This window comes from Raphanus sativus, chromosome 2 (assembly GCF_000801105.2).
Source record: "Raphanus sativus cultivar WK10039 chromosome 2, ASM80110v3, whole genome shotgun sequence".
NCBI classification, from domain to species: domain Eukaryota; kingdom Viridiplantae; phylum Streptophyta; class Magnoliopsida; order Brassicales; family Brassicaceae; genus Raphanus; species Raphanus sativus.
Genome location: NC_079512.1, coordinates 30,983,389 through 31,104,188, shown reverse-complemented (window position 1 = coordinate 31,104,188; position 120,800 = coordinate 30,983,389). Strand labels below are relative to the sequence as shown.

The following is a 120,800-nucleotide window of genomic DNA, read 5'->3' as shown; positions in this document are numbered from 1 at the left end:
TTATTATATACACACCCATTTTCGTTCTTCACGTTCTCTAACTAATCTCTCTTCCTCTTCTTTGCACATTCTCTATATAATCGGATAAGGTTCTCACAGAGAGAGAGAGAGAAAGAGAGATGGCAATAAGTTTGTACTATTAGCTTGCAATGACTAGGAAGTAGGAAGGTCTGATCGGTTTTGGAGACTCTGACTGTTTAGAAGGTCTGGCTATATCTTGTAATTACGGTCTTACCCTTACATATAAATTGACGTGTTGAATATATGATCATAATTTTGGTCAAATTAATGTCCATATTTTGTATTGCTTTTTAAGCTGAAAGGATTTAGGCTTAGCGTAAAGGCAACACAAAATTGAATGGCATGATTTTTTTTTTTTTGATAGATGGACCTTCTCCATGATGTTGGATTAAAAATTAGTTTTGTTTGTGGTTTAGCAACAAAAACCTGCCAAGAGTGCATTTGGGCTAGTAGTGTAGCTATTAGAGTATGTTCTACTGTGTCTCTAGATTGATTCTCGCTGGAAGAACGGGTTAGCCTCCATGTTAATCAAAAAGAACAAAAACCTTGCATATGTAGAAGTGATATAGAGGAGTCATAATCAATATGGAGAGTATATATATAGCCCTCAAACCCGAGCAAAGCTTCTAAGTCTGGACAGAGAAAAGGCCCCTTCTATTCAAGCTCCCCTGCGTTTTCAAGAATCATACATCCATACATGGTTCGACAGGTTCCAAGTCTGAAAATCAAGCCAAATGATCTGCTTCACATGAGTTTCACTATCATTTTGCTTATCTCAGTTTAATCTTGTAACAAAAAACTCCCTTTTTGGGATTGCTATAAATAAAAATGAAGTATTTGCAAAAAAAAAAAAAAAAAAAAAAAAAAATCAATGAGTTAATACCAAATGGGAAAGAGATAGGAACTGAGCATGGAGCTTTCCACAGGTTCTAGAGAAGTGTTTCTGGCTTGAGACTAGAAAGGAACGGCTGACGTGACTAAAGGAGATGACAATTACACAATCTTTAACTCAATTATTCAAAATAGAAACATTAACATGCAATCCTGAGCTGATAGTTAATAATCATTTTCATATTGATAACTTATTTTTTATAAGATAACCACAAGAAGCATAAATATGTCATGGATTGGTAAGTACAACAATTAATCTGGTAATAACTCACTCACACACATACAGTTGTTTAAGAAAAAAATTATAGCACATTTAATCACATGTCTTTTAAGATATTAATTTCACATAAACATACGCAATTTAAATAAAATGTAGAAATTATCGATACAACATTCGTGAAATAAACATATAAATATTTATATAACAATGCATCAGCTTTATATTGCTCGTTCCTTAACCCAATCCTGGTTTTTATTCAGTCCTTGCTAGTTGCTCCTTCATGCTTCAGCCAATATTACCTGCAAAGCACATGAAACAAAAAGATCAAATTTGTGCCTAGATTTTTTTTTTTTTTTTTTGGACAGTGCCTAGAAATATTTATATAACAAGTTTTGTTTTCTTACACTAACTGAAGAGCGGTTTGGTCTTCGCGACCAGCGGATGAGTAATGGTGATTGTTAGGTTGCAGAGCCGCCACTTGGAAATAGTTCCGTGAGTCAAACGGTTGAGGCTGCGTTTGAGGCGGTGGCATAATCTGCTCGTAGTTAGATCCTCCTGGCATCAGACTCATACTTGGATTGTTCCTCTCATTTTCAGCTATCTGTATATACAAATTTACGCACATGTATTTGTTTAGTATTTAATCATTCTACTAATCTTTTTGATGTTATAATAAAAATACACAGAAACAGACAAATGTACAAAATACCTTAGCACGAAGAAGCTGGTTATCGTTATGCAAATCAACTTCCTGTACAGACTTTACAAATGAGCCAAATTATCATAAATACAAATTAATAATGGAAATAAAATTAGATATAATTTGGTTTCTTACTCTCTTCTGCATGTAGTCAATTTCGGCGAATAAGAGTTCATTCTATGAAAAGTACAAAAATAAAAATCAACAAATTTGGTAAAAGTAAATATATATACTTCCTAGTAAATAAACTAACTTTGAAGCATTTATCAGATACAATTACCTTCTTGGATCGGATTCGATTAACACTTCTGTCTAATCTGCCTTCCAAGTTCCTAAGCTCTTTGGGAGACATTGATCCAATAGTCTCACCCATCAATTGCCTAATTAATTTTACAAAAAGTACTGATATCTCAGAAAATTGATACCAACGTAACTAATGAATTCATCAAAAAGCATTTCAAGTCATTTGAAAAAGGGAAAAAATATATTAACCTGTTCGAGTTTTGTATGCTGATAATTTGTTGACGCAATTTGGCAGATTCTTGTTGATAATACTTGAAAAGAGTAAAGTATGGAAGTGTTATATTAACACACAAGTTTTTGGGAAAAAAAAAACTTTTAATCGTACTAGTAAATATTAAGTTACCTGTGCATTAATTTCTGCCACGGATCCGGTGTTAGTATTATCCGATATTGCTTTCTTGTACCTCTCAATTGTCCCTTTTACACTGCAACAATTTTTGAAATGGAATTATAAGTTGATTAGTTATACCATATTACCATTTAAACTTAAATCAGCATTTCGAAAAATAAGAAAAATAACTAAGGGTCAAATCATCCACTTGCTCAGTTAAGTGCTTCTAATACGAAACCTTAAAAGCAAACATCGGTTCTTTTGAGTCAGAACAAAATGAAACATAACGTGACACATGATGTGAAGAAAAAAAAGTAGATACAAGAAATAAATTACCGTTGATTAAATATTCCTCAAAGTTGTAACAACAAATAATAAAGAATCATCTACTGAAACCTTAAATTTTTCGAGCTAGTGATTGGTTACAACTTCCATGCTGGCGAAATTAGAGTGACATGATTGGTCTGAACATGTCTAGGGTTTCAGACACGTGTCGAAGACCCATTACACAGTGGTATATCCACTAGACATTTGATAGTCTTTAGTTCTTAACCATCGGATTAATCTAATTGTGATGTAAGTAAATGACTTGTCCGAGTAACATCACAACGTTCCATACTTTCCTTATTTGGAATATCATTCAATTACTATTCGACCCATTTATCGTTTTCTGAGTCTTCTGTAAGCTATACCGATACATTTTTTTAGTATACAGATACATTAATACACATATATATTAAGTACGAATACGATGACATATTATAAACTATGATGCCTGAATCTTCGGTGGAGGATCCATAGCCGTCCATTATAGATCACAGAAGACATCACAAAAATACTTTCTTTTATTTATTTTCTCAAAAGACTTTTCTTTTCGGTTCATAAGGAGAGAGAAAATCAGAAAAGCCCTAACTTTTTCTCCTTGTACAAAAAAATTAAAAACAGAGAAAATGAAATTGCACAAATGTATCTACACCAAAATGTTGAAGCAACTCTAACGCTCTACTTCTATACCAAATCAACTGATTCAGCGATCGTTAATAAACGCTATTAACTGTATCCTTTATTATTTGTCTCTTTGTGTTGTGCTCGTAATATAAATTAAATTTTGATTTCGCTCTCTTAATGGGGAGGAATAATTATATAAGGTATTGACCAAATGTGAAATCTAGTATTAAATGGTCAAAAGTAGTAATATGAGATTTTCGAATTTATCAAGTAATTCATGCTGACATCAACCTTCTTGTCAGAAGTCAAGAACTGAAACTATCAAAACTTTATACTACTAATAAATATAAGTGATAAATAAAAGTAAATAATATCTGTGTGATGACGTGATCAAAGATTCTATAACAAAGACAACAAATCTTACAAAGACCAAACCTAATATTGCTCTCAATACCAACCTCTAAATAAAGGTAAAAGATCTTGAAAACAAGAATATATGACACGTACGTTTAGCTTAGAAGTCTTTGTTAGCTTTTCTTTCTACGGACATGAGAATTATATGATTTAGGACATGAGATGACAACTGTGAGCTATTAGGAAAACAAGACTTTGTTAACAGCATTCACTTTTGACATGTTTTATGTTAAGAGAGGAGAGAAAATCACGTGGATTCTAACAAATATTGGGAATTACGTGTGGAATTAGAGTTTGAGTAATGTAATTCGACATGTGTTTTGATTATATTTAATTTATAAAAAGAGTATATTGAAAGAAAAAAAGAGAGACGCCATGAGCTTATTTTTTTAAATACAGTATCTCTTTGTTTTTTTTGGTAGGATTAAATATCTCTTTGTTTGATTGTCTATTTGTAATTTTAAACTCCAACTGAAAATCGAAATTTGGAGTTGAAAAGCTTCTTTCTTTTTAGCTATAACCACTTCAAACTAATCTAAGCTTAAACACAGTTGTCATTTTTCCATAACGACAAAATAAATAAAATTAAAATTCATCAAGACAAAAACCATATTGTCCTACTTGTACTTTCCATTATATCTGTCACTAATCAGTTTAAATTTTTAGACATTCAAAAATCTATATTTTTCACCTTATTCACTCTCACAAACCATCACATGCTATTGCGTCAAATATGATAATTCATGAGAGAGAAAAGAGGCAAAGATGAGAAAGGAAAGTAAGAGAAAGAAGAGATGGGAAAGAGAGACACAGACATTAGCAACAATGGAGGATGGGTATATATGATCACAAAACAGAAGATATGACCTCATAGTCCTTGCGCTCTCAAATTGTTTCCCAAAACTTACTTTTATAGTCATAAAAATCAAGATTTTACCTATTACAACACCAGATCTAAAAATATATCTAAATCTTGGAGTACTTGTTAGTAGGGAAAATAGAAAGTTATAATATATTATATATAACAGAAATGAGTGATGAAAGAAACCCCAACAAAGTGAATCTTAGTTCGACAAAACTGAATCTAAAACTCCACATTAGAAAACTCTGATTGTTTCTTATTTTCTTTTCATTTATTATATAACACTCACTCAGATCTCTATAACTTTTGTACCATTTTCATCACTTCATATATATCAAGTTTTACTTATTGAAAAGTCTTTAGTCAAGGGGAAACATGAAGAAGAAGCCAGATCTAGAAAATAATTAATACAAAATCTATGAATAAAATCCGAAAGTAATTACTAATTACTAATTAACATAAACATATATAGGTACCAACAAAGATTCTCATAAGTGTTAAGTGTGTTAGTGTGTGTGTGTTTAAAAATGGAATATCAAGGTAAAACGTGAAAAATAATTAACTCAACACGCAAGAGGGATTCTGCCCATCAAAAAAGAATCGAATCAAATCAAGCATAGAAGATCGAGAACCCTAGTAAAGATTCGACCACTAACATAACCCTAACACGATGACTTTAAAGTAATTATCTATTTTTTTTTTAAAAGATACTAATTAAGAACAGATCAGAAAGAAGAAACCTGTTGTTTGAGTACTCATAGAGACGGCCACGGCTAGAGAAGACGATGAGTGCGACTTCAGCATCGCAAAGAACAGAGAGTTCGTAAGCTTTCTTGAGCAAACCATTTCTGCGTTTGCAGAAAGTAACTTGACGATTGGTTGTGTTCTCGATCCGTTTGATTTCGATCTTTCCTCTCCCAGCTTTCCTCTGTGGAGAGGAATCTCCTCCTAGCTCCATTTGGTAGGCCATGTCTGCTCCTAAGCCAAAAAAGTTTAGGGCAAGATTGATCAGTCCATAAACAAGAATACAAGAAACTCATAAACACAGTTTCTTGAAAAGGGGTTCAGATTTGTCATGTTTGAATTATGGTTGAGATCAAAAGTTAGATCAGAAAGATTCAGTTTAATTAATCTCTTGGGACACACAGCTAAAGAAAGGAAGTAGTAATATACTTTTACTGATCTTACATTCATAGATTGTGTAAGAGAAACAACTAAATCTAGATTGTGTGAAAAGACAATTTTGAAGAGCAAATAAGATGAGGGATATTGGATCTTGTTTCTCTCTAGAAAGCATAAAGAATCAGATTAAAACAGGAAAAAGGAAACTAAAGAAGGACATAGATTTGGTATAAGGACCAAAAGAAGTGAAGCAAAGTAATATCATGAAGAAGATAATGTTTGAAAGGATTGGGGAACACCAAATTATTAGACTGACCTGTTGGGGGGGAGAGATGAACAAAGAGGAAAGTTTTATTTCTCTTGGGAAAATGATTTTCTGGAAAGTATGAGATTTGGAGAAGTTGCAGAAAATGGAAGGTGAGGTTGGGCTGGTGAAGAGATTGGTATATACATTTATAAAGGAATTATTATTTTCTCTTTTAATTTTTTCTCTAATTTTATCACTATTTTATTTTCCACTTTTTACATCCTTATAGTGTCTTGTCAATTTATGCTGATTACTGTTTTCTTGTACTTACTAAAGCATAGTATTATGATCCAAAACTAAGAGATATGTATGCGTGATGGGGATTGTATTTTCTTAAACATATTTCTATATGGTGAAAGACTATGAGAATTCAAAATTGACTGGAGGTAGGAACATTTTTTTTAATCAAAATTGACTAGAGGTAGGTACTTGGTTGATATCTTTGTGAGTAAGTTTAATTTAAAACATTACTCACGTTAAGAAATTTTAGATATGTTTAGTTTTTTTAAAAAAGAATTGACAAAGAGAAATCTAAAGGTCCACTTCATACTACAAAGCATGAGTATAGCAGTTTTTGAAATCACATGAAAAAATAATTAATAAATTGATGATTAATTTCCTTAAATAACACCCAACATACGTCAGACTTTTCATAAACATAATACTTAATAAGGGTATACCAATTTGAGAATCTGTTGAAAAAAGTAAAAATGGAGAAAAATTAATAGAAAGTTTTATTGGTAGATAGTTCTTGTGTGGTCTTTCATAAAGGTCTAAATGAAAAGAGGGTTCAAGTTGGGCAATCACTCATGAGAAGCAGACTCTACTTGCCATTACTTGTCTTTTCTTTTCATGTGGAAGTTTTTGAGGCCTAAATCTTTGGGTAAATATCAGTACATTTTTTGCTACTACAAATATTGATCTTCTTCTTTAGTTTTACTAAATTTTGACCCTTTCAAAGAGGAAAAAATTATCAGTTATGTTACTTATTCTTTCTGAATTTTATGTATAAGTTTTCATTGACATTTTTCAGAAAGATGTTCCACTGAACAAGGTCAATGCATACATCTACTACTTATAAGAAGTTGCATACCTCAAAAATGTTCTATATATATATATATATATATATATTATATATATAATATATATATATATATATGTATGTATGTATATATTCGTAGCAAACCTCCTAATGTGATATACTAAATATCATTTTGCAAGGGTATGTCTCAAATGTATTTAGAATATGAACCAAAGGTTAAAAATTTTAAAAGGAGAAAAACGACGTATGCTAATAAAAGAAACTTATAGTTAAATGTTCTTTTAAAACAAATTGTAAGTGAATGTTTTAAAGTTTTGTTTTCATATATATGAACTGATTGTGTATAAATAGTAACAAATATGAAATATTCTGTAACCATTCATATATTTGGCTAAACTGAACATTAGTGAGTACCAGTATATTTATCGCCAATTCTGGAAAAATAGATAATCAAATGATATGAGAAACAAAAGAGAAAACTACTCGGTTGTTGAAGAAAATTAACGTACTTTTTACATGTGACTGAGATTTGGAGTTGATGATGTTTACTTGTTGTGATATTGACATTATATATAAAATAAGGGGATAAATTAATTAGGTAAATTTATAATAGGTTTTTGGGTTTATAGGGGAAATAGGGAGATGAGCCGTACTTTAATGGGGCTGGTCCGGCTGGACAAGACGTAGGGCTTAATTTGGAAAGTTATTTAAGTGTAATGCTTCTGACCCCATTAGAAGGTAACCAGACGTTTTCTAACATCTCCAACTACTATCTCTTTACATTTGTTTCTGTTGACTATTTGTTCTTCAAGATATATCTCACCAGTGCTAACGAAAATGTTTCTGTTGATATCTCATTTTCCTATTGATTTAAACGGAAATGTTTTTGGGAATAAGGAAATAGGAAGTATTGAACATAAACGATGCATCAAATTCAAGCAAAAAAAAGAAGGAAGTATCAATTTTTGTGTTCTCGAATTGACAATATATATAGTCAAAGACTCAAACTCTAGAGTTAGAATCTAGTTCGTTCATACTAATTGATTCCCTGTTAGATGGTTAACAATTGACATATAATAGTATAATAAAAACTAAAATATTTGTCAAAAGTGTAAGAGTCTCCTAAGTCTTAGTAGACAATAATTTCCGTAAATGGATTAACATTTTTCTTGTTTTTTTAAAAAAATATGTTTCTACCAATGGTATGATAATCTATGAAGGGTTTCATCTCTTAAGTCAATGGCCCAAAATCTAAGTTCTCCAGCGCAATTTTTAATGATAGTCGACTACTATGTATGTTTTGTACGACAAGAATATAACCGTGTATAGTCTCCAAAACTATTGTGGGCTTTAAGTCGGAATCTCCCGGTATAAAAAATAAAGAAGATAATTGTTGTGTATGTGGAGGAAAAGAAATGTGTATAGTTGTCTAATTTCTATGGAACGAAAAAAAAAAGTTTTCTAATTTTTTGTGTTTATTGAGTTCAAATAAAATAAATTGAATAACCGAGGAGCACAATGTATAAATGAAGTAAGGTTATGCCAAAAGAAGAGGGAGAATAGCATGTGATGTGTAGTCTTTGATCTCCATCTTTATAAATCCATTTAGGGTAATATGATAGAGATATAAGAAACCTCTATACATTGCATATTCATATTTATGTTGGAATACCTTTTTTTTGTTCAAATATGTTGGAATACCTATATACACCCACTTGGAAGGTGCTTTAGTTTCTTTTTACCTTTTTAAATTTGGTAACTAGAACAGTTTTTCTAACATAAATATGATACATTCTCTAATGTTTTATTTTAGTAAGAGTTAAGACAGATTTCAAGTAAGAAAATATTTAATTAAACACTACATCTCTATTTCTCTAGCATATGAAATAATTTATTAATGTAGGTATATATATTAAAATTACAATTTGGCAAATGACTAGATATGTTTTAGATCATGTATATATATAGATAAATCTATTAGGTCATTTAAAAAAGTTAACAACTCAGTTGCTTTGGGTGAAACTTCATGGCCGGAGTGGGTTTTAAAAGTCATAATATCTTCTCGTATCTTCAATGATGGACCACAATCGAAGGTTGCTGTCTACTAGTACAATTTAATCTCTGTCAAGTGCTTTCTTTTTTAAATTATGTAACTCGTTCAATTATTGACAAAGTAAATAAGTAACAAGTGGTGTTTTACGGGGTTTATTGTTTTTTTTTTAACTTTTTTTAATAGGGATGTTCCGTATTGTTTTTTTAACACATATAAACACTGTATTTATGAATATTGTGATGATTGGTTAAATTATAATTGTAAAAAAAATCTGTCGAAATTAGTTCCTAGAGTTTTGAGTTGTAATTCTCATTAAAATTAAATGAGAAATAGTGGGAATGAATTGTTAAACTATTCCGTAGTTTTTTAAATCTAAAAATTTATGTGTAGCAATATTAGTTGTATCTCTAAAGTATTATATTTACCCATATTAAAATGGATTAAATTTTAATTAAAAACAATACAAAATGAGTTAAATATATGAATTATTATATTTAATTCTCATATATATATATTCATAATATATATCTAATTATAAATATGTTTAAATTGAATTTATCAAAATACAAATAAATTTTATATTAACATAGATTCTTTGTAAAAATATAAATTATAACTATAAAATAAAAATATACGTGTGTCCAGGTCAAGATCTAAGTTAATCTTATGATATAGATATTAATGTAATCTTATTGAAACCACTAGAATAAGAAAAATTTCACTAATTTCAAACATCATTAAACTATTTATATAATTGGTCCATCTGTGAAAAATAAATATGATTATGAAATACATATGGCTAGTTAAATATAGAATGCACCAACAGTAGACACAATTAATAAATTAGTAATAGCTGCCAAAAAGTAATATGTAAATTGAAAATATCAAAATCCTATATTATTATACTATATATATATATATTATAATGAAAATCATGTGTATAATACTTATGTTCCTTTTTATCTTATTTCAATCTATATGAAATTATGATCTCAATAAAGGTATATTTTTATTTTATGGAGCTTAATGTTAGGTTTAAATATCGTAATTGTAATATATGTGAATAAATTTTAAATTCTAGTTAGTATTCACAGCCATCTATAATAACTTATATTTATAATATAAATAAAAAATTGATAATTTTTTTATATATCACTAATATACGTTACATTAAACAAACTTAATTTTTGTAAATCTAACATTAATATCCATAAAATAAATACTATACCTCAATTGAAAGCATCCTTTAATCTAAATTAAAATAAGATAAAAAGAAACATAAGTATAGTTGTTCAAAAAATACTTATGTTTCTTTTTATCTTATTTTAATTTAGATGCAATTATGATTTCAATAGAGGTGTAGTTTTATTTTATGGAGGTTAATATTAGATTTACAAAATTTTAGTTTGCTTTATTTATATAATAAAACATTGTTTTTATTTGAATCAATTATAATTGTAAGTTATTATAGATGGTTAGTGAATATTAATTAGGAATTTAATATTTATTCAGATAATTTGTATTTATGATATTTAATTCTGTAGATAATATCTATCTTAAATTTAAATAATATTATTTAAAAATATTCAATTACTTATTCGTAACCACAAACATTTCGTAAACTAATCAGTTTAATATTTCGAAAGGTGTGAAATTATACGAAATGCTCGAAAATGTATTTTTTTAATGCTCGAAAATGTTAGGAAGCCACTAATCCTAAACCAAATTCCTTCATTATGAAATTATGTAAGAACCTATGCATTGAATGGGTATGGCCAAGGTAAAGTGGCCTCTCAAACTACAATTGAAAGTATATTAATACAGTTTCCAAATAAAGAAGTTGTTGTAGGGACCCTCTTAGAAATGTGCATAAATTATATGTGCATGCATTTTCATAATTTTTGATGCATATTTAATATTTTCTATGTGATAGACATGGAATTTCATGTAATTGTATAAGGTTCAAATTCTAGAGTAAGGTCTTGATATAAAAGTCACACTCACATAAGATCCTATGTTAAAAACCAGTGGTATTATCCCAATTGCCTTATGTCTTAGCAAACAACAGAAAAAAATACCTACTAAAGAAAACTGCAGCAGAAACAAAATTTTGCACAAAAAAAATAGAGAGCACCAGACTAATTTTGAAATTACTAAAAAGTTTCAAGTTATCCATCAATAATAGCACATGAAAATCTAACAATTTTCATATTTCTTTCATTTCGAAATAAGGACCCATATAATGAGGTAGAATCATACATTTTGCAGAAATTTCAGATCACAACAGCAAATATTCTTAACGTTAAAATCATAGATCTTACAACAATCTTTATACAACGATAAAATGCCAGGTTTTGTCCACACGAACTTCCATCAGTGAAGAACAAAATGACAAACTAAAATTCGGTTCTTTAGGGGGAAAACCAAACTAAACCGGAGGGAATACAAAAGAATAGTTTCTGAACCGGTTAAAGAATCACAAATGTGAACCGGATGATGAGCCGTCATGGCTGCTCATATCCCAATTATGTTTCTTCTTGTGCTCGAAATTCTGAAAGCAAGTCAACGGCCTCATCTGATATTAAACATGTGGAAGAAGAAACAGGTTAAGAGAGAAAAATTAAACATAATCTAGAAACCTACATAAACAAAAGGACAAAAACTCAGTAGTACCCTCCATTGTCGTTTGTGACCCATATGATGAAGAATAGACTCAAGCCGTTTAATGATCTCTCTGAAAGTAGGTCGCTTGGCCGGTTTATCTTGCCAGCATTCTTCTATCAACCTATGGGATAAAAAAAAAAAACAGACCGAACCTAACCGGTTAATGACATGAACTTAAACCAATCAACGATGCAAAACTGTCCTCTTTTTTCTTGTTTAAAGGTGTGAACAGAAAGAGTAAGACTAACGTTTTAAGTCCATGAGGGTAAAGCTTTGATGGAGCTTTGAACAATGGCCGCTCTTTGCTGGCATAAGCTTCTGATGCTTCACTGTCTTCCTTTTCAGCAAAGGGCATTCTTCCTTCTATCATCTAATAATCCAAAAAGGAACCAATCAACGAAATAAACAAAGAAAGAGCAGACCAAAAAGAATATAAGAAAAAAAAGGTTTTTTTAACTTACCTCTTGAACGATCAAAGCAAAGGAGAAAACATCAGCTTTTGTGTCATATTCCTCGCTAGTGAAAACTTCAGGAGCAATATATCTACCTATAATGTGGATATAACCACAATAAAACTTAAATTAATTAATCAAGAATCTTGACCAAGCAGATGGGTGAGAGATAAAGAACTTACAAGAAGTGTCAAGACATGTAAAAGGTTTGTCTTCTTTAACAGTAACAAGCTTGCTAACTCCAAAGTCTGCAACTTTCAGATGCCCTGAATCATCCCTCAATATGTTTCTGCAAAAATATTTATATTTACCAATGTCAGAAAATACAAGAAGAGCTTTCTCGACTGGTAACACGAAAAGATATGGATTAGTGTAAACTCACGAAGGTTCAAGATCGCGGTGGATGATAGGGTCTCCTTTGATCTCATGAAGATAGCTCATTCCCCTGTAAGAATCCAAAAAAAGGTTAAGAGACTCGTAATAATCTAATAGAAATATTATAAAAAGATGAAGAAGATGCATGCATACCTTGCAATGTCAAGGGCGTATCTAACAGCAGTAGCTGGTTTTAGTTGTCCTTTCCTTTTCAGCAACTCACGCAAATCTCCCTGAAGAATGTTATCATCATCAAATAAGATCTTGGTGGAACTAAAAGAATGTAAGCAGAGAAAAAGTCATTACCCTAGGCAAGTATTCAGTTACAATCATCATAGGATTGCTTTGAGTTACAGCACCAAGAAACTGCACTATGTTCGGATGCCTAAGCCTTTGGAGCAACGCTAGCTCGTCATGGAACTTCCTCCTGCAGGCAACATAAACACCAAAACGATTATGGTAATGAAGTGGACCATATTAGTACCATGATACCATCTACAAGAGATACTATTCTACTTACACTTGTTCATCGTCGCTTAAAACTTCATCATCGAGCTTTTTCACCGCGACTTGAATCCCACGCCACATTGCCATACAGTAAGTTCCCTGAAATACAAGAAAAATGTTCAGTAAACGGGAAGCTGACCACATTCAGTAAGAGACAAAGGAGACAAATGTTTTTTTAACAACCTTTGTTATCTCTTTACTTTGAGTGAAATCAAGCTCACTAGGATTGATTTCGTATTCAGGAACCTCACGAGGAGTCTTCACGTGCATTGGAGCCATCTGCAACGTACAAAAAGTGTCAACAACAATGGCTAACTACAGCAAGTCACATTAACTTTCAGATAGATTCTTCTTACAGGGTGTTTAGCTCCATGAGTCTCAAGAATCTTGATTACATCGACGTTCTTGTAAAATATCGCATCTGCAAATGGCTGTGTTCAACTAACAATGTATTAAGATTATTACACTACCAAAAAAAAACCACAGAGATCTTAAGTATTCAAAAAGGTTTTGTTGTTTACTGACCGTGCTTCCCCATCGATCTTTAGGATCAACTTCAGCTCCCCGATCGAGAAGAATCTCGACCACATCCTTCAACCCCTGACAAGCCGCCACGTGGAGAGCAGTCCGATCATCAATGTCTCTGTAATTAGCATCGATCCCCGAATCTAGAAGCTCCTTGATCCCTTCCACGTCGCCTTCGTTACACAGATACATAAGCCTCACGCCTCCGTCGATCTCCTCTCCGTCCTCCAGCACCTCCTCTTCCGAGTGAATCGACGGCTCCGGTATCTTCCCCGGCGCCAACGAGGACTGTCGACCGATCGTGAAACGCGGCGTTTGGTAATCTTCTTCCATTGATTCGAATCTCAAAACCTTTTTAAAGCTCCGAACTTTGAGGAAATCTCAAAAAAAGAAAAGACAAAACCTTTAAAAACTCGGTTTAGACAATCCGATTGAGAGATCAAAGTGTTGGTTTATATAAGGTGTGTTGTGGTGCCGTGATGTAGAAGAGAAGGAAGCTGGTCGGTTTAAAAAGTCGTCGGGGAAGAAGAAGGAGGTGAGAACCAGCTTCTGTCTGAGCGTGTATGTGTCACGTGAACTTTTAAGCGCGTGAGAGGACAGTTTCTTTGTAAAAGCAGACGTCATCTCTGTCGCCACCACGGTAAGAACGCGTTGACGAAGTGGAAACAGATCTGAGCCGTTGAATTTGACAGTCAGATTGGTAATAACGGTGTTGATGATTCCGCACGTGTGATATTCTATTCGTTTGAAACGATGGCGTTTTTCCCTGGCCGACGCATATTTTGTTTCTGTAGCCAACCTGGTTTGTTCGTGTTAAAAGTAAGTACCTGTGGACAAGGACTTCAAGAGGATAAAGTCATATGAGAAAAATTTCAATTCTATTTCCTTTTGATTTCCATACGCTTACATTATTTTCCACTTGTTTTAAAATTATAAAAATATCGATTTGCAGGCTACTTTAGTTGTCTTTTATATTTTGTTTTGTGATAGCCACTTTAGTTGTCCAAGGAAAATAACTAATTGGATAAGGTTTCATGCTAAGTATGTGATCTGATTTATTGATGTCTACATTGATGACTAGGTTAAAAGATTGACATCTTCATCCTCATCTCTTCTTTTCCCAGTTTCATTTTAGAAAAAGTCGTCAAGTTACAATTCAACTTCACAACATGTGAATTTATATGAGTTTAGCATCTTTTATGTTATTCTTCATGTCAACTTATATGCTCGTCTATTTTAAAATATAAAATAGTTCTTGAACTTTGAAACATGTGTTACATGTAAGGTCAAGATTCTGACGTTCGTCTGTTAAGACTTGTGCATATAGATAATCAACTTGTTTGTCTCTCAACTAATGTCAAGTTGTTTGTATAACACTCTGGTTGATATTTTTATATTAGTTCTTATCTCTTAATTCAATTGCAACTTTTTGGAAATTTTCTAAGTAATATAGTGCAAATGTCAACTACGTTCCAAATGAGTTCCTCTTTGGGTAGTGAGATTTTTAAAGCTCATTTCATTAGTTGTAATGAAAGAGAATATTCTCACTAGATACCTATGTGCTTCTTTTAAATTAACATATACTCCCTCCGTTTTATATTAGTTGTCGTTCTACGTTTATACACATAAATTAAAAAAACATTTAATTTTATATATTTTTAAAATGAAAACACTATTACTAATATATCTAACCATATTTCAACCAATGGATAAAAGAGAATAGAGAATATTGTCAATAATTTTTGCATTGAAAATTGAAAACTGAAAACGACACTTATTTTAAAACAAAAATTTTGCTCTAACGATAATTAATTCAAAACGGAGAAGTACTATTTATTAGTTTTCATAGCATCTTAATAGTTAAATTAGATACATGCATTGACAACAAAAATGGTTACGTCGTAGTTTCAAAGCTTGTTAGATAGTGTCAATATCATATTTGATTGAATATAAGACTGTAAAAACAAAAAGAAAAGAAAGTGAAAACTTATTGGACAAGGAAGTAATGTCTATTTATTGATTGATAGTTTGAAGATATTTTTTTTAATGACCAAATGTTAATTTACAATTTGTGTGTTAAATAAATACATGCACATAGCTATCACATTTTTAGTTTCAACTAATGAAACTACTTGTCTACTTTTAATCTCTTCCTCCCGAAAACTGATTATCATCCTTTAATTTCAATTCAACTTTTTGGAACTTTACAAGTAATTTAGTAGCAGATGTCAACTACATTCCAGATTGACTGCTTATTTTATTATTTCCAAATCACCTTATTGTCATGTTCTGATAAGAATCCAATATTCAAATCCTTCAGTAGTTCCGCGTCTAGCCGTCTTCTAAGAGATAAACCAAACCAGTTAACTAACCTAAAAGAATAGTCCCATAACATAAGATAGATATATTTTTACTTATATTAACATGAAGCAAATTCATTTCATATTATCATAAAATCTTATAACAATACCAGAAACAAAGAAGTACCAAGCATGAACCTGTCCATCAACAATGGAACATCACACTACACTAAACCAAGACTATATCCCAACATGCCCTCTTGTGTTTGTGGCAGCTGAAGTGGTGTTGCGTTTCCTTCCCTCACTGTACTTTCTTTTCCCCTCCCCCACGAGCCTATCCTAAATGGTGCTATAACTATGTACAAGGGATAAAGGATAGATAGTCCACTTCCCTTGTACATATTGTCCATCCTAACCACGATCACAATTTATGAGATGTATTGTGCATGATGAACATATATATGTAAAATCGTCCTTAGTTGACCAAAAAAAACATACAGTTATATCCCTAACAGCTTCACCTAAATACCTTTTGGATTAATCGTATGAATCCCTGACATTTTGACCAAAATGTTAATACAATTAATCTTGAGTCGTTTCCTTTGGCTAAGATATGCAAACTTCAAATGACGCTTTTAGAGAAATTGATGAAGTTTGCCGCGAATTAGTATCGTAATTTTATTCGATGAGCAAGAAGAGATGGTACACACATAAAGTATATTGAGACCTTTTATTACAGAACCGAACTTTAAGTCTTTTCTTCTTAAGGATTGAGATTGCATACAGCCACTTTCTCCCATGACTCGAGAGTCTTATCTTCCGTATCGGTTTTGCAGAGAGCGAGTCGGGTTAACCGGAAACTCAGGCCATCGAGGCTGTTATCTAGCACGTAAGCTTTCTCCTGCGCTTTCTTCTTCCCTTCTTCATCTAACTCGGCGTAAAGCAGACTCAGATGCGGCATGTAAGCTGCGTTAGTGTCCATTCATAGTCAAGAAAATTAAATTTATTAACATGAGATTAAAAAAAAAAAAACAAGAATCGTATTTAACATATAACTACTCTTTAAGACAACAGAGTATAGCTCAGGCTACATACATGACCTAAAGCTTCCTTTGAGCTACAAAAACCAACCAGTTTTTAAAAGTCAAAAGAGCTTACGTGTTGTAGTGGAACACTTGAAATGGTTCTTACAGTGTTCACCAGCTTTCATTACCTGTAAATAAACAGAACAAACAGCACAGATCTTATTACATAAACACATATTTTTATCAAAAAAAAAACAAATCCCTTTGTAATGATTCATAAGAAAGATCGAATTTATATTAACCTCTGGAGTGGATTTGAGAAGCAAGAAAACGCATTAGTAGAAGAAAGTTCCGGTGGAGACGCGATCTACGGTGGCGGTGTAAGCTTTCAGACTTTCGCAAGCTGCTTCGAACATCTTCTTCGCTTCGTCTGCCGTCAGGCTCGTGGCTCCGACGACGGTGACGTGAGGATCGAATCTTGGGCCGGAGAACTCGGATCTCAGAGCTTCCATTAGCTTTACAAATCGCGGTTCCGTTTCCTCGTCGGGCAATGCCCACACAGAGTATACGTCCTTCTTCTTCTTCACCTCTTCCATTGATGAATGAGTTCGACTTTACAATCCAGACGCAAACGCTTATTTTGATATCAGGAGAAATGATGAAATAGCGTTAGTTCTAACTTCTAAGGAAGAAGAAGAAGGCTTTTTGGAATCCTATATACACCCGATGGGCCTATATGAAACCCAATATTATCACCTAAAATTATTTTCTGTATCATTAAACTTCAATTGGACCACTACGTAGTGTATCTTTTTTTTTTTATTGATCTGGGGTACTGTATTTTTTTTTTTGATTATCTAGAAGCATTTTAGGTCTATGAAAGGAGCCTAATTAATCCTAAAAAAATGCAGTCCAGTGATAGATCATTACTCCGAATATGCAAGTGAATCATAAGTATGAATTCATATTTATGTTAGTGTCTAGAATGTGATTTAGTTTCACATATCACTGATAATAGATCACTAGGATAAGACACGCGCCTTGCGCGGAATGAAGTTGTTATTTTTATTATGTTTTAGAGAATGAAACAATAGTTCGGTTTCATTTAGATTAGGAGTGTTCAATCCGGATATCGGGTTTGTTTTGGTTATGTTCGGTTTTTACTGTATTTCGGTTAGTAAAATATAACTAATATTCTAAATCCATATTTACTTCGGTTCGATTTGGCTTATATACCGTAGGTTTTCAGTTTATTCAGTTTTATACCAAAAAATAATTATTTAGTTTGAGATAATATTATATATTATACGAATTTTTGAGTCATGTTGTCAAAAAGTCATTTAGTAAAAAATATTATATATTTAAATAAAATAATAAAAAACAAAAAAAATGCTTCTATCATCTAATAAAATAATCAAATCTAGAATTAATCAAAGCTCTAAATTTTGAAAATAAAAATAAAAGACAAAACTGAAGCATGAAATAAAAGCTTTTATATTCTTCCATATTTAGTGTTCATCAAATTAATATGTTTTCGATTGAACACAGTTTTGTTTGTTTAAAGATAAAAAAAGTTGTAAAGAATTTCAACTAATTGTTGATCAAATTTATAATCTTTACTTCAATTTAGTTATTGTTAAAATAAAGCAAAAATATCGAAAAAGAAAGACTAAGAAAATAAGAAGCCTCAGTTGCAGTAAATTGTTACTTAATTATAATTCAAGTGATTCAAGTGATTTACAAATTATAATTATGGTTCAACTCATATAACAAATAGATATTCATGTGTCGTTATAAATATATACATATTTACATGTTTCAGTTTAATCGGTTATAAATCAAACCATATCCAAATCCTACGGTTTTTATAAAATTACATCCATTTGGTTACGACGGTATATACCAAAACAAAACCATATTATCTATTTCTGTTCGGTTCGATACTCTTCGGTTTAGCATATTGAACAGCCCTAATTTGAATATTAGTTGGTTTTGGATTGTTTTTTATCATATATTAATATCCTATCGTAGAATTGGATTTTAAATTCATATTTTTTGGAACCTTACATGTGAATTTTATATTAAAAATAAAACATAAAATACATAGTTTAAACACATTTATGTAGAGTGTGAAAAATTTTATTAGAGTGTGAATTTTCATTCTTAAATAATTGTGAGACTGCCACATTCCATTATAGTGTGAATTAATTTCTTAAAATGTTTCTCCTTTAATATATATAGACAATGAAACCTCTATAAATTAATAATTTTGGGATTACACCAAAATTATAAATTTTTATTAATTTATAGAGATTATTAATTTATCGATATAATAATTGAACCAAAAACTCAATTTGGGATTATAAAATTATATTAATTTATATAGATTTTAGTGTATATTAATTTATTGATTATTAATTTAAAGATGTTATACTGTATATAGGAGATATGTTGGGCTGAACATTTGTAAATGTAATTGTGTACTGAAATCTATTTTGAATTTATGATGAGTCTGATCAATTTGGGCTTAAATTATTTATCACCATGTTTATATCTATAAAAACTGTAATATGGTCAATAAGTCATTTTTATTACAACAACATGTTTTACAATTTTTTAATATTTAACTTTCACATCATTGAGAACTATTTTAATGATTTTCGAACCATCATCTTATTATTTTCAAAATTGAATTACTTTGACTTTAGTCTTCCACATAGTTTTGAAAGCTTTCAACTGAACAAATAAAATTGATGCATCCAATATATATATATATATATATAATTTGAATATTTATAAAATAAAAATTCATGTTAATACAATTTTATAATTATTTGTATCTTATTATAGCAAAACAAATTAAGCTATTGATCACAAAATTTTCAAAGTGATATATTCAAATTTCTAATAATTTATAAACGTTTTGAAAAATTCAAAAAATAACATATAAGAAAAAATCTAAATGTTTTTATTATATAGTTAATGTGATTTTTAATATCTTTTAATAATATAAAATAAAAAAAACTAAGATACAAAAATTTCTATCAAATATTCACTATTCATAATAATTAATTTTCATATATACGTTAATTATATTAGGTAATTCATAGCTTTTATTTAAGGAAAGTGCGAGATTGTTTTTGTACATTATTTATCAATTCGATAGTTAGTTTAATAAAAAGTGTAATATAAGTTAAGATGTACCAATTTACTTTCCTAATAATAATATATTTTATATATTATATTTTATATAGTTATTTATTAAATGAAACTTCACAATCATACGGTTATATGATCATTTATATCGTTTTATAACAAAATATTTAAATCATTGATAACAAAATTTTCAATGTGAAAAATTTAATAAGTTTATAATTTATAAATGTTCTTGAAAACTCATTGAAAGTTTTGAAATTAAAATATTTATATAATCTTATATGGTATATAGTTTAATCTATATATTTATTTGTTTTATTATTAAATGATACTTTTTACTCATATGGTTTTAAAATCATGTGTATCTTTTTATAATAAAAGTGTTAAACCATTGATCATTAACTTTTAACATAATAGTTTAATAGTTTTAGTCATTTATTGTAATTTTTTAAAATTCGAAATATAACATATACGAAAAAATCTAAATTTTAATTTTATAGCTAATTCGATTGTTTAATTTATTTTAACAATATAAAATTAAACAAAAAAATGATGGAGCAGATATAAATTGTTATCAAATATATATTATTAGATACACTAATTGTCATATATATATATATTAGTCATTTATGGTAATTTCGTATGTTTTATTTAAGGAAAGAAAAGAAAATAGTAATTTTATCTAGCGGAACAATCATAAATTCTTCTATCGTAAATATCATATCATATCATATCATATAGTTTGACCAAAGAATGTATCTAGCGACATATAAAAATCGAATGTATCTAGCGACATATAAAAATCGAATGTGGGTTTAAAATCATGTGTATCTTTTTTATAATAAAAGTGTTAAACCATTGATCATTAATTTTTAACATAATAATTTTAATAGTTTTAGTCATTTATTGTCATTTTTTTAAATTCAAAATATAACATATACGAAAAAATCTAAATTTTAATTTTATAGCTAATTCGATTATTTAATTTATTTTAATAATATAAAATGAAACAAAAAATGATGGAGGAGATATAAATTGTTATCAAATCTTTATTATTAGAAACATTAATTGTCATATATATATATTAGTCATTATGGTAATTCCGTAGGTTTTATTTAAGGAAATAAAATAAAATAATAATTATATCTAGCGGAACAATCATAAATGCTTCTATTATAAATATCATATCATATCATCATATCATATAGTTTGACCAACGAATGTATCTAGCAATATACAAAAATCGAATGTGGACCTACTTATTTTTCAATTGAATGTAATTGACTATCTAATTGAGTGACACCTAAGCATTAGGATCTTTTTTAATTATTACAAAATTGAGGTTACAATTTTTCAAATGTTTCTCAATTAATATATAGGGGATTACTCCGAATATGCAAGTGAGTCATAAGTATGAATTCATATTTATGTTAATTTCTAGAATGTGATTTAGTTTCACATATCAGTGATAGAACCTATTTCTCCAAATATGCAAATGAGTTATAAACATGAATTCATATTTCTTTTTTTCTTCTATATTTTTTAGAAAATATTAATCAATCCGTTAGTTAGACGAGAATTTAGAAGGTTATTACAAAGCTGAATCGAACAAAACATCCCATGAATTCATATTTATGTTAGTGTTTAGGAAGAATGTGATTTAGTTTCCCATATCAAGTGATAACTTGGAACCTGAAATAGGTTAGCATCCTAGATTTCTCTTTTTACCGCTTGACCATAAACTCAAAGGATGTATTGTATTTTTTAATAAGATGGTTATGATCATTAAGATATTTTTGATATTTATAGTTTGAGACTAAAGATTTGACTGAAGAAATATGAGAATATTATTGGCCGAGTATCATATCATAGTTATTCACTTATAATACTTCATGTTTATTTGATTACCAGAAGTCATCTATATATTTTGTAAGTTACTTTGTATACCAAGATTGAAATACATTAGCTCGATATTTGATTACCAGAAGTCATCTATATATTTTGATTTTTTGTGTCATTTTGTTGTTTAATCGGTCAAACTTTTTGAGAAATAGTTAATCAAAATTGTTTGTCTCACTAATCATATTTCAATTACGATTCAGTAAACATCAACTTTACACGTCAAAAAATTATATCATTTTAAAGACATAATGCTTTAAGACATTATTTTATACACATGCCACACACAAAATAAACTTGGACCAGTTTCTTACTAAAAAGCCGTACATATTATACTATAAGACGAAGTTATAATGCCTCAGTAAAGAAAAGGAAGTAGTCACGGGAAGGGAGCTGTTCTCTTCATATCTGTCTCAACAACATCAAGCGCAAAGCCTTTCCTAAACCGAACCCAATAATCAGCAATCAGATTCTTTTTCTCCGGTCCGCAAATCCCTTCTCGTGACGGCTTCAACGATTCCGTCGAGATTCCATGTTCTTCATCTCTCTTTTTCACCAACTCCGGTTTGATCCTCCCGAGATCCACGTCTTGTGGCGAAACCATTAATGATGGTACACCTAATGGTAATCTATCTCCTAAAACAAGACAAATCCAGCAACCCCAACTAAACATATGGTTGGTTTACTTTATCAAACATACATAGAATTAGTTTTCCTAATATTTACAAGATGAAGAATTAGTTACCGCGATCGATCTGCCATGTGCACCAAAATTTGCCGTAAGATTTGGCAAGATTCTTAAGCTCCGGCTTCGCAACAAGCTCTGGGACCCTTGGAGTTACTAGAAGAGCCATTTGGATCTACAAACAACACTTACAATTTCGATTCTCTGGTAAAGAGTAAGCATATCGAAAATGTTTCAAAATCATGAAACCTCGTAGTCATGCGAGTGCCAAAGCTTTTGTTCATCCGGTGAGAGACTCTCGAATAACTTCTCGGACACTATATATTCGATCCCTATAAATAAATTTAAGGCAATAACAAACACATCCATAAAATCCATATTCATAAACGTTAAAACATACTTATATGTATAAAATCAATGTCTATACCGTCCATGTAAACAACTTCAAAGTTATGTTTATTTCGAAAGTGCATGCATCACAAACGTAAACAAACAATAGAGGTGTATATATATGTGTACCGATGAGATGAGCCTTAGAGGAACTGGAATCGTAGACGGCACATTGGAGAAAGTCTTGGTTTACACGGTGACCGTACATATGAACTTCGATCTGACGGCCAGGATCGTGGCTATAGCAAGCAAATGAACACATATTGAGACTCATTTGTCTGATCGGTTTCATAGACTGCAACATCGCCGTTCCTTTGTCTAACATCGCGGTAGTTGTCTTCGTCGGATCTCCCATTGGCTCCTTACCTTCTCCGCTGCTTGCAGGACACGCCACCGGAACTTTATCACTTGATGCCATCGTTACACACGACAAAAGCCTTGTTCTGTGTTATGGTCTTATAAGAGAGCCAGAGACATAAGTGACCTTGCATGAGGTAGATATGACGTTTATGATCTTAATGTGACACGCATCAGAGAAAACTCGTGTGTCGGATAAGAGCGAAGTTAAGTTTGGCGTTTCCCTGACAACGTTACACGTGGTCGTTTTTTAAGCTGTAAGACAAAGTTATTGCACACTTGGCACTGGCTGCAGCTCCGTATTTTGTGCTTTCTTTTGACAAGTTCCAAATAATTTCTGAAATTTTTGTTTTAATTTTTATTTTATTTCCAGGCTTCCAAATTTGAATTAATTATTTTAAATATACAATGAGACAGTTTTCATAAATACGAAGATAGAACCTTTGCATTAAAATGAAAGAAGATAATATATATAGCAGTCAATATAACCATACGTAAGGTTTGGTCAAAGGTGCTATAGTTTATGTATTCGTTACATACCATGCATGTTTACTCTTTCAACGGGTGGATCCAGAAACTTATTTAGTATATAGCACATATGATAACAACTAATTACTTAAAAGAAGAACAAAAATTATATTGGATCATATGCCACACCCCTCACTCAAGCTGAGTGCGTCCCTGCGCTAGTGCCTTGGGAAAAAGAAAAAAAAACTCAAATACCAAATTACCCCCTTTACTTTAGATTGATACAACTAATTAAACATCTGATGACTAACTTAACGTAGCCATCGATTTGTTTTCCTTAACGAGAGCTACCGTTTTGCAAAGCTTTTACAAACGAGGCGCTTTTGGTTATTTCACGCAACGGTTTATCGGTATATCTAACCGTATTGTAAACCCATGCACCCGCAACCGCACCAAGAATTGGAGACGCTATGTAGATCCATATTCCTTTGTAGCAATTGTATACCATTGCAGGTCCCAAACTCCTTCCTGGGTTCATCGAAGCTCCCGACACCGGTCTTATAACAAAAGTATACACAGATGTGTAATGTTTTAGTGGTGAAAAGATAAATATGCACAATAGTAGCAATTAGCAAATAGAGATGTTATGAGTAAATATATTACCCGGCAATTATCACGTTAAGTAGTACCGTTGACCCTACTGCTAGTCCGGCAAGTTCTCCAATCTGATTGTTACATTTAGTTCGAAATTAATTAGTTTCTGAAAAAATACAAGAGTCGAAGACTACATGTGCAATTGCTGAGGTCATTGTAACAACAAAAGTAGGTAAATGAACGAAAGGAAATTAACTAGGGAAGAGAAAATTCAAGTAAAATTATCTTCCTAGTAGTGAAATTTCGAAATCAATAAAAGAGAAAAATAAAATCTAATGTTGGGGTCCATTTTTAATTAAAGCTAGCCTTAAAAAGTACAATATTTCTATGAAAATGAGACTACTTTAACTAAAATAGAAAGTGTTCCCAACAATTAGCCATCAGCATATATAAGAAGATTTTGAAATACTAACCGCTCTATTATCGGTGGCGACGCCAGAAATAACGAACATCAGGTAGAAAGTGATGATAAACTCGATCACAAACGACTGCAAATCTGATCCTGACGGCAATGTTCCAACGAACACGTCATGTTTCCCGCTGCAAACTTCATGATCAAGTCCAAACAACAGCCGCAAAGTCGCCGCCGCTAGAGTCGATCCGATCACTTGTGATATCACATAAGCAGGAACCTAAAATATTAAAGAATAATATAAATAATTTAAGGAAGTTTCATTTAATCTTAAACTATTAAAACTGAAGTACAAAAAGAAAATAGCCCTTAGTTTTCCTAAATAATTACATATCTATGCCACTGGATTAAATATATCGTTTTAACATATTACTTACCTTTGATTCACTTTTAATGAACTTGCAATTGTCCGTTGCTGGTGGTGAGATTGGGTTTCACCAATCGTTATTTCTTTGCGTTTCTCCTGTTCCATGGCGATTATGATCGATTTTTAATGGTTTCTATGGTGAATTCAACACTGCATCTCTTCTATGGCATGGGGTTTGTCCTGCGTCAAATCTGATGTGGGTTTTGTCTCCCTTCGGGAGTGTTCTCCGGCACTTAATGAATGGTTTGTCTGGTTTGTTGTCGGCGTTGGTCCCTTGCCCTTTTGGGTTGGCGATTTTCTGTCTCATCTGAATATTTCAGGCGAGATTCATGGTTGCTAATTGTTCAATTGGTAATTTCAACCGCCATGGCCGGATGATATCAGTTGTGTGTCGTGCTTCTCTGATCTACCACTTATGCTCTCCTTTCATCTCCTGACATCTGAGAGTTTTTTGGTTACTCATCATTGGATTAATGTGCGTCCTTTTATAGAAGGGTGTATGATTCCTCAAAAGTTTTGTGTTTCTGGTAAGGCAGAGAACTGGTAAGGCAGAGAACGTATGTTTCTCAGGGGGATGGACTTAGTTTTCTCTAAAAGCCAGTCATAGTCACTTCAAGAGCACTAACAGCAACAAAAGAAAAGAAAATAACACCAGTGGTGAAACTCTTTCTTCGCCTTAGGGAAGGTCCAAACCGTTTTTATTATCATAGCAGTTCTTCTTATTTGCAGAAAGAACTGTTGTTAGCAAACCTTTATGCAGAAATCTGCAGTAGCAATCGATTGAATTATCTTGGTTTCAAATCTAAGAACAATTTTCTCCATGTATAGAAAAAAAAACTCACCATGAAAAGCATCAGCACCCACAAAAAGATAAGGTTAAACTTTCGTGGTGGATGTGAATTGTCCGTAGAAGAACACTGAGTTTTTTTATACTTTTGGTCAAAAGAACACTGAGTTTCTGTTTTTTTTTCTCGGAAAAAACAGGCTTTCATTCATGTTTTAAGTCTATAATGATCTTAATGTTAATTTGTTAAGCACCAAATACCAATTTTTTATGTTAACGAAAGGGGCCAATTGTTTAATTTAAATTAGTCCTTATAAAATTAGCAAAAATTCTTAACTTATTTTGTATTTTCTTATTTCATATTCCCTCCGTTTCAATATGATTTATGTTTTAGAAAACAAATTGTTTCTAAAAAATCTCTATTTTACATTTTCAATGTATGTAATAATAGCAAATTTTAAATTTCAAAAACATTAATTTTATTTATTAAATATTGATTGGTTAAAAATCATAGGAAATATCTAAACACATAAAATAATACATTTATTGTCAAAAAGTTTCGTATTTTCTTAAGAAGTGTGAAAATTTTAGAATATACATCTTTTTGAAACGGAAGGAATATTATGCGAGCACTGTTTTAAATGTTTTTGTCTAAATATTATAATTTCATAAGATCAACAAGTGTACAGTGAAACCTCTATAAATTAATAATATTGGGACTATACTAAAACTATATTTTTATTAATTTATAGAGATTATTAATTTATCGAGATAGTAATTGAACCAAAAACTCAATTTGTGACTATGAAATTATATTAATTTATAGAGATATTAATTTATAGATTATTAATTTAAAGAAGTTATACTGTATTTAAAACTTTCATATTTTCCATTTAAGTTTTAGTTTTTCAAATAGAATCAATAGAAACATTATATATGAAAAAACACAATCTCATAGTTTATAAATGATCGCTAAAGACATCGAGCAGAACACAACTTTATAAAAAATTATGAATATATAATTAAAACATCTAAACAATTATGTTTACGAAAGTGTTAAATGTTAAATACATGGACATAAACCCGTGCGGACGCACGGGTCAAAACACTAGTTTCGCATTAAAAAGACTGGATCATAGTTACTTTTGTAGTTGTAAAAAAAAGACTGGATCAGTTGAAAAACTCCCTTAAACTGAAGATTATGGATATACTATTTTGTAAGATTTGGATTTCGAAAGAAAAACGGTAGTTTTGCATGAAAAATACTTCTTCTGTTTTTAAAAGTTACATGTTTTAATTTTTTTCACACACATTAATAAAACATATTAAATTTAGTATTAAATGCATAATTTTTTTGTGATTATCTATTTTCAATAAATCTAAAACAATAAGAATTCAGTAAATGCAATTAATTTTTTGAAGTTTACGATTAATCATTATTAGTTGATAAAAATTGCATTGAAAAGATAAAAATGTATAATTTTGAAAGGAAAGTTTTTCCTAGAATATAGATTTTTTAAAAACGAAGCGACTATAAAACAATCGTTGTACAATCAAAACAATGTTATTGTTCTAGCTAGATCAAACTTAGATCTATTATTGGTTAAAAATGTTAGTAATTTCGTGCAACACAATCAAGACGCCAGCTAAGCTAGACCTATCAAACACAAAACGCCAAGGTTCTAGTTTGTTCATAAAACTCACAATGACAGATAAAAACAAAGCTCAATCGATAATAATAGGTATGTGTGAATGTGTTGACCTGTTTCAGAGGGAAACGGCCGCAAGAAGCGAATGCTATTGTGACGGCCGGATTGAAATGAGCGCCGGAGATGTGACCAAGAGAGTAAACAAGAACCATGACAGTGAGTCCCCAAACGATGGCGATCCCTGGAAGAGTCACGGCTTTGTCGTGTTGAGCGTTCACAGCCACTGATGCACAACCAGCAAATATCAAGAAGTACGTTCCCAAAATCTCAGCCATCAACTGAAAACAGAGCAATTATAATAAAATAAAAACAAAGTAATTCATTTCTAAACAGAGAGTGAACACCAATGAAACAAAAAAAAAGGTTTCTTGAAGATTGAGAGTTACAGAAGTGAACACCTTTTGTAAGAAAGGGACAGAGACTGAGAGTAGAGAGTCTTGTTTCTTCATGGGTTTTGGGACACGAATAGCTTCTTTTTGTTGTTGATGTTCGTTTCCTTCATTGATGTTCACCACCACTGCTCCTTCTCTGGCATCGCTGTGGCCATTTCCCGATATCTCCGCCATAACAAAGAAGAAGATGAGAATAAAAGAAGGTGAAATCTTAGAAACCGATCAGTAACGACTTGTGTGAAAGAGTCTGGTGGCAATTATCTTCTATTTATTGGCAAATCGAGAGTGGGAGAGAGATTAGACTTTTCACGGTTTAATATTTGACCATTTTATTTTTATTAATTACAGAAGAAATGTTTATGAAACTTATATAGCATTGTGTCTTTTTGACTATTAAGGCTTGTGCCTTATTAAGAACTTAACATATCTCTCTGTTTTTTAACAAAGGTGACAAATATCTCTGGCTTGTTTATTTATAACAATATGTCCGCCAAATTTTTATCTTGATAGGATGTAGATTTTGAAGAAAACTTACTAATTCTCTTGATTCAAATTTTGTAATATGGTATTTAAAATACTGTTTTCTCTTAATTGGTTATTATATACACTCGTGAATTCTGTGAAAGCTTTAATGCTGGTTGATATACGTATAAATAGTTGCTATTATGTAATTCACTAAATTTTAGTATTTCCTATACTATAAAATGTGGATATAAACGGATATTTTCCGTAAAATCATACTGTTTCTTTTAAGTTGAATAAATCATTTATTTTTTCCGTCGTCATGCGGTTAATGTGATTGCCATATCATTAATGTTGTATTTATCCATACTCAGTGGATAGGAACCTCCCGTAAAACACATCAATCTTGCCGAAAAGTCAAAATCTATCTATATTTTTCCTGGTCGTTTTTACAAGACAATTTATGATAAAAATGTAAGAGGTTACAAGTTTTATTTTGCAAGTTATGAGTTAAGACGTAGCTAATTAGTTTGCTTATATATTAACTTTCTAGAAAATACCGAAAATTGTCATAAAATAGTTGACTTCCAAAAGCGTCGATCTTTTAGTTCTTATTTTGAAAATATTCCTTTTATGACCACATAAATAATGGAGATTTGAAACAAAATATTAAAATACATTTTTATGTTACATTTGTTATCTCCAGTGTTGTATTCTGGATGAATATGTATATTGGACCTTGAAAGATTTAAGTATGCATCCAAATCCGTCATATAAAAGTTTTCAAGATAATTTTTTATAAATATTAGGAACATAATTAACAACATTCTCACAAATATCATTTTATTTAATTATTAAATAAATATATTAATATTATATGCACATTTATATGAAAGTCCTTTCAGATTCTAAGAGAATCCACAATGGGAATATCTCAATAAGTTTTTATCCAATATATAAACAAAATTTAAAAAAGAAAAAAAAAGAATTTAGATTTGTTAGAAAAGTCTGTCAAATGAGTAGTGCTGGGTTTGCAGGTCGACCCGCCCCGACCCGCCCCGCCCCGCTGCGGGTCGAATCATTTTTTTGATTCAAAAATCCGACCCGTTTGACCCGCAACTGAAAAAAATAAGACCCGCTCCGCCCCGCATAAATTAGCGGGTGACCCGCGGGACCCGCGGGTAAAATAAAAAAATAAAAAATAATTATTTTATTTATATTTTTTGTAAAAAAATAATATAAATAATATATTTTAATAATTTTATTTTAAATATTCGTAATTTTATTATTATTTTTTAATAAAAACATATTTTTATAAACAAAAAATAAAAAAAAAGTTTTTTTTTTTTATTTTGCGGGTTGGCGGGTACCCGCAGTCTAAATTCGATCGACCCGCACCCGTCCCGCAGAAAATATGCTCAACCCGCACCCGCACCCGCCCCGCATATTTTTAAATTTGTTGACCCGCACCCGCCCCGCAGCGGGTCAAATGAGACGGGGCCCGCGGGTAAAGATTCAGATTCCCAGCTCTACAAATGAGATATCAGAAAAAATGAGAGATCCATCTACACATGTTGCAATATAATTAACTTAAATTATAAAATATTAATGACGGATGTTATAAACTAAAATACCCATTACAGAATCCTAAGAATTTTGAAGTCCGATCAGAATGACGGATGTTGAGACACCCAGAATTTTAAGTCCGATCACACGAAAAAATTAGGTCATGCAAACTTATTATAAATGGGAAACTGAAAAAAATGTCTGTCACATGATGAAATTGATGACGGCCTCTTCAAGTCTTCAACTACCAGCCTAAAATACAGACATGCTTTATATAGATTTATATATTTGTATCTATTAGAAAGAAAAAAGAGAATCGTCGTAAACACGTTTAAGTTATTTGATTAAACCACACAAACATGATTAAGTAGTACGACAAACTTGAAAAAGGCTAAACGCTTCATTATTCGAAATTTACTATTTCTAAAATACCTACTTGTGTTGATAAGCGACATAAATATCTAATTTTCATTATAAACAACTGGATTTACGAATGCCAACAAACAAACTCCCCAAAAAATAATCGGCTTAGTTTCGGTTCGCCAGTTTTGGATTAATTAAAAAAAATATTTGGGTCGGGACCAGATCATTTTTGATATTGTAAACATGTAAACTATTATTCTGCTCGTCTTATCTATCCAAACATGTAACTAATAATGAGAATGAAATATAGAGCAGAGCCAAAGAAAGTTATTCACACCCTTTTTTGAGAAATAGTTTTTTACACTTCACAGTTCATAAACATTATAAACTGAAAATGTCTATACACTGATACAAATTTTATGCCATAAGACATAAATGATACTAGGGTGAGATCCGTGCCCTGCGCGGAGTGAGATAAGCCCTTTAAAATTTTATTTTCCAACTTTATTTATTTTATAAAACCAAAAGAATACATTGTAGAAATATTAAAGTCTAATAAATATAATATAAACGGGCAGTATATAAGATATTAGATTTTTTTTTTGAAATACTAAATGTTATTTTCCTGTTCTGAATATATTATAGAGAATTATCTAGAATGTAGAAATACATATTTTTAGAAAATGAAATATAATCTACATACAAGATATATTGGGCCTTATTGCCATTATTAGCATTCTTGTATTTATTGCTTTATATTTAGAAGAATATACACTATATAATAATTATGTTTTGTTGTGAATTAATTCACAATTGTCTAAAATTATGAATAAATATTTTTTTGCAGTGTAAAAAAAATCATGTTACACTTAATTGGATAATGACCTCTAATAAAGCACCGTATACTTGCACTGTTTTTATGTTTAACATTATACTTGTTCGGTCAATTACAAATGTTATATATATATATATATATATATATATATATAATTTCAGGTTTATTTGATTTAAGAAGTAATTACGTGGAAAAGATATTATAAATAAAAGCTTAAAATTAAAAGATAACCGAATGAAAAAACACCAAAATAAAAAAGTGTGAACTCATAATGGAAAACAACAAAACAGATTTAATGAAAAAGAAAAAATTCAAGATCGTAAGCAGAGCATCCTTGCCAAATTCCTTAGTAGTTATAGAAGGGAATCCTATTAAAACAATATAATTTAAGTTAGTATATTATGTAATGTATATCTTGGTATCAAATGGTGTTTCCTCTTTCTGAAAGACTGGATCTCTGGCACATCGTCAGGCTCGAATAAAATCCTCGAAAATCCATCAATTGTTCTCACTTGGTTGAGCCCACCTGATCATGATAAAAAAAGGGAACATCATAATAAACGTTTAATATATTAAACAAATTCAGGTTTGAAAGGATTAGAATATAAGTTACCAACACCCCATACAATTTGCCAGAAATGTAACACACATAGGACAACAAGAGCATTGGTTGAGTTCCAGTAAAAATGTAAAAACTGAGCAATCTCTCCGTGTGCTACACAGTGCATGTGTTCATACCTGTTAGTTGAAAGAACGTAATACCATTCATATATTTGGATCATATCGGTGTTTAATATAATTATGAAAATAAATAATAATTAAAAAATACTCTATATTGACTAATGAGAAGTGGATGCTCTGGTTATCTATCTCAGCTCTGTCAATATCTCCTACTGCTACCATTGCTCCATATAAATCTGTAGAAAGCAATATGCATTGATTATAAATGTAAAACGGACAGATTGCTTATTACTCGAAAATACTTAAATCTCAGAGGATTCGCGTATAAAGAAATTATAAATTTATAAACATACCAATAGAGAACTTCATATTTAATACCCGCCCTCTCATATTTAATATGAGTCATAATTTGATTTCTATATGAGGAATAATTCGATTTTCATTGCCAAAAAAATAAGCACTTTCCACTCTCTATTTAATATGAGTAATAATTGGGTTTCCATATGGGAATTCGGCCAAAAAAATCATGAACTTTGCACGAATTGCCATAATAAACACGAACATATTGGCTGGCCAAAAAAACACCGAACTATATTTGACTTTAAACTTTAATCGGTAAATTATTGCTGACTCGCCAAAATAAACACAAAGTTATCGCTGACTCGCCAAATTAAACACACCGTTACAGAATGATTAAACGACGTTTGCAAAGATCGTTAAGTAAAATGACGTCGTTTTGAGATGAAATGAAACGACGTCGTTTTACCTATTTTTATTATCAAAAATATGTTGTTCGCGTGGATCGAACCTGACAACTCATGGCCAAATGACGAGGTTTCTTGCCACTAGACTACTGACACTTTTAAGAATATCCATAACATATTTTCTTTTATTGAGTATCAAACAAATCTCAAAAATCTAAATTCTTTTTAAAAAATTCCAAAAAATTTTAAAAATTCAAGAAAATTCTGAAAAGTAGAATTAAAATTGAAATTACAAATAAGTTTTTTAAAAAAATCAATACATTAAAAATTTCAAAAAAATCTAAAATAATTCAAAAAATGCAACGAATTAAATTTAATGATTAAAAAACTTGAAACATATTTTTAAATAAATTAACTTATGTAATATAAAATAAAAATGATATTTATCACACTATAGATTTTAGTATAAATAATGTATTTAAGATAAAATAGACAAATGATAATTAAGATACAATAAACAAATGATATTATCACAAATGTTTTTCCTAAAATATGATAATAATTAAATGAAAAACATATGTAGGGTGATAAATATCATTTTTTCTATTTTATCACAAATATATTAATTTATAAAAAAATTGTATGATTAATGTATTTAAGATAAAATGCTCAAATGATCTTAGATACATTAATTTTTATTAAAAAAATTTAATGTTTTGATTTTTTTTTTTAAATTTATAATTTCAATTTTAATTTTACTTTTCAGAATTTTCTTGAATTTTTAAGATTTTTTAGAATTTTTTTAAAAAGAATTTAGATTTTTCTAGATTTGTTTAATACTCAATAAAAGAAAACATGTTATGGATATTCTTAAAAGTGACAGTAGTCTAGTGGCAAGAAACCTCGTCATTTGGCCATGAGTTCTCAGGTTCGACCCACACGAACAACATATTTTTGATAATAAAAGTAGGTAAAACGACGTCGTTTCATTCCATCTCAGAACGACGTCGTTTTTATTAAACGATTGATTAACCACCGTCTTAACTGTTAGTTAACGGTGTCTTAATCTGGTCGGTCAAACAAAGTTTCTTAATAAACTGATAAAAGTCAACAAAAGTTCAGGCTTTTTTTGGCCAGTCTCGAGTCCATGTTTCTTTTGGCCATTCTCGCCATGTTCAATGTTTTTTTGGCCGAATTCCCGTTTCCATATACAAAAGAACATTATAAATCTCATTAAAAATCAGGACAAATATAGAATGTGAGAATGAATGCAAAAATCGATTAATCAAAATTCAATTTCGAAAAAAATATCTTAATTAACTCTCATATTTAATATGAGTCATAATTCGATTTCCATATGAGTAATAATTCGATTTTCATTGCCAAAAAAATAAGCACTTTCCACTCTCTATTTAATATGAGTAATAATTGGGTTTCTATATACGAAAGAACATTATAAATCTCATTAAGAATCAGGACAAATACAGAAGGTGAGAATGAATGCAAAAATCGATTAATCAAAATTTGATTCCGAAAAAAATATTTTAATTAACTCTCATATTTAATATGAGTCATAATTCGATTTCCATATGAGTAATAATTCAATTTTCATTGAAAAAAAAGCACTTTCCACTCTCTATTTAATATGAATAATAATTGGGTTTCCATATACAAAAGAACATTATAAATCTCATTAAAAATCAGGACAAATATAGAAGGTGAGAATGAATGCAAAAATCACGTAGACAAAAATTCTCGAATCACGAAACTGACTTATTTCCTTATATACATATGCGGTCATGACACTATGTATCATTTTCATACGAATATGCATGTTTGTCTAATGACAATAACCGTAATATCCTAAGGTGAGTAAGCCTTCTTTTAAAAAGGGTCTGAGAATGAACCTCGTGCCGACACGTCGTCAAAATGGCAATTTCGAAAATATATTACTCTTTCAAAGTTATTCTTTTTTTTTTGCTTTCATTTTAATACTAAGGGGATTCATTTGATCAGTGTTAAGCAGTTTAATATATCAAGTATCTAGCTACTACAAATACATTCGGGTATTACAATAAGAATTAATACACAGGCACAACCATTTTTGGCTACTAACCCCGGAAATTTATTTTAATTAGTGCATGATCAAACTATATAAGTATAACTTTTCATAAACATAACCACGTTCGAGTTAGAAAATAATATAGATTGGTTTAGCGTACATGTCTCTAGAAAGAAATTCATAAAGCTGGAGCGAGAATATGTCGTCAGATCAACGGAATTATGAGCGAAAAAGTTAGGAAAAAGAATGATATATTCACTGCAAATGTCTTCATAATAATTATGTCACAGAAATCTCAATACTAATAGTATTACCCATATCACGATCTAGTGTTATTGGTCAAGTAGATCACTAATAATATTGTCATTGACACGATGGACAAGTTTCGTTTAAACCGAGACTTTACTAATACGTCCATGTTTGAAAGTTTCAATAAATATTATAGTATGAAAACCCTTCTTTTTCGAATGATATAGTATGACAAACTTAGCAATAATAAAGTCTTTTGTGTTATAATCATGAATTTAGTTATGAACCGTCCATAACGAAAATGTGTACTTTAAAGAAGTAACTTGGATGGTTACACTATTTTACAATGCGCATGCAGAATCTCTAACCTCCCACTATTTACTTTTACCTTCAACAGAGATCCCATTCCCACATGACTTAGTGTTTGTAGAAAGAAAAATATAGACTCACCTTGAAAATCAGGGTTTGTTAAATTATGACTATAAAATCAACTGTTACTTGATTAGTAATTCATCAAAGAAGTACGCAAATCAAGTTTTATTTGCATACATGATACATGCGACCAATTTTAACATATTTTGTATACATTTTTAGCTAAAATATCATTACAATAAGAAAAAAATTATTGGTCTCAGTAATAACAATACAAAAACATAGAATGTATTTTGAAACATACGAAATTGAAAACATGAAGAGATAAGTGATAAGATCCCAATCAAATAGGTATAGCAGTATATAGAGATTGTGCGTAGATCAAATAAATTTCTTTTTATTGTCTCTTTGAAAAAATTGAATTTTGAAGTATCAATTCATAACGTTTTTTTCATATGGTTTTATGCATTTTAAATGCTACGGGAGTATAAAAAGTGACTAACAATACCAAATCGGGATTTCTTTACGATCTCAGGCTTTTGACTCTTTTAGTCATAAAGATAACAAGAGTTGGTTGAGATTTCATAAGTTTTGTGGCAGACAACGACTTTGTTTACTAGACGTTACTGTGTTCTTTTGTATGTTGAAATTAACCACCTACTACTGTCGTAGAAGTCGTTAGTATTAGCCTAATCACCGGTTTCCTATTTTATTTGTCGGTTTCTGCTTCAACTATCGAATTGAAGTGTGCTCTATATGTGTTCAGGGCTTGGATGAATATAGCATGACTAGTTTTGTTACAAATCTAAAGTCTCAAAAGAGACGTCACGTATACGCACTCCATGAACAAAATGAGTTATGAACTCATCAAGTAGTGATTAATAGAGTAGATGTACAAGGTCGCAATATCATCTTTCCACTACCTGTCTTGAAAAATATACATATTAGGAGGGGTTAATTGGAATAGAATCTAGAGACTATATATAATTTTTTTGAAAATTTGTTTCATGAATTAGAATTCAAGTTTCAATAACACTAAACTGAAAAAAAATTATAATACCACTAGAAATCAAATTTTCTGAATGACAGTGGATGGATTTTGTAAGTAATTAAACAATGTTAAACCAATGATATTAGATTTTAGAAAGTTAGAATTCATCAACTAGTAACGATAATTTTTTTTTTTTAACGATAAACGATAAAATTTTAAATGTTAACATTCATTACAATGCACATCAGATCCCACTAACACCTCCTTAATCTTTCTATCATTTTTGTGTACACTAACTGCATAGAAATCCTTTTTGTTCTACTTCAGTTATTTGTCTGAGAATTTACAAATACTTCTATATTATGAGGCTAAGTTTGGGATACCGGAGAAATAATTTATTAATTATGCAAATTAATACAAATTTATGAAAAATCTATGATGCAACTAAAATTAGCAAGAAAAAAAAATTCATTTGAAGTTTCATGATGTAAAATTATATATAAATAGTGTAGTTGTCGATAATTTTCAGGATAACATTTCAAAACTTCTTTATAATATCATAACAACGTCTTCGAAATCGGACCAGACACTGATTCGTGACATAATGATTTGAGTCAACGATCGAACCGGTTCATATGTGGTCTTTTTTTCTTTTTTTTGTAACAACCAATGTGGTCTTTATTTTTTTATATACTATCAGTATTATATGTGTAAAAATAATATAAAATATTGTAAAACAATACGTAACTGTATCAAGTTAATGAGAATTTTTTATACCAAATTGTTGAAAAAAAAATTTTAACTTCAATTTCTCTAAAACCGAATTTGTTCATTTCAACGGTTTTGGCAGGTATAATTCTAATCCAGCTTTTATAATAAACCGAAACCGGCTAAATGGGCGAGTAACATTCAACCGACAAGTCTGGTTTTCAAAACACTGATGATGATCATAATAAACTAGAGCTAAAAATAAAACCTATATAAGTGTGAACATGTGATAATAATAACTTAATAAGAGCTTCTTGATAAGTTTTAAGAAGACTGGCAATCTTAAGAGTTCGACAAACATAAAGCTCACACACACCCTTACACCATTCCATAATCATAGGAGATAAGAAACAACCTAAAGTCAAAACAGAAAAGAAACTGCAAAACTTTGGCATGAGTGTGATCGGATCCAACGACCACCATCACAACAGCTTTACAAGAAACAAGTGAGCCTTGTGGACTTTTCAAGATTTGTTGCTCCCATATTTGCGAGCGACATTAGCGTCCAATAGTGTATCCCAGACCTGAAAACATAGGCACACACAAGATAAGTTAAAACTTACTAATAAAAAGTGATTTGAGTTACTTGTCTTGTATTAATCTTCTCTACTCACATGTAGCTCTCCCTTTGAGCCACCAATAGCAAGCAAGAAAGGATTGTCCGCTGAGAAGGAAATGGAGAATACAGCTCCCTGGTGACAGAATCAGAATGGTTAGGAATAAATAAGCATGAACTACTGGGGAGCAAAACAGAGTTATTATGTTGATTGGTTCTTACAGCTTTTGGTTTGTGTGAAGTAATGCATGAAGGCTCATTGTTCGACAGATCCCAAAGTTTAACCGTTTTATCCATAGACCCCGTAGCCAAAAGCTGTCAATTGCAGCTCATAAATGGTGAGAACTGATTACAGAAAAAATGCTATATAAGGACTTTCAGAGAGAGAGAATGGTGTACATTGGGTGCAGAAGTGTTGTATGAGATGGAGGAGACTCCTTTGTCTTGATCATGTGCTTGGATAGTGAAGCTTGGCTTTAAATCAGAATCTGAACCTGACTGTGCGGCGCGTATATCAAAACCTTTCACAGTTCCATCCTCAAGACTTACCTAAGAGGGAAGGTTAATTAAAAAAAATGTTTAAAAACTGCTATAACATCATTTTGTCTATTATAATAAGAGAAAAGAAAAGTGTAAACTCACCACAAAGGAGTGTTCACTGTGGGGATTCCAGGCTAAGCTTTCGACATCAGACATGACAGACCATTTGAAACCCGAGTGCGAAGGTTGTCTTCCGTCTTTCTGGCAACATAATATACAAACTCATATTAATGATAAACTTTCAGTAAAAGAATGGAACAAACAAGAGTAAAAACAAAATGGAACAAAGTAGTTACCAAAACAACAGTTTGATCAAAGGACCCACTGAGAAGCACTTCTGGAGCATAATGATTCCAAGCAACCGCTTGAACCTGTGAACCATACAAAACTATAAACCATGAGAATACATGTAACAGAGTTAAGAGATTCATCATTCCGTGAGTCATGTTCTTACCTCCTTTGTGTGATGCTCCATAGTAATCTTACATTGTCCAGTAGCTACATCCCACACCTTAACCTTTCTGTCCGCACTAGCACTAGCAAGTATGTTCCTTTTTCCCCAAATAAAATTATTCAGACATATCTAGAGAGAAAACTTCAAAGCATGGGTACTAGTAAAGCTTTTAAACATACCGAATCTCCTTGTTCCAAGCAAGACCAAGTACTGAATCAGTATGGCTGCCTTCTTTGTATTTCTGAAAAAGGAATAAGACAAAAAAAAATAATTGAAAATTAAATGAATGGATACATCAGAACTTGCCATGAAATTAAGAAGAAGAAACAGACGAGTTTGATGTGGGTATACCGGCTTCTTGATCTTCTTACTCTTCTTTTTCTTAATGATCTTCATCTCCTCTATTCCTCCCAGTTGCACACAAGGTAGCACCTCGTCCCTCTAAAGCATTATAATAATAACACTATCAGTACTCTCATGGATGACCAGAGCAGACAATTAATACAAAGACGGTCAGGTTTTACATACAACGTCAAGATCCCATATCTCTATTGTCGGAGTATCCTTTGATCCAATAGCTACAAAATTCCCTGCCAATACCAAGGCAAAACAACAAAGCAAAAAAATGATAATTCCTCCAAGGCTAAAATGAAGGATTTTGCCTCAGATATAAACGATGAAAGTGTACACTAACCTTTGTCTCCTCCTTTAAGTGGACAATCAATCCATGCAGTGCACAATGGAAACTCCGGTATAACTATGTGATGATGAACATACATGTTTGGTGATCCGGTGGATGACTCCTCGTACACATAAACCTGGTCATACATATATAGCTTTCATATAAGCCCCAATATTCAACATTTTAACCAACAGAAGCGAGGAGGATTGACCATAAACCTCAAGATGGCTGACTTCATCTTCATTCCTAGCGCAGATAATCACTGAATCAGTTGGCTTGATTGTCGTATCATCAATATCCTCTTCATCATCATCATCATCCTAAAAAGATCAAACTGTTATATTCCATACAAAAAAAAACTTTGAAGTTTGAAGTTTGAACCACAAAAAGTTCCCAACTTAAACATAAACATTGATATAACACTTACATCAACATCCTTCAGATATGGATCCAACTCATTACTTGCATAAAAAAGATCCCCATTCCCGGAGCTGAAGAGTTCAATTCCTAAGTCCAACACAACAATAACAAAAGGTAACTTTAGGACAAAAACTCTGTTCTGTACCAAAATGACAGATTGTATAATTGCAGAACAAACACCAAAAGAGACAAAACAGAATGATGTACAAACGTACCATCATCCTCTTCATCATAGTTATCCATGTCGAGTTCTTTCATTGCAGCAGCTACCTCATCAACCTCCATGGAAGAAGATTTGGTATTGGAAGATTTACCAAAAGCTTCAGCTACAGCCTTGGCACGGTCAACTTCACTAATCTGATCTCCACCTACTTCTTCTTCTTCTTCCATCTCTTCTTCATCCTCGTTACTACCATCCACACTGTTACAGGTAAAACCAATCTCATATTAACATCTCCTCAGTTAGAGACACGAAGAAGAAGAATAAAACAATTCACCTTCCCACGAAAGCTCCACTCTCGATAAGCTCTTTGATTTCTTCCTTTGAAGGAGGCTCAGCAGCATCAGGAACAGCCTTTAGAGACCCTTTAGGTATCCATGAAAGTGCAGTTATCATTCTGCAAGAAAAAAAATGGCAAAAAAACCCAATCCAAAATCATTCAAAGAAGAAACCAAACACATTGAAATCTTCATCAAAACTTGTTATTGGGTATAGGGCACCTCAAAAGCAGTGATTTTTACGTCAGTTGATCAAAACCCATTACAAAGTTGGGCCATTTACGACATGGGAATCAAGTGTTCGATTAGCTTTCATTAAAAGCTAACAACTTTGGTAAAGAGAACTTACGTTTACCTCTAAATTGATTGGGAGCGAGTGAAGGACGCGGCCAAGAAGGAAGGTGAACAAGGGTTTTGTAATAGGTTTTAGGGTTTAGCAGCAATGGAAGACTTGCTTCTGAGGATTTTTTTAAGAAGAAGCGGCGCTCAGAGGTGAGGAAGAACAAACAAAATTAAGGAGAAAATGCATAATAGCCCCTAAACTATTTGAATATTCAATTATACACCTTAAACTTTGAGAGTTTTATAGGAAAACCTTTAAGACTTCTAAAATTATACAATTAAGTCAAAACCTTGGAAATTGAAAGTAACACTAGATAAGATTTTAATGATATAAAGCCAAGTGTATAAATAAGAGTCTCAAAAATTATTGATGAATTTTTTAATGAAACTCATCATTCTTTTTCCTGTATTTTGGATTACTTTTTGTGTTGAAAAACTCATTGATGATGTTCTCCCACAGCTATGTTTGTTGCCTATATGATGTTAATGTAGTGAGGGCAGAGAAATAATAGCAGAAAGTAAAACACACAAGTTTATCTTTTCGAATTCACTAGAACAAGAGAGTCTTACACCAATCTTTTCTATTACAAGAATCCTTTAGGATTAGCCTCAATCCTAAGCTAAAACTCACCCTAGAGTCTAGACTTCTGTTTATCAGGATCCTCCAAACCCCGAGCTAAACTCCCCCTGAGTCTAGGCTTCAATCTTCCACTTCACGGAAGTACTTCACCAACTACGTCAGCACCTAACGCAGAACAATGACACCAAAGGCTTGATCACACAAGCACACACCAAACGATCTCTCAACTCTTCTTTCTTTTTAGCAGAGACACATTTCTCCATGGAGGCACGTCCTCCTTAGATAACCAGAACTTGCTCCTCAAGTTCTTCCAAAAGTAACTTAAGTAACTTTCCTTTTTCTCTTAGGAAATAACTCTCTTGCCTTTTCCTCTCCAAGTAATATCATTTATCTTTAATGTAAACTTTCTGATAAATATATTACTTCTTCTCCAAGCTTAACAAGCCAACCGACATCACAAAACACGAACTCCAACTTAGCCCATCTTCATGACACACACATGTACTACCTCTTGTAGTACTTCACCGAACTAACCCATCATATACATCTTCAATCTCCCCCTTTTTGACTATGCATGTGAACTCATTACCTCAAGACAGACAACCACGTCTTCAATCTCCCCCTATGAGTCACATCATGGTCAAAAACTAATATGAAGATCTATAGCCTCCAAAGTAAGGAGGAAATCCCATTCCACCATCTCCATACTGATCATATCTCCTAGACCATGTATTCATGAGCCCAAATCCTCCATGATTAGCTCCTTGAATAGACTTGAAACACTCACGTCGAATATGCCCTTGAACTCCACAAGAATAACATATAGGACCATGACTTCTCATACCATAAGCACCATAAGCTTGTACCATCTGATTCTTCTCCCTCAGCAACTTAAAACACCTTGGCCTAATGTGCCCAATAACACCACAGTGATGACAAACAGGCCGCCACTTTCGTTGAGATGTACTCTTCAATCCAGAAACTCTCTCTGGAGTAGTCGCCGTAGCAGTTGCCGTAGCAGTACGCGTAGCAGTCGCGTTCTTCACATCAGTTGCAGTCTTCTCTGCAGTCTTTCCATTAGATATCTTCTCTGCAGACACCTTAACCTCTGGTCTTGTAGTAGACGTAGCTACAACCTCAGCTTTTCCTGCCGATACAAAAACACCTTCAGCTGTAGAACATTCTCCTTGATATCCAAGGCCACATCGATCACTCTTTCCAATATTGAGCAGATGATCTAGCTGCTTCGTCCCACCATTCAGCATCTTCAAACCCTTTTGAGTCTCCGCAAGTTGAGCACCAGCCTGTCGTGCTTCTTCTTCTTTCTCTGAGGCATACTTAAGTGCTTCAGCAACTTCAGCTTCTAGCTTAGCTTTCTCCTTAGCAAACTGTGAATTAGCATCAACCTGCTTGAGCCAATTCTCATACAGCCTCTCATATTTCCCAGCAAGATCAAAGTCTCCATCATCATCATCACTTACAGCATCATCATCACCTCCACATGAAGACCCTGACGCAGACGCTGACGCAGATCCCGTCGCAGATTCCGTCTTAGAACTAGGCACAAAAGTTGTGAACGCCACCAAGTTCTTCAACTCCTCACCATCATCTGAATCAGTACCAGATTCATCCTTCTTCTTTAACTTCAGTAAATTCCCACATTCTTTGCGGACATGGCCAAATCCATTGCATTCATAGCATTGTACCCTTGATGATGATCTGCCTGAATCACTTCTTCTTGCATTCTTCATCCTCTCTTCTCTGCGCTTCAGAAAGCCAGCAAAATCTCTTGACAGCAACACCATAGGATCTTCAGAAGATGAACTCTTCAAAGCAATTCCATGCGGATCTTCTTTGCTTTTCACCTTTCCTCCATGTAATCTACTCAGCTCAAAAGCTTGAAGAATCCCAACAAACTCATCAAAAGGCATCTCATCCAGATTGTGAGCTTCTTCTACAGCAGAGATCTTTGACTCAAATTTGGATGGCAACGATCTCTTCAGCTTCTTCACCAGCTTCTTGTCCTTGTACTGCTTTCCAAGTGCAAAACATTCATTGGAAATATCACACAACTTAGCACTAAACTGAGCCACGGTTTCCTCTTCATCCATCCTCAGATTCTCAAAACTTGATGCTAACATATCCAGCTTGGTACGCTTCACACTTGTAGTACCTTCAAACATATTCTCCAAAGTCTTTCATGCCTTCTGAGCTGAAGCACATTGAGAAATCAACTTGAAGTAGCTCGCATCAATAGCATTGTAAATTGCAGTCTTCGCCTTAGAGTTGCAACTTGAAGCCTTCTTCTCTGCAGCAGTCCACTTGTCTCTTGGCTTAAGAACTTCAACCTTCTCATCATCAAGCATCACCGGAGGACTCCAACCAGCTTCAATAGAACTCCAACAATCCTCATCAAGCCCACTGATAAAAGCTTGCATACAAACCTTCCAATATCCATAATTGGATGAATCAAGACGTGGGGGTTTTGTCATAGACGTTCCCTCTTGATATGCCGCCATCACAAACTCTGTTCTTCTTCCTGACGCAGTCTCTGTCACTCACCTTGATCTACTCGAAACTAAGTCGTTAACTCTATCGAGCCCCGCTCTGATACCACTTGTTAATGTAGTGAGGGCAGAGAAATAATAGCAGAAAGTAAAACACACAAGTTTATCTTTTCGAATTCACTAGAACAAGAGAGTCTTACACCAATCTTTTCTATTACAAGAATCCTTTAGGATTAGCCTCAATCCTAAGCTAAAACTCACCCTAGAGTCTAGACTTCTGTTTATCAGGATCCTCCAAACCCCGAGCTAAACTCCCCCTGAGTCTAGGCTTCAATCTTCCACTTCACGGAAGTACTTCACCAACTACGTCAGCACCTAACGCAGAACAATGACACCAAAGGCTTGATCACACAAGCACACACCAAACGATCTCTCAACTCTTCTTTCTTTTTAGCAGAGACACCTTTCTCCATGGAGGCACGTCCTCCTTAGATAACCAGAACTTGCTCCTCAAGTTCTTCCAAAAGTAACTTAAGTAACTTTCCTTTTTCTCTTAGGAAATAACTCTCTTGCCTTTTCCTCTCCAAGTAATATCATTTATCTTTAATGTAAACTTTCTGATAAATATATTACTTCTTCTCCAAGCTTAACAAGCCAACCGACATCACAAAACACGAACTCCAACTTAGCCCATCTTCATGACACACACATGTACTACCTCTTGTAGTACTTCACCGAACTAACCCATCATATACATCTTCATATGACCTCTTATGTTTTCCGGGAAATGTTAGCTTGCAAGATCAACTTATGTTTTTTTCTGTAAAGAACACACTTACTACTAAAAATAAACTAATTACTATACTGTCTGATCTGAGTTTGAGTTTGAATCGCCTGTTAGCAAATTGTCAAGTAAATTGTATAGGATGAACAAACTTCTCACATAATTGTCATCTTTTTTAAGAAAAATTTAGACCTCTAAAAAAGTTCCCATATCTCATTTACTACTTGACCACAAAATCATAGTATGTAACTAAGAACTATAGAAAATTGAAATGTTAAATATATACCAATCTTTTTATTTGATATACAAACTGAAAAAAAAAACAAGAAAACTTACTTATTCTAAGATATACTAGATTTTGACCCGCGTTTCCGAAGCGCGGGTTTGTCGTCGAAATTAAATTAAATTTCTATATAAGTTTGTGTATAAAATTTGAACATATTTATCCGATAACCGTACATCTGGTTTCTTTTGCAAGTAGCATTTAATACCCTACACACAACAATATATCATTTTTAATTAGTATGTGATTATAAGTAAAAACAATAATCAGAAATATAAGAGTTTTCAGGAAAAACATGCCACTTACAGTCTCATCTGCGAGAACACACTCAAGGGTTTCACCTCCAAAACTTGTGTTTTAAGAATACGAATGAAGTAGCTTAACATGTACTCTCCGAGTGTCCTTCAAAGGTTTGACTGCGTTTAGAAATACATAACTCTGATTGTTTGCCTCTTTTTTTCGTTTGTAACTGTGAATGTGTTGTTTTGTGTGGAAAGATGGCGGTATATATAGTCAAGCCACGAGACGGGTTATAGAAATAGGATATGCGTGATATTAAAATCATAATTTGTGCTAGATTTTAGGTCTGGTATTAGTTGGAATATACCTTTTAGTACTTATCGATTGACATATTCAGCTTGATATTTATTTTTTGAATAATATACTTAACTGTAACCACGGTGAGCATCTATGTTTTAAGAAAGAAAATATTATAAATAGAGGCGTATATAGAGAGATATTGTGGTAAAGCCAATTATATGGAAAGATAATAGAGTATTGGCCAGGTTTTGAATTGAAATGGGAATATCTTGCAACCATCAATATATATTTCCATTTAATTATAAAACGTGATCAATACTCTATTATCTTACCATATAATTGTCTTCTAACAACTAAAATCTTCTTAACTATAATAGCCGCAATACAAGCAATTTAATATCTTAGATACCACAATATATCACAATACAAACAATTTAACGTGAGCAATTTTGTATTAACAATAATAAAAACACAAAAAATACACGACTATACGTATTAGTACACATTTATGCGTGTTACAGATACATTCAATATAATAATTATCAAGCTTTAATCTATAACATAGACCACAATTTCTAAGAATACGAATGAAGTAGCTTAACATGTACTCTCCGAGTGTCCTTCAAAGGTTTGACTGCGTTTAGAAATACATAACTCTGATTGTTTGCCTCTTTTTTTCGTTTGTAACTGTGAATGTGTTGTTTTGTGTGGAAAGATGGCGGTATATATAGTCAAGCCACGAGACGGGTTATAGAAATAGGATATGCGTGATATTAAAATCATAATTTGTGCTAGATTTTAGGTCTGGTATTAGTTGTAATATACCTTTTAGTACTTATCGATTGACATATTCAGCTTGATATTTATTTTTTAAATAATATACTTAACTGTAACCACGGTGAGCATCTATGTTTTAAGAAAGAAAATATTATAAATAGAGGCGTATATAGAGAGATATTGTGGTAAAGCCAATTATATGGAAAGATAATAGAGTATTGGCCATGTTTTGAATTGAAATGGGAATATTGTATTGATGGTTGCGAGATATGCCTAAATAGTTTCAGCATTGACTCTATCTTATTATATATAGAAGATATTATTATTGTCAATCACGCAAACTTAATCCATACGCCACGTAAATTGTTCACTGCAAGATTTTCGGATTGATATTTCACTAATCCGACCAGACACGTTTTACTAAAGGGCTTTGATGATATTAAACTGTATTTTAAATATTTAATATTTTGAACTGCTATTCCTATATCCAAACAATATATCTTTAAAATGTTATGCATGTTTCCAAACACTTTCTATGGGTACTTCAACTTTAATAAGATAGATGATCAGCTGTGACGGCCCTTGTCTTAGACAAGCTGAGGAAGCTCAGGGTTCTTGCCCATTGCATTAAATATAAATTCCAGCCAATAGTGGTACAGTTTTATTAATTGAAATTGTTCATAAGCCTTCAGGGTTCGAGGACACCTAGTAACATTTCATAACTTCATTTTATCACTGATTTTTCCTAAAAAGCGGTTAATTTTGTTTGTTCTTGCTTCTAGTACTTTGATATCTCAGAACCGGGTTATAAAGAGTTCGGTTTTGGTCTGAAAAAGGCCTATGAGTTGCATCCAGATATGGGCCTAATTGTTAGCCCATTAAGCAATTCTAGTACTACTACTCTTTTTCTTTTCGGACGGCCATCCAGTGTACATATACTCAACAGTCAGTATTACGCGTACAGTTACGTTGAAGTCAATGTACTTTGCGGTCCTAAATCATATTGTCACCTACGTTAGTTTAAAATATCAGCCACATGTGGTCGTCATTATTCATTGACTTTTCTATTGGGTTACGTACCGGCTTCATGGACAATATAACTTTGATTTTTTCAACTTAATCTAGTTTTCTGTTATCTTCTAAATGTAAAAAAATAACATAATTTTCAAACGACAAATTGCTGATTATTTCTCACGTTCAAAACGGTTTATCAAAGTCCAATTTGGCTATAATATTTTATATGATTATAACAAAAAATAACAAAATTCTACAACTACAACTTTAGTCAAAAGCCAACAAGAAAATAAAAACTGAGTTCGAAAATGTTTTTCTTTTCTTTTCCCTTTTTTCTCTCAATCACCTTTAATCATCACACTGGTAAAAAAAACAGACAAACAAAGATGAAATGAAAAAGCAAGAGATAAACTAATTTGATAAGAGAGAGATGATTGATAGCAAACGATGTTTTGATTCTTCTCTAAAAATCATCATCTGGTTCTTGAATTTCCAAGTGTGAGTTCTAAATCATCTGAAACGCATTCTCCATGTATCCTTTCTCCTTCCAAGGCTTCACCATCCCAAACGCAAACTCTGCCGCCATTCCATCAGCCATTGGCACGTCAGAGGTTTGATCAACACCAGCAGGAATAGCTGGAGAGCAGTTTCCACTTTGTCCTGGAGTCCACATTGGCGAATTACAATCTCCCATTTTAAAAGCCTCTTTGTCGAAAAACGGGTTTCTCGAGACTAAGCTGAAAGTAGGAGAAGACGGTCCGCTCTGTGGGGTTTGCATTCCAGAAAGCCATCCAGATTCAGGGATGGTCACTTGGTCACGAGTAGGGCTTCGAGCCAGTGGTGGAGTCACGGGAGCGCTTATGGAGTTCCCGTGGAAGAAGGGAAGCTTGGAAGGGGAGTTTGAAGAGAGGTTCTTGAGCCATGGGATTAGTGAGTTAGCATCACCGAATATGTTTGTAGGACTAGGGAATGAGGAAGATGAAGGGCTTGGATTGTAGGAACCACGAGGGCTGGGCTGGTAAGATGAGCATGGACTCGCTGAAGTGGAACCATTCATGAGTTCCATTCGATCCATTGGTTTGCATCCCTACACAAGGGTATTATTCAACATCACAAACATTTAACTAAAACATACCATATATTTTCACAAAATAAATCTTTAGCTAGTGGATTAATCACACAAGAGAGAGTTTAAAAATGTAATTTTCTCATTTTACCAAAGGCAAAGAACAAAAAACGACATTATGATTGATAATTGAAAACAAAAATGCACCAAGAAAACAAAATCATTTTGTTTGATTTGTAATGTGGTCAAAGAACAACCTTTGCTAATGGGATTTAGTTACATAAATAGAGAGAGTTTAACATGTTACTTTTTAACGAAATGCTAAGCTGGTGAGCACGAACAATATGACACTATGATTGATAAATTGAAAATCCAAATGCAACTAAAAAGAATAAAAGGTAAAGGACCAATGATTTCTTTGGCATTTAGTGGTCAAACAACGAATAATTCCATTTTATTCTATTTCCCCGCACACAGGCAAAAATCCAAACATCATCATAGGTGTTGGCTAAAGAGAAATCATTTTCCCAGTCTCACATCCATTGACTGATTAAACAAGAATCACGACAGTTTCTATTGATTTTAAATATTTAAACAAACAACAAATAAACACTCGTGGAATGTATTCTAATTACACGAGGTCCTTTTGAGGATATAGAATTAGAATTTTTTTTTTTTAGAATTAGAAATTTAGAACAATACTAAAGTTTTTTTCTCTCTTTTAGCAAGATTCCTTATTAATTCTCTTGATAGAGTATAGTTGTTTTCTTGTTATGACTAAAACAACAGCTACATTTGTAAATAAAAGGTATCTCTTGGAAAGTTAATTAACTGATCTTAATATCAATGTGAACTTTGGTGTGAACATAAGCAAACAAAAGAAAAAGGTTTGTCGAGAAAATTTTACTTTCAAGAAAAAAATTAGAAAATAGGAAATTCAGAGAAAGCAGTAGTCTGAAAAGGAAAAAAATACATGTGAGAAAAGATGATTAAAGTCTTCCTCGATGCTTGTACTAAGGAATCAGGAATTTAGAGACACATTATCAATGGCAAGTTTCGTGAAACAGACGTGTCCTAAACTTTTTTTAAGTAAAAGCAAAAGATGATGACCAAAGAAAAACACAAAAAGAAAATTCCTCAAATCCAAAAATTCCTCAAGTCCAAAAAAAAAAAAAAACTTAAAAGGTGTATTACTACATTTTTATATTAACCTCACGAGAAAAAAAACGAATTGATGGTAAAATGACGACAATACCTAGATAGATACTTGTTAGACGTGTAACTAGCTAAGGGTAAATGAGTCATTATCTTATAAAATTCTCATCTGAAAGTGAACAGAGTGTCGAGCATCAGCGAATCTTATTACACAACACATTCATGCTTTTGTTTCAGTTCACCAGAACGGTTTCGATCTGACGTTTGCCATGACCACTAAACCGGTCAAAATTAAAATCTCAACCGTCCGATTTGCATCATCAAAATTTTACGTTTTCTCTACCCTGTCCTTATCGAAAAGCTCAGATCTATTCACAGTTTTATTATTACTGAAAGGTTAGAGATTTTGTTTTACCTTACGGTAAGTAGTTCCGTCTTCCTCTACGGTCCAACCAGCTTCGTTGCAAAGAGCTTTGAGAACTTCGTTGTTATCGCAGTGTTTCGGCAGCTTAAAGTTCCCATGAATCCTAAGCCCCGCGAAGATCTTAGCCGCAATCGCGCGTCTTCGCCGCTCTCGCCGTTTGTTGTTCTCTCTCTCTTTCCATGTCGGCGTTCTAGTCCCTGAAGTCATCTTCCGATCACCTGAATGTTTCTTCTTGTAATCCTTAGCTGATAAAGAGAGAAAACCAATTTGGCGCTTTTTCTCTTAATATTTTTGTTTTGTTTTTGAGTATTTTTCTCTCTTCTTCTGGTGAGTAATAAATGAAGAAGCACTAACCAGGGTGGGGGCTATGATTGCAAGAAGACGAAGTTACCATGCAAGTATACTGTAATTTACAAGCATACCACTTATGTGTTAACACGTGCCCATGCTTTTTGATAATTCAAGAAAATGGAAACTCTGTTTGACCATAAACGACGCCGGTTTGTGACATAATGAAGAATTTCTTGGTTTTTTTTTTCTTTGGTTGAACAGTTATTAGCTTTTTTATTTATTTCGAAACTAAACAAGAAGTCAAGTATATCAAGCTGCTTTTATAACAGCTATTTTTATTTTGTATATCATAGATCTGATTTCTTTATAGCATTATTCTTATCCAGTGACAGCAGTTTTCCAACTATGGACTATCCATGTCTAAAGAGGGACTATAATAGAAAACATATTACGTTACTAATCTAGATTATAGCTCAAATAATTACTTTTTAGTTAATTAACTAGAATAAATGTGAATGCAAGATGCGTGGCAGAGATTGTGGCATCTAAGAGGAATGTGACAGGTCACCTTTCGTTTAGGGACCACAAATAGTTTGCATATCCAATCGAGACCGTTAAATCGGGTTGGTCACGTGATGCTCCCGATCTGCTTCCTATCAACTTGTCATTGCTCGAGACTCGTTTGCCTTTTTCTCATTTCCGTTAATTACATTCTTTTTCTGTTTAATCTAAGTAATTAAAATAGTAGTATATGAGCTTGTTTTGACATTTTTATTTTTACTAAATCTGGTGCATCATAAAAATCTTACAATTGAAAATCGTATATTAAAAAACATATAAAAATGATCAAATATCACCTGTAAAACTTGACAATTGATCGATTACACCGCAACAACAAACACAATAACCACAATCGCAATAGAAAAGAAAGACTCGAGATGATTCTCTATAATCTCCTAAAATGGGGGGGCCACAGTTTTCTGAAGCCTTAAATCCGCTATTTTCCATATTCTTGCTATATGATCCATTGCATATCTTAATTATTATGTTGGTTTAGTTGATCCTCTCTGTTTTTTGTTTAAAGGGTCACCATCTCAAACTTTGAAAACTGAGTTCAAAATGGCTAAACTACCACCACGATTATTTTTCAATTCTAATTTTAGTCCATAAATCTGAAGAAGGAATGCATAGTGGTGGCGTTCCGAGACACAGAAAGAGTAGTTGCAGCAGGTTGCAACATTTACAGTGGTAATAAGGATTGTGCGGGTTCTGCCTCCGCACATAAAAAGGCTATAGGGACATCTATAACGATGTTTGAAGTGTCATTTCTATATATGTATATGAAAAGCTGTAAGAGTATTATGTGACGGAATGGAGTTATCAGTAGATGCATTACCAACTTTAATGGTTGTTGAATCACTTCTTCTACAACATCATTTATAGTAAGTGAGCAACCCAATTATAAAAACTCAAGCTGATTAGCAAGCAGACATCTCAATTATCTGGTCTTAGAGTATCTTCAATGTAAAATTCTATTTTATCTTTTTAAAAAGAATAAAAATGATTATAAAGTAAAAATACTCTAGTCTCATTCTATTTTTCACTATGTAATAGCGTAACGAACAAAAAAATAGATGACTCTATTTGTGGAATAAATTATATTTTAAAATAAAAATAGAGTAGAATGAAACATTTTTTATTCTATACTTATTTTTACTTTATTTTAAAAGTAAAAATAGAGCGGAATTGTAAATGTCTTTACTATCCACATCTTTTACACCTAGTTAAAATTAAAAAAAAAAACTTTAACAAACACTATTGCAATATTGCATCACCAGCTGCAATTTTCAATAAGAAAGTCTTATCCAATCTCACTTCCACATTTAAGTTAATTAGCCTCATTTATTATTACACCTATATAAACTAGGTCGACATAGTTTATTCAAGAGAATAAAATGGTGGAATTTATCTAGAGATATAGAAAAACACCTCGCTAATTCTGCTGCAAAACGATTAAAAATGTTTTTTTCTATTAATTATCAATTCTATTCCACTCGCTTAAAGAACATAATTTAACAATGGCATTTCCTTTCTTTTCTCGTTTATGGAAATCAAATCCTAAATAATTATGATGCTTACCACTTAACCAATTATTACTCCTTACTAGGACTCTAATTTTTTATGAAATGATGCCGTAGGCTATTTTATTTTATTTTACCTGGTGGGCGCGGCTAGTATCAGCCAGACTTGCCTTCGTGTATATATGTGTGTGTGTTACTGTTATGGACAAGGACATGTACATAAGTTATCAATTACACATACATTACCTAATATGTGTATCTACCTGACTATGATAACATGAGTTGATAAGTGAAGGTGACACTTTGCCCGACTCTAATCCCACTCCAAGAGCCATACTTCAAAGCTGAAACAATATTTACAGCGTATCAAACAATCTAGTATTATTTGCCTGTAGAAACTGTACTATCGAAAACAAAACAAAATAAACACATTAAACCACACAGTGGTCGTAAATATACAGATTTTAGAGAATTGAGCGATTTGGGTTTGAAACAACACCACGAGTTAAACTCATATGGCTTCATTTGAATATCCGAAAATGATCTATCTGTGAATTACACTTCTGATTAGTTTGGACTTTTTTTTCTTAAGTATGAGATAATGGGAGGTTAATAAAAAAAGACACATTATGTTGCATGCTTATCCGCTCTTATCTGTATGTACATTAAATGTTTTTTTTAATAGGTATTGTTTGTTTTATCGGAAGTTCATATTATAACAGGGATATTCTCAATGAAAACAATTTTAATTGTTTCTTAGAGACGTCAAGACGGGACAGTGAACTAAGCACGTACGTATGAACTTAATAAATTTGAATTTCACATAGATGCACAAGAAGGCATGAGATACATCGGGTTATTAAAAAAAAAGTGAACTAGAATTTGATCTGTGTCCCGACAAATATGTTTGATTTAAATTATGTTTAATGTAAATTAATAAACCGTTGGTTTTATGAAAAAATCTCACGTATATTTTTATATATTTTGTAATCTAAATATAGAATAAAATATATTATTTAATAACAAAGATGTTTAGTAATAAACTTTTCATTTGTACATAACATTATATTAAAAATTATAACTTGATGCAATTTTATGTAAATGTATTATTCATATATTAACCTATTGTTTTATTAATTTATTTTAAAATGAAAGAACATACTAAAGATTTTAATTTTTGCATTAGTTTTCTATGAATGACTATTAATTTTATGATATTTTAATTTTTGAAAAATAAATCTCAATTTTTTTATATTTTACTAAACTAAATAAGATAATATTATATCTTAAAATTGTTTTATATAATATATACTATATATTTCAGTTTGTATTTTTATTTTCATCACAAAAAAACAACAATCATTATAATTAATTAATTTAAATTGATTTTAAATGCAATGTAAATAAAAAATACAAAAATGAAATACTTAATTTATTGTAAATGCAATGACTAAATATATAAATAAAATAAAATAATTAATCTGCAATCTATGTTTCCAAACAATTCTCATTTATCATATTATCCACGTTTTCAAGCAATACCAAAATATACTTCCGTTTTAATAATATAGATATATATTTAATAAGAATCTAAATCTACGATGCTTTAATATTTCGGGTTCACATCCTGTTTTTTCTTTACACAATATATAAAGCCGGATTCTTAACACATAATACAAATCTGTGAGATTTTTCTTCCCACAGTAGATTTTTCTCACAGAATGCAAATCTACTAAACGTATTTACCTTTTGCCTGATTCAACATATAGATGAGATGGAACACACAATACTGAAGCATTGATACGCATTTAAACTAATATAGTTGCAGCAAACATGGAGGTGTTATGGCAAACCTTTTGGAACTCTTTCACTAAGTCGAAAAAGATATAACTTTTACTAACTAACTTAGTCAGTCATTATACAAAGAATAAGAAGGCAATGAAAGACACAGTAGAATGGGTATTTGTAATGGAGACAGGAAACGGAGAAGACTCCTCTGATCAGAATCCGGGCCAGTTTACACCATTGATGATATTATATATGATGCAGTTTTCAAGTAAAAGATATAATATTTTGGTGTCTGATGGGTGGTTAATGGAAGTCCTGATGATGAGCTCTTACCGTAGCTAGATCGTCTTACAATTAAGGGACTGGCCTTTTACATTCCACGCAATGCAATTATTTAGTGCAACGACGTACCCGCGACTACTTTGATTATTATGGAAGGAGTTACAATACACATGGTAAGTAATCTAAGTTGACCCGTAACCAAGAAAACTGCATTTTTCACTAATTCAGTCTATGCTTTTATTGTTTCATGACTTCATCAAAACTCACAAAAGACATTAAAAGGAAAAAAGAAACAAAAAAAAGGCATGATGAGTATACACCAACAGTTACTTGACAAAAATACTACTATCACATTTGAATATTCAAACGAGACTTTTCGGTTTTGTGCCTTCAAAAATACCAAAAGACTTTCGTTATCATAAATCCCAAATATAAATATAAATATATATATATATATATATATATATATATATATATTTTTTTTTTTTCAAGAAGATTTTCTTTATTAATAAACTCCAAAAGATAACAACGAAATTTCTTACGGTCGTAAATGCTTCTACATACACAAACAAGACCTGTATGATTTTTGGTTTATACATTTCATTGACTTGATATAATTAAAAAGTACAGTATATATTAAAAACAGCTCCCACATCATCTCATGGATACCGTACTTAAAAAGAAAAGAAAGTCCATTATAGATAAATAAAAATTTCCACCAAACCCCAATATCTGCAAACTTGTTGTGTGTTGCGTTGCGATTCGAACCTTTTTGTTATCTTAAAAAGCTACTATTTTGTCTATTGTTCGTTCGTTTTTTATTAATAAAAAATGGACGAGACCTTTGACTTTTCTTCTTATTGAAATGACCGGGTCGATCGACTGGTTGGTTTACTTTTCTTCGGTCCTCTTGGCAGAGAGAGAGATGCATAAAAGAAGACAAACTGTTTCAACTTCTCTGTCTGAATAAACACCACAAAGTCGAGAAGCTTTGTTGTGTTCGAGAAGCAGAGATTTTTCGAGAAGCAAAGTCTGTATTTTTCTCTCTGATTTAATACGAAAAGCGATCTAAAATTCGTTGAATTTCAGAAGGGTTTTTAAGAAGCTTCTCGATTCATTTGCTAAACAGTGTTGGGGTTTAAGAGATTCCTCTCTCACTTCGTTAAAGTTGAAAGCTTTTTTTTTAGGGTTTTTATTTTAAACAGAGCTTTTCGATCTTGTGTTAGTATCTAAAGCTACTAGATATGGATGAGAGTAATCACGGAGGTTCATCATCAAGCTCACTCCCACCTTTCCTCACCAAAACATACGAGATGGTTGATGATTCCTCCTCCGATTCAATCGTCTCGTGGAGTCAGAGCAACCGAAGCTTCATCGTTTGGAACCCGCCAGAGTTTTCAAGAGACCTTCTTCCAAGATTCTTCAAGCACAACAACTTCTCTAGCTTCATCCGTCAGCTTAACACATACGTAAGCTTTTACTTAATGCTCTGTTTTTTTTTTCTTAACCTCGTCTTCCTTGTGGTTTAAGTTAAGTTGAGGTTTTTGTTTTGTAGGGTTTTAGAAAAGCTGATCCTGAGAAGTGGGAGTTTGCGAATGATGATTTCGTGAGAGGTCAACCTCATCTTATGAAGAACATTCACAGACGCAAACCTGTTCACAGCCACTCTCTACCTAACCTCCAAGCTCAGCAGAACCCGTTGACCGATTCAGAACGGCAGAGAATGAGTAGTCAGATCGAGAGACTGACCAAGGAGAAAGAAGGGTTGCTTCAGAAGTTACATAAACAAGAGCAAGAAAGAGATCAGTTTGAGCAACAAGTTAAGAAGCTAAAAGATCAGTTACAACACATGGAGAAGCGTCAGAAGACAATGGATTCTTACGTCTCTCAGGTCGTGGGAACACCAGAGCTCGCTCTGAACCTCTCGCCGTGTCTACCCGAAACGAACGAGAGGAAGAGAAGGCTCCCTAGGATCGGGTTTGAGCAAGATAACCAGACATGTGTTGTTGTGAGAGAGGAAGGTTCTACAAGCCATTCAGATGAAACAGAACATCAGGTGGAAGAGTTAGAGTCATCGATAGCGGTTTGGGAGAGTCTTGTATCTGATGATTCTTGTGAGGGTATGGCACAATCAACAAGAAGCTTGATGACGCTTGATGTGGATGATTCATCTACTTGTCCTGAAAGCCCTCCTCTTTCTTGCGTACAGCTAAGTATTGACACATGTCCCAAATCTCCTCCTTCTCAGAAGATCGTTGACATGAACTCTGAGCCTGATCATGTTTCAAAAGAACAGAACACAGCTGTTCCTACTACTGCTCCAGCAGCAGGAGTGAATGATGTCTTCTGGCAGCAGCTTTTGACAGAGAATCCTGACTCAGCCAAGCAACGGGAAGTTCAGCCAGAGAGGAAAGAAGATAAAGGTGAAGATCAAAGTGAGAAATGTTGGTGGAATTCGAGGAACGTAAATGCAATTACAGAACAGCTTGGACATCTGACTTCTTGAGAGAGAGTCCAGCGATCTCTGTTTTTATTAGATTCTTGTAATATAAGTTTCTTTTTTTTTTTCCTTTCAGATGTATTAGGTTATAAGCATTTGGGTCTGGTTTCTGCCTTTCATCATCACATGTATGTCCTATTCAACATTTTACCATTGAGCTTAACACCTATGTAAGGTTTTGTATAGACCTTATCATCTGGGATTAACTTCCATCTACAGATGATGAGATATGGTTGCAGCATATCGCCAATCACACGGATCAGTCGATTGGCAGATGGGTTTTGTACGGAAATGAAAGTTTTTGGTTTTATTGAACTTTTGGTTCAGTTCTCATAAACAAACATTTTTAGATGATGTCCAAAAAACAAAAAAAAACATTTTTTTTAGATCAGAAAGAATATCTATCTTATTAAAACAGAAACATTCTGTTGGACCTAACTTTATTTTGTAAGTTTTTAAATTAAATACACCTTTATACTTTATAGTTAAACATACATTAAATCACTAATGTTTCTTTCTTTATACTAATATCCATGTTCTCAAACAATATACTTATTTCTTTATACTACTATCAACGTTTCCAAACAATATACTTATTTCTTTATACTACTATCAATGTTTCCAAACAATATATTTTTATACTACTATCAATGTTTCCAAATAATACAATAATTAATCTTAATTATTTTATATCTATCATTTTCTCTTTAAATTTTTGTAGAAACGTCATAATTTCATAAATTTCAAAATAGTGAACTTTAAAATTTCGATTATAAGATTACAAATTATGAAACTATTACAATTTAAATCCAATTAGATTATATATCGGTCATCCATCAGTTCAATCGGTTAGTTTCGGGTTTTAGTGATTTTTAATATGAATATTTTAGAAACATAAATTGAATTGTCAGATCTCCGGATTAACCGGTATAATCACAATCAGGTTGAATTTAAAAATACTGATTTAAATACAAAAATATTTTAAATACACACTCTTTAAAAATTACCAAAATATTTGTTAAATTATTAGTGAAATTTTTCATCGTAAAATATTCCGCGTTTCAAAAGCGCGGTTCAAAATCTAGTTAAATCCTTAAAGAGCAGATCAACGTTATTTTCGCGGACAAAACCTACTTATCGAGAAACGAATCGAGTGTCGTAACGAGAAAAACATGAGTTCCACTTGTTCCTCAACTCCTCCTCCACTCCCGATTCTGACATTCACAGAGAGAGCCAAATCTCTCTCAGAGATCCAACAAGCTCACGCCTTCATGCTCAAAACCGGCCTCTCTCGCGACACTTTCTCCGCGAGCAAACTCATCTCCTTCGCCGTCGCGAACCCAGACCCCAAAACCGTCTCCTACGCTCACTCCATCCTCACCCGCATCGACGCCCCCAACGCCTTCACCCACAACTCCCTCATCAGAGCCTACGCCAACAGCCCCACCCCGGAGACCGCTCTGACCGCGTTTCGCGAGATGATGCTCCACGGCTCTGTGGACCCGGATAAGTACAGCTTCACGTTCGCGTTGAAAGCTTGCGCCGCGTTTCGCGGGGTCGAGGAAGGGAGGCAGATCCACGGCCTCTTCTTGAAGTCCGGTTTGGTCTCCGACGTGTTTGTGGAGAACACGCTTGTGAATGTGTACGGGAGGAGCGGGTGGTTCGAGGTTGCGCGTAAAGTGCTCGACGGAATGCCTGAGAGAGATGTCGTTTCGTGGAACTCGTTGTTGAGCGCTTTTGTTGAGAAGGGTTTGGTGGAGGAAGCGAGGGGGTTGTTTGATGAGATGGAGGAGAGGAATGTTGAGTCTTGGAACTTTATGGTTTCGTGTTACGCGGCTGCGGGGTTGGTTGAGGAGGCGAGAAGGGTTTTCGATGAGATGCCTGTGAAGGATGTGGTTTCTTGGAACGCGATGGTGAGTGGTTACGCGCGTGCGGGTTGTTACGGAGAAGCGTTGGAGGTTTTTAGTGAGATGCTTGAGAGCTCTGAAGAGGAGCCTGATGGTTTTACCTTTGTGAGTGTGTTGTCTGCGTGTGCTAATCTTGGATCGTTGAGTCAAGGTGAATGGGTGCGTGTTTATATCGACAAGCGTGGGGTTGAGGTTGATGGGTTTTTAGCGACGGCTCTTGTGGATATGTATTCCAAGTGCGGGAGAATTGATAAGGCTATTGAAGTGTTTAGAGGTACTTGGAAGAAAGATGTGAGTACATGGAACTCGATGATCTCGGGTTTGAGCGTACACGGTCTTGGAAATGATGCTTTGGAGATATTTTCGGAGATGGTTTATGAAGGTTTTAAACCGAACAGTATCACTTTCATCGCTGTTCTATCTGCCTGCAATCATGTGGGTTTGTTAGACCAAGCTCGCAAACTCTTTGAAACGATGAGTAGTGTTTACGGGGTTGAGCCGAGTATTGAGCACTATGGCTGTATGGTGGATTTGCTTGGTCGGATGGGTAAATTCGAGGAAGCTGAAGAACTTGTGAACAAGGTTCCACCTGATGAGGCTTCGGTTCTATTGGAATCTCTTCTTGGTGCATGTAAAAGGTTTGGTTGCACGGAACAAGCAGAGAGTATAGCGAATCGGTTATTGGAATTGAATCCAGGGGAGACTTCTGGTTATGTTCAGATGTCAAACTTGCATGCTTCTAATGGAAGATGGGAGGAGGTTACGGAGGTGAGAAGAAAGATGAGAGCAGAAAGAGTAAGCAAGAAGCCTGGATGTAGCATGATTGAAGTCAACGGGGTCGTCCATGAGTTCTTAGCTGGTGAAGGACTAATAAACGACTAACACTCTGGTAATGTCCAAAAACTATTCTGTCTATTTCATAGTCTTGCTAATAACTTTTGTGATAACTTTTATGAAGTTAGGGAAGTTGCATCGTAGAAAGCGTAAACTATTAGCAAATCAGAATGGTTAATCATGCACTTATTAGTATATTATTATAAGTATTCTACATTAAACTAATGAAAACTTAAATCACTATGCACCTGCTGAAACACATCGATGATCATGTTATGATATTCATCGCTATTGAGTCTTAGATAGCAAACCAGAAGCTCTTTGAGCTCTTCAGGGTGGTGGATACCATTCTCCATGATCATCTCAATCATTGAATCTCTAAAATCCCTCTGAGGATTGCTGGAGCATTTCACCACTGCAAAGCTTTCGTTCTCCATTCCTCCATCTGCTGCTTCCTTCACAAGCTCGTGTTTGTGTTCCCGTGCTCTCAGTTTAGCCTTCTTCAAGTCTTCAATAGCTTTAACTCTGCATTTTTCAGATGCTCTTGGTGAAAAAACTCTGACCTTATTGTTTTCTTTTGTTCCTAATCTGTTTAGCTCCCTTCTTAGGTACATAGATTTCCTCTGTTGGTCAGCCTTCAGCTTCACTTCTCTTAGTTTTGTATCCTTGAGCTTTTGCCACTGATGAGCCGGTTTTGATTCGGTCTGACCAAGAATCACAGAATCTTTTCTGCTGTAACTCCCTGTAAATGTCCTTCTCCAAGGTATTTTGGTCTTCACCTCTGCGTCTTGTTCTGATCTCTTTGGCTTTTGTTCGAGAAGCCTTTGGTCACGTCTCTCATATCTCTGCTTCTCTCTCTTCAGCTGAATTCTTGGCGTCATGATCACAGTTCCTTTGTCTCTGTCCATTGCCTTTACTTCCAGAAAGCCACACTTCTCTCTTTCGAAATCTCTTGCTTTCTTCCTCGCACTTCTCATTATCTCTTCAAACTTCTCATTTGACTCCATATCTTCTGACCTTGTTGCAGTGCTCTCTTTTTCTATTGATACTCTCTGAAACCTTTTGTTGCTCTCATGAATATCACTTCGACGTTTAGTAGACATGCTCTGGGTAGCTTCATCATCTTGCTTCTTCTCTTTTACAGGTTTCAAGTCAGAAGAACCACTCAACTTTGAAAACCAAGAAGAAGAAACAGGTTTCTTTCGTCCCCATCTCATCATTCCAAAGAATCTGAAAAAGTTTTGTGGTCTCTTTTTCTACCGGGGGTTTCTTAGGATGGACTATAAAACAATATGATTAAAAAAAAGTAAGGGATGTATCTAGAGGTTACTGTTGTAATATGGTTAGGTCGTTGTGTTTAATAGGGAGATGGAAGATGTTGTCTTAACGTGTAAAAAGCTAGTTGCAGTTTGAAAAAAAAGAAAGAGCGAACTAAACCCGCCTGAAGAATCCTGTGACCACTTTTGGCCTTAGAAAACTTTTTGTTTTTTTAATTGGTTTTGTAATCTCTGGGTATGTATTGGAATTTATACCGAAGTAGGGGACCAGCTTTATCAATCAAAAACCAAACTTCATTGATGACAAAGACTTGAGTTCTCTCTCTTCTTTCTAAGTAACGTGACAGACCCAAGAAACCACAAGAATCATCTTACCTTTTAGTTTGTAGTAGCTGTGTTAAAACTGAGGTCCTGGCTCATAGAATCTATTGCCCTTTGCATTTGCATGACTATAACAATATGATTGGTATCGGTCCCGGTCTCTCCTGGTCCTAGACTAAGAGATATTTTAATCATGAAGAAGGTAAAGTTGATGGATTCAGGGTTATCTGAAAGTTGGAGATTTTGTGAAGTTGATGTGGTCCTGATTTTAGAAGAACAACTAAAATCTTTCCATATGGATATATCACCTACCTTTAGGTATGGTTTGTGTCATGGGATAGAGAAAGTGTGTTTTCTTTTATTTACATAAGGCTTGGCATTGAAGCATTAGCAAAGTCACCCATTTCAGGCTCTTCTACTTTCCCATCTGCGAAAATATAAAGGAATAATACCCATTGCGGTGTTATTATTTTACAATAAAATATAATTTTTTTTGGGAGACTGGCCTTTATCATTTAAAAAGGAGAAAACATTATTTCACGACAATTTCAAACTTAGATGATAGCCAAACGAACAAAGAAGAGGAAATGTTGTAAATTAATTTATTTTGTCATTGCTTTACAGCATGGTTGCCACACATACTTTCCCTCTGTGTTAAGTTTGAATTTGTATGTTTTTGTTTCTGATGGTCAAATATTAGGGATTGACGAATTATCCTACATTTTTTTGGCCGGACTTCAGAATTGTTGGACCTAAGATAAATAACAAAAATGCAAATGCTAATTTTTGTGCGAGGCTAACCACAGCTAATGAAACAGATCCGATTTACAATCATGCTGGAGTTATAAGAAGAACCATATGGTTTCTAATGCTTTGAGTTCTTCCTTGATGCGTTAGCGTTTGAGGTTTACATAGCACATTTTTCATGCAGCATCGCCACCATTTCAATACAACTCTTAAGAATGAATAGACTTACAAAGTTACAAAAACTAATCCAATTTATTTTTGTGGTAAAAACAAGATCCAAAAGAACTATTACAAATGCAAAGAAGCTACACAACTGACTATGACTACAGTCTACAAGAACAATTTGAGTATGATCGACAAAAGAACAAAAACACATTTATCTTGATGGAGATCTCGTCGTCAGACATTTCCCACACGACACGAGTTTCAATAACGCCCGTGGTCTTGTCCTTCTTCCTCTCACCTTCAACCTCGTTGCCTACAGTTTCAAAGTTTCCATATCTTTTTCAGCTAACCATAACAAAAGAAAAAGAAAAAAGAAGATAAAATCGATATAAGGGTGTTGCTTGCTACCTTGCGACGTGTGCCTCTTGAGGATTTCCAGCATAACAAGCTTCTTGATCTAGCTTCAAGCCTCCTGTAAGAAAAACCAGAGACAAAAACATTTTTTTACCAAATGATCTTATTATATGTTTGACTGAGTGTTTCTGAGAGATATCTTACAGATTCTCTTGTTCCAGCTTCTCAGCGATAGACACGGCTTTGCGTTTAGACCAGCCGTTTTGGAGTGTGCATCCATCAGCTTGCTGAATCACACGAGCCAACGAGACTCTACCTCTCACAATGCTTTGGCTCTGGTTCTGACTCTGGCTTGCTTCCATATGTTTCCTTCTAGCTCTAGCCAACGCGGATGAACCAACTCGCTCCGTCCTTTCCTCCTCTTGCTTCTGTTGCTGACGCCGTCTCTGTCCATTAGATTCGATGACCTCAACTATCTCACTTCTCCCGCTTCCATTCATGTTGTGATCTTGTCCAACGAGTGCTAAAGATGATGATCTTGGTGGCCTCGAGTCTCTCTTTGTCTCGCATCTGATCTCTATAGTTACCGGAGACTCGAGCACCGCCTCAAACGCTTGCATTATATGCCCACGGAACTTCTCAGCCGTTGATTTTGTTAACGGTGAGCTGAACATCAAGTGCACCGTAGGAGCTGCACTCAAGAAAATGAAAACTTGGCATCAAGATTTTGGCTTCTAAAGTCAAAAAGATTCAAAATGCATTTTACCTGAACCGAGACTAAGAGAGACGATTCTTCCTTCTTTGTAAAGAAACTCTCTCAACCCATTAACTCTAAGCTTCTCAATAACTTCCAACCAAATCTCTTCAACAGCCGGTCGGTTTTTTCTACCGTCTCCTCTTCTCCTGTCTAATCCAGAACTTCTCTCCCCTGCTGCTGCGTCGCTAGAAGGATCCAGATGGTGATCTGAGCTCTCTCTTTCTCTACCTCCGTTGTTCTCTAACGGCAACGGAGTTCGGTTCAAGCTAGTGTCCGCAGTGGAAGAACGGTTAAGCAGATAGTTCTGATCAGGAGCCAGCTGAAGCAACGCGGCTGTGAGCCAAGTCAGCTTATCGTTTGATACTCTCAGCTGCTTCTCTGCCTCGGATAGAGTCTTGAGAGCTAGTCTCAGCTTCTCCATATCTTCTTTAGATACTATAAGTAGTGTATTAACCAAGAATATGGATCAGATAACAAACAACAAAGGGGGAAAGGTATTGTAAGATTTCTGAAACTCACATGGTTGCCGTCGGAAAAACTTTCTTCTATGCTGATCTTTAGTGAGGTCATAGCTACCCGCGAGAATGTCTGTTATGACCGTTGCGAGCTGTGACATTAAAGCCAATGGTTCTACACTTGTTTCCATTATTGTTCTCAAGTTCTTCACAGTGTTTACAGTATCTGCAGATAAAGCTAAATCGAGAAGATCTACTAACTTCTCATCAGACACAAGCCCAACCTGCAAAAATAAAACAAATGTCAATGGAGAGATATATTTTATTAAAAATATATATATATATATATATTTTCGATTAATGCTTACCAGTTCCTGAACTAAAGGAACAGAGATCCTCTGTCCCAACAAACTAAGCTGTTCAAGAGTCATCTCCGCATCTCTCAAAGAACCATCTGATCTCGAAGCTATAAGCTTCAAAGCATCTTTCTCTATCTCAATCTCTTCCTTCGACGCAATCCACTGCAATGAGCAGACGATATCTGCGTCTTTGAGCTTCGGGAAAAAGAACTTCTGGCACCTCGATATGATCACGTGAGGCAGAACATCGAGACTCGAACACACGAGGATAAACACTACACGCCGCGGCATCGCTGCTCTGTCCACCACTTTGGAAACAGCGCTCCAGCAATCGGATGACAAGGTGTCGCAATCATCAAAGATGAAAACGCGAGGGGAGGACTGCGATGATGATGATGAGACCGTCACACTGTTGTTGTTGTTGCCGTCGAGCAGATTCTCAAAGTCGAAGTTCCCTACAGGACCTACTTCACGAATGTTCCGGCTTTTCCCCATCTCGTGTGAAACGCACGAGGTGCAAGCACCGCAAGGCTTCTGCTGTTGTTCTGAAGAGTGGCAGTTGAGAGCCCTTGCGAATATCCTAGCGCAAGAGGTCTTCCCCGTTCCGTTTGGACCATGGAACACGTATAACAGTCCAAGCTTCCGTCTTGCAACCGCGTTGGAGAGAGCTTGTACGACCAGGTTCTGCCCCACGAGATCCCTGAATGTTTTAGGCGCGTATCTCTCCGTAAGACTCTGATGCTGGTGCTGATGCTGGTGGTGATGGCGAGCGTTTCCATGACTCTTCTTCTTGTGTGACCTACCTTCTGAAGCAAGATCAGAATCTTCTTCGTTCTTGAGCAAATTATCCGCAAAGATCCCTAACTCTCCTGAGTAGTCATGCACCCATCCTTCGTTATTCTCTGCGCTATCAACTAGTAAAGGAAGCGCCTCGCCACCATCAGAGCAGATGAAAGAGCTCGAGTCGTCCTCATCATCCTCAGGCTGTCTCATCATCATCATATCAGAACCATTCCTCTCATTAGACTCACCTTTTCTTCCCTTTGAATCAGACATACCACAAGACAAACTCCTACCCGCTTTATCCAGGAACGTCTTCCCTCGGTGATGGATCCTAGACCAGTTAAACGGAATCCCACAAGCCTTAGTCATGTTCTGTTCCCCAATACCCTCTTTCTCATGCTTCTCACCTTGAGGAACCGAGTTGGAAGCAACAGACATCTCACTCTTCCCCCCACCACCACCAGTATCTCTCTCTATACTCTTACCACGAACTCTCCTCGTCCCTCTAAACTTCCTTCTCTTAGTCCGACTCATCCCACCACCACCGTATCTAACACGTGGACGAACATTAGATGAAACAACATCATCACTATCACCACCACCAACAACAACCTCATGTAACTGATCAGATAGCGTCTTAGCAATAATAGCATCGTTGATCCTACTAAGCCTCCCGCTAGCTTTCGAACCCGTATCGCCCGAAGCAACACCGTGATGATGAGTCTCCTCCTCAACAACTCTATAACTCTTTCTACTAGACTCCTCTCTCTTCACCCTCCTACCACCACTAATCTCGCTGCTCCTACCAAACCCTTCGTCAGAAGGAGTCACTCTACAAGTCCCAAAGTTCACAACGGGGGAAGAGCCAGACAACCTACGGCTGGACTTTGACTTCTTCTCTCCTTTCTTAGGAAGCAAGTCGACGATGGAAGGAGGAGGCGTGTTGTTCCAAGCGGGAGGAGGGCTAGCTGAGGGGTCTCTGAGGGAGCGTGACCTCTGGAGGACGATGAGGTCTCTCATCAAGGCGCGGTCGGTTAGGACAGGGCTCTGTTTGTGCATATGGTTCTTCAAGTGGATACAGTTGGTTAGATGGATGTGGTTGCGGAGATGCTCGCCGATGTCTCCATTTGCGTCTTTTAGGATTCGGTTCCGAGTAGAGGAAGAGGAAGCAGCAACTCTCGTCGTCGTCGTTGTAGTTGTCGTCGTCATTTATAGAAACCAAATCGAATCGTATCTCATCTTTGTGAACCAAAGATTACAGCTTTTAAAAGTCTCGAATCTCGGAAAACAGAAACCAAATCGAAGAATTGAAAAAAGATGGAAACTTTGAAGGAAACAGAAGCTAAAGGATCAAGCTTTCTGCTTCAGGTACACTGATGAGAGCTTTGTTTTCAGATTAATGAGAGAGAGAGAGAGAGTGGAAACAGAGAGGCAAGTTGGCATCGAAGTTAGTGACTTCATCAGTCAGTCACAGGGACAACAGAGATATAAAAGAGACGGCACCGTTTTAAAAGAAGTCACAGATCTCTCCTCTTTTCTTCCACCAGATTTTCACATGCAGATTCAGAGGGAACTGATGGGTTCTGGAAGATAACGATGGTCGAGAGAGAGAGAAGAGAAGAGAAACCTCTGTTTCGTGCAGAGGGTTTTGCTCTGTTTCTTTTTCTTAGGAGAGAGAGAGAGAGAGAGAGAAATGGAGACAGATCAGACACGAACATAGATAGGTATGGTGGGAACACAGCCAATAAAGAAGTGTCCGTTTGTAGGAGAAAAGCATGCAAATGAATATTGAGGGAAAACGACCTATTTCCCCACCGTAACTATGGTATAGTAATAAATGTACACAAAGTTTAAGCCTCGTCCTAATTGCACACATACAAACTATAACAACACCTTTCCACATACGAGAAAAGATCGAAACCCGTTTCCCCGTCAACTTTGAAAATCAGACTAATACCGACATATCGTGGTTAATAGTTGGTTAGTGTTTCTAAAACCCAGACTTAACCAATGACTAACCTATCTTAACCAAAAACAACCCGATTATCACCCGATTAGAGAATTAAAACCCAATTAAATCCCCATATATCAACTCATGACCCGATTAATCAAATTAGAAACCCTAAAACATCAACCCCTCTCTTTGGCGAAGAAGAAGGTCTCCGATTGTCTCCGATTGTCTCCAGTTAGGTAAATTCGACATCTCTCTCTCTTGTCTCTCTGTCTCTCTCTCTCTCTCTCTCTGTCTCTCTCTCTGTTTCTCTCTCTGTCTCTCTCTCGTTGTCTCTCTCTGTCTCTCTCTTTGTCTCTCTCTCGGTCTCTCTCTCGTTGTCTCTCTCTTGTTGTCTCTCTCTCATTGTCTCTCTCGTTGTGTCTCTCGTTTTCTCTCTCGTTGTCTTGTTGTCTCTCTGTCTCTCTCTCTCTCGTTGTCTCTTACCATTTTGTATGTCTTTGTTTTGTAGGTATCAACAATGGAGCCGTGGTCTGATGTGAATGTAGAGTGGAATGATGTACCTGCTTTCGATCCGGGGACACCTGATTCTCCTGATATTGACTCTGATGGTGAAGATAGAAGAGAGCGTAACGACTACAACATTGAGAAGGATGCCATGAACTTTGTTGATGAGCCTCCAGTGAAGCATAACCTGTATCCAGAGACAGAATCAGATGAAGAGGCAGACCTTGTTTCTCGGCTTTAGATTCCTTTTACACGTTTCATGGCCTTGTTTCTCGGGTGTATGAACTAGTTTAATGGATTTAGACTCTATTTTAGTGTGTTACAGATATGCTGCTGAGTCAATGTATTATATTTTAATGGCTTTAGTCATGCTTTTGAAAAGATTTAGAATTCTTGATTCTCACAATTTAACAGCATAATCATCTTAAAATAACATCCTTCTTTCATCATCTTAAACAACAGACACAACAATAAATCATCATCTTAGACAACAGACACAACAGAAACAAACTAGACACTTAAACATACCACCATTAGACATAACAAACCGAGAAAAATTATAGTATCTTAGCCAACACAACCATCCCCACACATCCTAAAACAACAAGCACCAGCGCCTTCTTCACCTTACTTTTGACTTCATTCACAACATCTTCCATTCTTGCAGAAATCTCGGTCTCTAACTTCAATCCAAACTCTTCAAACTTTGTCTTCTCTTTTTGGGCATCCCTTTCTTCTTCCACACGACCAGTCAACATGCCCTGTTCAAGTCTCCCTATCCTAAACGACAATGCTTCAACCTCATCCAACAAAGCCTCATCAACCCATTTGTAACTGTGATTATCATTACTCAGCTACAAACACAGAAAAATTGATTCACCCACACATTTTGAACAATCACATTTTGAACAATCACATTTGTAACTGTAATTATAAACAAACTAACCCTTTTCCTGCCGCAAAAGCACAACGAAAGTATCTCCTGTAAGGATTTGGCTTCGAATTTGACATCAAGGGGATAACTAATTCTCCACACCAACATCTCTTCGGAACACCAACAACACGACCTCTTGCTCGACCCGTAGAGACTCCACTCGAATTTCCCGATTCATGACTCATACTTTCTGGGTCTGGGCAAACAGAATCTCTCTCTGAATTTTTAGGTTTTAGGGTTCTAAAGACATGAACTCAATTTTGGGGGTTTTAAAGGGTTTTCGGGTCGGGTTTAAATCGCTTCTTACTCGGATCTTTATCTGGTTCGAAGTGTACCAATACGAACCGGTTTACTATCGGTTCATGTAATAAACCATTAAAACCAACTTAAATCTTGGTTTGTGGGGAAACGTGTTTCGATCTTTTCTCGTATGTGGAAAGGCGTTGTTATGGTTTGTATGTGTACAATTGGGACGAGGCTTAAACTTTGTGTACATTTATTACTATGCCATAGTTACGGTGGGGAAATAGGTCGTTTTCCCGAATATTGAATAATACATATTTTAAAAAGAAAATTAAATAAAAAAATTCAGAATTTTTGCTACCAAATTATCAAAAAGTGTCGGTCTTTGAATAATGCGGCTTGTATTTTTCTGTGCTTAAAAACTAGTCGTTGGCATTTATTTTGTCAGCTTGTTTTTTTCTTAGTAATTTGGTTGGGTCATTTGGTGGAGGATTTAACCATTTGAGTACTGGGGAAGATCCATAGATTTGTCATTGCTAGTTGCTTTTGCGGTTGTGGTTGCTTCTTGTTTGAAATGTCTGAGCTCTTCTCTATTCTGGTAATTTTTACACATTTTACGGCCTTCCAACCTATGTGATATCTCTTTCTTGCTCTTTGGTGGTTTCACAAATAGTTTAGAGTTTTGTATTCATTCTTCGTCTCTTCCTTTGTCTCTTGTTGTCTAGGCTAAATTGATCTTGGATGTGTGTTAGGTGATTAATGATCTTTTAAATTTTAATACCAGAAAACTACATGCTTTTTTCAATCTAAAAATTATGTTTTGTGCAAAAATATATTGTTTGTGAAAATCATAAAATACATTTTTCACTAAATCGTAAAAATGTATTTTTTGTTAAATCCCGTAACAACGCATTTTTGGCTAAAATTGTAAAACATAATTTTCAGTCAAAACCGGAAAATACACAAGTAAACAACATTCATGTGAAACATTTGGATAATATTCCCTCCGTTTTGAATTACTTGTCGTTCTAGGTTTATACACACAAATTAAAAAAACATATGATTTTGTATATTTCCAAAATAAAAACATAATTACCTATACATCTAACCATATTTCAACCAATAGAAAAATAAAATAGAGAATCTTTTTAATAAATTTTACATTGAAATTTTAAAACGACATTTATTTTGAAACGAATATTTTTTTCTACAACGACAATTAAATCGAAACGGATGAAGTATATTTAGATGGACTATCTAGATGCACATTTCAGAGAGGAACATGGTCTTAATCTCATTCTTCTGAGTTTTAGCTACCAGTCATTGAATGTGTTTATTGACTACTTATGGTTTTCTGTAGCTGCAGAATTTTTAGAGTCTTGATTGTGCGTTGTGAATGACTGAAGTATCCTTTTATAGGTTAATGTTTTTCTGATATAATTTATCCACGGTTATTAATTTTGACTGGTGACATGTTTTTAACGTAAATTAGTTCATGTCATGAACCTGATCACGATATCTTGTACGTTGAATAATTTGGAAGAGATGTATAATTAGTTTATATTGTTTCCATAAAAGATTGTTAAAGGGAAAAGAGATGTCCACTTAACCTACCTAGTCAAATCTTTGTGCTCATCTTTAACAAATCAAAGTAAATATTTGTGATTATCATATTTTTCTTTTTAAGTTTGACCATAATCAAGGGTTCCTACTTACAACCACTAAAAATTGTTTCTGTCTCATCTACTCTCTTTGATTGATGTTAAAGTCCCTTAAATGATTGAGAGGAACAGACTGCTGTCTGAAAGCGTACACAGTCGGAAGTTTGTTTTTCTATATATACAGCGGAAAAGAATATTACTCTAAATGCTAGTACTGAATAAACTACTGATATGATTTCTATCTCAAATAAGATTTACATTACGAAATATAATTAGTGAGAGTTTTGACATTAGAGCTGCAACTAATAAGAGCTCTCTAACCCATAAAAGATATTTAGAGAGGAAAAACAAGAAATCGAATACGACAGCCAAAACCTTCGGACGATAACTATTATGGTACGACGGTTAGCGTCACGATCACGTGCTCATATTGGGACTTTAGATGATCATCAAAAAGACAATATGTTGGCGTAGGTGATCATTAAAGTTGCTTTTGTTATTTTTCATAAAACAAAACTAGATTTTAACCCGCACGTTCGTGCGGGTATTTTTTTCATTTTATAAATGTAGAACTAAAAGTTTTAAATATAAAATTTACATTTTAATTTTCCATATTGTATAACTTTATAATCTTATTGTTTAAATTTTTTATGTGACATTCTTAATGTATAATGATTTATTGTATACATTAAACTTTGTTATTATTATTATATACTAATATATTTTTGAGTTCAGTACAAATAAATTTATATTCTGAAATTATCAAATAAAGAATCACATAAAAGTATGTCTTTTTTTAATTTGGATAGTTTTCATACAATACATTTCTAAAATTTATTTAGTTATACTATAGAAATGATAGTTGTTTAAAATAATCTATGTTTTCATATTATATTTTAAAAATATCAATTAATTTTCTACACTCAATTGTTATGAAAACAGATTAATTGCAAAATAAAGTAATGTAGTTGTTTTTTATAATAAAGAAAAAAAATAATGTAATTGTTTCTTGGTTTGAGTATGGATATAATTCTGACAAAAATAAGCATTGGTCGTTGGTATGGTCTAGTTTTGTCAGACAGATATGGTTAGAGATTTACAAATTCAAACCATTCGGGTCAAACAAAGGGTTAACGGGTCGATCGTTTTGTCATATGGCTATAAAAGCCTTTCTTATATATTGGCGCATGTTTAGAGTTAATAGCAATGGCGTTTAGTCGTAAATATCATGAAAAAATCAGGGTTAAATATTAATTGTACTTCAGTTTTAATAGATTAGATAACTGAACAAGTATTTCATGGTATACCTGTTTATAACCCAAATATTATTAAATCTATGTATACTTGCTTTCAAAGTGGCCTAGCCATAACTATCTGCATTTCATATAGCTATAGATCTAAGAATTTGTTCTTAATTCGAAACAGAGAATATAAAACTTTATATATAATTTCCTGTGTATATAAATGAAGGATAAGCATAGGATTCGGATAAAAGTAATAAATGGAAGACGGTATGGACCACCGATTTATATACTTTGGAAATTAGTAATCTAGTTGGTGCAAGAGAGGCGTTATCACGTGTCTTTAGCAAGACCCATGAGACATCATACATAATTTTTATTCAAAGAGGCACATCAGCATCACTAGCTACATGTGTGTATGCGTATGTGATTGTATACAATGATACCTGTATTTAAATACGTACGTACTGCTTTTATTACATGGACGGCAAATTACCAAATTTAATCCACACACCTGAACATTTATTTTTACATGTTTTGAACTGATGAATATAAATACAAACTTATAAAATATGCCTTTTTTTTGTAACATGCAATAGTGGTTTCACAACATCTTAGCCATAAGCCATCTAATATCTCTTCTCCTTAAATTTATATGGCCAAATATCGGTTATGTGTGTGTGAACTTAATACTCTACTTAACAACTTTTTGGGGCCAAAATCACATTTCAAGCGAAACATTAGGATGGTCCCGAAACACAAAGCTTATGTTGCACACCGCAGTCATACAAAAGAGCGTTAGGAGATACTGTATAGCAGTATAGGTCACATCAGCAATTGCCTCTTCAGTATATTTGTTTATTACGTGCTAACATTATTTCTGGTTGCATTGCCTATATCATATTTATCACATAGAGACCGATGAGTTGAAGCTATATATAGTGTGGACACTTTAACTTTCTCAACTACTTTGTAAAAGGTTGAGAATCGGCATGGCTCGTGAACGAAGATTATATTGAACAAATACGTTGTTATCTACTTGGCTATATCAAAAAGATGAAAAGAAAATAAGGGTACAATGACAACATGCAAATTCGAGATATAATAGGTTTCCCCCAAGTTTTGTCGCGGGGTGAATAATCAATCGAATATTTTTTTAAATGAAGGGATAGTTTATAAATAGCACCTAAGATGGTGTGTTTGTAGTTCCAAAATCCAATGAACTAAAAAGATGACTTCAATTAGACATCACTGACACGTTACTTTACGTTTTTAACTCTAGAAGTACTTTGATTCTCGAGCCCAAACTCATGCGTTGTAACGCTTGGAACTTGTAAAAGTGGAGAGGAGAAGGATCTTTATGGATAATCTCAGGACTACTTTGTTGTTATAAACCCTAGTATATGAATACTTAATTACTAGGAGTACGATTGTCTTTTTTTTTTTCTTTTTTTTTTGTCGTCTAAAATATTATCTCTATAATATTATTTGAGAAGTTAGTTTCCTATGTGTCGCGCTCACGTTAACTCTCACGATGGTTGATTACGCTGATACCCTTAATGAATTAAAAAAAAATACATTTAGATACTATTATTGAAATTTTTATTTAGTTTCCTTTTAATTTTTTCCAAATAACATATATAATAAAAAGGAAACATTTATAAAGTTTTTTTAAAAAATTAAAAACGAAAATATATATTTATATAATATGATTTCATTAAAAAAAAAGAAATTTCACAAAATAGAAATATTCCATTTAAGACTATTTTAAATAACATAAAATATACTTTTGAAGTAATAAAATATTTATTTATATCTATATTTTCTTAGATGAAAATATATATTTGTATATAATGTGATTTCGTAATCTATAAATTATATTTTACTTATATAATATGATTTCTAAAATACAATCACAAAAAATTAAACTGTTTATTTTAAAGAGATATTAAAAATAAATTAAAATTAACTTTTGATCAAATAATTAAAATATTTTAAATTAACATAACACTATATAATTTAACAAGGTAGATATATTATATATTATCATTATTAAAAATGTTTTTTAATATTAAAATTTTATGTTTTATGTTTGTCACAGTTAATATAACCATAATCAAAATACCAATGCAAATCTGAATTCTCATTTTTAGGATTATTTGCATAAATTTCAGTTTACCATTTAATATATATAAGACATAAAATTATTTAAATATTTTAGTTATTGTAAATATTGATATGTGTTCATGAGCTTCCAAAAAGTATTAGTTATTTATGTAAGTAACTTCCAATTGATTATCGTTTTACTTTCTAATATTTTATTTTAAAAATCAACATATAGTTTAATTTTTGTAATTTGGAATCAAATATTTAGTTTATTTTTACTTCATTCTAAGCACAATATATCTTAAGTTATACATAATCTTCCTCAAATATATTTACATATCTAAGATAACAACCAAAGTAAAAGCAAATAATCATAATTTTCATATATTTAAAATAAAAAATATTAGTTGAATTTAGAGAAATTGATTGATGCAATCCAATATACCCAAATGATAACTTATTTAAAATCATATGTCTGATTAAAATAATATAATATTATTAGTATAAATTATGCATACAAATTATAAATTAATTCAAAATTAAAATTAAATAACAATCAACTATTGTAACATATTTAATTTATAAATATTTGTACCTGTGCATGAGCACGGGAAAATCACCTAGTTAATAACAAAGAACAGATTACAAGGCCCAAAACCCGGCCCAACCGACAACTACACAAGCCCATACAAAACGCACCGCAGCCCAAAAAAACCGAAGACCCAACGCGCAGTCCCCCACCTCAGCACCCACGTGTTGAAATGTCAACACCAACGGGTCACGTGTCAGCGGAAGATGCAACATCATCTCCACAGGCTGTCGGTCGTCGCCACCGGGGTCGCAACCGATACCACGCCGAATCGCGATTCACCCACTTCCTTCTCGGTCTGAAGTCGACGCTGGTTTATCGAAGCAGAACACTATCACCGGAATCACCGGGATGAGAACCACGACCCCCGCTTCCACCCCCAACGACAAATATTGGGGTAAAAGGAAACGAGGTCACTCAAACAAGGCCCGCCCTTCCAAGAGCTTCAATCGAAATCGCCGAAAGCTCCTCTGAAGTCGGCCACTACCCACCACATGAATCAACCCTAACCACAACTCGAACCCTTCCCCGAGAATCGAAAGCCGGCAACCACGACGGACGACGAACCGACGCGGCTCCAGAAACATACTCTGGCAAAGCACGGCGAAGAGATCACCGGTTCCCGAAAAACTGAAGGCGGACTACCACCAAAAAGAGACATGCATGGCCGCAAGCAAGAAAAAGAAACTTTTTTACAAAAACAGAGGAGAAATCGTGGCCGGACCGACGGCGGCGAAAGCCGAACCCGCCGGCCGGAAGCTACGTTCGCAGTGGTTGTTACCTTAGAGAGAAGTCAGAGGTTTTTTCTCTCTCTACAGGCCTACAAATTACTGTAACTACATAACTAGTGATGAAATATAGGAGTACGATTGTCAAAATCCCTACAAAATGTCTATATCGAATTTTTAATGTATAATGTAAGCAGTATATTTGACTCAACATCTAGAATATTCATGGTTACCAGCGAAAAATGCAATATATTTTTAACAAAATTGCAATTGTGCATTGTTAGATGTGTTGATGTGATAATCAGATTTGTATTACATATTTTTATACAAAACCATTAAATTTGTTGAGAAAAAATCTAAAACAAAAATATGAGAATTTAAAGATGCAAGCTGCCTTTAACCGATGTTCCAACATCCGCATGTAAGAATTCGTACGTATATCGATCCATACCTAACCTTAGAACCAAAATGTCCCAAACATTGTAATCATCGATCAGGTCGAAGATTCCGGTGTTTCCTACGTTTTGTAAAATCTCTTGTCAGTTTTAAAAGTTGATAATAATAGATCATCGTTAATTAACTAGACCTATATTAAAAAAAAAAAAAAAAAAAAAAAAAAAAAAAAAAAAAACTAGACCTATATAGTTGACAAAAAAAAAAAAAAACTAGACCTATATAGCATTCTTTTATCACGTGCCGACCATCGCTACTTTGCGGCGAAGCATTGCTCGGCTCCACCTCCACGTGCCAGCATCGGCGTCTTGAGTTCTAAACAAACCTAACCACACAGCGCAAATTGTTCCCCACATGTTCTTCTATGTAAAGCCCCTAATTTAATATCTCAAAATTTTACGAGGCTAGAAAAAAAAAAGTCAAAAGCTGAAGCTATAAGTGTAAAAAACTTGATTTGAGTTAGACCGCCAAATCCGGTTGTTAAATTGAACATCTCGATTGTTTCATCTAAAACGAGGTGTTCCTTATGTAACATCTCAGACTGTTTCAAAGGTTTCATGTAGTGTTTCAACAAATAAATCTATAATCTCATTATTAGAGTATTCAATTTGGTTAATCATGGATCAAATTAACCAAGTTCTTCGAATCATTTTAAGCAAAAACCACTTTATGTGAACTTAGAAATCGCATCATAAATGGTGATTACATTCCTTATCATCAAATCACCCCACCAATTATAGTCTGTGGATGTTCTTTTCATACAAGGCAAACATGGAGAGATCACATAAATAACTGCGACTAGAGAGCCTTTGAATTTATCTCACTGGAGAAGATTTTTGATGCAACAAATACATAGACAAAAAACAAAAGAATACGAATCTATTGTTTATTTTCATTACACTAAGCTTAAAACTTACTAGTCAAATGAATGTTAAAAGTATCATCACTACAGAGAAGAGTCAACTTGATCAGTCACAAATTCACAAAATAAATAAAGATTACAGAACGCAATTTATTTTCTCTGTTCTTGGCCAATCACAACATACATAGAAGATTGCAAACTAACATCTTCGACATCTTCAATCAAAATTCTGACGTAAATCTCTTCACAAGGATAACCACTATCGCTGGAAAGGAAAGTTCACAGAAAGAATTATTACATTGGCTTCTTAAAAGAAAACAACAGCGTCTGTAGTCCAACGGTTAGGATAATTGCCTTCCAAGCAATAGACCCGGGTTCGACTCCCGGCAGACGCATTTTTTTGTCAAACCCTTTTTCCTTTCGACAGAACCGGAAAACAAAAGCGTTGGTTGAGACATCCCCACGTGTGTGGTCTACAATCTCAATTCATTTCACAGCACAAACATCTCTGGATCAAATCTTCAGAGAGTAGTAACTGAGAAATGGAACTTTCTTCTTCTCTCAAGCTTTCATCGCCGTTATCTACTTCCATCGTCAACAACATTCAGGTTACTTAGTTTCTTTTGTTCAAAACTTATCTTATATTTCATCTGAAAATTCTGTAATGCAGTTTCAGGCTAGCGTGTTGTGTAACAAATCAAATTCGAATATATTTTTTTGCTATCACTGTTATGTTCACTTGGGGTTTGAAGTTTGTTATTTTTGCAGGGTTCTTCATCAAGTTATAAAGTAAAGTTCTCAAACAACACTTCATCACTTCCTAAACCGTTTCTTCAACTCGATGATAGAAGCAGACGTCTCCGTGACCAACAAGTTTCACATACCTCTGTCTATCTAAGATCATTTAGAAAACGGGTCACTGCGAAATCAGGATCACAAGGTTGGGACATTGGTAGATTCATCAAAACATTGTACTTCTTCAACGGACCACCCTCTCCTCTTAAGGTTTCTGATTCTCATTGAGCTTTTATGAACTTTTGAGGGTTATTATTGATTGTTTTCTGTTTTTCTTTTTTGGATTGTGAAGTTTGTTTCATCAGTGTTTGAGAAGCTTACCAACGGATCAACTGAGGAACCTGTTAACGAAATGGAGACTACTGAAATCATACTTGTGGCTGGAGCTACTGGTGGTGTTGGAAGAAGGGTTGTTGATATTTTGAGGAGTAGAGGGTTACCTGTTAAAGCATTGGTACTAATCTTTTAGATGGCTTTCTATTCATAAAAATGTGGGTGAAGTCTTGAACTTTGTTTGTGATATATATATTTATAGGTTAGAAACGAAGAGAAGGCTCGGAAAATGTTAGGACCCGACATTGATTTGGTGAGTAACTTTCCATATTTCCTTATTGATGTCTTTATAGTTCTAAGATCATTGATAGCTATTAGCTTATACTAAAACCTTTTGATGTTGCCAGATTGTGGCAGACATCACAAAGGAGAACACACTGGTTCCTGAGAAGTTTAAAGGAGTGAGGAAAGTGATCAATGCTGTGTCTGTTATAGTCGGTCCAAAGGAAGGAGATACACCCGAGAGAGAAAAATACAATCAGGTTGATGAAATTCTCCAGTATGAAGAAGTTCTCTTAAAGCTTTGAATTTTTTTTTTTATATTCTAGCTTTTGAGAAATGACTGGTTTATGGATATGGGGTTCTAATGCAGGGAGTCAGGTTCTTCGAGCCAGAGGTAATAAGACTCAGTGAAACACTTTGTTGAGCTTTTAGGAAAGTACTATTGCTCACTAAAAAAACTAAAGCTTATAGATTGTGTAATGGTGCACAGATAAAAGGAGACTCACCCGAGTTAGTGGAGTATGTTGGAATGAAGAACTTGATCAATGCTGTTAAAGATGGTGTGGGACTTGAGAATGGGAAGCTTCTTTTTGGTGCTGGGGGTAAGTTTAGCCAAGTAACTTGATTAGTCTCTTTTAACTTGACATGACTACTTTTAACCAAATGTAATTTGTATAGATAACACATTCAAAGATCTACCTTGGGGAGCCTTGGATGATGTTGTGATGGGAGGTGTCAGCGAAAGTAACTTCATCGTAGATCTAACCGGCGGTGAAAACGGTGGACCTACCGGCATTTTCAAAGGTTTGATTATATAACAACAACTCTATTTGCTGTTTTGTATTTTCGCTTTGGTTGTTAGTTACATAAACATAACATGTTTCTTTAGGAAATGTATCAACCACAAATAATGGCGGATTCACTAGTGTTAGAACCAAGGTAAAAGGGTATGACGTTAATATCACAGTGTTTGTTGTCTTATTGGGAAGCATATGAGTCATTTTTTTTTTTCTTAACACAGAACTTTTCAGAGGCAGAGGATCTCTCTGCATATGATGGTTTGGTGTTACGGCTAAAAGGAGATGGACTCCGTTACAAGCTTATCGTCCGGACAAACCAAGATTGGGACACTGTTGGTTACACTGCTAGTTTCGATACTTCACCAGGCCAATGGCAATCTGTAAGTACAACTACTTTTTTTCTTGATCTACTATTTATCTTGTATCAGTAGCAAACAATGTTACGTTTTTATTTTTTTCAAAATCGTAGGTGCGCTTACCTTTCTCGTCTTTAAAACCTGTGTTTCGTGCAAAGACAAAGTCAGATGCACCTCCTTTTAATCCAGCCAGTATCATTTCCCTACAGGTTTGGGTTTTGTCTTTCTGTTAGCATAAGTTAGTTACTATTTGACTAATCATACTTGTAACGTTTAATCCTAGTTGCATTTTTTTTTCTAATGTTCAGCTTATGTTTAGCAAATTTGAGTATGATGGTAAGCTTAACCCCACTTTCAAAGAAGGACTATTCGAGCTTCCTCTCTCGAGCATTCGAGCATACATTGAAGAGCCTCTAACTCCAAGGTTCAGTTTAGTTTCTTGCTCTTTACAAGACAGAACTCTCTTCTTAACTCTGAACTGAGATTGTGTTGGGTTACAACAGGTTTGTTCATGTTGGCTCTGCGGGTGTAACCAGACCAGAGAGACCTGGTTTGGACCTAAGCAAACAACCTCCTGCCGTGAGATTAAACAAGGAGCTTGATTTCATTCTCACCTACAAGCTAAAGGTTTGTCTGTCTCTCTCTTTATACTCTCTTGAGAAACTCATTTTTCACAAGATTTAATGCTCTCTTTTTTTTTCTGTGAACAGGGAGAGGATCTGATACGTGAAAGCGGGATACCATATGCGATTGTACGGCCATGCGCTTTGACAGAAGAACCTGCAGGAGCTGATCTCATTTTCGATCAAGGAGACAACATTACGGTATTTCATTTTTTTTTTTGCTACCATAACTCCTTTAAGATTTAATCTAAACATAACCACCAACCTTGGCTTTTATTATACAGGGGAAGGTCTCGAGAGACGAGGTAGCACGTATATGCATCGCTGCTTTAGAAAGCCCGCATGCTCTAAACAAGACATTCGAGGTTAGTTTTGATGTTTTGGGTTTGTTCTTCTTCAAGAAGATGTTTAATGTCTCATTTGAGCTTTATCTTTGTGTGTTTGTTTTTTCAGGTTAAAAGTACGGTTCCGTTTAGCGAACCGTTCACGGTAGATCCTGAGAATCCTCCACCAGAGAAAGACTACAATGAGTACTTCAAGAATCTGAAAGATGGAATCACTGGCAAAGAAGCTTTGGAACAGAGCACTGTCTCTGTTTAAAAAATCAGGTCTCTTTCTGTATGTTTCTGTTTTCTTTTTAACTACAAAACAAAATAAAGGTCGTATATTCCCATATGTATACGGTTTGGTACATTGAAGAGTGGATTTATACAAAGCTTTGCTTATTCAGCGACAACAATAGAAAAATTGCACATTTTGATCCGTTGAGGTTCTTGAAGTCTGTCATATCTTTGTCTCTGAGTATTGTTCCTTGGGATGCAAGAAAAGCAGTACGTTGAAACGGTGGAGACCAGAGTCCGCTTTTCTGGTAATCGAATTGGAACTCAGACACACGTGGAGGATGAGACATTGGTGTATTCTTGTAATAATTAAGAAGTTTGATGGAGACTTTTTATAGTAATGGCAAAGTAATGGATTTTCATCGAGAGGAAAGGAGCGAGCACACAACATTTGTCTTTCTCCTTTCTGTTTTGTTTCTTTTCTAATAGAAAGATGCTTTGTTTGTGGACGAAAGTACATACATAATCATAATATATTTCCGATTACAAAAAGTCAGAAAAAACGAAAATGAACCTGAAAACTTTAAAGTTCAAAAATGTTTAAATTTACCTATTAATAGTTTATTTTTGTTACTTTGCCAATTTTAGATAAACATAATGGATTTTGGCTTTGATGAAGTTTGTGTACTTTGAGTTTTTTGGATCTTAATTAAATACCTGAATCCGATCCAAACTTTCTATATACCAAAAATGATAAGTATTTTATAGATATTTTAGTAATAGACCTAAAAATATCCTTAACGGATATTGAATGGGAAGATATTCGATTCCGATCGTGTGATACTCGAAATATCTATCTATTTATAATGGCAATTCCAAATAATGTTGAAAGGTTGTGACTTTTCTGTTATGTGACTATTAAGACCAATTAATAATAAAAGTTGTGTTTTTTATTTATTTTTTCATCTTTAAAATATATTTAAAATCTCAAATAGTATGAAAGGTTGTGTTTTTCAATATGGAACTACTAGGTGATATCAACCTACAAAGACTGTATATTATTTTAATAGTCTTTGATTAGAGTGTGATTGAAAGTTAATCATATATTAAATGAAAATTTTGTCTTAGCTTGATTACACTTGAAGCCAAATTATGTGCCATTTAAAAAGCTAATTTAGCTAAATTTTGGTAAACTAATACGAACACATAAGTGGTGTTGCTCAAGTATATAAGACACCCACCTAATATCTGGAACTTTGAATTTTATCATTAAACACTGTTAAATTTACTAGCACTTTCAAAATTTTGCTGAGTTGGAAATCTAATGTCTTCAGTGCACAAGTTTTTCCCAGTATCAAAAATCATTTGTTGACAATGGTACTATCGAACTAATATATTGTTATGACGAAAACTAAAACTTATAATATTTTTAATCAGGAAATTGATTTAAACATACATGGCATATGATTCATTTTTAATATGATTATAAACTAAAGATTCATTTCTGTATAATGATCCAATTTTCTTAAGACATGTGTTAAACTATGAGATTATATACTTAAAATGTTATTAATACAAATTAATAGTTTAGTCGGATGAATTTAACACATACATAATGATGTTAATTAAGCCAACTTGAATTTAGATGTATAACGTTTTTTATTATGGGAAGGAAATCATCGAGGCAGACGAAGGGGCGTACCGTTTGCTGATTGAAACATACGAAATCCCTGATGAACCTTGTCTCAAAAGGCGTAAAGCCAATGCAGGAACTCTCTTTATCCTGCAGGAAACAAATGGCATGGAGTCGTCTCTGTCATGGGAACCACCTTGTCCAACGAACAGAATGGCTGGCTTATGTTCGTAGCTCCTTATGTTTACCTCTATTTTATGTTTTTGCTACTCTAAGAAAAACTCGAGGATACAGTGCAACATTAATGTGTTTTGGCGATCATTGAAACGTATTTCTAGCGATAATTTTCTAGCGATAAGTTACATGTTGTGGCAATGCCATTTTTTCCCAAATTAAAAGAGATTATATTGATTTTGTTGTTTGTATGTTGAGATTAAGTTGCAAGTGTCTGATATACCCTAGTTTCAGAGAGTAAATTGCCTTAATATATTTTCTCACACGGATCATAACAGTGATTGGTGTAATCGACCAGCTAGAAAGACTTTCTCACCCTAGTTTCCTTTAAAGTCGGTGTCTTTCTGTCGATGAAGAACGCCGTCGTTTGGAAAGAAAAACACTAGACCTTTCTTTTTTTCAAAAAGAATTACAAGTAGTTTTAGAGTCGTCAAACGGTAGGCAGTGTAAAGGAAATGTTTGGGCGTTGCGGTTGCAGAGCTTGATAGTGACAGACAGTGTGGGGTCCACATACGCTAACGGAATTGGATTTGCTCTAAGCTCAAAATTTTGCTGAGTTGGAAATCTAATGTTTTCAGTGCACAAGTTTTTCCCAGTATCAAAAATCATTTGTTGACAATGGTACTATCGAACTAATATATTGTTATGACGAAAACTAAAATTTATAATATTTTTAATCAGGAAATTGATTTAAACATATATGGCATATGATTCATTTTTAATATGATTATAAACTAAAGATTATTTCTGTATAGTGATCCAATTTTCTAAAGACATGTGTTAAACTATGAGATTATATACTTAAAATGTTATTAATACAAATTAATAGTTTAGTCGGATGAATTTAACACATACATAATGATGTTAATTAAGCCAATTTGAATTTAGATGTATAACGTTTTTTATTATGGGAAGGAAATCATCGAGACAGACCAAAAACACCGCTAATTGACCACGATATGGTTATAAAGATTACTGCTTATGCTGTGACTGGGAGAAATGCTCTAGTGATCATATCAAATGATCTCTACCTCTATACTACTTTTGCTAATAGGCTCAAGAAGCAGTTTAAAGGGCTTAAAGTTATAATTTTGCCTCCATCGGTTACATGCATGCAGGGCCGGCCTTGGGCCGGCCTTGGGCCAAGCCCATTGAAACATTTGTCTTAGGCCCCCATTTTCTGTAGGCCCCCATTTAAAAAAAAAATCCAATGTACATTAGATAAAAAAAAATATTTAACATAAGATACAAACTTGGCTATTGGGCTAAAGAAAATATTAATATAACAGCCCAATAAATCAAAAAGAACAAATATCCACAAAGTAAAAAAAAAAATGGAAACGTGTTTTCTTTTGTCGATTCCTGCCGTTTTTTTTTCTTTTCACAGAGACTCTTAAGCTTCTTCCTCTCTCCCTCCCTGTCGTGATTTGTAAACCTGCAAACCAAAACACACAATTTCTTTATTCTTTTCTCAATTGCTTGTGCTAAAATCAGAAGCAAAATCTTGCCATAAGCCATGACAGGTATTCAAAATTCTACTATTACAATTATTACAATTACAGTTTCTTTTTTTTGGTGTATGAAAACTTATATTTTATCAATGGTTTAGTACTTTGTATATGAAATTATGTTTATGAATTTGTTTTTGAGATATTTTTATTATGTAATGTATTGGCCCCCAAATTTCATTTTGTTTCAAGCCCCCAAATTCTCAGGGCCGGCCCTGCATGCATGATCCCGGTAGACATGTACGTGAAAAAGGTAAATGATTTAAATAAAACATTTTTAAAAAACATTTTTAAAATTAGATTGTTTAATAATATTTTTTTCCTATTGTTTTGGCTCGTGATGTTAGGCAACGCAACGTTCAGAGGGGTGCATGCAACGTTCAGAGCGGTGGGGACTAGCTGGCTTATGGTTTTATTGAATCAAATAGAAAAAGTGTTGGTTATATGGTTTTAGTTGCAACCACAACCGGAAACATGCTTTCCTATTATATTCAGAAACCCTTCTGAAAATGTTTAATAAACAACATAAAGGCAATACGAAATTGTGTTTCTGAATTCGATCTCTTGATTTGTATACCGGTTGTGTCTTTAGAAGACAAACTCTTTACAGTTATAGTCCACCTTCTAAACCATGAATGCTGCCACAATCTTCTTACTCGTTTTGTTTCTGCAATCTTTAATCTAGGAGACCTAGACAGCTAGTCAACTACGATGAGTACAAGAGATCAATGCTCATTGCACAAACAAGCTTTGAGAAAACGTTAATTTGTTCTATATGCGATTTTCATTGACTCTACTCTTACGGAGAATGGTGGCGTTCCTGACTCTGTTAACCCTTCAACACTCATCAAATAAGCTATTCATGTCATTAGCTGTGGATACAAAGAGAAAAAACCGAATGGGGAAAAGAAGTAAACGTTCTTAAACTATACTATTCACATTTACAACTTTACTATATATCTTGAATATTTATGTTTTTTGAAGACTGGATGGATATATGGATCAATCACAGAGGATATTTTGACGGGTTTCAAGATGTGTTGCCGTGGATGGACCTGGAAACTTTAAAGTTCAAAAATGTTTAAATTTAACTACTAATAATTTATTTCGGTTACTTTGCCAAATTTTAGATGAATATCATGGATTTTGCTTTGATGAAGTTTGTGTATTTTGAGTCTTTTTGGATCTTAATTAAATATTCGAATCTGATCCAAATTTTCCATGGACCAAAAAATTACAAGTATTTTATAGGTATTTTAATTAAATATATGAACTAATCTGATATATAAAAATATCCGAACGAATATTGAATTAGAGAAGATTCAATATTCGAATCCGATCGTGTGATACTCGAAATATCCGAAAATATCTATTAATAATAGCAATTCCAAATAATGTTGAAAAGTTGTGACTTTTCGGATATATGACAATTAAACCCAATTAATGATAAAAGTTGTGTTTTTTATTTATTTTTTCATTCTTAAAATATATTTGAAATCTCAAATAATATGAAGGTTGTCTTTTTCAATATGGAACTACTAGGTGATATATATATATATATATATATATATATATATATATATATATATATCTGCTCTCATAACATTTATTTGTGTACTTTTATGTTATTTAGTTAAGATTGTTATTTGTAAGTTTATGAGTTGAGATGTTTTAACTACATGATTTTGCAGAACCTTTAACTTAGTGATGATATTTGTTTCAGAAATTATAATTTTGTTTTAAGTTTAGTATAGATGGTTAATTATGGTTCGTATGGTTGTTTATGACCGTAATTTTATACTTTGACTATATTTCTTTATTATTTTGGAGTCTATTCTGAATTTTTGAAAACTTACTAATCATTTGCAAGTTCATAAACTAATGAACAATAATTTGAGTTACATATTTATTAGTTGTTAATTTACATTGGTGTAATATAGATTTCGATTGTACTTTTATAAACGTCTAACACTAAAATTGTTTTATTATGTCCGCCGAACAAAGAAAGATTTGAAATCAATACAATTAAAACAGCAGTTTTTATTTTGACATCACCTTGATGTTTCAAAGAATTAACAAGAATGTCATTCCTATTTTTAAGGATAGTTATTTTAATTATTTTTAACTTATCCATTAAACTTCATATATTGTAATATATTTTCAAAACTGATTTATCATTAACTTCTTATCTAAAAATATGGGTGTACAGATTTGAAACATATATTATTATTAAATATGGTTATGCACTAATAGTAAAGCTCAATGTAAAATTTGACACATACAAGATTTGATTCTACTCAAATAAAATATTTGATAGGTTATTCCATTAAAAATAAAAAGTTAAATGCAAATCAATTTTACTAAAAAAATAAAAATAGGAATTGTGCAATCTTGCCTAGATTGACGATCTAACAAATATAAACTCATTCAATTTTCAAATAATCATATAAATTTTCTAATTATTTCTCTATATTTAATATTTCTAAAACTATTGTAACAAAGGACATCTCTAAAACAAGGTAGCTATAAAATTATTTTGACTTTTAATAGTTTTATGCTACAAACTAATATTAGTACACACTATTTCCTTTATAATTGATCATTTTTCTGTTTACTATTAAAATATCTGTTTCATAAACAATACAAAATCATGTATGTCAAAAAGTAAAAAAATTATATAGAAGCACAAAAATGACAATAGATTGAAAATATTGAACTCAACCATCACAAAATCTGGTGAATCTATATCAAAATCTTGAGCGGGCTTTGTGGTCCAGTGGGTGGACGGGTCTTGGATGTAAACACATTTGGGTTCAATCCTCCTGTTGCGGAAATTAAGTCGCATTGTTCTGCTCAGCTGGTACTTACCATATATTAATAAAATTTTATTTTTTTCTCTTTATTTTTTTATTATATTAGCAGTTTTGGTATTAATTATCCTTTCTTATAAATATATATATATATATATATAATATTTGTGTTTTTGACATATTTTAGAACATATATTTTTAAAAAATATTGTAACATTAATTTTTCAAAGAGTTACTATATGTATCAAATTAATTCCTATTTAATAATTTTCTCTTTTTATTTACATTAAGGAAATACATTTGATTTTAAAATTTTGATATTTAGAAAATAGTAAATTAATAATAATGGTTTGGACTATTTTTGATGGTGTACTAAATTATATTTGAACATTTTGAATAACACATGATTTCTGTTGTAAAAGAAACTTGTGCACAAATTTTTTTTGTTACTCTTTGATGTTTAAATTTTCAATGAGTTAGTATAAATATCAAATTTTAGTTCTAAACATTTTTTTTTTATATTTGTTCATATGCCTTTATATTGATTTGTAAAATATTTGTATATTTTAAATTTATTTTAATGATTTTCCTTTGTTTAATTATCTTATCTGATATTGATTTTCATTTTGTTGGAAATAATAATTGATTAAAAATTTAATACCGAAAAAATTAAGATGGTGATATTATAAATTCTATATGAACATTTTCAATATTATATAGTCAAAACTTTTAAAACCATGTGTGTTAAGTCATATAACACAATTTTGTATTAATTCTATAAATTTTATTTTCCTTTCTTATCAGTTAACTGCTAATGTTAATTTTCTAAATATTTAAGTGTCGATATCAGTTTAATTATTGTTAGTTATTTTCTATTTTGTAATTTAACATATTTTCTATTAGTTTCCATTTTATTTTGAAAGACTCAATTTTTTTTAGAGTTATTGACATTTTAAAATTTAATAACCTTTTTGTAAACAAGACTAATGAGCATAAATCATGCACAAAATATCGTTTGGATGCCCTATATGAAACGCTTATAAATAAAGCAAAGCAATCCGGCTTGTTCGTAAATAAAACCTTAATTTTAGTTGTCGTGTCGTTTAAGAAATCAGAAGAAGAGTATTATGATTTCCGATCTTCCCCAAGAGTTGGAATCAGAAAATACTCTCTAGGGTTCCGTCCAAGTCTCTCGCAAAACTACAAACTACTTGCAAACGATGGTACGCTTTATTCAAAGATCCAAAGTTCGTGATGAAGAACAACAACTTGAGTAAAGCATCGAAAGAGGTGATGCTACTTTTAGACTATAGGGCTTACTCGATTAACGTTAGCAGAGTCGATGCATCCATGGAGTTTACAGGTAAACTTACCCGTCTAAAAGATTCAAAAGACGTAAAGTTATCTCGAATCTGGCACTGCAACGGATTGATATTGTGCTGCACGAAGGATATCAAAAGACTCGTGGTTTGGAACCCATGCACCGGTGAAACCAGGAGCATCAAACCCAGCAAGTTTTACCGGAGGACTGATAGTTATGCTTTTGGATGTGGAAACAGTTCTTGCCACGATTACAAAATCTTGAGGTGTAGCAGTTATGGCAGTTGTGTCGATTTTCACCATCAAGTTGTTCTCAATTTTGAGATGTATGAATTTAGCACTGATTCATGGAGGGTTCTTTACGGTGTCACTGATAAATGGAGGTTACATTGTTCTGACGATGTTGTGTCGTTGAAAGGAAATGCTTACTGGATTCATTTCGATAGAGGAGCTGAGCATGATTGGAATGTCCTACTCAGTTTTAATTTCACAACGGAGGTATTTGTGTCTTTGCCTCTTCCGGATTATCAGAAGCAGCATTGTGAGTATAGAGATTTGCTTATATCGGTTGTTAGAGAAGAACACCTCGCCGTGTTACATCACGTTGTTGGAACATTCTTGACAGAGATGAATGTATGGTTAAGCAATAAGATCACTGAAGGCAAAGAAGTGTCTTGGAGCAAATTGTTAGTATTCAGTTTTGATAAACTTAGTTTACCACGACGTTACTCGGATGAGATGACATTCTGGGTGGACGAGGAGAATAAAGTGGTAGTCTCTTGTGTAAGAGACATGGAAGGTGGTGATCACTTTTACATTGTTGGAGAGGGTTTACATAAGCAAGTTTATGAAGTTACAGAGGCATCTTGGATTTGGCCATGTCTCCTGGGTTATGTACCAAGTTTGTGTCATATCCCCAAGGCAAAAGAAGAAGAAAACCGAATCGGGAACATAACCATATAGTAAATGGATAAAAGATAGTTTTTGTTGTCTCTCTCCTTTTTGTTGTCTGAACATAACACATGTTGAAGCTTTTAGCCACAGCTTATAACCATAGCCTATACATATACAAAAAGAGAAAATAATTTTAATGGAGAAATTACTTCAAATGGTTGATATCTATATGTTCCAACTAGTCTATGCCAAAGTCTTACAGAGCAACTCTCATCTCTCTTCTTTTAAAGTTTTGGAGTTCTCACAACATAGAAACACTATAGACAAACGGTACCTGCTGGACCGACCACCAACAAGTTCATTTATGTAGAAACATACTTGAAAGTCATATGCGCTTTGAAAATAGCACGTATTCAACATCCCAAGTTCCCAACCCATTGGGTGGTTTCCTTACAATACCAAGTCCATACAGCTACAAATACAAAGTCTACAGAGCTACAAATATTTCATCTTTTTATCAGATCATCACTCTATATTACATTTTTTTAGCATTTTGCCAAAAAAAAATTCAAAATGAAAAGAGATTATATTGGTTTATGTTTGTTTTGTATGTTGCTTCAACTATGACCAACGTTGAAATTTTGTTCATTCGTCTACGCCAACATTCTGCTATTAATTGTATCGATCGATCAGTTGCAGATTGTAAAAAGAAAAAAAAAGTACTTTCAAATCGTTTATGTTTTCCATTGACATATAACGATTAACGAACATGGTCACTATCGCCGTTTTCCAATGTAAACATGACTACCACCGCTTTATGATATTTTCAAGAAAATGAAAAACATTAAGCTGCAAATGTCGGATATACCCCTAGTTTCAGAGAGTAAAAAGCCACACAGATCAGACGAACATTCAGGTATTTTAGTAATTTCCTTATTAAATTCTTCATACAGATCATAACAGTGATTGGTGTAATAGACCAGACCAGCTAGAAAGACACAAGTCTTACCTTGTTGTTAAAAAGAAAAAGAGACACAAGTCTTACCCTGGTTGTTCAAAGTCTCTTACTTTCTGTCGAAATCTGAGAACTTTTATTTGAATCCAAAGAGAAAAAAAAAAAACAGAAAGCTTTTTTTTTTTGCGTGCGTGTTGAATGGCGGGTTACAAAGCAGATGATGATTACGATTACCTATTCAAGGTAGTTCTAATCGGCGATTCAGGTGTTGGAAAGTCCAATTTGCTTTCTCGATTCACGAGGAACGAGTTTAGCCTCGAGTCCAAGTCCACCATCGGCGTCGAGTTCGCCACTCGTAGCTTGACTGTTAACGACAAAGTCATCAAAGCCCAGATTTGGGATACCGCTGGTCAAGAAAGGTTTGTTCTTTACTTCTTGTCCGATCCTCTATAACTGAATTGAAAGTTTTAATCTTTTTGCTGTAGATTGGGTAGATAAACTCTGAACATTCTTCATGTGTTTGTTATTCTGTCTGAAGAGCTAAAACAAGCTTTAGATCTGTCCTTGTAGATCTTTCAGAACAACAAGTTTTTCATTTAATCAGAAACGACGTCGTTTTTTCGAGTGTTACTTATTTGCTTTGAAGTCTCTGTTTTAGTTGGTTCTGGTTTTGTTTTATTTCATAGGTACCGAGCGATCACTAGTGCATACTACCGAGGAGCTGTTGGTGCGCTTCTTGTCTACGATGTTACTCGACACTCCACGTTCGAAAACGTTGAGAGATGGCTAAGGGAGCTTCGTGACCATACCGATCCAAACATAGTCGTGATGCTCGTGGGAAACAAATCTGATCTTCGTCATCTTATTGCGGTTCAAACCGAAGATGCCAAGTCTTTTGCGGAGAAAGAATCAGTCTACTTCATGGAAACCTCAGCTCTCGAGTCTACTAACGTCGAGAACGCGTTTTCTGAAGTACTCACTCAGATTCACCAAGTTGTGAGCAAGAAAGCAATGGAGGCTGGTGGTGGTGACGATTCGAATTCGGGTAATGTTCCTTCTAAAGGAGAGAAGATTGATATTGATGTATCGGCTGTGAAGAAAACTGGTTGCTGCTCGAGCTAAAAAACACTCGTTAGTCTCTTGCAGATTGTTACGGATTTGGTCTGTTTCCTTGATCGTTCTTTTATACATTCAAAATTCTTTTGAAGATGTCTGTCTTTTTTTTTTATAATTAGGAAACAAGCAATGTTATGCTTTGCTTGAAAACTGCTTTGCTGTGGTTCTGGTTCTGGTTCTGTACTGGTTAAGCAATTTTGTAATTTAACTTGTTTTGGTCTATGGTTTATTCACCTTGTCTTCTATTCAGTATTCAATAAAAAAGAGCCAGAGAGGCCCATGAGCAAGTGATGTGTGAAAGTTTCCGATCATATTTGCGTAAAAAGAACTCTAAATGTGTGAAAGTTTCCATTCGCCTACGAATAACCTACTAGTCGAATTAAACCAAATCATACAAAATGAATAAAAATACTAAACGCTTAATAAACAAAATATGAAAAAGCTTGTTTAAATTCAATAATCGAAATAAGTCGAACTGAAAATTCGAATTAACCGAAAGAAAACCAATCCGAAATGACACCAAACCATGCAAATTCCAACTACTCAGCGGACTCACCTGAAAAAAAAGAGTGAAAACATGGGAGTGACTTAGTGAGGAGGGCTGCTACACCCGCAAAGTGGACATAACACTACAACATGATGTTGCAAATACGGCACCTAATGTTCTAAAGCATAGTGCAAGCAATGCATCCACAATCTCCCCATATATGATATATGATATAATATATAACTATACGTTGATAGTACACAAATTCGTCTTTGCACTCTTGCAATCTCATCTTATGCGTACATTTACTAGTTTTAACTAAATCTTGAATTTGTTTAGATTCAACTTAGAGCCGTTTACTAGTACTGACTAAAAGGTTTACACTTCCTTTGATATAGATTTTGTAGGGTGTCTTGTCTATATATGCAAATCTGTTCTGTTTTATTCGAAACTGTGATAAGATATCATAAGACAGATTTGAAAAGAAAAAAAATGCAAATGCTTCAAAACTAATAAGAAGTAGAGTCACATGAGAGGGGTTTGAGGCAAAACGTAGTGGCAAACGTGCAACAACTTAGTTGTAAAGAGGGATGAAGAGCCAAACTAAGACTCACCATATATTGTTTTTCTTGAAATATTTCTCTATGTACATAAGATAGATGTCCTGAAGCTGATCCTCTTCTGTTGCAAATTCGCGGTCAACCTGCATGAAATCCAAAAAATACACGCACAACACAAAATGTTAGAATGAAATTAAAAAGAAGAAAAGGAAGCAGATGGGGTTAGGGGTTCTTGATTTAATCTTTACCGTAGACATTATGCATTTCTTATGAAATTTTTTCTTGCAGTGCTCGCATGAGTAAATCATATTAGTCTTGCATTTTGATCCACATAGAGAACAACTATTCTTATCTGAGTCATTAGGACAGCAACCGTGATTAGTTTCTGGACAGGTTTCCTAACATTTAAATAATAAAAGAAGAAGAAGAAACGTAGGAGAGTAGGGGAAAAAAGATGTGAGACCTAAATTAAAGTTTTAAAGTTTTTACTTTTAATCATATTGATATTATATGTTGAGAGTTGAGAAACTTACGGATGCCAGTGCTCATAGTTAGCTTGACTGTATGTTGATGACGTTGATTCTTTACATTATCTGGAAACCCAATACACTCTACATGGGCGCTGAAGTTACATTCGATACATCCATAGAATGACGTACCGCAGCCTCTTGCACAAACACTACAGACTCGAGTTGAATGCTTTTCCCAAAAGTTATAGAGGCAGTGAAAATGTGACTTCACTGACTTGGTCTTTTTTGATATACCAACTGCTTCGACGCATTTCAAGTGGAAACTAACTTCGCATTCGCCACAAGTATAGCCATACTTTGTAATTTTCAGTTTGCAGAAAATGCAGTTGGATCCACTTACATTCAAAAATCTAAGATCGTGATCACGGTGAAGTGGATGACGGCATAGTTTTTCTCTTTTTTTCCTATCTGTAATGCACCAAGGATGATATACGTCTCCGCAATCTCTACATGACACGATTTTTCCACACAGCCTCTCTTCACAGATAGTGCAAGTGGTCAGATATGAGCTTGAAACAGTAACTCCAAACGTGGGATGGTTCTCGATGAAACATCCCTGTTTGTTTCTAACCATGAGTTTCAGCCCTCTGGGTAACCATGAGAGGCACTTAACATGGATGTTAAATCTGCATGTGCGACAGAAGAGATTAAACCCAGTTATTGGTTTAAGGCAAATGTCGCAATCCACAGTACTAAACTCAGCAACAAGGAAATCGGGTAGGAGTGTCAAAGGGTGGCTTGAATGAAACTGACGCATTCTTGATTTCCCTAGCTCCGCACAGAAATCATGTGTCTGGAATTTACAGGTCTCGCATTTACATGCTTTATCATCTATTTTTCCACGACATATACCGCAATCTACACGTTTACCAAGCTCGCTCAAAGGGATGGATCTTAGCACATGAGTGTGCCCGACAACCTTAACCTGAAAATATAACTAGTGTTATTTTGAAACAGATAACATGGGTGTTGTGGTGTATCAAATTACCAACTGTAATAATAATTAGAAGCCATACCACATGTTTGTTTTCGAAGTGGATGGTTTTGCTGTCATCTTGATCAGTGATGTCTAGGTTACAAGAATACAAATCTTTCAAGTACAATGGAGAAGGTGCTGCTCCCTGGTTATTATCAGTAAGAGTGAGTAACTCATGAATCTGAAATCAGTATTTCAACCCAAAAAGAAAAAAAAAACACTATTACTAATTAGTTACCTTGTTTAGAATGCATTCAATATGGCTAAGGAAATCACATGTTTCACAGCAATAAGCATGGTTTCCTGCATGTACTACCATTTCGCATACGCCACAATACTCAAGAGAATCGTCAAGGAAGACTTTACTGACTAGTGGATGAATGTGAAAAGATTTATCGACCACAGATCTGGGTATCTTAAGACACTTCCAGTGAAATCTTAATTTACATTCGATGCAGTAATAGAAAGGTCTCTCACAATTTTCCTTGCATATTTGACATTTACGTTCCCCCAAACGAATAGCACCAGAAGTATTTGCATAAATCAATCTGTGCTCATGAGAGTCATGCATCAGACCTCGCAACAACGCATCTGCACACCTTAGGTGTAGCTTGAAATTACATTCTACGCAACCAAACGGTACACTGAGTATCCTCCCTCCGCACGCGTCACATTGTGTTTGACGAGCACCACAGTTTTGTATGTAGTCAAAGCGTTTGAGAGGGTGTGACGGATGCACAGGATGTTGAATCATCGTAGGAATTTCCTTTTAACCAAGCGAGCATGGTTGTCAATTGTCATGATGAAGCGGTAGTTCCTTGGCGTCCCAACCTCTGAAGATGTTCTCCATGAGCGCACAACCCATATCCAAGTAGATCTCACACTCTTTACACTCGTAGAAGCATCCGGAAGACATGTTCCCGCACCCACTGCAGATGATGTATCTAGGTTTCTGATCATTTTGGCGTAGAAAAAACTCTAGAGGATGCTCCATGTGAAAATCATGTGACACTTTAAGGGGTAGATTGGAGCAAGCTTTGCAGAGATCGAAGTTACACGGCTCACAGGCGTATTCCACAGGTTCGTCTTTGTAGCAGATGTTGCAGATGCCGTTTTCTACCATCTTAGGCACGGTCAACGCACATTCGTGGGAGAAATGCTTGAGCTCAGCCATGGATCACAGAGAGTCTAAAAGTCAACTTGAAGAGGGGAACAAAAGAGCAAGATAGATCCAAAAATGTAATAATCAGGTTATTTATATATGTACTAGTAGGACGAAAACAGGTTTGCCCGAAACCCGGTTCGTAAATAAACCAATTACAGTCTAAGCCGCATTACTATGGGTTTTAGACTTTTAGTTTATAACAAAAAAAAGAAATGTGAACACTATTTGTTGTCGATGATTGTTCTTGCAAAATTCCTCCACCGAAGTGTCATCAAGGACCAGAGTCTGTTTTTGAGCTTCAAAGGAACACATTGTTACATAACATGTAAACGTAAACTCAAACAAAGTATCTTATCTGAGGTCTTATTGGCAAGACTGGTGGAAAAATTGACAGAAAAGGACGGTGATGTCCGCCATAAAAATCAGTCAATAGGAAACAAAAACTGAAATAGAAAAAAAAAATCCAATGCAAATTAGATTCCATGAACAAAGGCATCAATGTCAGGCTGAGGAAGGTCATCAAGCAACGAGTCAATGCTACATCCTTCCTCAAGCAGCTTCTCATTGAATCCAAAGTCATCAGTAAACACACATTCAGGCACAATCCTGTCTTGTCCGTAAAACTCCTCTTCCTTCTCCTCAACAGCCACAACATCCTTCTTCTTGTTACTCACTTTGCGTCTACCTCTTGCTGGAACAGAGGAAGACGACAAAACTCCCACATCTAGACTCTTTATGTAATCCTGCAACAGAGAAGATCTTGGATACTTCGACCTACACTTTCTCTTAGAGAATTGTCTTCGTTTTGTGGCGTTCCAGTGGTTCTTGATCGAGTTCTCTGTTCGTCCAGGAAGCCTTTTGGCAATCTCTGCCCATTTGTTTCCAATCTCTTTATGAAACTCTATCAGCACTCGGTCTTCTTCTTCACTCCACGTTTCTTTCTGCAACATATATTTAGTCTTAAGTTTCTATAAGCATCATTACATGAATCTTAGTTACTCGTTAATACCTTAATGTCGGGTCTCAAATGGTTATGCCATCTCTCTCTACATTGCTTCCCGATCCTTCCTGGTAACACTTGCGCAATATGGGACCATTTTCGAAGTCCGTATTTCTCCACAAGTTGAATCAATATCCTATTATTCAAGAAAACATGGTTTCGATTGGTAACATTTCTTTTTTTTTAATAGAACGTCAAAATCATTAAACTAGAAACAATTATTCTAACTAATAGCTTTCACGAGCACCTCGTTTTATGTCAATTATGTTTTACCAATTTAACTAATTTCTGAATCAGGCTTTAGCTTCAATATAATTATTGTTGGCAAAAATATATATATTAACTAATAACCTACAAAAGGGGAAAATTTATCTAAGATTTGTTAGTACTGTTGGTTATGCAATATATAACCATCAATAATCTTGGTTATGCAGTATTGATCTTAAGCTTTATTATGGTAATGAAAAACCTGTCTTCTTCAGCAGTCCATTGTCCTTTGACTAATGTTGTTTTCTTTTTTCCTTTCCATGATGAGGACGACGAGGATGAAGACAACTTTCTTGTCAGCAAAGGTTTGGTCTTGTTGAAGCTCATCGCTCTATAAGAATTATTATCTGCAGAAACACATGAAACTTCATCTGGCATCACGAAGTTCATAGGCTTGTTGATGGTCTCTATAGGAGGGTAATCAAAAGGGATCATCCTCATCATCATCATGTTGTTCTGTTCCAAGTTCATAGGATCATTATCATCGACCAAATTGATCTCTTGATGATGATTACGAGTGAAGTAAGAATTCTCTGCAGCTTGGAAATGATGATTCATCAATTGTGGCTTAGTTTCATAAAAATCGACCATGTTTTCTTGGTAAGAACAATGCTGGTAAGGAGCATTATTGGCACATGACGACGTCATTTGGATACCGAACAAAGGATTTGAAGATGTAGAGCCGTGGTATTGATGATGATGATCAAACTGGTTATCATGATCAAGATGGTGGAAGTCTTGAAGAAAGCTTGTGGGCTTTGATTGATCAACAACTTCGAATGGAAAATCTTCTTCTTTCATATGGTCTTGATCACGTATGAAGATGGTTTGGTTTAGAGGAGCAAAGCCACTCTCGTTGACGTAATTCTCCATATTTTTTGGAAAGAGGAGAAAAAAACTAATTAATTAGTAAAAAAACAAGTTAAGTGTTTTGCGTTTGTGTGTTTCCTTTGTTCTTTCTCGTATTTGTAAGTAGGAGAAGAAAGAAAGATATTTAATGTGTGTTTTTACTATACCTATTAATTTGTTACTAAATTTCTAACGTTTAGAGTTTGTTGGTAGCATTAATTTTACTTAACTTAATTAATTAATTCTCAAATGCTTAACCATTTTTATTCATGTCTTAACATGAATAAAATGTAAGGAAAAAAATAAGTAAATCAATTTCAATTTGAGAATTAGTATATATATTCACTTTTAGAGTAGTAAATATAGTTCCAGACACTTGAAGTTTACTTTTTCCTTTTAATTTTTTTAAGCTGTATAATTTTGTTGTAAATTTAAACAGATTGAAATTCAAATAAAGAAAATACTTTATGAGAAAAAAAAAACACTTTAATGAGATAAAGCTTCTCTGACGTTACACACACAGGGTGTTGTTGAATTTGGGGTAAACATAGTTGAATGTTTCCGAAAACGCTAATATGAATTTAATCTAGCTTTTAATGTGTTAATAATTCATTTATTGTAAATTCATTTAGTTGTCTTTAGTTATTTTCTCACGAAAAGGTATTAATTGAGTCAGCAAAAAATGTAATAACCATTTAATGCTAAGAAGTGTTTTGACCATTTAGCTAATTAATGGATTCAAGAATAGAAATATCTTCATCTGACGTAAAATTCATTTTCATTTAGCTAATTAATGGATTCAAGAATAGAAATATCTTCATCCGACGTAAAATTCAAAAATGAATAGCATCTTCTATGCTAGATTTTGCATTTTCAGTTTGTTCTGCAGAATATAATCATTTGATAATTTAATTGATGGGATTATAACCTAAAACATGGGTCTCATGCCCCAGAAACCTAGACCACATGGTTGCTTTGGGTGCAAGTTAACAATTGTTATCTTCTGACCGCATCAGAACAGGAAACAAATGCATCCGACCCACCGGCGGAAAAATACATGGACATTGGAGGTAAACACAATATGAGGATTTATACACAGAAAGCATATATAGCTTATATTAATGAGTACGGGCAACTAGATTTTGTCGAGAAGATCAAACGTTTTAATATCTATATTTTTAGATCCCAATGTTTTGATTTCCAATGTTTTAATTGAAGTATACCTAAAATAGGTATGTACTACGATTATTGAAACTCATTATTGATTTATATTTATATAGTTTTGTTGAAAATTAGGAACTTACTATAGTCTCTCACTCTTCAAAACTCTTCATTGACCGCTGAGCATAACTTTGTCCAAACTGTTCCTTTAGAGTTTTGTGTCTGTTCAATCTCTTTGTTATCAATAACTTTGAAAAAAATTGGACATTGGACATATACTCGAGATGAGAATTTATATATTCAAAGCATACCTTGTATCAAAGCGAATAACAAATACATGAACCTAAAACCATATTCACGAACCTGAGACAGTCTACGATATATGTGTATAAACTGGTCAGTTGGGCCTCTGTATAAAACCTAAATTAAGTGAGATTGCTTAAACCTTACAAGAACTGTTTGTAATTTGCTTATATCAACATCAATGGAGACGCCAATAGTCAATCTGTTAACATATGTTGCATCAACCACTTACCTTTCAAATAAGTTCAAAGTTTAGGGGAAAACAACAAAAGTTAGCCTAATAGTGAAAAACGATGAATTGTTATATTGGATTTTAGTTAGTTATCTGATTTTTCATCTCTGATACATTTACAACTCAGCAGAGTTTATGCATAATTGATTGTTTACCGGAAATTTAAGTAAGAATTAATGTTTTAGAGAATTTTCCCAAAATCATAAGTTTTCTTGTAATTTTGGAATCTCAAAGTTGTTAATGATAGTTTTAGAAAAGAAGCACAAGGTGTGACATTTTCAGATTTGACCATATTAGATATATTAAATTTAGTTTCTTCATTTTTCTGTTTTTAGTATCAAACCACTGATAAATTGTTTCAGAAAAGTTTGTTGTTTCTGTTTTTAGTATCAAACCACTGATAAATTGTTTCAGAAAAGTTTGTTGCCACCAAACGTATTTAATTAGTAATGCATTATCTTTGAGAATTCTTTTTGTTAGTTTCAGCTTTTTAATTAACCTTCATATACTATATAAATATAGGATATTCATTTACCTTTCTTCATAAATTTGAGTTATGTACCAAAACTTCTACAAGAACTTTATTTATTCATGTATTGGGTTTACAAAAATAAAAAGATGATTCCTATGATATTCTTCTTGTCTCCACTCAATGTATAAGGACTGGACTGGTGCTAGTATCGATGAACTTTACAAAAGTAAAATCAATAGACTTAAAAGTTACATGATCCCAGTCCAGTGCATAAAATAGACTATTAGGTTGTATCGCATTTGGAGGTAACGGCCAACGGGTGTAGAACCTTATATTCTTTTCTTATGTCCGAGCGTTTACAAAAGAAACAGAAAAGATGCAAAGCAAGTAGAAAATTATGGTTTGTAATGGTTTTTACAAGTTTATTTCCTATCATACTTTAACAAAACTTTCAAAATTTTAATAATTTTATTTCTCATCCACATTTTCAGAATTATAACTTTTTTGTTGATAATGATTTTTTTCTTTACAAAATCAGTGGTCATTCTACACTTTTACTCTCTTGTTTTTTTTAAATGTACCGCAAATAATCTTTTGCTTTTTTTTCCAGATTCTCCCGGTTTACATTTGTCAGAATTCTCAATATGGTAACACACATCACAACAAAAGAATCACTATCTCTTTTTGGAACTTTTTTTATCAAGAAAATCATCACTATCTAAAACAATAGTTCTACACTAATGCTGTCATGCAACCAAAAAAATAAGAGAAATTTGGATGTGTACCAAAGACATCTTCGGTATTTAGCGCAAGACCAAAAGTCACCTTTTTGATTAATGTTTATAATATCTTTGGACTCTGCTGCCCCTATATTACTAATTTGGATTGTGTATAGAAAATCGAGAAAAAAAATATGAAGTACTGAATTAAGGATTTTGTCAGAAAGAAAATCTAAAGATATAATAATAGATTTACCAAATCCTCATTGTTAAAGCAAAAGTGACTTCTACGGAAAATCAGTTTCCTTCTCTCCATCGACTCACTCTCTGTTCTCATTATCCCCAAATTCATCTCAAAAAACATTTTTCCACCGAAACCTCGCACAAAATGAAAACTGACGATCAATCAGCTCCACCTCTTCGCATTTCAGATCGGATTTTTGCTTTGGGGCATGAACCTGTCGGAGTTAGGGGTCACGCCATACCACAAACCAAACGCAATCAAGGAAATAAACAGACCTCAGATCACCAGCTGAAATCCGGATGATAATAAAAATAATGATATTACTTACACGAATTATGAATGGCAAAACTGTAATGTAAATTATGTTACACGGCTACAATAATATTTTTGAAGAACTAGATGTACCCCAATATAGGGTCAAACCAATTGCCCGATTAATATTTACAGTGACAGCCAATGCGAAAATTATCCGGTTAAAGCATACATAATAACTTTACCACTAAGTGAAAAAGGAGAGGTTAGCCGGTTATGAAAATATCCGACTGTTAATAAATAAATTTTATGTATAACTTATTTACACTGACGTTCAGCTGTTATGGTACGGTTATAAATAATAGTATATGGTTTAAGGTATAATAATTTATATTTTAAATCAAGTAATTTGTTTACGGGGGTAAGGGTTAATATTTTAGTATTTACTCTTTAACCTTTGGGTTCCGGAGTTCCTATTGGGTTTAGGGTTTAGCATTTTGTGTTTAGGGGTTACGTTTAGGGTTTAGGGTTTAAATGTGTCCACTCTTTCTACTTGAAATTGTTGAAGCATTAGACGTACACGCAATATAAGATCAAACCAATTGTCTGGTTAATATTTACAGGTGACAGCCAATGCGAAAATTGTCCGGCTAAAGTTACGTAATAACTTTACCGCTAAGTGAAAAATGCGAGGTTAGCCGGTTATGCAAATACATGGCTGTTTAATAAATAATTTTTATGTATAACTTGTTTACACTGACGTTCAACTGTTCTGGTACGTTTGTGAATAAGAATATATGGTTTAGGACATAATAATTTATATTTTTAATCAAATAATATGTTTACGGGGTAAGGGTTAAGATTTTAGTGTTTACTTTTTACTCTTTGGGTTCTCAGGTTCCTATTGGGTTTAGGGTTTAGCATTTTGTTTTTAGGGTTTAGATTTAGGGTTTAGGGTTTAGATGTGTCCACTCTTTCTGCAGATGTACCCGCAATATAGAGTCAAACCAATTGCCCGGTTAATATTTACAGATGACAGCCAATGCGAAAACTATCCGGCTAAAGCATACGTAATAACTTTGGTACATCGTAACAAACCAAAAGTAATAGACAGTTTCATAATTTATTATATGGGATAATTGACATTGTTAGCCGGCTAACAAAATATAAGAACATATTAAAAACTAAATTGTTAGTAAATATGTAATTTTTTTTCCAATTCATAGAAATCTCATTGTGTACTATGGTAAGAATGAATCTATAATTATTGGTTACTTAAATAATAGACGGTAACATAATTTATTAGATGGTTATATAATTTAGCATAACAATAGGTACTTAACCGGCCATTATATTAGTTAGCTGTTACAATTATTATTAACATATCTTATATTCATATTAACCGGCTAAAGATTATGCGTATATATAATCATATTTTCTCATATTAACTTGAATTATGCAATACAAATATGTTTTTCTTTGTGATGAACAACAGCATAAGATCTTTTCTCTATTTGGACGAAAACTCGTTCTGAGGTATGTAGTGTGGTCTTGATCGTCTAAGGTATGAATGTAGAAATCTTTAACGAAAGAGGAACGAACTCCGCAAGAGGGCATGATCTTCATTTTGAGTCTGTGTTGATGAATAATTGATTGTAATCAGCTGATTATGTAGATTATTATGATGGAACATATACTTCGATTTTGTTTGGATTTGTTAGGAAATTAAAAAAAAAAAACAGAAGAAGAAGATAGAGAAAGAAGACGATGACAGGAAAAAAATAGTATTTTTTATTTTTTTAAATTCAAAATATATCTTAACCAAAATCTTCATAATATTTTTGAAATCTTTTTAAGATTCTCTGACAGATACTAGTAATCGAAGTTCAACGGATAAGTAGATGTTTCTTCCATATCGAGAGGTACCATCGTCATTTTGCATATACTTTATTTATGACAATTGACAAAATTGTACTGTTATTGGTATTTAGTTAATATCGCTGTCTTTTATGGTTTTCTAGCAAATTACCCCAAAAAATAATCCAAAAATCATGAAAGAAAGAAAGAGCAGATGAAGGTCAAATTGTAATTAAACCAAAACAGAAGTCTAAACTATAAAGGTCCCAACTGTCACATGACCCATCTTTGAAAAATCCAATCTTTCTCTTCTTCTTCTCTTCTCTGTCTTTTTACTTTCTGACACTCCCCTTCCTCATTTCTCTCTCTCTCTTCACCATGAAACTTCCGTTACCATTACTCATTCTCCTCCTCCTCCTCTTCTCAGCCACTATCTACGCCGCTCCTTCCCTCTCCCCCACTCCTTCTCCAACCATCTCCCCAGTCCCACGCACCTCCCCCACTCCCCACACATCCTCCTCTTCCCCACTAGACCCAAAACAGCTCAAAGCCCTCGAATCCCTCAACATCCCCACCCTCAAAAACCCCTGCGACCAACACCGCCCATCCTCCAAAAAACCCCCCACCACCGTCGTAACCTGCGACGCCTCCTCCCCATTCCGCCTCGTCACCTCCCTCTCCTTCTCAAACTGCTCCTCCGATCTCTCCATCTCCTCAACCGCACTCAAAGCCCTCTCCCCATCCCTCACCTCCCTCTCTTTCCACAACTGCCCTTCCCTCTCCCCGCCGCCTCACCTCCCCGACTCCCTCCGCTCCTTCTCCGCCGTCTCCTCCTTCCCACGTCTCTCCGGACTCTCCCTAGCTCGCCTCGTCAACCTCACCGACCTCACCGTCTCCTCCGTCCCCGTCTCCACCTCGGGCCTCTTCGTCATCCTCGGAAACATGCACGACGTCGTCTCCCTCACCGTCTCCCACGCCAATCTCTCCGGGAACATCCCCAAATCGTTCCACTCGAATCTCACACTCATCGATTTATCAGACAATCTCATCAAAGGCTCCATACCCACTTCCATCACTCTCCTCTCCAGCCTCAAAGCTCTAAACTTGTCGTCGAACTCGATCTCCGGCGAGATACCCGACAGCATCGGCGACCTAATCTCGCTAAAGAACTTGTCTTTATCCTCCAACAAGCTGTCGGGACCGATCCCTGACTCGATCTCCTCGATTCCGGAACTTACTCACTTAGATCTGAGCGGAAACCAGCTAAACGGCACCGTTCCGAGGTTCATTGCCAAGATGAAGAGTCTCAAGTACTTGAACTTAGCTAACAATGCCTTCCACGGAGTCCTTCCTTTCAATGCCACCTTCCTGAAGAAGCTTGAGGTGTTCAAAGTGGGTGGAAACAGTGATCTCTGTTACAACCACACTGTGTTGTCGTCGAAGATGAAGTTGGGTATTGCTCCGTGTGATAAGCACGGTTTGCCTTTGTCACCGCCGCCGCAGAAGGGAGACTCCTCGAGTTCGGATTATGATTACAGTGAAGATGATAGTAGTGAGAAGAAGAAGGAAGAGCATCATGGTCCTAATAAGGTTGTGCTTGGTGTTGCCATTGGACTTTCTTCGCTTGTGTTCTTGATCATCTTCATGATCCTTCTCGCAAAATGGTGTGGTTAATTCAAAAGGAGATGAGTTTGTTATCTTTGTCTTTCTCATTTATTACTGATACAGAAAAAGTATAGTAAAAAAGATTTTACTCTCTGAGAGTGATTTAGAGTTGGAAGAAGAAGAGGATAGTGATTCTTTGGAGAATAACCGATCCGGTTCTCCAGCACCAATCCCGGTTTAGTTTAATCTATTCTTTTTTTTTTTTGCTATTTTACTTTGATGTCACATTTTGAGTTGTATGATGTAAAAGGATTATTTTGTAACGAGTATTGAATTATTTCTTCAACCAACATTGTTGTTTTGTTGTTTCACTAGTTTTGTTTATACAATGCTGCACATGCGGCTGAACATGGTTCAGCTGATCAAAATCAAAATTTGAACTTGTCGTTGGTTGGTTCTTACCATATTATATAAATAATTGAGAAATTGAATAAAGTAATAACCGAATCGAGCAAATAAAATAACATGGTTATGTTTTCCTTTGAATCAATGATACTATCATGAACAAGTATGGCTCCAACCAAAGATCCAGCCTGTTCATGTTCTATTGCTTCAGTTTTTTCAATGATTAAATCAACACCGGTCCAACCATAAACCGTCTCCGTAACTACAACTTATTATTACATAAAGCAGTTCAGTTTTTTTACCAGAAACCTCTGCAAGAACAATGTCCATCTTTAAAATGATGGAACCGGTTTGAATCTCTTAAGACAATCTCCCTTCCGGTTAACTTAGACATGAACTTGGCCATTTCATGACAGTCTCCACACACTCTTAGATTCTTAGTAACTCTTATGATCTTTCCATGTCCAGAGGTTAGTATCCCCAACGCCATTGCTAGCTTCTCACTGTGACCACACAAAGCTTCTTCCTTCTCCATCTCTTCCGCATCTATCAACGCGTACTTAGTCAGCGGCGAGTACCCTTCTTCTCTCATTCTAGCTCTTACCCTCCTCAAAAGAGCTTCAATGTTTTCTGTTTCTGGATGTGAACTATCTCCAGCTACAAAAATGTTAACTCTGCCCTTTATCTCTATCCAGCTGCATCCTGGATTCTTTCTCAACCCTCGTTGGCCTATCCTCTTTCTCAGCCTCTTCACTTCTTCCCATATCTCAGCTTCAGCGTAGATATTCGCCATTAGCACATAGTACCCTGTGTTCTCTGGTTCGAGCTCAAAGACTCTCTCTGCAACTTTCTCAGCCAACTTAACATCGTGATGTATCCTGCATCCACACAGCAACGCTCCCCATATAGTAGCATCTGGCGGAATCGGCATGTTCTCTATGAACCGATAAGCTTTTAACAAGTCTCCGGTTCTTGCAAGCATGTCGACAATACAAGCGTAATGTTCTAGCGTTGGCTCAATCTTGCATTCGTGTCTCATGATGTTAAAGAATCTCCATCCTTCATCCACTAGTCCTGAATGGCTACAAGCGTAAAGCACAGAGACGAATGAGATTTCGTCAGGCTCTATACCCGCTTGTCTCTTTTGATTAAAAAGAGCGATCGCTTTTTTCCCAAACCCGTGCATCCCATATCCAGCAATCATCACAGTCCAAGAGACAAGATCCTTGGAAGCAATCTCGTCAAAGAGCAAACGCGCGAGCAACAACGCTCCACATTTAGCGTACATGTCCACAAGGGAATTAGCAACGTGCCTATCCGAGAAGTACCCGTTTCTCATGATGTAACCGTGGATCTCTCTGCCTTTGTCAAAAGCAGAGAGACTTGCACAAGCCGGAAGAACACACACAACGGTTCTCTCATCAGGAACAAACCGTTTTTCTTCCAAGAGCAGATTAAACAGGCTTAGAGCTTCGTTGGCGTAACAGTTCTTTGAGTAGCCACCAATGATAGTGTTCCACGAGATAATATCCCTCGCAGGCATCTCAGAGAAAACTAACTCAGCCTCTTGCATGCTTCCACATTTGGCGTACATATCCATCAGAGCGTTTGATAAAAAGATATCAAACCCCATATCGTTTTCCTTTATCCACTCATGGACTCGCTTACCTTCGTCCAATAACCGATTACGAGCACAACAGTTCAAAACCGCAGTGACGGTATACACATCAGGACTAATACCTTCTTCCTCTTCCATCTCTGCAAATAGCTTCACAGCTTCACCAGCCAAACCTTCCCTAGCGTAACCAGCAATCATGGAAGTATAAGACACAACACTTGTATCACTCATCTCAGTAAACACAGCTTTAGCAGAGTCTAGATCACCGCATTTCGAATACATATCAAGCAACGTATTACAAAACCGGTCTTCTCCACACATACAAGCTTTCACCCCAAGACCATGGACAGCTCTACCTAACGACACCAAACAAGAATCAGCACAGCCAGCGAAAACGCTGACAACGGTAGCTAAATCAAACTCCATCCCCGAACACAACATCTCCACAAACACACATAACCCCTCTTCCGTCAACCCGTTTGACACATACCCATTAATCATAGAATTCCAAGAAATAACATCTCTCTCAGTCATTTCATCGAACACCTTCCGCGCGCTTCCAACTCTCCCATTCTTCAAATAAAACGCCAACAACGAGTTCCCCACGGAGTTACACTCTCCAAACCCTAGTTTCAGAACATACCCATGAAGCTGCTCCCCTCCGTCAACGCTTCTCAAAGACGAAAAGCTCTTGGAAACGCAAGAAAACGTATACCCATCCATCGCAACACCAGACCCCATCATCTTCTCGAACAGCTCAATGCTCCCGCTAAAGTCGCCAGCTTTAGCGAGCTCGTTCATCAACACGTTCCAGAACAGAGCCTTCTCGATCTCGACTTGATCGAACACTCGTCTCGCCTCTCTCAAATCCCCGCAGTTCGTGTACATGAGCGCGAGTTTCGAGCCCATGTTGGAGTCCACCGCGAACCCGTTGCGACGGATAAAGGAATCGACTTCTCTGCCATGTTCGAGCGATCTCGTGTCCGCACAGAGCTGGAGAACAGAGCACAGCGTTCTCGGGTCGATGTCCCGTTTTCCGGATACGCGGAAGAGGAGTTTCACGGCGCTGTCTAGGTCGCCTGATTCGCAGAGTCTACGTAATCGAGTGTTCGCGTCTGTTAAGGTTTGACGATCTCTGTGTTCGATAGAGACTGTTCTCAAAGATGCTTTGCTAAAAATCGAATCTTTTCGAAGTCTGGTGACGGTCGCGGTCTCTTTATTGGTTTGGGAGCTGCGAGAGGAAAAGAAAGAGAAGAAGCTTGAGGAAGAAAAATTCGCCGACAACATCGCCATGTCTTATCTTTCTCTGCTCATCAGACGAGAAAACGCGGGAAAGTTGGTCTGATATATACTAATACGCTTCTGTAAGAAAGAGGTTACTCTTCAGTCTTCTTCAGTAATAAAGTTTTGAGTTTTAAGTGAAAAGTGATGTTTTAAAAACCTCAGCTTTTACGGTCCACATATTTCTGATGAGCTGTCATTGGATTCGACATATAAAGGTTTTGGCTTGTTGTGAAGATTTGAAGCCAAAGAGGGAATCGAGAGGAGAGACTACGATTCACTTACGAGAAGATTTCTCACAGGGAAAGAAGCTATGGACTTGGCTCTTCATTTTCCTTCGTTGATCAAACAAGGATTCACCAGAGCCAATCATCTTCCTGTTCGAGGTAATCGACTCTACTTTACAATATATCATTACAGTAGAAATATGAGCCATTGCAATGCCGGCTGTTGAAGCTATCTTAAAGAGAGAACAACATTAGGAGCTGAGAGAGGGCCAATTTTTTCCTATGCAGCATAACTGAATTTAGACAGATTTGCAGATTCTCTTTCAACAAGCATTGGGCAGAGTTTTTCGAGAACAGCGTTTGATGGTGATAGAAGAAGCTGGCCTGGAGAGAAGGCTTGGTGGTCTTCCTCCCTAACTAGGAGATCCAAGAAAGGATCTGTTGTTTGTTGCAAGAATCCGTCTGATGAACAGAGCTCAGACTCGAGTAAATCGAAGCAAGAGGAGATCATTGCTCTCTTAAGTCGGATTCAAGCTTCAATCTCCAAAGGAGAGTCTCAGGGAGCTGATGAGAAGAACAGCAATGACTCTTGTGGGAATGGGTCGCTGAGTAAAGCTATTCTTGACGTTCTTGAGAAACCAAGAGAGAAAACTGAAGGTAATCAAAACGGTTCTGTGTTGATTCACAAATCACTGTTCTTGCAGTTAAGTTAATATAACCGACTTCTGCAAAATGTAGGAGATGCTGGTCTAAGGAAAGAGCCACCTAAGAGACAAGTAGCTCGGCCACCGTCTAGTTTTGCCAAGAGAGCTCCTACTAGACCATCTGCTTCAGATCCAAGAGGTAAGCTTCCAATAACAAAGAGCAGTATGGAAGAAACAGAGAAGGAAGAGAAACCTCCATTGATTGAAACTATGAAACTTGCAGAGCTCAAAGAAGTTGCAAAGAACAGAGGGCTCAAAGGATACTCAAAGCTAAAGAAGAGTGAGATTCTGGAGCTAATCAGATCCTCCTGAATTTAAATCTCAGTCCACATTCTCTCTGCTATGTAAATTAGAGAAACACAGATATGGCTTGGAGTTGTTTTTCAAAATAGATAAAGAGTTCTAAAATTGAAAACGATAACCTCCAAAAATTGTTCATATCTCGAGAGTACTTAAAAGGATTCTACCACAACAAGAAAGCCTTATCATCCAGAATCGCAAATTATAACAACTTGAAACAGAGCCAAAACACGACAAAACAAAACAAAACTCTTCAACCAGTGATGTTCTGAGACTTGTTGAGGATAACACCTTCATACTTAACTTGGAACCACTTCATGGCATCATCCTTTGTAACTCTATGTTGAATCCCAACGCGAGTCTTGCACCTACGGCGACGTGCAACACGGTATCCAGGACGCTCAAGAACAACATAGAAGTCCATTCCATAGATACCCGTAGAAGGATCGTACCTGAGATACAAGTAAAAAAATAATAAGAACATCCCTCTATTCCAAAAGAAACAAAGGGACTTTAGACCACAAAAGAAAACATTTACTTGATTCCGAGATCAATGTGCTCCTGGATACCGAATCCAAAACAGCCAGTGTCACTGAAGTTCCTCCTCAAAAGCTCGTACTCCTTCACTTTCAAACCACTCTCAAGAAGCTGCATTGCCTTGTCTCCTCTCACGGTGACGTAGCACGCAATCTTTTCGTTACGCCTAATACCGAACGACCTCACAGTGTACCTTGCTGTTTACACCATTCTAGACTCTCAGAAAATAAAAACAAAACATACAAGAGACTCTAAAGAGAATATGTTCAGACATACCCTTGGAGAAGACAGGGGTTTGACCACTGAGCTGTTCCAACACCTACACGAATAAACCAAACGATACAAATTTCAAGGCTTTATATCATTTGCTATGACTCTCACTCAATCCATTTCAGTGAAAGTCTTAAAATCCACCACAGTTGTAAAGTATTCTACTTAGTGTATCTAATGGGGGAAGCAAAAGAAGGAGAGAGGGACCTTGGAGGCACGGGTGAGACGATCACCACTCTCACCAACAGAGATGTTAAGGACGAGCTTCTGAACCTTGATATCCCTCATTGGGTTCGACAGCTTCTTCTCTGACGCCTGCCATCACGTCAAACAGAGTTATTAAAACCTCAAAAGAAAAAAAAAATGAAATCTTTTCATATAGAAACATTAAGCAGGAAGCAAATCTAAGGTACCAACCATCTCAGGATTCAGGGGATGCGAGAAAAACGAGGGAGCTGAGCAAAGAGTGTGGCAGACTAATAACGGCCGGTTGCGAGTGGCAATTATAAGAAGCGATTTAGGGTTTTACTTTGACGACCTTACCCTTAGCCTAGGTCAAAAATTATTTTGATTCGAAAAAAAAAGACTCCGTTGCCGGGACTCGAACCCGGGTCTCTCGGGTGAGAGCCGAGTATCCTGACCAGCTAGACTACAACGGATTTGTTATTTGCTCAAGCTCGGAAAATAATAACAAACAAACATAATGTAACTCCTTGACAACAATTCTTCCCTTCTTATAAGTCATAATTCAGAAAGAGAAGTCTTCAGATTTGCCATTGTAAGAAAGTGAGACATAAAGCAACCCATTTCATAAAATTTGGTAATAACAACAACAACAACATAGAAGAAGACAAAACATTCAAAAGGATACAGTAAACCAAAAAGAAAAAAATACAGAGCAACTACAGAAACTCCAGTCTTCCTCTTCTGGTAGACTTTTGGGGATCTCTTTGAGTAAAACATTCTTTTCACCTTCTGCTCAAACTTTACTATATAAAAATCTCTGACTAAACTCATTTACAGATGCAGAAAGAATGCAAACAAAAGAGGAGATTTTTGTTTCTTAACTTGAAAAAAAAAAGTAGTGAGAAAAATACAACTGAATAGCTTTCCTTGCAGATTTTGGGGAACAATGTTTACATAGAAGCTCTGTCTGTTTTGACCATCAAACTCGTCTTTAAGAAAGAACGTTCTTGGAACCGAGTCTGATAACTTCTAACTGTGTCCTCCACGTTTGCCTTCAACTACCTTCTGGCTCTGAGTAATGGTACATTTGTATATTAAAAATAAGGTTCTAGTTCTTTTGATCGTTTTTAAGTTCCAGACTGATTCACGAAACTTAGACCCAACTGTCTCTTGATATGGTCTGGAATCAGCTTGTTGACCAGCTCAGGTGAGGCACCAGCTACCTCTTGTTTGAAGTTGAAGAGTGGTGGGAAAGGACGTCCATTTGGTAAACGAGCATTTGGTTCTCTTAGCTCATCAAAGAAGGGATGTGCACAAGCTTCAAGCTGATATTAGCAGAAACAAAAAAAAGTTATTTAGAATTTCAGTTAGATTCTTAGAGAAAAGAAGAGAGATTAAAAGAGAAACAACACTCACCGCTGTGCATCTAAGACTTGGAGAGTACTGAAGCAGCCTTGATGCAAAATCAATGGCTTCTGGAGGCATCCTTTTGTGGAAAATCTAAAAAAAAAATCAAAAAAAAATGATTGATTAATATGGTTATGTTTGATGTATGATGTGCAAACAAACTGAGACAAAAAGAACAAACCTTGTGCCAAGGATGTGCCTTTATCTGCGGAAACCTAAAGTCTGTGTAATGTGGATTCATACAACGGATCTCTTCTCTAGTTGGTGTACCAAGAACCTGTTTTCAATAATAATCTTTATACAGTGAGGGTTTTGTAGCCTATGAATTCAAATTTTGCAAAACATCATTTATTAGAGAGATAGATACTTACTTTGATGATTTCAACGAGCTGATCCACAGCATTTTCTCCAGGGAACAGTGGCTGCACTCATAAGAACATGAAACCATTAAAATGAGTTTTAACAAGGGAAACAAAAGAGGGTGTGATTGGTGAAAAAAAAAAAAGAAAAAAAGCTGTTTACCTGACCAAGAAGAAGCTCAGCAAGAACACAACCAGCAGACCAGATATCGATGGAAGTTGTGTACTCCGTGGCACCGAATATGAGTTCAGGTGCACGGTAAAATCGCGAACATATGTAAGAAATGTTGGCTTCACCTTTAACCTGAACCCAAAAGATGTTTACATCATCAGTATCAACAATGTACAAATACTGCAAAAGTCTAAAGAGTTTTATTATATGTCTTTGGAAAGTAAGTCTTACAAGCTGTTTAGCACTTCCAAAGTCACAGATCTTGACTTGATGAGTAAGAGGATCAACCTGTAGTATAAAGACAAAGATTAGCAAAGAAAAGAAAAACTTAGAGAAGTATAACAAAAGTTCAAAATCTTAACATACCAGAAGATTTTGAGGCTTTAGATCTCTGTGACAGACTCCAGCAACATTGTGAACATAGGCGAGACCTCGGAAGATCTGGTACATATAGAGTTTAACGTAGACAAGAGGCATCCTCTGGTTAGCAGTGCTGTAATGTTTAAGAACACGGTACAAGCTCTCAGGGACATACTCCATGACCAGATTGAGGAACAGCTCGTCTTTACTCGTGGTCGAAAAGAAGCAATGCTTCAAACAGACGACGTTGGGATGGTCCATCACGCGCATCAGCTGAAGCTCTCGGTTCTTGTACCTCCTGTCTTGCAGAACCTTCTTTATCGCCACTGTCTCTCCTGTCTCCAGACACTTGGCCTGGAAAACTATCCCGAAGGAGCCCGTGCCGACGACTCGCTCCGCCATGTAACTTATCGTCTGTTTTGGTTCTCCGTTTTTGCCGCCGATGGTGGTGGAGATTATGTGACCGGTGACTTGATCGTGTCCTCCTCCGTCAACTACAGCAGCCGGCATCTCCTGTTAAGACACAAAGCTTGTAAGGGTCAGCAATTTAAAAAAAAAATAAAAAATAAAAATTGGCTCCACTTGAGAATCCAACAGACAAAAGCTATTAAAAGAAAAGCATAATGCTTGGTCTGAGAATCAAAAGAATAAAACTTTAACTAGTCAAAAAGATTGGTTAAGGAATTAGCCGTTACGCATAAAAAAAGAAAGATATATTGTACTACTTTTGGTCACGCGAGAAGAATGGTAAACAAAAGGAGAAACGCATCATAATAATAACAAAACAAGAATGAATATATTGTTCGATTATTATGGATCTAGGGACTAGAGTACAAACTGTGGATTCAAGGTCACAGATCGAGATCGATAGCCAATGAATCAAACAAAGTAAAATTTACAGAAAAGATTGCTTAATTTTACAAATCTCAGGAGATTACCAAATCACTCTCTTTTTTTCCTATTTAAGTAAAAAAGCTAAAGAAGAGTTTAGCTTGTCCAGAAACAAACACTTATTAAAGCAAACATTTGTAGAGATCTCAGAGTAACTCAAAACAAAAAAAAAAAGAAATGAACTTTTGGCAAACCCAGAACTCAAAAACCCTTTCATGCTTCAAGACAAACTAACTACAGATTCCTTAATCCCCAAAAAGACAAAAAAAAAACTATAAGAACAAGTTTCTCCGACCAAAGCTCTTTGCGCAAAGACCACTAACTAACTGTACAAAACAAAACAGAAAACAGGATCTTCCCAGAAAGACAAGAGACAGAGGAAAGAAAAAAGTAAACTTACCCTATCGTCAGCCATGTCGTTAGAGGCACAGAGAAGAGAAGAGAAGAGAAGAGAAGAGAAGAGAAGAGAGTGTGAGAGAGAGAGAATAGGGTTTGAGAGAACAAATGGATTTCAATTAGTTTGGTTGGTGATGATCATGGTGGAGAGAGAAGAGGGAGATGAGATGAGATGAGAGAAGAGAAGAGAAGAACAAGGCCATGTGAATCCAGCTCTATCTCTCTTTTTATTTCTCTCTCTCTCTACGCTTTCCGTTTTCTTCGCCATCTTCTTTCGTTTACAAAAAAAAATTGTTTATTAGAGAAAGTTACGTAAACACCCTCGAGTTTGCTGTCTAATTACGCAGACAAAGGACTATTCTGTTTGTGGAAATTTCGTGATCAAAGACATCAATGTTGTTGTCGGTCAAATTTCGTTAGTTAAGTTCTAACTTGGTATTTTTATTAATAATGCAAATTAAAAATGTTCTGCTAGAATTGTCAATTGTCACATTTTCATCTGAATTTTTATAAGACTGAAATTAATAAAATAAATCACTTTTAACTGTAAAACTATCTAGATTTTTTTATTGGCTATCATAGGAATAAAAATCTCGTCGAAATGTGATAGCAATAATCATGCATTTTATACAAAATTGTATGTATGTGCCAGGTAAGTGGTCTAAAACATCTATATGTACAGATAAATTCGAAGTTTAACAAAAACATGTAAGATAATAAATAAATAAAAGTTAGAGCATATGATGAACCGGAACAAAATTGTCAAAGATCCAAGTTTTGACCATTTGGCGGGAATTAGACATTGATGCAAGAAAATGGCATTTATGTTTCGTTGGTCTTTAGCTTTTTAATGTTTTCTAATTTTATAACTAAATTTTGGACTTGTAATGTCTTTCGTTATTGTGTAGCTTTACTTATTGTGTTTTGTTTTTTCTTTATATTTGTTTCTGGAAATATCAATATAAAAACCAATGATGATAATGATAGCACTACTAGCATTTGTACAAGACAACAACAAAAAAATACTAATTTAATTTTCTTTTTGATCAATTATGCATGGGACATACATGCTTTTGGCGGTATAGATTTACATTACAAGTTTGTGTATTTTCTTTAGGCACAATAATTCATATGTTAGTGTATTTATATTATCCAATCCCAGCAACCAGTTTAAATGCTCATATACATTCGGTTTTAGATGCATATTTCTGTATATAACTTGTTAAGTACTCGTATGGATTCTTCTTAAACATGAATGAGCTTTGCAAAATAGTGAAATTATTTTGATGATATAACTTTATATATTAATTATAAATTTTTAAAGAATTATCATGGCTTATGTCTTTCATTGCACTATTTTCAGTGTGACGAAAATACAGACACCTAATATATATACGATGTAACGATGCTGTTATCTTATTGTACTACTATTGGATCATAGAAAAAATGAATTGGAACAAAAGCAGTCTCACTAGATAAGCTTTTGGGTTGTTTTTAGTAGATAACATATTTTATATGAATAACGGGATAAACAATGTTTAGATAAAAAATGATTACTATGTTCTGTTTTAAAATCTTAAATTATAAAGCTTTTTTTTAGCAACACTTAAATTATATAGCTAATACTCTTATGATACGGGAAAGCACGATAACGTGCACCATGTGACAGGGGTTCTGGAGCCGAGGTAGAGAACGAAGAACTAATAATTTGCATAACATTATTTGACTATATTTACTTAAGGAATAATAAGATTACATAAAATGAGAGGCATAGTTAAGTATAATTATTATTTTTTTAAAGAATGATAATTGGCTCAAATGAAAGGTTAGGTAACACAAAAACCTAAAATCAAGTTTCTTTTTTTTTCTTAGCTAACAGATAACCGTTGGCAAAAGACAAGAAAAAAATATTACTAATAAGTAACACCTTCGCAGCCTCTTCAAGCTAGCATATTACTTGCCATTTCTTCAAGCATCCCAAGCTGTTTTCATAATATCTCCATTAATCTGAAGTTTTGTTTCTACATATTAAGCTATGTACAGGTTTTATATCATTTTAAAATTGTATTCCGAGTGAATATACTTTCAGAAATTTATCAAATATGAAATGATAGGATTAGTAGGCGTTGAAACTCGGTGTATATAGATTATGAAAATGGCGAAGACAGAAGGATTTGACTGGTGGGCTGGCAGTCGGTGGAATGGAGATGGGGCTGGTCAAAGCTTCAAACTTATTTTAGTCAAACTTCTTACTTCTCAGCAGCAACCACTTTGCCTCTCTGTCATTTTTATTAGTATTAAAAACCAGTGACTGTTTCTGCTGTTATCGAGCGTAAAGCCCTTACAGTGAACTCGTCACTATCATATGAATAAACACAGAAGCCCATTATGACCCTTGTTTTATATAACTCGTTGATAATGGGCTTTTAATACGGGTCCATTTATTATATACAAATACAGCAGAAAGATAGAGGATAAATGGCCGAGATTTGTGCAGATGGATTGGGATTTGCCTAGTCGTAACACCAAATAAATCTTGTTCGGCGGTGATAATGAAGTGATCATACTATTTGGTACATCATATATGTATTTGATATTTTGTTATCATGGTCCATAATATCGTGTTGCAATCTTCAGGCTCTTCCAAACAAACCCATTGAATGTTTGGTTCGGTGAATCCAATATTCTTTTCTGGAAACAGGATATTTTTCCCGGCTTGCTTCAGTATAGTTACAACAAATCATAATCCACATGTTGCAGTAGGGGTGTAAACTGATAGCATTTTCTTTATTCAAGAAAACATGTTCAAACGAAACGTAATTAATTTTAGACATGTAACATTTATAGGCCCTTTTCTACAATGTTGCCATGTGTGGTCAACGTGTACTATGTTGTTTTCATTGGGTTAATCGGTACCACTCTAGACCCAGTTGGGTTTATAATGAAATGTTGACAAAAAAAGAGGTATCTAACTTCAGAATTCAGATATCTAAACTCCAGCCCAAACCCAAGTGGGACTTCTGGGAGTTCACGGACTTTCTGCCGTTAGCGTAAAAACACGATCCACTTCCGTAATAAAATCTTTAACGTTTTGAGGTCAATTATATAAATATTATTAAGTAATTAAGCTGTCTATTTATTGGTTTACGATTGTTACATCATGGAAACATGAGTTAATATATTGTTGACCAACCACCACTTGTATCGTCTTAACCTATCAGATTCAAGGGGATATAACTATTAACTACGTTATCATTTCCATCATTATCGTACCAAATGGACTATCTAACCTTTTCATATATATACACATGACTTGCTTATAATAAACTCTTAACCAGACCGACCATTACGTACATCGACCTACGGGGGCCACCGACTCTCTTCAACAACAGTTTCCGAAAATTTGACTTTCGCTTAGAAGAAACTAATTAGTTAGATTTTTTTGATTAAACCATTTAAAATAGTTGAATTAATTTTCGTTACTAGTATTCGATAAGCAGTTTGGCGTATAATCACTTGCTAATTTCACGCTTATTGTTTTCTGTCAACGCTATAGCTGGATTACGTAATTTTCGTGTGCGTTCCATGTAAAGACAACCACAAAACGTTTCATGTGGCAATCCAACGGCTCTGATTTAACTCACAGCTGTTCTATTCAAAGTACGTGGGGCCCAAATACAGACCAGATAGAAAAGTAACTCGACACCACTTAAAATAAAGCAATCGTTAAGAATCTGACACGTGTAGGCAAATCTAGTAACCATCGCTTTGAAATTGAATTAACAGCCGCAAAAGAAAATGATGTCAGCTCTTCACTACGTGGGTCATGTTGTGTGGTAGAAAATGATATGTTTACATGCATTAGTAAATCTACGATCTAGATTCGTCTCGAGACCACCAATTTGGCCCACTCAAATAGCGGTGCTAATTGTCTTTCCCTACGATTAATCAAAGTTTAAAAACTTTTAACAACATTTTGCTGTATTCTACTAGTAGTTGGATATTTTTATTCCTTACGGGTAATTAACAATTAAAATGATGAGTTCGTAATACTCCTTCAGTTTTAAAAGATCTATATTCTAGAATTTTTACATATATTAAGAAAACATATTAAATTTGTATAGTTTTTATGATTTTTTTTTCAAAGTTTTAAGCCAATAAAAATCCAATAAATAATTTTTTTTGAAATTTACAATTATTTAATAAATATGCATTGGAAATACAAAAAAATAGATCTTGTAGAAACAATTTTTTTTTATAGAATATGGATCTTTTAGAAATGGAGGAAATACAATTTTAACAAAATTATTTGTAAATACAAATCCAAATAAATATTGTTTTAAGCTTCTAGTTGCTATGAATCAACCAATTATATTGTGATTTGGATTTAACATCACTTTAAAAGCCTTAAATGCAGGGTGTAGTTTTTAAATAATTAAAACAAATCAGTTTTAAAGAAAAAGAATAGATGTACCACCGTCACTTATCTCTTAGACTATATTTGTGAAGTGATTTTGTCATATGTCATATGTACAATCAGTTTCACAAAACAAATATGACATAGCTATTAAAATTGATGACATGGTTTCCAAAAAATATGACATGGATAATTTTATTTAATGTTGATTTATATTTTTGGCAAACTTATTAGAATATGGTAATAATTCATATATTACATTTAGTATTGATATCTTTTTGTAAACTTTTTTAAAATATGGTAATAGCTCATACATTATATATAAAATAAATATATTCATATATAACATTTCAAATTTCGAAATATTATTATTTTGTATAATTACACAATTTGTATTACTAAAACTTTCAAAATTTCTACAATTTTTAAAAAAATTAAATATCTAATCGTAAAATTATTAGTTTCTTATATATCAACAATTTTTATAAATATTGTTTAGGCTAAATTTTTTATAATTATACAATTTATATCATTTTTATTAGTTTTATACAAATTGATTTAATATATATCAAATATATTAAATATTAGTAAGAAAATAATAAAATCTATAAAATTTAATAAAATTTATTTTAAATGTAAGTTAGATTTAAAAAATTAGTAAGAAAATAATACTCCCTCTGTTTTTTAAAGATAGATGTTTTAGAAAAATAAATTATTTCATAAAGATGTATTTTTTATGTTTTCTATACAAAAATTGCAAATTTCAATAAAATTGATTGAATTTATTGAAAGACTGTTGGTTAAAATGCATTGGAATTTGATAATTTCTAAAAATGATGTATAGTTAATGTGTTTTATTAATATGTGTGAAAACACTAAAACATACATCTTTAAAAAACAGAGGGAGTAAAATCTATAATATTTAATAAAATTTATTTTAAATGTAAGTTAGATTTAAAAAATTTCTTACTGCACATCATGTGTTTTGACAGTTCTATTTTATCACTCAACAATTTTGTTGCGTGATTGTTTGACATTAATGGTTCTAAAAATGAACATTATTAGCAAAACATAGCTATGATAATGACATTTTGTTTGTTGGTTGGAATATAAGATTTTGTTAACCATGATAATGACATGTTTTCGTATTGAAGTATTCGTAGCAAACAAGTGGTGGTATTCTGGTGAAGAAGCATGACACACAACATTTTGAATAAGTGCAGCAACTAATATCACAAAAATTATAAACAACCTTTTCCTTTTGAATAAGTGCAGCAAAATATCACAACAATTGTAAACAAAGAACTAAAATAAGAAAATAATTTAAATACAGGTTGTAATAGTTAAACATTGACATAATTAAAAACTGGTTTTTGTTCACGAGAATGATGATCTCACACTTACTCAAAAATGCTCATCGCGTCTAAAATTTGCAACAAGAATATATTCGCCGGCTTCCAATAAATATTTTAAAATGGCAAGTTGAGATTTTTCTGAAACACGTTATAATGTTAATCTTTGCTTTTTCTCTAAACCGAAACAAATTATTTCTTTTGGGAAATGATTAGTAATTATTGTAAACGCATTAATCAAGACGATACAGTACTTTAAAAGAATCATTAACATGCATAAACCCAAAAATTAAAATTCAAAAAAGTTTAATTACAAAGCTATACAGATACAAGTCGATGTCGCAAGTAGTCGACTTATAATAAAGAAAGAAAAATAATTTATTATAAGTTTTGTCTTTATGGGAAACACTCATAAGTCATAAGCATATTCCCTAATATATACGGTAACGATGCAAAACAGAGCCAATGCTATTTCTAGTGAACCCCTAAAAACAGAGATAGAGAGAGAGAGAACATCTTCTTCTTCAACATCTCGAAAAAACCCACAAACCAGAGAGAATCAACGAATCCACAGGTGAGGAATTCGAAATCCAAGCGAGGCCCCGAACTCGCTCAGATTCTCGGTTTCTCCACCGACTCGATCTTCGTAAAAGACGAGATTTTTATTTCACACAGAACAGAACCCATCATAAAGGTTTCAACTTTCTCCATCCCCATGTCGGAACCAACGAAAGAAACATCTCTCCCCAAGGAGAGAAGCAGCCCCCAACCACAAGCTCTGATCCTGGGCCGCTACGAAATGGGGAAGCTCCTGGGCCACGGGACCTTCGCCAAGGTCTACCTCGCGCGGAACGTGAAAACAGGGGAGAGCGTCGCCATCAAAGTCATCGACAAGGAGAAGATCCTCAAAGGCGGTTTAATCGCCCACATCAAACGCGAGATCTCCATCCTCCGCCGCGTCCGCCACCCGAACATCGTCCAGCTCTTCGAGGTCATGGCCACCAAGTCCAAGATCTACTTCGTCATGGAGTACGTCAGGGGAGGCGAGCTCTTCAACAAGGTCGCTAAAGGGCGGCTCAAGGAGGAGGTCGCCCGACGGTACTTCCAGCAGCTAATCTCCGCCGTCACGTTCTGCCACGCCCGCGGCGTCTACCACCGCGACATCAAGCCCGAGAACCTCCTCCTCGACGAGAACGGGAACCTCAAAGTCTCCGACTTTGGTCTCTCCGCGGTGTCGGACCAGATCCGGCAAGACGGGCTTTTCCACACCTTCTGCGGAACCCCTGCTTACGTGGCGCCAGAGGTTTTGGCTAGGAAAGGTTACGACGCTGCTAAGGTTGATATCTGGTCTTGCGGTGTTGTCTTGTTCGTGTTGATGGCTGGTTACCTCCCGTTTCATGATCGTAACGTGATGGCCATGTATAAGAAGATATACAGAGGTGAGTTTAGGTGTCCCAGGTGGTTCTCTCCCGAGCTCACGAGGCTTTGTTCTCGTCTTCTCGAGACGAACCCGGAGAAACGGTTTACGTTCCCTGAGATTATGGAGAACTCTTGGTTCAAGAAAGGGTTTAAGCATGTTAAGTTCTACGTGGAAGATGACAAGCTTTGCAACGTTGTTGATGATGATGATATTGATGATGGGTTGGAGACTGGCTCCGTGGAGTCTGATCGGTCTTCCACCGTCTCTGAATCGGATGTTGAGTATTTCAAGCCCGCGAGGAGGGTTGGAGCCTTGCCTAGGCCTGCGAGTTTGAATGCTTTTGATATCATATCGTTCTCGCAAGGGTTTGATTTGTCTGGTCTGTTTGATGATGATGGTGAAGGGTCTAGGTTTGTCTCGGGAGCTCCGGTTTCGAAGATTATATCGAAGCTGGAGGAGATTGCGAAAGTTGTGAGCTTTACGGTGAGGAAGAAGGATTGTAGGGTGAGTCTTGAAGGTTCGAGACAAGGAGTGAAAGGTCCTTTGACTATCGCTGCTGAGATATTCGAGTTGACGCCGTCTTTGGTTGTTGTGGAAGTTAAGAAGAAAGGAGGAGATAAGACTGAGTATGAAGAGTTTTGTAACAAGGAGTTGAAACCGAAGTTGCAGAACTTGACGGCTGATGATGATGAGCCTGTGGCGGCGGCTTCAGCCGTTGATGAAACCGCGTCTGCAATCGCGGCGAATTCTCCGCCGGTTTGTTTCTTGCCTTCTGACACAGAGTAGAAGATGAGATCATGAGGGTTTTTGTTAACTGTACTGATGATGGGAAAAAAGCTGCTTAGGGTTGGTGAAATGTAGAGCCAAAGTACGTGACGTTATGTGTTATGTTGTTTTACAGTTGGAGAGATCGTTAGAGAAATGAGATACAAGACTTTGAGTTATGTTTTTTTACTAACCTTTTAGCAGTTTTTTTTTGTGTTCTTGTGTTGTGTGTGTTGGAGAGTTTGTAAACAGTTTCGTATCAGATCTCTTAATATGTATAAAACAAATCAAATAAAGGAACTTGTTTTCTTCTTCTTAAGAGTCCTTTTTTTTGTTATCTAATAATGGTTTCTATGTGTAGAAGGTTGGTTCTGTTTGTGGTTTGTCTTTTATTTGCTTAAAATGGGTAATGAAACAACAAGAGAAAGACGTTCTTGTTCTTCTTCTTTTTTTTTGTTGACTCTTGAAGATTTGAATGGTGGAAAGTTCAGATAGTGAGTATTCAGGAGTTTTAACTATTTGTGGGTTAAGAAATTGACATGTACCATGTGGAGTGTTTTTGTCACTGTGTTAAAAGCAAGTTGGTTTTGGGAAGGATGAAAGCAATTTGTCACGGCTTGGCTTTTTCTAGTAAATTATTATATACTGTATGTATGATTTGATTTGATTTGACAATCACAGATACGAAAAGGTTTTGTTTTTTGCTTGA

General features: G+C 34.3%; 23 protein-coding genes and 2 non-coding genes across 33 annotated transcripts; 9 read left to right on the top strand and 16 right to left on the bottom strand.

The window, feature by feature from the left end:
- Positions 1-1,193: 1,193 nt before the first annotated feature.
- On the bottom strand, positions 1,194-6,231 carry LOC108839924 (floral homeotic protein AGAMOUS). Of its 4 annotated transcripts, none has more exons than XM_018612707.2 (9): positions 6,129-6,231; positions 5,431-5,668; positions 2,479-2,560; positions 2,325-2,386; positions 2,113-2,212; positions 1,968-2,009; positions 1,842-1,892; positions 1,537-1,733; positions 1,194-1,431 (listed from the first exon to the last, which is right to left on the bottom strand). In XM_018612707.2, the coding sequence occupies exons 2-9, from the start codon at positions 5,658-5,660 to the stop codon at positions 1,428-1,430; spliced, it is 768 nt and encodes a 255-aa protein (XP_018468209.1). In that variant the 5' UTR covers positions 5,661-5,668; positions 6,129-6,231; the 3' UTR covers positions 1,194-1,427. The 4 variants fall into 4 exon arrangements, with proteins under 4 accessions (XP_018468209.1, XP_018468211.1, XP_018468205.1 ...); XM_018612709.2 differs by having other exon boundaries at positions 1,842-1,883; XM_018612703.2 differs by having other exon boundaries at positions 1,842-1,883; positions 5,431-5,662; positions 6,129-6,223.
- Positions 6,232-11,485: 5,254 nt separating this feature from the next.
- LOC108841720 (integrin-linked protein kinase 1) lies at positions 11,486-14,285 on the bottom strand. Its single transcript, XM_018614476.2, has 12 exons — positions 13,738-14,285; positions 13,569-13,643; positions 13,396-13,491; positions 13,226-13,311; positions 13,012-13,132; positions 12,859-12,938; positions 12,713-12,775; positions 12,513-12,619; positions 12,340-12,425; positions 12,127-12,248; positions 11,888-11,999; positions 11,486-11,789 (listed from the first exon to the last, which is right to left on the bottom strand). The coding sequence occupies exons 1-12, from the start codon at positions 14,068-14,070 to the stop codon at positions 11,691-11,693; spliced, it is 1,380 nt and encodes a 459-aa protein (XP_018469978.1). The 5' UTR covers positions 14,071-14,285; the 3' UTR covers positions 11,486-11,690.
- Positions 14,286-16,685: 2,400 nt separating this feature from the next.
- LOC108841724 (cyclic phosphodiesterase) lies at positions 16,686-17,761 on the bottom strand. Its single transcript, XM_018614479.2, is given in 3 exon segments — positions 16,686-17,003; positions 17,196-17,250; positions 17,365-17,761. Coding segments are annotated over 3 exon segments (552 nt in total). The 5' UTR covers positions 17,659-17,761; the 3' UTR covers positions 16,686-16,800.
- A 4,591-nt stretch (positions 17,762-22,352) lies between these two features.
- On the bottom strand, positions 22,353-23,720 carry LOC108841723 (oil body-associated protein 2B). The gene is made up of 4 exons (XM_018614478.2): positions 23,322-23,720; positions 23,052-23,134; positions 22,863-22,977; positions 22,353-22,753 (listed from the first exon to the last, which is right to left on the bottom strand). Exons 1-4 carry the CDS (start codon positions 23,608-23,610, stop codon positions 22,497-22,499), a joined length of 744 nt encoding a protein of 247 aa, XP_018469980.1. The 5' UTR covers positions 23,611-23,720; the 3' UTR covers positions 22,353-22,496.
- Positions 23,721-24,114: 394 nt separating this feature from the next.
- Positions 24,115-28,747, bottom strand: LOC108841722 (aquaporin NIP1-2). Its single transcript, XM_018614477.2, has 5 exons — positions 28,342-28,747; positions 27,997-28,221; positions 25,085-25,303; positions 24,681-24,742; positions 24,115-24,574 (listed from the first exon to the last, which is right to left on the bottom strand). Exons 1-5 carry the CDS (start codon positions 28,507-28,509, stop codon positions 24,355-24,357), a joined length of 894 nt encoding a protein of 297 aa, XP_018469979.1. The 5' UTR covers positions 28,510-28,747; the 3' UTR covers positions 24,115-24,354.
- An 8,856-nt stretch (positions 28,748-37,603) lies between these two features.
- Positions 37,604-41,048, bottom strand: LOC108822359 (uncharacterized). 2 transcript variants are annotated; one of them, XM_018595423.2, is made up of 16 exons: positions 40,894-41,048; positions 40,538-40,657; positions 40,256-40,461; positions 40,048-40,127; positions 39,839-39,940; positions 39,633-39,756; positions 39,467-39,528; positions 39,290-39,379; positions 39,118-39,179; positions 38,939-39,035; positions 38,781-38,855; positions 38,587-38,685; positions 38,344-38,493; positions 38,167-38,259; positions 38,003-38,080; positions 37,604-37,912 (listed from the first exon to the last, which is right to left on the bottom strand). In XM_018595423.2, exons 2-16 carry the CDS (start codon positions 40,654-40,656, stop codon positions 37,853-37,855), a joined length of 1,497 nt encoding a protein of 498 aa, XP_018450925.1. In that variant the 5' UTR covers position 40,657; positions 40,894-41,048; the 3' UTR covers positions 37,604-37,852. The 2 variants fall into 2 exon arrangements, with proteins under 2 accessions (XP_018450925.1, XP_018450916.1); XM_018595414.2 differs by having other exon boundaries at positions 40,888-41,042.
- Positions 41,049-47,662: 6,614 nt separating this feature from the next.
- Positions 47,663-50,356, bottom strand: LOC108817971 (BES1/BZR1 homolog protein 3). Its single transcript, XM_018590811.2, has 2 exons — positions 50,002-50,356; positions 47,663-48,452 (listed from the first exon to the last, which is right to left on the bottom strand). Exons 1-2 carry the CDS (start codon positions 50,215-50,217, stop codon positions 47,871-47,873), a joined length of 798 nt encoding a protein of 265 aa, XP_018446313.2. The 5' UTR covers positions 50,218-50,356; the 3' UTR covers positions 47,663-47,870.
- Positions 50,357-55,360: 5,004 nt separating this feature from the next.
- LOC108825733 (heat stress transcription factor A-4a) lies at positions 55,361-57,267 on the top strand. The gene is made up of 2 exons (XM_018599084.2): positions 55,361-55,921; positions 56,008-57,267. Exons 1-2 carry the CDS (start codon positions 55,697-55,699, stop codon positions 56,956-56,958), a joined length of 1,176 nt encoding a protein of 391 aa, XP_018454586.1. The 5' UTR covers positions 55,361-55,696; the 3' UTR covers positions 56,959-57,267.
- Positions 57,268-58,065: 798 nt separating this feature from the next.
- Positions 58,066-67,505, top strand: LOC108822192 (pentatricopeptide repeat-containing protein At4g18840). 2 transcript variants are annotated; one of them, XM_057003069.1, is made up of 2 exons: positions 58,066-59,748; positions 67,374-67,505. In XM_057003069.1, exon 1 carries the CDS (start codon positions 58,125-58,127, stop codon positions 59,739-59,741), a length of 1,617 nt encoding a protein of 538 aa, XP_056859049.1. In that variant the 5' UTR covers positions 58,066-58,124; the 3' UTR covers positions 59,742-59,748; positions 67,374-67,505. The 2 variants fall into 2 exon arrangements, with proteins under 2 accessions (XP_056859049.1, XP_018450721.1); XM_018595219.2 differs by lacking the exon at positions 67,374-67,505 and adding an exon at positions 60,838-61,278 and having other exon boundaries at positions 58,067-59,748.
- Positions 59,865-60,913, bottom strand: LOC108822204 (transcription repressor OFP5). The gene has a single exon (XM_018595234.2). The coding sequence runs from the start codon at positions 60,911-60,913 to the stop codon at positions 59,915-59,917; it is 999 nt and encodes a 332-aa protein (XP_018450736.1). The 3' UTR covers positions 59,865-59,914.
- On the bottom strand, positions 62,272-66,612 carry LOC108842532 (protein STICHEL-like 3). Its single transcript, XM_018615471.2, has 6 exons — positions 64,138-66,612; positions 63,834-64,053; positions 63,324-63,749; positions 62,762-63,248; positions 62,612-62,675; positions 62,272-62,516 (listed from the first exon to the last, which is right to left on the bottom strand). Exons 1-6 carry the CDS (start codon positions 66,118-66,120, stop codon positions 62,415-62,417), a joined length of 3,282 nt encoding a protein of 1,093 aa, XP_018470973.2. The 5' UTR covers positions 66,121-66,612; the 3' UTR covers positions 62,272-62,414.
- Positions 67,506-67,755: 250 nt separating the features above from the next.
- LOC108840974 (uncharacterized) lies at positions 67,756-68,838 on the bottom strand. Its single transcript, XM_018613767.2, has 2 exons — positions 68,316-68,838; positions 67,756-68,223 (listed from the first exon to the last, which is right to left on the bottom strand). Exons 1-2 carry the CDS (start codon positions 68,409-68,411, stop codon positions 67,927-67,929), a joined length of 393 nt encoding a protein of 130 aa, XP_018469269.1. The 5' UTR covers positions 68,412-68,838; the 3' UTR covers positions 67,756-67,926.
- Positions 68,839-76,509: 7,671 nt separating this feature from the next.
- On the top strand, positions 76,510-76,581 carry TRNAG-UCC (transfer RNA glycine (anticodon UCC)). Its single transcript has one exon. It is a non-coding gene; the product is annotated as a tRNA-Gly (tRNA).
- A 57-nt stretch (positions 76,582-76,638) lies between these two features.
- On the top strand, positions 76,639-80,389 carry LOC108819661 (protein HIGH CHLOROPHYLL FLUORESCENCE PHENOTYPE 173, chloroplastic). Of its 3 annotated transcripts, none has more exons than XM_018592723.2 (17): positions 76,639-76,794; positions 76,955-77,191; positions 77,274-77,435; positions 77,517-77,567; positions 77,662-77,796; positions 77,907-77,930; positions 78,027-78,138; positions 78,215-78,340; positions 78,426-78,475; positions 78,558-78,716; positions 78,806-78,901; positions 79,001-79,116; positions 79,196-79,319; positions 79,403-79,516; positions 79,600-79,680; positions 79,769-79,923; positions 80,147-80,389. In XM_018592723.2, the coding sequence occupies exons 1-16, from the start codon at positions 76,729-76,731 to the stop codon at positions 79,913-79,915; spliced, it is 1,800 nt and encodes a 599-aa protein (XP_018448225.1). In that variant the 5' UTR covers positions 76,639-76,728; the 3' UTR covers positions 79,916-79,923; positions 80,147-80,389. The 3 variants fall into 3 exon arrangements, with proteins under 3 accessions (XP_018448225.1, XP_018448230.1, XP_018448220.1); XM_018592728.2 differs by lacking the exon at positions 80,147-80,389 and adding an exon at positions 80,046-80,077; XM_018592718.2 differs by lacking the exon at positions 80,147-80,389 and having other exon boundaries at positions 79,769-80,077.
- Positions 80,390-87,150: 6,761 nt separating this feature from the next.
- On the top strand, positions 87,151-88,396 carry LOC108839422 (putative F-box/kelch-repeat protein At3g17540). The gene has a single exon (XM_018612185.2). It carries the CDS (start codon positions 87,315-87,317, stop codon positions 88,341-88,343), a length of 1,029 nt encoding a protein of 342 aa, XP_018467687.2. The 5' UTR covers positions 87,151-87,314; the 3' UTR covers positions 88,344-88,396.
- An 863-nt stretch (positions 88,397-89,259) lies between these two features.
- On the top strand, positions 89,260-90,590 carry LOC108829473 (ras-related protein RABA1d). The gene is made up of 2 exons (XM_018603127.2): positions 89,260-89,648; positions 89,916-90,590. The coding sequence occupies exons 1-2, from the start codon at positions 89,428-89,430 to the stop codon at positions 90,349-90,351; spliced, it is 657 nt and encodes a 218-aa protein (XP_018458629.1). The 5' UTR covers positions 89,260-89,427; the 3' UTR covers positions 90,352-90,590.
- Positions 90,591-91,442: 852 nt separating this feature from the next.
- On the bottom strand, positions 91,443-94,072 carry LOC108839421 (uncharacterized). The gene is given in 5 exon segments (XM_057004319.1): positions 91,443-91,535; positions 91,641-91,744; positions 91,926-92,841; positions 92,915-93,043; positions 93,137-94,072. Coding segments are annotated over 5 exon segments (2,178 nt in total).
- Positions 94,073-94,479: 407 nt separating this feature from the next.
- On the bottom strand, positions 94,480-96,341 carry LOC108841466 (transcription factor MYB98). The gene is made up of 3 exons (XM_018614220.2): positions 95,533-96,341; positions 95,073-95,199; positions 94,480-95,004 (listed from the first exon to the last, which is right to left on the bottom strand). Exons 1-3 carry the CDS (start codon positions 96,201-96,203, stop codon positions 94,537-94,539), a joined length of 1,266 nt encoding a protein of 421 aa, XP_018469722.1. The 5' UTR covers positions 96,204-96,341; the 3' UTR covers positions 94,480-94,536.
- Positions 96,342-101,706: 5,365 nt separating this feature from the next.
- LOC108842378 (receptor-like protein 51) lies at positions 101,707-103,374 on the top strand. Its single transcript, XM_018615273.2, has one exon. The coding sequence runs from the start codon at positions 101,798-101,800 to the stop codon at positions 103,091-103,093; it is 1,296 nt and encodes a 431-aa protein (XP_018470775.2). The 5' UTR covers positions 101,707-101,797; the 3' UTR covers positions 103,094-103,374.
- A 141-nt stretch (positions 103,375-103,515) lies between these two features.
- Positions 103,516-106,464, bottom strand: LOC108842377 (pentatricopeptide repeat-containing protein DOT4, chloroplastic). Its single transcript, XM_018615272.2, has one exon. The coding sequence runs from the start codon at positions 106,338-106,340 to the stop codon at positions 103,728-103,730; it is 2,613 nt and encodes an 870-aa protein (XP_018470774.2). The 5' UTR covers positions 106,341-106,464; the 3' UTR covers positions 103,516-103,727.
- A 68-nt stretch (positions 106,465-106,532) lies between these two features.
- LOC108842379 (uncharacterized) lies at positions 106,533-107,697 on the top strand. Of its 2 annotated transcripts, XM_018615275.2 has the most exons (4): positions 106,533-106,714; positions 106,871-107,212; positions 107,294-107,398; positions 107,483-107,697. In XM_018615275.2, exons 1-4 carry the CDS (start codon positions 106,642-106,644, stop codon positions 107,569-107,571), a joined length of 609 nt encoding a protein of 202 aa, XP_018470777.2. In that variant the 5' UTR covers positions 106,533-106,641; the 3' UTR covers positions 107,572-107,697. The 2 variants fall into 2 exon arrangements, with proteins under 2 accessions (XP_018470777.2, XP_018470776.2); XM_018615274.2 differs by having other exon boundaries at positions 107,294-107,697.
- On the bottom strand, positions 107,649-108,929 carry LOC108842380 (60S ribosomal protein L11-2). The gene is made up of 5 exons (XM_018615276.2): positions 108,784-108,929; positions 108,574-108,681; positions 108,373-108,415; positions 108,098-108,293; positions 107,649-108,011 (listed from the first exon to the last, which is right to left on the bottom strand). The coding sequence occupies exons 1-5, from the start codon at positions 108,784-108,786 to the stop codon at positions 107,813-107,815; spliced, it is 549 nt and encodes a 182-aa protein (XP_018470778.1). The 5' UTR covers positions 108,787-108,929; the 3' UTR covers positions 107,649-107,812.
- Positions 108,930-108,952: 23 nt separating this feature from the next.
- Positions 108,953-109,025, bottom strand: TRNAE-CUC (transfer RNA glutamic acid (anticodon CUC)). The gene has a single exon. It is a non-coding gene; the product is annotated as a tRNA-Glu (tRNA).
- A 314-nt stretch (positions 109,026-109,339) lies between these two features.
- Positions 109,340-112,386, bottom strand: LOC108843062 (shaggy-related protein kinase eta). The gene is made up of 8 exons (XM_018616150.2): positions 112,142-112,386; positions 110,857-111,363; positions 110,722-110,778; positions 110,482-110,622; positions 110,331-110,381; positions 110,141-110,236; positions 109,969-110,052; positions 109,340-109,877 (listed from the first exon to the last, which is right to left on the bottom strand). Exons 1-8 carry the CDS (start codon positions 112,154-112,156, stop codon positions 109,680-109,682), a joined length of 1,149 nt encoding a protein of 382 aa, XP_018471652.2. The 5' UTR covers positions 112,157-112,386; the 3' UTR covers positions 109,340-109,679.
- A 6,086-nt stretch (positions 112,387-118,472) lies between these two features.
- Positions 118,473-120,405, top strand: LOC108835990 (CBL-interacting serine/threonine-protein kinase 12). Its single transcript, XM_018609204.2, has one exon. It carries the CDS (start codon positions 118,622-118,624, stop codon positions 120,110-120,112), a length of 1,491 nt encoding a protein of 496 aa, XP_018464706.2. The 5' UTR covers positions 118,473-118,621; the 3' UTR covers positions 120,113-120,405.
- Positions 120,406-120,800: the final 395 nt, after the last annotated feature.

What these genes read in the sequence shown, in the direction of transcription:
- LOC108839924 (XM_018612707.2), bottom strand. Translation starts at nt 5,660, where the DNA reads ATGGCCTACCAAATGGAGCTAGGAGGAGATTCCTCTCCACAGAGGAAA. An exon ending in TGGCAGAAATTAATGCACAG is followed by an intron (nt 2,387 to 2,478) that starts GTAACTTAATAT and finishes ACTCTTTTCAAG; the next exon opens with TATTATCAACAAGAATCTGC. An exon ending in ACCAGCTTCTTCGTGCTAAG is followed by an intron (nt 1,734 to 1,841) that starts GTATTTTGTACA and finishes TTGTATATACAG; the next exon opens with ATAGCTGAAAATGAGAGGAA.
- LOC108841720 (XM_018614476.2), bottom strand. Translation starts at nt 14,070, where the DNA reads ATGGAAGAAGATTACCAAACGCCGCGTTTCACGATCGGTCGACAGTCC. An exon ending in AAAGTAAAGAGATAACAAAG is followed by an intron (nt 13,312 to 13,395) that starts GTTGTTAAAAAA and finishes CTTGTATTTCAG; the next exon opens with GGAACTTACTGTATGGCAAT. An exon ending in TACGCCCTTGACATTGCAAG is followed by an intron (nt 12,776 to 12,858) that starts GTATGCATGCAT and finishes GGATTCTTACAG; the next exon opens with GGGAATGAGCTATCTTCATG.
- LOC108841723 (XM_018614478.2), bottom strand. Translation starts at nt 23,610, where the DNA reads ATGGCATCAAGTGATAAAGTTCCGGTGGCGTGTCCTGCAAGCAGCGGA. An exon ending in CTCTAAGGCTCATCTCATCG is followed by an intron (nt 23,135 to 23,321) that starts GTACACATATAT and finishes ATTTATTTATAG; the next exon opens with GGATCGAATATATAGTGTCC. An exon ending in GGCACTCGCATGACTACGAG is followed by an intron (nt 22,978 to 23,051) that starts GTTTCATGATTT and finishes TGTTGTTTGTAG; the next exon opens with ATCCAAATGGCTCTTCTAGT.
- LOC108841722 (XM_018614477.2), bottom strand. Translation starts at nt 28,509, where the DNA reads ATGGCGGAGATATCGGGAAATGGCCACAGCGATGCCAGAGAAGGAGCA. An exon ending in CTGTCCCTTTCTTACAAAAG is followed by an intron (nt 28,222 to 28,341) that starts GTGTTCACTTCT and finishes CTCTGTTTTCAG; the next exon opens with TTGATGGCTGAGATTTTGGG. An exon ending in GCCGTTTCCCTCTGAAACAG is followed by an intron (nt 25,304 to 27,996) that starts GTCAACACATTC and finishes TTAATATTTTAG; the next exon opens with GTTCCTGCTTATGTGATATC.
- LOC108822359 (XM_018595423.2), bottom strand. Translation starts at nt 40,656, where the DNA reads ATGATAACTGCACTTTCATGGATACCTAAAGGGTCTCTAAAGGCTGTT. An exon ending in ACTTAAAGGAGGAGACAAAG is followed by an intron (nt 39,529 to 39,632) that starts GTTAGTGTACAC and finishes TGGTATTGGCAG; the next exon opens with GGAATTTTGTAGCTATTGGA. An exon ending in GCTTGGAACAAGGAGATTCG is followed by an intron (nt 39,036 to 39,117) that starts GTATGTTTAAAA and finishes TTGGGGAAAAAG; the next exon opens with GAACATACTTGCTAGTGCTA.
- LOC108817971 (XM_018590811.2), bottom strand. Translation starts at nt 50,217, where the DNA reads ATGACTTCAGGGACTAGAACGCCGACATGGAAAGAGAGAGAGAACAAC. An exon ending in ACGGAACTACTTACCGTAAG is followed by an intron (nt 48,453 to 50,001) that starts GTAAAACAAAAT and finishes ACCCTTGTGTAG; the next exon opens with GGATGCAAACCAATGGATCG.
- LOC108825733 (XM_018599084.2), top strand. Translation starts at nt 55,697, where the DNA reads ATGGATGAGAGTAATCACGGAGGTTCATCATCAAGCTCACTCCCACCT. An exon ending in TCCGTCAGCTTAACACATAC is followed by an intron (nt 55,922 to 56,007) that starts GTAAGCTTTTAC and finishes TTTGTTTTGTAG; the next exon opens with GGTTTTAGAAAAGCTGATCC.
- LOC108822192 (XM_057003069.1), top strand. Translation starts at nt 58,125, where the DNA reads ATGAGTTCCACTTGTTCCTCAACTCCTCCTCCACTCCCGATTCTGACA.
- LOC108822204 (XM_018595234.2), bottom strand. Translation starts at nt 60,913, where the DNA reads ATGATGAGATGGGGACGAAAGAAACCTGTTTCTTCTTCTTGGTTTTCA.
- LOC108842532 (XM_018615471.2), bottom strand. Translation starts at nt 66,120, where the DNA reads ATGACGACGACAACTACAACGACGACGACGAGAGTTGCTGCTTCCTCT. An exon ending in GTTTTTCCGACGGCAACCAT is followed by an intron (nt 63,750 to 63,833) that starts GTGAGTTTCAGA and finishes CACTACTTATAG; the next exon opens with TATCTAAAGAAGATATGGAG. An exon ending in CAAGAGGCACACGTCGCAAG is followed by an intron (nt 62,517 to 62,611) that starts GTAGCAAGCAAC and finishes TTGAAACTGTAG; the next exon opens with GCAACGAGGTTGAAGGTGAG.
- LOC108840974 (XM_018613767.2), bottom strand. Translation starts at nt 68,411, where the DNA reads ATGTTGGTGTGGAGAATTAGTTATCCCCTTGATGTCAAATTCGAAGCC. An exon ending in GCTTTTGCGGCAGGAAAAGG is followed by an intron (nt 68,224 to 68,315) that starts GTTAGTTTGTTT and finishes CTGTGTTTGTAG; the next exon opens with CTGAGTAATGATAATCACAG.
- LOC108819661 (XM_018592723.2), top strand. Translation starts at nt 76,729, where the DNA reads ATGGAACTTTCTTCTTCTCTCAAGCTTTCATCGCCGTTATCTACTTCC. An exon ending in CACCAGGCCAATGGCAATCT is followed by an intron (nt 78,717 to 78,805) that starts GTAAGTACAACT and finishes TCAAAATCGTAG; the next exon opens with GTGCGCTTACCTTTCTCGTC. An exon ending in GAAGAGCCTCTAACTCCAAG is followed by an intron (nt 79,117 to 79,195) that starts GTTCAGTTTAGT and finishes GGGTTACAACAG; the next exon opens with GTTTGTTCATGTTGGCTCTG.
- LOC108839422 (XM_018612185.2), top strand. Translation starts at nt 87,315, where the DNA reads ATGAAGAACAACAACTTGAGTAAAGCATCGAAAGAGGTGATGCTACTT.
- LOC108829473 (XM_018603127.2), top strand. Translation starts at nt 89,428, where the DNA reads ATGGCGGGTTACAAAGCAGATGATGATTACGATTACCTATTCAAGGTA. An exon ending in GATACCGCTGGTCAAGAAAG is followed by an intron (nt 89,649 to 89,915) that starts GTTTGTTCTTTA and finishes TTTATTTCATAG; the next exon opens with GTACCGAGCGATCACTAGTG.
- LOC108841466 (XM_018614220.2), bottom strand. Translation starts at nt 96,203, where the DNA reads ATGGAGAATTACGTCAACGAGAGTGGCTTTGCTCCTCTAAACCAAACC. An exon ending in TGGACTGCTGAAGAAGACAG is followed by an intron (nt 95,200 to 95,532) that starts GTTTTTCATTAC and finishes CTTGAATAATAG; the next exon opens with GATATTGATTCAACTTGTGG. An exon ending in ATTTGAGACCCGACATTAAG is followed by an intron (nt 95,005 to 95,072) that starts GTATTAACGAGT and finishes TATATGTTGCAG; the next exon opens with AAAGAAACGTGGAGTGAAGA.
- LOC108842378 (XM_018615273.2), top strand. Translation starts at nt 101,798, where the DNA reads ATGAAACTTCCGTTACCATTACTCATTCTCCTCCTCCTCCTCTTCTCA.
- LOC108842377 (XM_018615272.2), bottom strand. Translation starts at nt 106,340, where the DNA reads ATGGCGATGTTGTCGGCGAATTTTTCTTCCTCAAGCTTCTTCTCTTTC.
- LOC108842379 (XM_018615274.2), top strand. Translation starts at nt 106,642, where the DNA reads ATGGACTTGGCTCTTCATTTTCCTTCGTTGATCAAACAAGGATTCACC. An exon ending in CAATCATCTTCCTGTTCGAG is followed by an intron (nt 106,715 to 106,870) that starts GTAATCGACTCT and finishes ACAGATTTGCAG; the next exon opens with ATTCTCTTTCAACAAGCATT. An exon ending in ACCAAGAGAGAAAACTGAAG is followed by an intron (nt 107,213 to 107,293) that starts GTAATCAAAACG and finishes TGCAAAATGTAG; the next exon opens with GAGATGCTGGTCTAAGGAAA.
- LOC108842380 (XM_018615276.2), bottom strand. An exon ending in AACCCCTGTCTTCTCCAAGG is followed by an intron (nt 108,294 to 108,372) that starts GTATGTCTGAAC and finishes TGGTGTAAACAG; the next exon opens with CAAGGTACACTGTGAGGTCG. An exon ending in CACATTGATCTCGGAATCAA is followed by an intron (nt 108,012 to 108,097) that starts GTAAATGTTTTC and finishes CTTGTATCTCAG; the next exon opens with GTACGATCCTTCTACGGGTA.
- LOC108843062 (XM_018616150.2), bottom strand. An exon ending in TAAAGCCTCAAAATCTTCTG is followed by an intron (nt 110,779 to 110,856) that starts GTATGTTAAGAT and finishes TTTATACTACAG; the next exon opens with GTTGATCCTCTTACTCATCA. An exon ending in AGCTCGTTGAAATCATCAAA is followed by an intron (nt 110,237 to 110,330) that starts GTAAGTATCTAT and finishes TATTGAAAACAG; the next exon opens with GTTCTTGGTACACCAACTAG.
- LOC108835990 (XM_018609204.2), top strand. Translation starts at nt 118,622, where the DNA reads ATGTCGGAACCAACGAAAGAAACATCTCTCCCCAAGGAGAGAAGCAGC.